The sequence below is a fragment of the Hippopotamus amphibius genome, chromosome 7 (genome assembly GCF_030028045.1).
Source record: "Hippopotamus amphibius kiboko isolate mHipAmp2 chromosome 7, mHipAmp2.hap2, whole genome shotgun sequence".
Lineage (NCBI taxonomy): Eukaryota > Metazoa > Chordata > Mammalia > Artiodactyla > Hippopotamidae > Hippopotamus > Hippopotamus amphibius.
This window is the reverse complement of record NC_080192.1, coordinates 110,620,796-110,761,980: the sequence shown is the minus strand read 5'-3', so window position 1 is coordinate 110,761,980 and position 141,185 is coordinate 110,620,796. Positions and strand designations below refer to the sequence as shown.

Genomic DNA, 141,185 nt, shown 5'->3' with positions numbered 1-141,185 from the left:
GCCTAAGCTAAAGCTCATATTATTCTACATTCATGGATTAAACTATTAAGTAATTTGATCTAGATGATTGTTTACAGTTTAATGCAAATGTCTTTAGTCTGCTCTGATTATTTACCCTAGGATTTTGTTTTCTTGCTACATTCACTAAAGAATTATAGTATGTAATTATTTCCTGTGTGATTGGGAGTGTTGGGGCCTCTTGCCAAATGCAGTCCTTTGATTTGTTTCCACAACATGGAGTTGTCCTTTAGGTGATGTGGTTGAGGTTCCCCAAACAGGATGTTAATTTTCCCACTCTTGGCTTTGGCCAAGAGTTTAATGATAAAATACATTACTTACAGAAGTTCTAATTGTGGTCTCTGGTGTCTCCTGTGTAGTTTTGCCAACAAATTCTTTGCCTGAGATATAGGATCTTTTAAATCAACTGCCATTCTCTCTCCAAGAGGCGAGGGGGAGAGAGTTCGTGACTATTGCATTGTGAAGGACCCACTCCACCCCCACCACCACCAACACTACCACCACCACCACCACCACCATTCTTTCCCTAGGCTCCTGATTCAGCATAAATTGAGTAACAAGGAAATGGAACATTCTTGCCTAGGCTTAGAGCAGTTAGCTCTTTTGAATGAGAAAAATGTGTGTTTATAAATGTATGGCTACTGGAAATTTGGGCTGTTTCAGGACCAGATTAGCTGCTCCCCAAGCCCTCTCCCACAGGCTGTGGCCTAACCTCTTAGAGTTTGCCCTGCCCCCAGAGCCCTGGTGCTCCTTCTCCTAAGTTTCTTCTTCTACCCAGGAAGCCTTCTCTGACTTCAAGGCTTGACTAGGTATCTTGCCTCAGTGTTTCACTACAACCTGCATTTTCCCCATCGTAATATTGGCATCGCTCCTTTTCCTGTCTTTCCATGGGCTTCACCCCCGCCACCAACTAAATCATAAGATCTTGAGATCCAGGGACCATGTGTTTTCTGTTCAACAAGACTCTTAGATAAATTCACCAAGACCAAAATAGGGTTGCTTATTCCCCAGTACCTAGTCCAGCATAGGAATTCAGTGGTGATGAATGAATGAATGAACCAAGCAAACTTCAGACCTACCTAGGGCAGGAACATCAGAGTTAGAGGCAGTGCCCTTTCCCAGCCCCAGGGGCAGGGAAGTTCCAGAGATAGCCTGCAAGGAGAGCCCCTGGGTGGTACCCCAGCAGTGTGCAGCACCTCCTCTTACTTCCCATCCTCACCCTTCCTCTCCCAACAACCAGTCTGACTGGCTGGAGAGCCTTCATGTACCACAGAGGGAGCTTTCATCCTTCACCCATCCCTAGAAAAGATCTCTTTATTATTCAGCATTGTGTCTAAAAGTCATTCAGCTCTGGATGCAAACACTGCAGAAAACATGTAGAGCCTTAGAAAAACTGCACCGCTGCTAGGGGTCTTATTTTAATTATCCTGTAAAAGTCCACTTTCTGCTCAGTGTCTGATTTCATTTGGAGCTGGTTTCCTCTCTTACAGGTCCTGGACCCATGAAATCGGTATTACTTTGTATATTTGGCGGAATAGTATCAGCTGATTCCTTTCCCTGTGTTCCCTCCTTCTTTCTTCCCCTCACTCAAGCAGCTAGCCTAGTTTATGCTTCTTACCCAGAGGAGGGATGTGATATCTAGAAGCAGAGAAATGAGTATCTTCCTGGTTTTTGGTTTCAAAAGCTGACCTTAGGAGAAAGAAGAAGAAAACTTATACAAAATATTTGGAGGAAAAGATAATAAGAGTAGAAAAGAGCTCCTTATTCCTGGAGGAATGAATTCATGGGAAAACACCAAGGGCAGCGACATTGCTAGGTCCTCATAGCATGTTTGTATGAGGCCTGGGCATACAGAAGATGTATTCCTTACATCCTCAGTAGAGCCCAGGAAGGTTGCAAGACCTCAGAGAGGAAGTGGGTGCATGGTGGGGCCCTGCTGAAGGGGCTTTAAGCAGGCTTGCAGAATCTTCCATGCCCCAGTGAGATATGAAGTATGTCTCCTTGTGCCCAGGACAATGCCAGAGAAATGGAGGGTGTTCTGAACCTGAAGGTGTCATGCAACTAGGGTAAAGGATGTCTCAATAAATACCAGTGTATTTGGTAGAATGACGTTGAGGACCAGATTCCTCACTCCCTCTACTCCCCCTCCCCCACTGCATACCTTTGCAACTCATAAACCCCTGCCTCCCAGGAACTAGACACAGTCCAGGGGAAAGGGGAGGTTGAAATTTACAAATTCCCTGAGATTAAGTTACTGACAATGCAAAGAAATGGAAGACTGAAATAAAAATTACATTATATTTCTTATACAAATTTGTGGATTAAGACGTATATCCACTGCTCATATCATATATTTAGAGATGACATTTCCCACAGAGGAGCAGTGCTCAGCTAGCAACTAAAATGTCTTCTTAACAGGTTTTAAGGTTCTAGAAATCAAGTGGTGAGTGTACTGTCCAACATGCCATGAAAATAGAGCCAATAACAGGGGGAAATGTTCTTTCCTAATTCCTTTTGACTAAGTAATCAAGTCAAATCATCTGACAAGTGTGAAGACTGCATTTCAACATTGAGGAAAATGTTTTTGCTTAAACTCAAGCATGATATTAACTCCACTTTTCATATCAGCTGATTAAGAAAATATATAACAAAAGGCTGAGATATATTTGGTAACATTGTAAGATAATTCCTTTTATTCATCATAAAAACATTTATGCATATTTGAGAAGTAATCCATATGGACAAGCACATTTTTCATTCAGTCCACAGACAAAACATGCACGTGGGTTTGCAGATCCCATGAGGTAATTCCACCACTCCCGAGGTCTGAGGTCCACAAGTTGGCACCTGCTGGGCCAATAAATTTGAAATCAGTCTTATTTGGAAAATCCAATATGTATGATGACAATGTCTTGCAGAAATACCTCTTTTAGTATTACAGTCTGTGGACTCTGGCAGAAATAATAGTTTGTTGCAAAACAGATCACTCTTTTTTTGTTTGCTAAGTCTTCATACCAGCTGAATCACAGCTTGCTTGTCACTTCTCGTAACACCTTGCAACATCGCAAAATATTTGCTAGAGTTTGTGAAGGGCGGCTACAAAATTAGTAAACTGAAAGGAAGCCTGCCTTCACTCCCACCCCTGTCAGCACCTTCTGTTCTAGCAGACCGAAAGGCAGCTTGAGAACTCTGATTGCTTCTCCAGATAAGGACAACTCTTGGCGCTGTTGCCTGGGGCAAGAATGGAAGCAAAGGAAGCATTAGGGATGTTTTGCAGGTGCCAGTACATAATACTGTCACCTCACAGAATGAAATTTATAAATGACTCCATGAAGGTGAATTGCTATGGTAACCAGCCTTTTCAACTTTTGTATCTGCAAGTGAAAATAATATGGTCCGTTTCTATTTGGGAGTATATAATCTGGGTTTAATGAATAACTATCATGCTCTAACTCCTAGTTAACTAGACTCATATAATGCTAAGCCAGAAAGGGAACTGATACTCAGAGAAGTGACACTACACAGCTAACATGTCTCAGACCTGAGCCCACGTTTTCTCACTCAGTTTTCTAGTGTTCTTTTCCTGTTACAATGCTGCCTTTCTGAATGGACTCACCCAACTTCCATGAGTGTATAAGAGAAATGGGACCACAATTAGACATAGGGCTACCATCACTTCTTCCTGGGATGTCAAATCAAGTATTAGTAATATGCTGGTGTCTAAGTATATAACTTTCTCCAGAGTTATCACAGATTCCATATTCCAACAATTTTTATTTAGCCAGCTGATACTAAAAGTAGAGTTAATATCATGCTTGAATTTAAGCAAAAACATTTTGTTCAGTGTTGAAATGTAGTCTTTACATGTCAGATCATTTGACTTGATTATTGGATCCAAGAATTTAGACAACTTACCATTAGGAGAGAACCTTTCCCCTAGTTATTGACTCTACTTTCATGGCATATGTTGGACCATCACTGGTACTAGGGGAAGACATAGCTGTGTGGGGAGGTAGAGAGTGACCCGAGGAGACTTGATCCATAGGTTAGCAAAGAATTAGAATGTACCAAAATTATATTGAACAGGTATAGTAAGATAAATTTCTTTTTAGTGATTTAGAAAACATCCTTTAGGAATTTTCAAGGCCCAGTTTCTTGAACAACTTCCGTTGCATAAATACATGCAAAGGTGCTTTGGATAAGAGCTTTCCTTCCAGTTAATGAATCACCAGGCCACAGAAGATTTGGGTATTAGGAACCTTCATAGGTTCTTGTAGAGAGAAATGGCAGAAGTTTGGAGTACTTCTTTTAAAAGCAAATCAAAATCCAAAGTTACACTAAACAGTGAAATTAAGGAGTGTTTTATTTAGAGTTATTTCATTTTAAAGGGACATGTGAACACAAATACTTAGTTCCCCAAAGTCTTTAATCATCTGGAGATCTTGTTAAAATGCAGATTCTGGTTCAGGAGGACTGAGATGAGACCCACGGTTCTGCACTTCTAACAAGCTCTTGGTGGTATCAAAGCAACTGGTCCTTGGTTTACACCTTTAGAAGAAACGGACAAGTTTACTTACTGCCCGTCTCTTTAAATGCGTTTTCTGCGGAGGTTAACCCTGACTTTCAGATCAATGACCTCCCCCATCATAGGAATCTTTCGAGCCTCTGAATTCCTAGTGCTCTTATTGTATATATCATCCATGAGGCACTTAGGTACTGTAGTGTATTATGTCTTGTATATGCATGTCTTGTATCCCCTGCTAGATTATAAACCTATCTGTGTTTGCTCAGCCCTGCGTGTGAAACACAGATGCTGAGTGAAGAACTACTGATGACTGACTTGTACGTTGAAGATCATTCCCTCCTTCCTCAGAATGCTACACCTTAGCTCATCAATGAGCTCAAGACTTAAATCAGACGTCTGGTCTAAGAGACACTGAATCTATTCTGCCTCTTGTTTCCCCTCTCTGTAAGTTGGTTTTTTAGAAACCAGTGCCTGTGTGGAGAGTTCTGATCGGGTATGTGAGAAAACAACAAGAAGCTGTGAAGGAAAAAAAGGTCCAGGTAGGAGTGGGGGGACTGTCACAGCAGGAAGCATGTCCATTGGTCACATTAGACCCCTAAAGTAAAAGCACTGGAAAGGACACAAGCTTGGAGGCTGACAATCCTGGGTTCAGAGCCTCATTATGTTACCTGCAAGTTGGATGGTTTTTATGCGGGTTATTAGCTCCATCTAGTGGCTTACTGCTGCCTACGCTTCCTCACAAAACTCTCCCTCGGTGCCTTTGATGGTCATTTGATTCATTCATTCATTTCATTCAGAAGCATTTATTGAATGCTTACTGTATGCCGAGCACTGACTGTCTGCTGAATATACCACAGTGGACAAGATGGACACGGTCCCTGCCTTAAGGGAGTTTGTGGTCAGGTGGGAAAGACAGAAATTGCATAATTTGTCAAGTAAATTTTTGTTTTTGTTTTTTATTTTTATTATTTTTAATTGAAGTATAGTTGGTATAAAATATTGTATGTTACAAGTGTACCCTATAGTGATTCATAATTTTTTAAGGTTATACTCCATTTATAGTTATTATAAAATATTGGCTATATTCCCCATGTTGTGTAATATATCCTTGTAGCTTATTTTATACATGACAGTTTATAGCTCTTAATCCCCTCCCGCCGTTCCTCTCCCTACTGGTAACCACTAGTTTGTTCTTTATATCTGTCAGCCTGCTTCTTTTTTGTTACATTCACTAGTTTGTTGTATTTTTAAGATTTCAAGTAAATTTTGAATTCAAATTGTGAAAAGCAGTATGAAGAATATAGGATCCTGTGAGTTTATAGTAAGGCTTCCCTAGGGAAGTGACACTGAAGGTAAGAAGAGAAGAAGTTGGCCAACAAACAACATGAGGCATGTATCAGACACCCAGCAGCATCCCTCTGGAGACCTCAACTCCCACTTAGGTTCAGCATCCTGCCAGTCCATTGGGAGCTCCAGCCTTGAGCTATGGCCTCTTTCATCAGTCATTTAGCACCCATCAACCCACCCTATACAAATCACTTTACATATATCATCACTGATCTACTCATATTATCCTGTTACAGACAATATTCAGAGAGATTAAGTCACTTACACAAAGATATAAACTGACACATCAGAGACAGGATTCACACCCTGATCTTTCTGCCTCCAAAGTCCATGTTCTTTCTTCTACTCATGCCAAGCCCAGATCTCTTTATTCTGCTCTTGCCTTCCACTAAAAGGAAATCATTAGGAGAATTGTTTAGAAAGAATGAAAACGTGAAGGGAAAGCAAAATAATAACTTGGTGGGTCATGTGTGAAGGACATCTTACTGAGGGACCTGAATCACCCTTTGTCCCACCTTTTCTGCCTTGGTCTATGACCAGGCCCTGCATTGGACCCCAGGTTTCCATAACTGCCCCAGCCTAACTTTCATGGGTATAACTTTCGTGGCCTAACTTTCAGACCCTCCCAGTCTGGCCCATTTCTAGAGTGACCAATCAACATGGTTTGCCAAGAAATGTCCCAGTTTTAAAGCTGAAAGTCCTGTGTTGTAGGAAACCTCTTAGTCTTGGGCAAACCAGAATGGTTGGTCACCCTACACACCACACAAGCCTGCAGCCATTTTCTGACCCATTGAAGTTTTGCTCTTGGTTTTAAATCACAAGAGCATGAGGAACATTATTGGGGAGACTTTCTTTCCTGATGGAAATCTCTCCGGTTTATTTTTCTGAAACACACTGGTGGACCATAACTAGCCAAGACAGCAGAGTAGCGCCTGGCCCAGAAGACTACATGAACTGTCACCATGGAATTCTCAGGAAGAGAAATTCATATGTCACCCTGTACTGATCACTTCTATAGCTCAGTTTGCCCATCTTGTAAAGTGGAAATCAAAAACCCTGCCGAAAATTTCAGAAGAAACAGAACAGGCCACGATCCACAAGGAAATGGATAGTGGTTAGGAATGTGGGCTCTGGAATCAAACCACCTGGGTTACATCCAGTTCTGCCATTTAGATGTTCCTGTGTTATTTCAAGAACACGTACAGGCCAGGCACTGTTCCAAACGCCTTACACATATCAGTTCCCTTAATTCTCATAGCAATCTTATCAGGTGGGTACTGTTATTCATCCCATTTTACAGATGAGACTGAGGTGAGGTAACTTGCTGGTTTGTTGACATCTCTGTTCCCCTAGTTCCCCCAGAAAAGTGGGGATAATAAATTCTGATACCTACTTCGTTGGGTTGTTATGCAGATTAGATGAGATAATGTATGCAAAGCACTTAGCAAAGGGTCTAGAACATAGTAGGCTCTCCATACTTAAACACAAAGTATGTACTACTTAATTGGAGTGACAAAATACATGTTATATGCTATCATTAACAAAATTATAACTGGCAGTTTAAGAAAACGGCTAAATGAGTAAAGTAGTAAAAGTCTGGGGTGAGGCAGGATACATACCCTGAGCTTAGGAAAAGGAGGGCAGACCTAAAGATCTTATTTGCATGAGAGACAATTCTCCCATTTCTTTGAGGAGAAATGGCAAAGAGGACTTTCAGGATTGGCAATTGGTCCCAAAGCTCTAGGCTTTACTTTCCTGAAAGAGGGACAATAAACAAGTCCTCAGTTCTGGGAAGAAGTTCTTGAAAGCCCCAGATAGGAAATCTGAGGTACCTGAGGAAGTCCACCCCTGGGCCTGGGCTGGGCTGGCCAGGGAGGCCTGCACATGCAGCCTTTTCTGGGCTTTGGCTGTGGAAAGCCTGGGCAGGGGCAGTTCTCCAGCCCATGTACCAGATTTCTATCATGACCTGCTTGAAGTGTGAAGGCACTTGCCGTCTTGGCATTATATCCCTGGCTTCATCCATTTAGACTCTCATCTTTGGCTCACAGAACTCAGCCCTCTCCTCTTCACCTGTTCTATTTTTGATTTGCTCCCGTGATTCCAGGGAAGACACATGCCCACCTGCCCCAAGCAGGAGAACTTGAAGGCAGTGGGGATTTGGCAGGGATGGGTGACATGAAAGGAATACCTCTGCTAAGAGACGTGGCAACGTTACTCACAAGTAGCTCTAGACTCCTGGCAGAGTCTTAGGAACTTGCCCAAGTTCTTCATCAGAGGGGGCATTAAACTTCATTTCGAAAACCTAGTAAGAGCTGTAATTAGCAGCATGGAGAGAACAAGAATCCTCCTCTCGGTTGAGTGACCAGAGCAGTAGGCATTGAATGGACATTGCTTGTCTAGTCAAGCCACAGTCTGTTTCTTCTTCTCCCACTTCTTAAAAAGTGGCTGGAGGGCTTCCTAGGTGGTACAGTAGTTAAGAATCCACCTGCCAATGCAGGGGACATGGGTTTGATCCCTGCTCCAGGAAGATCCCACATGCCGCAGAGCAACTAAGCCCGTGCAGCACAACTATTGAGCCCATGTGCCACAACTACTGAAGCCCATGAGCCTAGAGCCTGTGTTCTGCAATGAGAGAAGCCACAGCAATGAGGAGCCCATGCACCACAACGAAGAGTAGCCCCCGCTCACCGCAACCAAAGAAAGCCTGTGAGCCCGTGTGCAGCAACAAAGACCAAACACAGCCAATAAAATAAATTAATTACTTAATTAGAAAAAGGCAATGTGCAACTAAATTAATAAATCATCTATTATAAAAATTGATACAAAAAAAATTTTTTTAAAGTGGCTGGAGCTGTGTACTCAGGCTCAGGGGATTCTTCCTGGCTGCACTGCTTTGTCTCCAAATGGATTCTCCATCTCTCCTGAGCCCTTTTGGATAATGACTAGATTGGACAGGACCAGGTTTGCAATTTCCATTTCTCCCCTGGATGTTGCCCTCTTCAAATCATTGGCATCCAGAATTGGCAGATTCCACTTCTCCCCCTTGTGTGGATGCTACACCCTGCCCAGAGCCAGTGCCTTGTCTATGTGGAGGATTCGGATAATTGCTGCTGGAACCTTGGTGCCTGGTATTTCAACCTTGGTTTCTGAGGTATTGGATTGTGGATGGGAAGTTGCAGAGTGGAGCCACCACATGGCAGAGTGGGGCACAACAATGAGGAGATTCCCCCACAATGATTTTTGTGGGAGGAAAGGAGCACCTGGGAACCCAGTTGGTCAAAGGCAATTGAATTGTCTCCTACAAATTGATGTTGCCTGGGGAGACACAGTTGAAGTCATCATGTGCCTCTAGGGTTCCTCTAGGAAAGCTTCTAAGAAGAGACTGGAATTGAGCTTCAGTTGGGCTTGAAGGGTGGTCCATCAACACTGTGCATTCAGATCTTCATTTCAGCTCCAAGTGTTGCAGGAAAATGGGGCACGAGAGGATGGTCATGTCCCAGGTCTCAGGTGAGTCCCTGGGATGGGCTGCCAAGTGAGGATCCTTGGCTTTGAACAGGAAAGAATTCAAGAGCAAGCCATAGTAAAGTGAAAACAGATTTATTTAGGGTCTACTCCATAGACAGAGTGTGGACTGTCTCAGAAGGCAAGAGGTAGCCCCAGGGCATGAGGTCATCTGGGAAAGTGAGAAAGGCCCTAAGATGTGGGGGTGGTTAGTTTTTATGAGGCAGGTAATTTCATAGGCTAACAAATGGGAGGAATATTCTATTTGGAGTAGGGGGTGGGGATTCCAGGAAGTGGGGCACCACGCACTTTTTGGCCTTTTATGGTTGGCCTTGGAACTGTCATGGCATCTGTGGGTGTGTCATTAACATATGCTAATACATTACAGTGAACATATAATGGAAGTTGAATCTTCTGCTATCTTGGATCTGATCGGTCCTAACCAGTTTTTGTCATATCCTCTCAGATTTGAGGTGAGCCTGTCTATGAAATAAGGTGCGGACTTATTTTATTTTTGTTTATTGTGATTTTAAAGGGCAAGGAGGAGAAAATGGAGACTGAGGAAAGGAATGGGGAACTACCATTTATTGAGTCTTTCGAGCACTTGAGATAGATGCCTCACCCACGTTAACTTATTCTTCCTCACACTGATCTTGGGAAGTGTTACCTATTTCATTTTACAGAGGAGGAAACAGAGGGTACTTTGTAGCACAAAGTACCACAGCTAGTAAACAGAGAAGCCAGTTCCTAATTTGCTCTTTAGTGTAAAAATTAATGAAAAAATTCTGAATAATTCAGTCCTTTTAAAAAAAAAAAAGGACTTCATGAAGCATGCCTTCCCATGAGCTGTGTGATCTGGGACAAGTCAGTGAACCTCTCTGGGCTATAGTTTGAATATCTATAAAATCAGGAGGCAATTCTGGAGTGTTGTCCAATCTAAGATCTTTTGACCCAGTCTTTAATTACCCTTGTTCTCAAAGAAGGACATCCTCTTGACCAGTCCAAATCTTTCAAGAACCTAAATCGTACTAATAGGAAATAAATGATTAGTAGTCATGCAGTACTCATCAGCTGTACATCAGGAATTCACATCCTTTTTGGCTGGACAGCACTTGTACAGCTGTGCTGTAACTCACCTAAATCAGGACCTATGAATAGGCAAGAGGATGAAAAAACATAGTGCTGAAGGGTTTCTATGTCACCTGGGTTTCTACCTCATTGCTCCCCCACAGCCACTGCAGCCAGGATTTGCATGGCCTCCCCTGCACCCTGGGAGAGCACTGCCCAGGTATGAGAAACAGCATAATACTTATGAGAAACAATAAAATCTACAGCAGCACATGCACCTTGAATTTCTCAGAGCTGTGAACTGCAGTGGCACTGCCTGACTCTGTGCAATTTGTACTCACCAGGCCTCGGTGGGGGAGGGATCACACATACACACACGCATGGACACACACCTACACATATGTATTTACATGCATGTATGCAGACCAACTGTTTCCTTGGGGTTTGCTAAGCCTCTTACATGAAGCATTAACAGCCCTAGGAAACTGTACTTATGAACTCTAATTCCACTGGAGCTTGCCAGCATTCCAGGGCCAAGTCAAGGCTTTTAAATAGCTGTGGACTAGATTCTGACCTCAGAGTACAGACTGGACAAAAAAGGGCCTAAAGATGCCAGGGAAGCCAAAGCCTACCTTTCTGATCATCCATGTCCCTCTCTTCTCTCCAGCCTCCCAAACCCACCCCTCAATACCTACACTGAAAAAGCATTAAATCACAGAGTGAGCAATCAGGTATAAGAGAGACAGATGCCAGTTGAAGCTTTGTGTGTGAGTGTGCCCAGTGCTTGATCCAGGGATGACCACCAGAGGCAGTGTTATAATTTAAGTCCAGTTGTCTTTGGCACCCGCCTGCATCTTGCAGCTTAGCCTCTTTGTTCCCATCCCAGCCCTCATCAGGCATCCATCCAAGCTGCTCTGTGCAGTTCAACTAAATTTATAGGACACTCCTCTGCTCGGCACTGTGCTGAGGAATACAAAGTCATTCTGGTATTAGGTCTGTTGCAAGCTCTGTGACCCTGGGCTTCTCAAGTGACTGTGCTCTTGCTCCACCTTAAAGAACCTGGCATGATGCAAGAAAGATGACGAGAAACTCGTGCTCAAAGGAAAAGCCTAGGCTTCTCATCAAAAGACTGGCAAATAAACCCCTATCTGTATGTTTTAAGTTGAAATAAGATGCTTAAGGCTTGTGTGTTTCATTGTCTTATCTGCCCTAACCAATGTTTTCAAGTAACTGATCAACAATAGTCCCAACTGCATTTGATGAGAGCGTCTGCAATAATACTTTAATTCCTTTTTTTATTAATGTCTACAATTTGTAAGGGACTATGGGGGCACTGTGCTGGAGCCAAAAGGAGGAGGTACTGGAGGGGTGGGGTGGGGGGTGGGGTTGTGCCAGGCTGATTGACAGGAGAAAGGATCAGGCTGGGGAAGGACACAGGTCTGGATGCAAGGCCAAAGTTGGGGGTCAGGGAGGAGATGGAGTTGGCCAAGCACAGGAACTTGTAAGAGAGTAAACAGTTGGGCATGGAATTGGATGGGTAGAATAGGGAAGAGGAAAAAAAATTATTATGTACCAATTAGTTTATCACATGATTTTACATACTATATATCATTTCATTTAATCCTAACATCCCTGGAAATAGGTGGGGCTGAGGTTGGTGGTTCCTCAGCCTTTACCAGGGTTCATCAAGGAAACTAACTTATTTGCTTAATCTCAAACAGCTAACTAGTGATAAAACCTAGATTCTAATCCTCCATTTCTGTCACCAGGTCCAAAGGTTATTTCTTTTCATTTTACCTCACCTACCAAGTAACTACCATGTTAACTTTCTAAAAATATTATATGAAATGGATTATGTACAAATGAATATAAATAATATACAAGTACTGTTTAAGAAAATTAAATACTTATGAACCCACCCCTCAACTTAGGTAATAAAATATTAGCAATATTATTGAAGTCCCATATGCCCCTCTGTTCCCAGCCCCAGAGGTAACCACAATCCTGAAACATGTGCCAGTGATACCTTTGTACCTTATGATTTTACCACATGTAGTTACTGTGTCATTGCCATTTACCCCTCTAGATCTATTCTCCAATCTTCTCCAACCTTCCCTGTGCCCCCGAGGCTGCCCTGTATGGACTATACCAGGAGGCTCCCTTGATCTCTGGCTTCCTGATGGGTTTGGCTAAAGTGAAGTGCTGATAGGAGAACAGAGGATGAGGAGAATGAGGTTGAGGTGTTAGCTTCCTGCCCCTCCCTGCTGGGTCACCCACCATAAGTCAGTTGCATTCCTCTACCGAAGGTAGGCAGCCCTCCATACAGCTATTCCCTCCCTGCCCTGCCCTGGCTCCTTCAGGCCTAGGGATGGTGAAGCTTCCTGACTATTTTGCTGGCCCCAGGGCACTTCACCCTTCTTTGTGGTTACCCAAACCTAGGGTTTCTCAATCCACTTTTTTTTTTAATTTTCACCCCCCGCCCCACCCCGCAACCATCAAGTAACCTTTTCAGATTTTTTTTCCTAATCTTCTTCCCCATCATGAAATTTTAATACCACAGATATACTATGTATCTGTTTATGTAATATGCATATCTCTGCTTTATACATGAAAAGAATAATACTCTTTTGTCCTCAAGAATCAATTTTTGCCCTCTTAGGGATAATATCAGCCTCATTGAGAATACATACCCTAATTCAACTCACATTTTTTATAAAGAGTCCCTTTAATAAGCTTCCTCAGCCTTTCAGCTTGTGTGTGCCATCTCTTTCTTGCCAAAGCACTGACTAGTACATACCTGTGTCCCTGAACAATATATTTTTAGTTTTTCTGAGTTTTGATCTTTACATAAACGAAGCAACACAGTGTATTTTTCTCGGTCTTGCTTTTCTCACTCAATAGAGTTTGTGAGATTTGTCCATATTGAGGTGTGTAGCCATTGTTCATGTTCGCAGCTGTATAGTATTGCACTGAATGGATCACATCGAAATTTACATGTTCATTTAGTGTTAATGGATATTTGGGTTGGTTATTCTGAACATGTGCACGAAACATTCTTGGTCATGTCTCTGGGGTTAGATATGGATACAGATATCTGTGAATGTTGATATAGATACAGGTATAGGCATAGATATAAATGCAGATATCTAGGGTACGTATTCCTGGATATAGAATTGCTGGGTGGTAGGGTATGCCTATCTTGACCCTTAGCAGGAGATACCAAATTACTTTCCTGTACCTGTTCTGGCGTTCACTCACATGAATAAGGAGTTTCAGTTGCTCCACATTCTTTCCAGCATTTGCTTTTGTTAGACTATAAAATTTTTGCTCATCTGGTGGGTATGAAATGGGTATCTCACTGTAACATCAGTTCACTTGTTCATTAGCCTTTTGTGTTTCCTTTTCCGTGAATGCCTGTTTATGATTTTGTCCATTTTTCTATTGGGGTGTTTCTCTTTCTTCTTGATTCATTGGTGTCCCTTATACATCCTGGACACTAATTCTTTACCAGTTATATATGTTGTAACTGTCTCCCCAGACTGTGGCTTGTCTTTTCGTTCTCTTTAAGGTGAATTCTGATGAATAGGAGTTTAAAATTGTAATGTAGAAAAGTGCATCATTTTCTTAATGGTTTATGCCTTTTGTGACTTATTTGAGATATTCTTTCCTATCTTGAGTTCCTAAAATTATTCTGTAGTTTTTGAAAGATTTTTTTAAATTATGCCTTTTATATTTAACTTTTTATTCTATCAGAAATTCATTTTTGTACATAGTGGGGATCCAGTTTCTTTTTTTCCTAATGCTAATGGAAACTAATTTTCCAGTCTCACTTATTGAATAGACCCTCATTTCACTTGCTTATCTTTAGTGCCTTCTCAGTCATATATTTACACATGTATGGGTCTGTTTCTGGAGTCTTTCTTCTATTCCATTAGTCTATTAATATATCCCTGTGCCAATAACACAGTTCTAATTTCTATAAGCTTAATAATAAGTCTTGATATCTGGTAGAGTAAATCTCTTTTCTGTTTTAGAAGTGTCTTATCTATTCTTTGCTCTTGGCTCCTTCCTGTAAAATTTTTAAATGGTTTGTCAGGTTCCTGAAAGGACTTGTCATGGGTAAAAGCAGAAATAGGGAGGAGCATCTACATGCAGAGCAAGGAGGACCACTTGGGGCAGAGTAGGTGATGAAAGGCGGTGCCAGAGCATATTTGAAATCCAGAAGCCAAGGCTCCTGGGAGCCAGAACAACACAACCCAGTATGAGGAAGCTCAGCCAGTGTCAAACAGTGGTATGAGGCTGCTCTGCCTATTTTTATTAACCCAGTGGCCCAGGAACATCATAAAGGTACTAAATCTCTATCATAAAGGTACTAAACCTCCACCTTTGGGGACGTTTATTAAACAACTGGAATTATTTATTCTGAAAAAACAGTAACTAGGAATGACTTAAGTGTTGAATACTGTTCTAGGCTAAAGAGATAAGTGAAAATGGGAAAAACGGCCAGAGTTGGGAATTCAGACTCAAAGGGCTCAATCAATATCATGAGGAGACAAACCTAGCTGAACTCATAGCACCAGCCTGTTTTCTTCCAAAAATAATGTAGATGGTTCTGATGCAAATCCGCCTCCATTTACTGGTATTTTTGTTCATTCATTCGTTTGTTTGTTTTTTAGACAACACTGAACATTTACTATCGGCCTGCCTCTCTTCCAGGCACTTACCATGCGGTAATTTATTTAAATCCCGCCTACCCCAACCCAAATCAACTCAAGAGTATGTACCCAACTGATGGTTTTTCTGTTGGTGTGTTCCCGGGAGGAATAGATCACTGAGGGAAGCTGAAGAATTCTGTGTGTAGACCTTCCACAACCACTCCTCAAACCAGGCTTTTAAACATTTCCTAGTGGGTCTTGTTTATTTGACCTAAATGGGAAAATGTAAAGCCAGGTGTCAAGCTATGCAGTTTAAAAACAAAAAGAAACAGGATCATGGTGACAACATTTTCTCTGTGGAAGCAGGCAGAAGGAAGGGGATGAGCAGGAAGGGGGGTATTCTAGAACAGACTGCCTGGAGCAGCCATTATACACTCCACAGAGGCTGTGTGAACAAGACTTGGCCCTCTGCTCCAGGCCAGGAAGTCCACGGTATCGTATGCCAAGTATTGGCATCAAGGGTCTTCCAACAAAAAGGCAGCGCCTCAAATCCTTTGTGGAGCAAGACAAGTTATAAATAGATCTATAAATTTTTTTTAACTAGAAGGCAACAGGCTTAGCACAGCTATTCTTCCCCGCTGGTTCTCCTCCCTGCGCTGCTTTGCCTATTAAATCCCTGCTACCAGGCAGATCCACCTGCCTCTTAGCCAATCCGCTGCAGCAGCCTTAGGAAAGCTAGGCTGGAAACTGGCTTCTATTATGACTCCCAGGTTGTGACCTTGCTTGTGGAAAAGAGTAAATCTTCCTATCTTATCTCTGGCTAATTGGGCAGGAGGTAGAGGAGATAAGAATTTATGGTACAATTTGCCACCTGCTGACTAGAACACTAATGTATCCATTTCAGGGGCAGACTCTGATTTTAGTGACAGGCTGAGGAGAAAAAGGATGTTTCTGGAACATGTAGTGAAGACCTGCTCACAGAGCTTTCAACTACAAGATCTGAAGACTGGTGTTTTACTGGCCAAGTTATATGTGGCTTGTGTTGTATGTGTGTGTGTGTGTGTGTGTGTGTGTGTGTGTGTGTGTGTGTCAGAGAGACAGAGAGAGAGAGAGAAACAGAGAGAGAAACAGACAGACAGAGAGATTTATTTCATCTCTCCTAACAGATCCAAAGGCATTTGAGCATGCAGGGACTGAGAAATTATTTAGCCCAGGGCGTCTCAAACTTTGTTGTACATCAGAATCACCTGGAGGCTTGTGAAAGCACAGATTGCTAGGTCCCACTCCCCAGTGTTTCTGACTCAATAGTTCTGGGTGGGGCCTGAGAATTTGTATTTCTCATAAGCTACCCGGTGACACTGATGCTGCCAATCTGAGGACCACACTTTGAAAATCACTGATGTAGCCCAACGTCCAGATCAGAGATAAGGAACTCAAAACCCAACAATTAATAAAAGTAGGTGTTTAAGGGCCCACAACTGATTATTAGCCAAAGCTGGACTAGTACAGAGACTCCCGACTCCTAATCTGGTGCTTTCCGCACTGCTTTAGGCTGGTGCATGGTCAGACTGCCAGGGAGGTGTCATTCTAACAATAAACATGTTATCCTTTATGGCTGAAGATTACCAGTCTCCACGTTGTTTCATCTTCTGCTGCCCTCCCCAGTCCAACGTCACTGGCCCTGCTGGCTCAGTACATAAATAGCCCACCCCAGCCCACTCGATCCACCATCCAGTGGGACTGAGAATCAGGTCCTGTTCGCACAGCCTGGTGCGTACTCCTAAAGGCTGGTGCCTACTCACTCCCCTCATAGCCTCATGGGTAAATGAGCTAGAGATCTGAGGCCTCTGTGGTGACCACTGTCAATGCACATTGGCCCCTAGTTATAGCTTTTCCTACATCCTCCATGTTCACCAGAGCTTTAACCTTGGTGTCTGACATTTAAGTCCTTTACCCTGCTTAGCAACTAAGTCCCCTTCTGAGGCTGGAGCTCCACTCTGAATGACAATCCAGCATTGGGGGACTATGCTTCTGTTGGTCCCCTTCCTGGGCTGGAGTGTTGGCCTATTCCCAAAACTGGTGGCTGAGTCCTACAGCCCATGGCAAACCCTCTACATGGTGTTTGCCCACCCAGAGGTCTTCTGAGCACTAATTGTCTCTTGAATTCCTGGGGGCTGCGCTCTGCCTGCCACTTTGGAAATCCCAGGCTTGACCTGGTATAAGTCAACGCTGAGATTTTCATCAAGCCTTGGCATGCTTGTCAACCTATCACGGGCCAGCTTCTCCACTGAATCAATTCTCCAACCCCATCTCACCCTAGCCACATTCCTTGGTTTGCCCAGTGAGATCCAGCACAAAGATGTCATAAAGGGGGCAAGTGCTTCAGGTGGGTTTTCCCCAGCATGGGGAAGGGATACCCTGACCCATCCAGGATGGTACCTTAGTGGCCTGTTTTCATTTGGAAGTGATGCTCCAAAGGCATGGTCTGAAAGGAGACAAAGAGTTGGCTAAATTATTCTGCATGAGGAATTGGTAGATACTGGAGGTGAGAGAACACAAAAGAGAGGACCTTGGAGAAGGTTGGAGTAGTTGGAGTGACACAGCAGGATGCTGGAACTTAGAGGGAAAGGAGCCAATAAGAGATTCCGTATGTGGCATGACCATAGGACTTTTGCGGTTCAATTTTAATTTGTCTGCTATGGGACAACATGACCTCTTCCCTGCTACAAATCTGGATACACCTGTACAGCTTGTGTGGTGGAGACATGAGGAGTGAGAAAGGACAGTATAGAGAAACATGGTCTCCTCCACTCACCTCTGTTGAGGCTCACGTGTAGCTAGCAGCATTGGATCTGGATCCTAGGCTGAAATCTGCTAGTTCCAGGTGGTCAACACTAGAGGGGTGATCAGAAGCTAAAAGAGGGTCTGGGAAAAGCAGGGAGGAGTCCCTGACACAGAAACAACCACCAGGTAGACTTAGGCAGGGACATGAAACATAACCCCTGTTTGGCAAACATACCGGAGGCTTTGAAGGCCGCTCTTAGATGACTGTGCTGGGTTATTCTGGGATTCACTGTCATTACACTCGCACCATTGAGAGAGCTGGCCTGATATGAGACACTCAGAGTCTCTTAAATTTGTATCCTGTTAACTTGGAATCTGTGTTCCCAGGGTCAGGGGTTTGGATGAAATGATTTTTTTCTTGCCTGTGAAGAAAGAAATCAGAAGTAGAGACAAGATGGTAGGAAACATCTTTAGCCTTTGTAAATTTAGTAATTCTTGGTTTATCACCTTAGGGGAAAAATTGCAATAAATGTATTGATAGTTAATGGGGGTTTACAGTTTTAGGGAAATTTTTTTCTTTAAAAACCTTGATCCTCTTTTTACAATTTGATTTGAGGATAGTTCCAAACCTCTTCCTAGCCACTCCCTCCCCTGTAGAGTTTATTTCTTTGTTTCTCCCAAGCATACCTTGCATGGTGAGAAGATGCTGTGGAAAGCCAGGCTCCCATTTTAAAGTCTCCTCCAAGCATCCTGGAATGGGACAAATTTTCTTTCTCTCCTCCAACTAAGTGTCAGTCAACAGGGCTGGAGTAGATTGTCAGGATGTGGCAGTGGGAATGAAAAGGGAGGCGAGGAAAAAGTTCTTGCTGAAACCATTCCCTTCCCTTCATTTGTTCCTAGTCCAAGAGCTGCTGGAAAGTGTCTCTCAGAGCACACCTTGGTCCTTTTCCTGAGAAAGCCAAACTTGGAAGTGACTAGCAGGTCTAATTGTGCCTCTGTGGAATCTAAATTCTGGAACGAGACAAAGAGAGGTCTGGAGGCCTCTGACTGGAGAGCCTAATGGATTAAATCCAAGCCTCTAACAGTCCCAAAAATCTGTCAGGGTGCCTGGGCAGTGTGGAGCCGATCTGCACGATGCATTCCAGATGGTTTGCCTTCTTTCCTTGGGTTTGGGGCCAGTTGGAGCTCCCGGGCGGTCTCCCAAGGTAGACCCCCAGAGAGCACAAGGCAACTGTCCAGATGGGAGGGCCCAGGCTGAGGATCACTGTGGCAGGCTTGACATTAGAGGGAAGGGCCCCCTCCTTTGTGTTGAGCATCTGGATATCATTTTTCAGGCTATTAAAAACACTAACTCTACTCTGCTAAATGCAGCCAATTCATTTTTTTTTTTCAAAAAGCACTTGGGGGCCAAGCAGTTGCCCCAAAAGGGATCCAAATAATGTGGGGCCATATGATATGATGAAGCTCAGAGAAGGGGCTCCAAAACTCTCTACAGGCATCCCACCACCATCCCCACTCCAGCCTCCCAACTTCACCAGTACAATGGGCAATGACGCCACCAACTGCAAAGACTCAAGACAATGCCAGGGCTTTGCAGTATATTTTACTTTTTGTTTTTGTGGAAAATGTATGAGGCAGATGTAGAAGATTTTCTTCCACGTTGAAGGCTTTCCGATTAGGTTACTGAAAATAAGCAGGAGACAAATGGGGGGGGGGGCAGGGAGAGCACACAAGAGAACAGAGAAAAGGAGCAGTCTAGATGAACCACTGAAAATTCTTGGTGGACTCTAAGGTCTGTGAATCAGCTCTAGCCATGACTGAATTTTCTACTGAGGAAAGAGGCCTATTTGCAACCACGTGGTTGGCCAGCAACCTGAGGGCAGCCAGTTAACAGCAGCCGCCTCCCCAAGGGGCCTGGGGTGGACACAAGAGGTGAAGAGTGAGCTTCTACCCATGAGTGTCCCAGGCTGGTTGGAAGAGAAATGGTCCCTGCTCTGGGGAAATCCTGGCTAACAAGGCAGCAGTTCCCAGCGCTGGGGAGCTTCTGGCTTACTAGCAAAGGGTAATCACAGAGCAGTGTGCGATAAACAATTACAAGGGAAGGGAGTCCATAAATATTGAGGGGACACAGGGAAGAGGTGAACAGAACAGTTTGGGGTTATTTGGAAAGAGAAGAGTTGCTAACAAAAAAAAAACCCTTTCCAATCCAATAACCTTACACAGAGGAAGCATGTGAAGCCCAGGTAGAGATCCTGCCCAACCATCCCAATGTCTATTCTGTTGCTTTTGGAAATGTGCTTTAGTCAAATTTTGAACACATTTCCTGAGGGTAGGTATCAGAGAATTAAAATCTTACAATTAATTAAGAATAAATTAATTATTATTTATCATAATTATTAATTAATTAAGATTAAAATCCAATTAATCCCTGGAAGTCATCCTGCTCGAGGAGTGGAAATGTCTTCTATATGTATATCTCCCAACTCTACCTATGATGGCAAAAGCAGGTTTCCTAAAATTTTCAGCCTAGTCCATGTTGGGAGAAAGTGATGACATTCAGGACATAAATGTGTACTGTAAATATACCTAATTACACATGAACAAACCATGAATAATCAAATACACAAATCTGTATACTGCAAACTTGTGGGGCATACCCCTCTGCGATGTATCCACACACCCCTCATACTCACGCTTTGTCCTTAGGAATCAGTTAAGACTACTGTTATCCCCATTGGTTAGAGACCTCACTTGACCCTGGTCCTCCCAGATGCCTCGGCATGCAAATCTCCAGCCCTGAGGCTCAGACCCTCGCCTGTCTTGACAGGGCTTTTCTAGGCTGAAAACTCCCTGCTGTATGCCAAGGTGTTATTAATTAATGTTGATCTCGCTCATGGCAGCTCTGCTGTGAAACGCCAGTCCTGTTAATAGCTCACCATCAGGCTCTGTGCTTGTCTCCTTGGAGTCATATCTCAGGACTAACCTTTACCTTCTTTTATGATACCAGAACATTGACAGACTCTCAAATGCCATAAACAATAATTTTCTGAAACTCATCCACCTTGTAACTGAAATACATCATGAGCACCAGCCAATCCTGAAATAATATTGATGTGACAGGCATGCAAGGAAATGATAGGTATTTTCACTTCCAGATTTAAGTGGGAGTGTTTTGATATTGTTTCCCAGATCGGGAAACTTACATGGTGGAGAAACTCCCTGGACTGAGTCTTTCTTGCTCACTTGAATTTTAAGAGAAACTTTCTCAAGGGGTCCAGGCAAGTGTTGCTCTAATCCTTTACATGGAGTAACATTAGTTCTTGTGTTATTCATGCTTGATAACCAGCATTGTTCTTCTGCATGATGTTACTTACTTTCCCGCTATGGTTGGACCTCTGCCCTTGGGACTCCTGCTTCTCCACAATAGGTCGATGAGGGAGTCTGGGATTCTTCCAATCAGAGAAACCTGAGATTGGTCCTAAATCAAGTTGCCTAGAGAACAGAAGCAACAGGTGCAGGGCATTGCTACCCAGCCCCAATTCCATGGCGATCCCATCCTCATTTCTTTTCCTGGAGCTGCCACGAGCTCCACTTGAGCTAGAAGCTCTGGTGCTTGCTCAGGAAGGAGATGCCTGGGGAACTACTCTATGATGAAAACTGGAGTCCTTGAGGCTCTGCTCCATAGGGGTTTGGTCGATTTTCTAGGATAACTCATCCCACCAGAGGAAATGAGCTCATCTGGTCACTGACCTGACAGATGGCAATGATTTTGGTCAAGAGTGCCAAGGAAAACTCCCCAGAGTGCTGCTCTGCCTTGTGGCTTTGGTGGCAGTGCCACATGGATGGGTCTGTCTGCCTGGTAGCCTTCTCATACCCACAGAGTATAAACACCAAGAGCAGCCACGCTCCTTGGGATCTGCACAGGGGATGCCTCAGTGGGCATCTGGACTGATTTGAGTCAGTGGAGGAGAATCTGTCAAGCCAAATCTCATTTGGGAAATGTGGAGCTGTTTTTAGACTCTGACCTGGTAGGGTCCATCCTGGAACCATGAGCTGAGGAAAACTGGCTGAAAAGAACAAGACTCATTTAAGAAGCTGTGATGGAGGCACGCCCATCCTCTCCTGGTGGCTGGCTGCCAAAATAGATTGGCTCCAGGTAAGTCACTGGCAGAGAAAAGAATACTTCTTCCTGCTGTACATCAGCAACCTGTGCATGGATCACTAGCTGCTGGAGCAAGGGCATGGTGTGGAATTGGAAGGGCACCAGGAGGTTTTTGCAGTCTGTACTCCTGGGGCGCAGTGAATTCTTCCATCTGATCTCCTTGCTTCTCTCCAGGTACTGTGATGGGCCTTTCATTTGCTATTGAGCAGCTATTTCCATACCATCTCTGTCCATGCCTTCATTTAAGAGAATTTGTTGCATTCTTGGCTGACCCAGGTGGTCACAATCTGGGCTTTTTTTCCCCTGGTTTCTTCCACTTGTAACTGAGAATTGAGATTACCATGCATTGAGTACTCTAGGAAGAAGGTATGCATATTTGCTGTTACCAAGAGTATCTAAATTTACTTTAAGCCATGGCAATTCACGTTAGGGACAAAGGCACAGTAGTTTTCCTTTTTCAAGAGTTTTCCCTCTTATTGTTCATTTTGTCCTTGTAACTCTTAGGACCTTGTAGGGAGGAGTCACATTACCTCTGTTTGACAGCTGAGGACAATGCAGTTCCATAGTGACTTGTTTGAGGGAGTCCAGAGAACTGGTGACAAAACTGACGTCTGGTCTCCTGATTTCCATTCCGGGGTTCTTTTTACCAATCTTCCTTATTTCATTCATGTAGTGTAGCAACCGAAATGAAAAATTGCCTAATACATGCCATGGTAGAAACAGGTTTGTGGTCTTATCTCCCACAGCCCGCCCACAGAAACCATCTGTCCAGCCACACCAAAATAGAATCATGCTTTAGCCTCTGCACCTTTGCTCCTGCATGTCACTTGCTTGAACTGCCCTCCCCCAATTCTCTGCTTAATGAAACTTAACCATCCCTTAAGCCCAAGCTCAACTGCCCTCTCTTCTGTATTGCTCTCCTGATTATAGCAGCAAGAAGTAGTTTTTCTTGCTTGGTATGGAGTTAATAAAAAAGGGGCAACTTTGATGCCATCATATGCTGCCTTGCATAATAGCTTTTTGCAGGTGAATTTTAGCTCCCCAAATAAACTGTGAGTCCAAAGGAGACAGAAATTTGTTTCACACATCTTGTGTTCCCTAGAAAGTCTTGCATAAACTATAAGCTCAATATTTATTGAATGAGCAAATACAACAGGGAGGAGGTTAAGTGGCTCCTCTACAGTTTCACAACACTGAGACTTGAATTCAGAATTCCAAAAGCTGATCTCCATGTTCTTTCCACCAAGTCATGCTGAAAACAATGCAGTTTTCACTATGATTAGCCTCTTTGCAGATCAAAAATGGTTGAAAGTAGGCTACTTCATATGGCTCAATCTAATACAATGCATATTGAGTTATTCTGAAAGAATAGAATAGTTTAAATGATTGGGCTTGAAAAACTGAACTTCCTGGGCTGTTGGCTAGCATGAAATGAGCAGCCCTCTTCCAAGGATGCTGCTTCACTTCCTTTCATAAACTTGAATTGATTCTCACCATGAGTCAATGTGGGAATAAAGTATGGTGGTCATTAAGGTGCCTTCATGGGCCAAAGAGGAGAATGAGAGAGTGACCCAGTGTTACCTTTTGTTAATCATTCATGCACTATTTCCATCTGCATTGACTAAATAAGCATGCTCTGTCTGCCCACAGTGGACCCGTTAATGTAGATACAGGAATAACACAAAAATCCCTCATGGAATGCCACTCTAGTGACCATCTACGGCTACTGCAAATCATCTAAGTAAAAATCTTAAACTTAGTGGATATTTTTTCTCTTTTTGTTTTATCTGAAGAGTTAAGGGTAGAACTATAGGTATCATTCTGTAAATGAAATGTATACTCAGTTTGTATACTGAATCAATCTATATACTGAAACAGAATAAAATAGAGACAATTATGCTTACTCGGAACCACTCAGGAAGCTGCTTGGGGCAGGAGACTCCAAAGGGAATTACTCAAGTGACAGCAGAAGTTCACTCACCTGCTTTCAGAGAGGGGTGGGGTGTGGTCAACTGTAGAGCTCTTCCTCTGCTGAGCAGAGGGTACACGTTTGGGTCAGAACTAAATTGCTCAAGCCAATAGAGAACAGACAGATTCTATCCTCTTTCTCTTGTGGTTATCAGGTTGTCTTTAAATAAATATTAAGCACATATTTAAGACTATGTGTTTGAAGCAATACCAAATTGACCCATTAAGGCAGCTGTCTGTCTTGTTTTAGCTTTGTTTATTGGTGTCATTTTACTTATCAAAGGGAACGGACCTCTCCTTGAGCAGTCACAGAAACCACCGTGGAACTCAGGAATCTTCACCCAGGCTCGCATCCTAGGCATTAATGTCCCATTGCTAATAGCGTTTCATTCCACTTGTTTGTTTATTAATGACAATTATCTGCATTGCTCAAATGACTTCCTCGTCCAAATTAAATATTAGAATATTAGGTCAACAACATCAGTTTTGCGAAGGCCATACCTCTTTGAAGTACAAAAGAGAATCAACAAATCAAGCAAAGACCAACAGCCTACTTCCTACCAAGCACTGTGCTAGGCACTGGATGTCACGGTACGTTAGATCTAGTTTGGTTTATTCAGAAGACAACACTGGTAGACAAACCAAGGAATGTTTTTGTAGAAGAATAAAAATAGTCTTCAGTACATCATCTTTACAAAATTATAGACACACTCTAAGCAGTTCTTGCTTCCTTTAACAACTCATTATGAATTCTTTATCCATGCAGTTACCTACATTCCTATAGCATTCATTTTGTTCATGACTCTAGTGCTTCTTGGTATGATGAATTTATAACTCAACGACTAAAAGTAGAATTTCCTCTTACATGTTCTAAAATTACTCCTTTCGAAGTTCAAAGGCTCCTTCTCCCCTTCAGTTTTAGTGTTGGAAAATCTGGTGAATCATTCCTGATTACACAATGTATAAACTACATATGTTCATAAAATCTAATCATGTTCCTGTTCAGTCTTCTTTCCAAACTGCTATAGCCTATTCAGTAAGTCAACACTCCTCAAGTCATTTCTGAGACCTTTCTAGAACATTTCTAGATCTTCATGTTTGTATTGATGTGTATTGTTTTCAGGAGAGAAGTTAGTAAGTACTTGAGGTGTAGACTACCATGATTCTATATATATCCAGGATGTCTACGTAGTTCTTTAGTAATAAATAGGTCAGTACTACACACCACTGTTTGTCACTAATCCATGCCTCTTACCCAGATATTTTCTTGCTCTATAAACTTCCTTACTGCAAAACAAACAAATAAAACAGCTCTACTGCAGCAAACACCTGTCTAGAACATTCCTTCAAAACTCCTTGTCTACTGCTGCATTCTCTTCTCTGATTTTGGTTTTCTATGTACACTTAAGCACTCATCTATGTGCTCAAAATAAACAAACATGCAAAACCAAACCAAACCAACATATCCTTCCTTTTCTCCTGTAAAATACCAATCAACAAACCCTCTCCTTATTCCCTACACATCCCCATTTTTCTCTTTACCCTATTTCTACTCCCTCATTAAACTCCATTTTCTATTCTGGCCCATAGGGGTTCTTTGCCATCTTTCTTTTTTTCACAGAGTATATGTTGAAACCACAACAGAAAGAAAAGACTTCCCATTCTTCAGCTAATGTGTAGCCAGTGCAACAAGGAGAAAATAGGTCTCTTAGGCCAAATAAATTTTAGCAATTAACATTACCTTCTGTGCATTGTACGAAAAATACAGCTTTTGACATTTCATACTTCACAAATGTCAATTGTGAAACTTGCATTTAGGTAATAATTAACTACTTTAAAACTAGATTCCACAACATTGAGTATGATTTAGCATAGCGCCTTGTGTATAGGAAATGTACAGTAAATAATTGATGAGGCTTTACTCTAATAACTACATGAGAAATGCCTCACTATCCTGTAGGTTATACTTCTTAATGCAGATGTCAGCTGGCAGTTTAGTTAGCTCTGTGAATGTTTTTGATGGATGGATGGAAATCATGCGGTGGATTGATGAGGAATGGATGGAGTGTATGGGTTTTAAATTTTTAGGAGGTAATATTCCCTTTGGGACCTTCTAGATAGTTTGCGGATTGGTACTCTGTAGAATTAACACAAATATGACAGTAATATATATTTAAGTAAATTAATTAGTTCTAGAAAATGATGCTTTTTAATGTTTCATTGGTGTATCTTCAAGAAAGGCAGCATTGCATCCTTTCACTCAGGAAAAGCTTTCTTTTAAAAGAGCAGATTAAAATTGGAAAATTGCCCATGGTGTCTTTTTTTTATATATATGTTATTTATTTATTTATTGGCTGCTTTGGGTCTTCGTTGCTGCACATGGACTTTCTCCAGTTGCGGCAAGAGGGGGCTGCTCTTCATTGTGGTGCATGGGCTCCTCATTGTGGTGGTGTGCAGGCTTCAGTAGTTGCGGCACATGGACTCAATAGTTCTGGCTCACGGGCTTAGTTGCTCCACGGCATGTGGTATCTCCTTGGGGCAGGGATTGAACCCGTGTCCCCAGCATTGGCAGGCAGCTTCTTAAACACTGTGCCACCTAGGAAGTCCATTCAGGGTGTCTTTAATCTTCCATTGAACTATCCAGTCTAAGAACTTTTAGTCTAAGGAATCATCATTGCCCTCGAACCTTCCCAAAGAAAGTCTCTACTGAGTTTTCATCCTGAGTTTTCTAATGACAGGTTCAATGCCAGTAGAGCTGCATGGACATGTAAGTGGGATCTTCACCTTTACATACGCAGGCCACTGAGTAAATGGCATCATATTTCAGTATTAGAAGTGAACACAGAATTCATAGGGACAAATGTTGACCCAAGCGTAAGAAAGAAGATTGCCGAGTCTAATATTCTAAAATATATAATTAGTCAATGACTAGAACCCTTCCATACATCAGTCTGGAAAGATAGTCAAATACAGAATGTGTTCTTTTTCTTAGATATCTGCACTTATTGACTAGAAAATACTATGTCAATTGCTAATTTTAGAGGCCTTTGACTCAATTTTACAGTATAGACATAAACGAAATAAGAGGACAAAAAAGCAATTTGTTTGAGAACATAATGAAAGTCCCTGTCAGAAGCTGCATGTTGTTCAAATGTTCCTGTTGAAATGGAAGAATATAATAAAAATCACTGTCCTTCCCTGCTGGCTTAATTTTTGAAGAAAGCTGAAAAAACACAGACATATGACCTGTGGTTTGGGAGATGCCCAAATAAACTCCTCCAAGATATTTATATTCAAACTTGACCCCACGGAGATCTTCAGTTTCTGCTTCAGAGATGCTATGGCTTATGGAAGGATCCACATGCACCTTCCTCCTGATTGAGCCTCTGAAAGGCAATATGTTTCCCTGTTCTCCAACTGCCGTATTCATCTCAGAGCCGTCCATAAAGATTCTGTAAAGATTCTACAGAACTGAAGATCCCACCAGCTCTTATTTACAAAGCTCTTTGATACCTATTCACAGAGTTTTGGTTTAGAATGAAAATGCACAGGACGTACAGCCTCTTCCTAGAATATTCACTATTTTCCTTTTGCTATTTTAGAATAGGAATTCTATTACTTTAAAGTGAATGTCCACAGAAGGTACATTATCCTCCAAGTAATTTGGTCATATCTACCAAATTTTAAAGTGAGGAGGGAATTCTGGGGAGATGGAGGTAGTGGTAGCATAGCTTTGAATCTGCCCAGATCCCTTCCCCAAAACAAAGTAACTAGATAGCAAAACTCAAAACCCTTGAAAATATTTACAGTAAAGCTAGGTGACAAAGTAGCTCCAAGAACATCAAAATACCAATTTAAAAAAAAGGGGGATAGACAGAAGACCTGCATGTTAACAGCACCTATGCAGGAGGAAACAGAGAAATCCAAGAGAAACAGTGTATCCAGAAGATCTGGGGATGGGAAAGTTCAACAACAGCCAACAAGTATTCACTGGAAAGCATTGTGGGCTCATGTGACAATAACCCTGAGTTCTTCAACAGAGAAATTGCATGGAAAAGAAAAGTTTGGAAGGGAAAACTGCAAATTTAAAGAGATTTAAAAGATACATTAAAAGTTTTTTTGATGGACAAAACTAAACTATCATGATTATGGATGCCACTTGGGTGGTAAAACCACAAACACATAGAAGAAATTGATTTCTATAAAAATCAAAATACTGGTTATTTTCAGGGAGGGAGGCAGTTGTGATCACAGAGCACATGGAGGGCTTCTTTCATTGCTGACAAAGTTCTCTTTCTTGATCTGGGTAAAGGTTAAAGGAGTCTTGCCTTATAACAATCCACTAAGCTCTGCATTTACTTTGGTTTTCTGTATTTGTATTTAATTTTATAATAAAAAGAGTCTTTAAAATTTTTTAATGCACATATGCTTTGTCCTAGTAATTCCACTGCTAAGGATTTGTCAATAAGATAAACTCACCAAAGTATCAAAATAGGCATGCCCATTGCATCACTGTTTGAAATAGCCAAAAAGTTGGGGGAGGAGTGGAAATGAATGTCTATTAGGAGGGGACTCATTGAATAAATTATGATTCAGCCAGCATACAACAGAATACTATGCAATCAATAAAAATATTTTTGAGATGGGTTTGGTCTATATGGGTTCCTAGAAATATTGTTAAGTTTTTTAAAAAGCTAGGTGTACAACAATATTATTATGACTCCATATGTGTAAATGCACACAGAGACACACAATGCATTTGCATTTAAAATATTTGGAAGAATACCTAAGAAACAGTTAAACTCTTTACCTTTAAAGTCGAGGTGGGACTAGGGATGGAGTCAAAGGATGAGAATTCACTTGTCACTTTATATGCTTTTATACTTTTCCAAAGTATGTGTATATTTTACTTTTATAATTTTTAGAAAGCTGATGCCTTGATTGCAGTCTTGTGAGAGGCCCTGAGCAGGAGAAATCAGCTAAGCTGTACCTGGATTCCTGACACAAAGAAACTGTAAGATAATAAATATTGTTGTAAGCACTCAGTTTGGGGATGTTTGTTACACAGCAGCATAGAACTAATACAGTTGAGTAAATCCCATCCCTTTTGAAAGTAGACCACTTAAGACAAGACACTTGCTTTTGGGAAAATGTCTGGCACTTTGGGTGGATGTAGTAAAGTATAAAGTCATGACGGTTTGTTTTTTAGCAAATGCCTTCACCTATGCCACTTTGTTTTGTTTCAACTCTTCCACTGAGGTGACCTTATCTCTGAAGGCTTAGTTCAAAATGGGCTTTCTTTACAAATTCATTTTACTTTCTTTTCTGGCAATGTGTTTTTTCAATCTCATTTTATATTTGAAAATTTCAATTTGAAAGTGATTTAGTTAAGAATCATCCCAGACTCCAATTTATTACTCTATACACTTATTATTTTTGGTCCTTGACTGCTTTTCTCCATTGTCTGCATTCTTCTACCTTTCTTTAGAGCTATTCTTAATTCTTTCAGCTCTTGGATGGAGCATAAGAATCTACTTGAGTAAGACCTCATATTATTTCCACATTTCAACATTTTTTTCTTTTCTTTTGCTGGCTGGAACTACATTTTTTATATTATAGTCATTGCTCTGAAAGCTTGTGCATGTCTTCCTTTTATTTCTTATTTAATTAAGGAAGGAGTAAATTCTACTTTAAGAGATAGAACATATGACCACATTTAGTAGTTCTATTGGGAGAACAATATTTGCATTATTTTTTGCAGAACTGACAGAATATTTAGTTCTTTGAACAGCATAAGGAATCCAGATTTAGGAGGCCTGAAATTAGAGGGAAGCCTCCCCCCACCCCACCCCTCTTCTCAGAATGGAAAGTAAAATGATATACAAAAATCTTCGCTTTCCACTTTCCTTACCAAGTTCTGAGAAAGCCTATTTGGCATAAAATAGAAGGGAACCAAAGGTTATTTTGACTGAATCTAGGTTATAGGCTCTCTAAGTTACAAAAAATACTAATAACCAAACAAACAAAAAATACATCACTTTTTCCTTCCAAAACATTTACAGAGAGACGCAAGTTAGAAGAACACAGCAATATATATTTTCTACCATGAAAAACACATGTGAGGTCATGTCAAATGAGAGATCAAAACAGCTGGCAACCGACTCTGCAAGGTTTTTACTTGCACTAAGTATTTTACCACTTTCTAAGTGCAGCACAGACATGACAATAAACATATTCTTCACCAATCAAACCGCAGCGGCAACAACAACAAAGACAAATGCATAAAAGATTTGTTAAATTTTATTTTTGTTTGTTTGTTTTATTAGCACATGGCCCTAGAGAAGCTAACCAAAGACTCAGCCCTCAAGCTCTGTGGTGTTACTCTGAGTTGCTCCTCAGGACAGCACAGACATCAGACTGTACTGGGTACTTGAAGATGAAAGATACTTCTTTCCAACCTAGAAGAAAATATTCAGGGATTTGGGAAAGAGCATATGATATTTTGCAAGGTGCCACCAGTCTTTCTGAGGAAAATATCCCCAGTGAAAAAACATGGAGGCTGGAAAGGGCTGGTAAGGGAGAAGGATGACAAGGAGGGCTGGCAACAGTAAACCGTTGGTGAATCCAACCCAAGGGAGAGTACAGAGTGAGAACATAAATGAGTATTTCTCAAAAGTTTTTCTCACCAAATTCCTTTCATTTTAGAGTTGAGGGAAGGGAGACGTGGGCATAAAGACCAAAGGCATACAACTAGTTATGGACAGAGCTGGCTCTTTCTACTGTAACACAGTGCCTCTTCACTTGCCTAATCTACCTCTGTTCTATTCTAAATTGCCCTTGTTAATTGGCACAAAAGTCTCTGCACCCAGAGTTTTAGACATATTTGGAAACATTTTAAATGCGTTGATTCACTCAGGGGTGAATTATTTGTGACAGCAAGAACAACTCCACCTTGGGGCGTATCCAACAAGATGAGGGACTCAGGGATCCAATCATGTTGTGTTCCATTCTTCCAGGCTCTTGATATTTTCACAGAGGAGAAATCAGTTTCCTAAGAGTTCACAGGCCCCCAAAAGCCATCATAAGGGTGTCTGTGGAGAAAAGGAGGCAGAGTCCCATGGGTCCAGCTATTCTCCACAATCATCCTTAGGATGACCTTGGGGAACCTGATTCCTCTTTTAGCAATGATGTATGTGGATTGGGTGATTTGGGGGAGGTCGGTTAATGAGCTATATGTATGTAGTTAAGTCTTTGGTCCTACTTAGCATCAGAAGGCAAAACCGTGTGCCTCTCCCGCTGCCTCTGAGAGCCACTGCATCTAGGCAGGAAGGGGAAGAGAAAGTGATATGGCATCTAACTTTGAGAGTAATCATTACCGTATCAGTGTGCAAATGACATGTTCCAGTGGGCAGTGTAGGAGTGTGTAGGATCATTTGGCTATCTTGTGTATTATAGGCATGGTCTAACTCTTCCTCATCTTCTTTCTTCTAATAATGAATAGCAAGAGAACAGGATGTACTGTTGTGCTTTATAATTCAGGAAAACAATACAGGTATTGGCTAACATGGTTTGACATGATCAGTTCTTTTTTTTTTTTAAAGCCAGTCTGGCAGAAAAGCACTGAGCTATTGTGGGTGTTGCATTGGCTCTTCCAACACTTTTCTGTCCAGTCCATTAATCAGCAGCAGAATCACCAAGAGACCACATTACTGCGCTATAGCTCAAAGAGGTCTATGGCTGTGAGTGGGTTGACTGGGAAAAAAGTTATATCATTCCAATTCTGATTCATTAATACTGAAGTCCTTGCTAAATAATGATTACCAGTCCCTGTCTCCACAAGTCATTCATTGGTGAATAAGGACTAAGTTAAACAAACTTGGGCCTGTGAACACAGATTTTTCTGGTGGGGGTGGGGGTGGGGGTGGGGAAGGCAGAGGTGTAGAGATAGTGGGAAAGGGGAGAGAAAAACTAGATTCGACTGAATAAGCGAAGAATAAAACAACTGCACTCTGGGTTCTCGTGGTGCTTCGGGCACTTCCCTTCCTCCTGCTGTTGCCTTGACCCCATCTCTGTATTCACAATCTCTCTGCAGTCAGACTACCTCCAGATGGTACTATCATAGTCACTCCCTTCTATCACCCTTGACTCTTTCCTTACAGATGCCCATTACAGCCGGATGGAGTTATTGCCTAGTCAAATGGTTTAAACCTCCCCTCTCTGAAAGCTTTTCTACGCAAATTCTCCAACCCCCCCCCCCAATTCCTCCCAATTACTTCTTTCTAGCAAAGAACATTCCAAGTCATTCCCTTTGTCTCTTTCTCCCAGTTTGTCTTTTTTATTATTCCCATATCAAAGTATGCTCATGCGTGGAAAGATAACATTCTTTTACTTTGGTCAGATAACCTTTTCAAAAACGCTTAGCGTATTTCCACCAATCCTGAACACAGAGTAGGTGGGGTATCAGAGTTGCAAGAATATTTTGGTCGATATCAAATTTAAATATTGCTTTTCTGTTTGGGGTTCTTTGAGGCATATCCAAACAACTAATGGGGAAAATTTTTTTTCAGTTTTATGTAAGCTCTGGTTGCTTCAGTGTCAGCAATCTCAAGTGCTGCTTCTTGCCAGCTTTCCATTTGGTAGAAGGTGCTTCCTAAAGATGAACTTCTGTGAAGTCAGGACCAGCATAGACTGAGCCAAATCATGATTAAAATGCTTGCTGGCTGCTCCTTTTGCCAGTATAGTTCTGTGTTTCCACTTGTTGGAATCTATCTGCCTGTCAATGTTTGCAAACGCCAGTCCCTTTTTGATACAACAAACTCACAGTGTTCCTCTTCAAGAATGCCAGCATTCATATTTTTTAAGCCTGCAACTTTCAAGAAATGGAATCCGCTGAATTTCTCTTCATTTAAAAGTAGAAATAGTAATATTACATAGCTAGAAATTTCTGTAAAGTGGATTGGCAATAATGTTATTTATGCTTTCAAAAGTAGGGTTCTTCTAAATTTATGCCTGTGTATCAGTCACAAGCTAATACATTCTTTGACTTTAAACTACTTTCTTTCTTGTTCTAGAAATTCTGAATGATTGCTATGATGTAGACATTTACAGAAGTTTGACTTGAAACAAAACAAAAGTCAGGTAGATGTAAATTATAATTTATTACTGAGAGGAAAACACTCTTAGCTGCAACATCTCTAACTGGAAAGTTTTTGAATTTTCCAGATATGACAAATAAAGATTTATGAGGTGTGACTCCCAGACGAAAAAGCATTTGGGTGAAAACTTTTTTTTTTTGGTAGGCAAAATAGGAAAGCACAAGAGTAACTAGGATGAACTTCAGTGGAAATCATCTGTGAACTTAATTGAGCAAATGAAACGCATTAAACTCTGGGAAACTAAACATACATGTCTATTATTTAGTTGCTGGTATTGAGTCTTTCCATTTCCCTGCAGAGTTGTTTGTGGGATCTATTATTTTGAAAACATGCCATTTTAACTTGAGTCATCAATAACTTGATCCTAGTAATTTGGCAGAAAGGGCATTCGATTAGGAACCATATGGCCAGGGTTTCATTCTCACTCTGCTACTCACTGGGTCTGTGACTATGGTCATCTCTCGTCCATACTTGGGACCTCTGTCTTCTCACCTGTTCCACAAGAATAAGAAATACCTGATCTGGTTGCCTCTTAATGTTGTTGTGAGGATCAAATAAGGTCCTTGTTGTTAAATCTTTTTGAAACTAGAAAGTGCTACATAAATAAGGCCGTCTACTCATTATCACCTCAGAACTCCTCTCTGATTACATTGCCTCAAATGCATTATTTAGGAAAAGTACAAACTTGAATGCCATATGGAGTCCCTGTTGACACTGCAGATGTTGGTTAATTTTAGATTCTGAGAGAACAAAAGAACAGAAGCAGCACCAAGCAAATTAGCCTCTCTTTAGCTTTTTCTTCGAAATCTCCTATTATACAAATACCAAACTAAAAATGGCAGGCTAAATATTACAGAAAATTACATCATTTGAAGTATTGAAATTCTGTATATTCAAGCCTTTTTGCAGTTTATTTTTGCCGGAGTTTATCCCCTTCAAAGCACATCGCCAATGAATTTAATTCTATAAGATTAATTATGGTCATTTCTTCGAGGATCAAGTAAGAGAATTTTAATCTTAAACTTTAACCTGAAATAGCACAGAGCCAGGGCAAATGTAAAAGTCTCAGAAGAGTCACAAAAAGATACGCAATCCATTTTGGTGGTCATAGTCTCTCTTGAACTAATGGAAAACTGAACTAAGCTCAGCTAGCCTTGGGCTCTGATTCTGAAGATTCATATTTACAAGTGGGAATTTCCTTGTAGAACAGGTGTGAAAGACTTGCACATACTCATGACAACTACTTTTACAGCCTCATCCATTTGGGAAGACCTGTCCTGCTCATGTGTGCCATCTGTAAGACATCTCTTTGCATTTTGTCAAATCTCTCTGCTTACACATACACAAGCAAGAGATGTTTCTGTAAAATATATAGATGGCATCTGTCATTCTATCTCTTGTTTGTACACCACTCACTAACAAAAAATATCCTGGAACAATTCTGAAAGTGTCTTGAAATTATCCATATTACATATAAATAAAGGTCCAGTTGATATTCTGAACCTAGATTTTTACTTTTCATTTAGAGGATAATCATGTCCCCAGATTGTTCACTAAGTCTTAGTGCCTTAAGATATTGACAGACTATCACTTTAATTAGAAATAACTTGCAAACAGAGGCCATAAATGTTTCACCTATAAGGCACTTGCTCCTCTAAAAGAGGCAAAATTTTCAAAGTATGTTTCAACCCATCTTTTAGTCGTTTGGTGGATACTCTATGATATGATATTTCAAAGTATGCTCTCATGTGGATTAGAAATATTAAAAGCAAATCCAAAGAGTAGATTTTATGACAGCTTATTATGGATGCCATCTAGGCTGATTATTTTTGTATTAAGTATACTATTAATCACCTCCCTATCCTGCCCATATGCTACCTCTTTTAGCACAAAAGGCCCAATAAGACAGGTGCAACTTGATTCCACGTTACATAGTTCTCTCAAACTGGAACAAAATTTTAACTCCCCCAAATCCTTTCCCCCTGTGAAGGACTTTGGATTACTGCAGATGATTACAGGCCTAAAGCAGAAATGGATTCAAACAACTCTCATTCACTGTTGAAACTGAACTGGAACTGACCCCCAAAATAAATTGGCTTAATTCTCTGTAAGAGGAATATGAATCAGGTTGCCATCTGTTCCCTTCCTTCTTTAACTTCACCAGTGGGCTGGGTTTAAGCATAAAACTGGAGGAGTCTTTTGGGGAAGGGGAAGAGAACTCTGGTTTGGTGTTTAGATGGTTATACTGCAAGGGTAGAGTCACTCTAGATGTAAGAAGAAAGGAGTCTGGGAATTAGCTGGGGAAATCATGTAATTTGGCACACTGTGGGAACAGCATGAGTTTAATTTACCTAATTGTTTGAAGATGTGTCATCAACTAAAAATCCTTTGTGCGCCAGAGGTGAAAAACATAATCCAAAGTAGCTTAATCAAAAAGGTAAATTTACTGGCTCATGTAACTGAATAATTTCGAGTATCTGGTTCAGGTGAAGCTTGATCCAGGACTCAAACAGTATGACCTAGGACTTGGTTTCTCTCTCTCCATTTCTCAATTCAGCATCTTCAACACTGGCTCCGTTATTGGGCAAGCTCTTGCCTCATGTATACAATATGAATGCAAGCTGCTATTTACCTCTAGGTTCAAATACAGAGCCAACTTTTCTAGTAGATCTAGAATGGATCACTGCAACCAGGGGAATAGAATATATTAGATGACCTAGACCAAGGTCACATGTTTCACCCCTGAGGCATGGGGGTGGAGACATCACTATTCTCCCTAAGCCCTGAGAGTAGGGAGGACCAGAGGCCCCAGAACAAAATTAGAGTGTGGTCAACGGATGTTCTCTACAAATACTCAGGGACCAGATGCACAAATAATTTTATTGAGAATTATTCCTCACCTAAGAAGCAATTCTGGCTATCTCCTAAAGATAAAGTCCAAGTCTTACCAGCTGAAGAGAAAAAAGGGGAATGTATAATTGACATTTCCTAATGTTTGCATAGAAGAGTTAGTGCTTAATGAAAACTTTAAGGATAAATATTGCAAATAGAGAAACCAAAATATAGGAGAAGGAATTTAAAACATAATTATTTTAAGAACAAAAAAGAAGTGGATTCCATTAAAAAAAAAAAAAAAAGGCGGGGTTAACAGCCAAAAGAGAGACTGAAGTCTCCTCATGTGAGACATTTTAAAAACTGAAGATAGTTTCAGTTAAAGCTGGGACTAGATACTCTTCAGAGATATTGTACAGTTTTAGTTCTACAATTTGCAGATTTTGTGATTTCTGAGGAAGAAAGCTTTAGAGCTAAGGAAAGCTTTATAGATGGCTATTCACTGAAACTTGTCAACTTCATGGTTTATTTGTATTTTTATTTTTTTAAATAGATAAATTTTTTTATTTATTTATTGGCTGTGTTGTGTTATCATTGCTGTGTGCGGGCTTTCTCTTGTTGCAGCGAGCGGGGGCTACTCTTCATTGCTGTGCGCAAGCTTCTCATTGTGGCGACTTCTCTTATTGTGGAGCATGGGCTCTAGGCACACAGGCTTCAGTAGTGGTGGCACTTGGGCTCAGTAGTTGTGGCTCGTAGGCTCTAGAGTGCAGGCTAAGTAGTTGTGGCACACAGGCTTAGTTGCTCCACGGCATGTGGAATCCTCCCAGACCAGGGCTCGAACCCATGTCTCCTGCATTGGCAGGTGAATTCTTAACCACTGCACCACCAGGGAAGTCCCAACTTCATGGTTTATTTTTAAATACTTTTAAATACTTTCTTTCATGCTATAATTAAAACAAACAAACAAATAAACAAACCTCCCCACACATGAAATGGAACCAAAGAGTTCTATGTGGAAAGAAAATTTTATTTTCTAATAATGATAATAATATGGCTAGGCTAGCTTCTTAAGATGTATACATATATTAAATGGTAGCTTTCACTGCTATGTTACTTGTACATATTTCTATATCTGTATATGTTTCATGTAAATTAAGTGCCCCAGGATTCTTCCATCTGGTCTCGTGTATCTGGAATCTAATAAATAAGAAAAAGTATGGGGGCTGGCTAGTGTAAAGACAGGATACTTTACATGGCTCAGTTATAAAGCACACTTACCAAAGTCTACCCATTTCACCAAGTCCTTAAACCTATTTTCCAAAAAGCAACCATGGAAAAATGAAGAATTACAAAGAGAAATGTAAAGGGGTACTAATAAAAAATGGCTGAAGGATATTTGACCCTGGGTCTAGGGTAGCACTAGAGCTGTCTGGGGCAGTGTATACCTTACAAGTTGTCAACTCCAAACCCATTAATCCCATCCAAGACTTCATTCTAGAGATGCTTCTATATGTTAAATTAAGAAAACTCAAGTATTTTCTAGAGCTTGCAATTCATTAACTGGGGCATAATCAAGCTGAATTTTATTCTGCTTTTCTTCTTTTTAAAAACATTATGCCACTGGTTGCAGGAGAAGCAAATTAAATGTTTTAAAATTTTCCTTATTGGAAAAAAATACAAAGATATAATTTACAGACCAAAGAATGCAGAACTATTTTTAATGAAATGTGAGAGTTAATCCTTGGAAAGCTGAAGTTCTAAATTGGAAACCTAATCACACCACCTTAGACTATTCCTTTGGAAGATTTTATTAAAGTATTTGAGAGACTTCTGGTGATTTATCCTAAGGATATACCTAAAGACATATGTGTCAGGTTACTCATCACAGCATTGTTTGTAATAAATCGCAAAGACTGTAAACAGCCCAACTGTTCATCAATAGGGGAATGGTTAAATACATTGTAGTGTAATACTATGCATCTGTTTAAAAGAATGAGGACGCTCTCTCAGTACTGATATGAAAGATCTCCAAGAGACGTTGTTAGAGGGAAAAGCAAGATGCAGATCAGGAAATATAATATGCCACCTCTTGTGTAAAAATGGAGGAAGAGAAGAAAGAAGAGTTGCTTGTATTTGCATGAAGAAACACTGTAAGGTCACATGGGAAAACCAATATAAATAGTTCTCTCTACCTGTGAGGGTGGGTGGGCGTGTGGAACAGGGTGGAAGAAGCAGGGTGGGAGGGAGACTTTTCACCATATACCTTTTTATTCTGTTTTGATTTTTGAAACATGTGAATGTATCAGCTGGTCAATATTAAAAATTAAATAAATACCAGAAAGAAAAAAGCTTGAGAGAACTCATTCAGGAGTCATATGGTAATTCCATAAAAGTTACAGTTACAATTACAATAGAAAGAAAAAGAAATCTGAATTCATCCTTAACCAAAGACATACTGTTGGTCGGGTATGAGTAGGCAGATAGAGCAGAAGCTCAGACCATACTGACTCCCATTTCTGTTAGCTGAGCACCTTGCCTCTGTCCAGTATCTTTAACCTCCTGGCTCTTTTTCCATATCTTTCTTTCCTCTTCTCTTAAAACAAGGAAAATCCAAGATGCTGGAAGATGCTGCTGACAACTATGAAAAGTTATTCATAAAGAGTTAAATTAAAGCTTTATCTAGGGGACTTCCCTGGTGGCGCAGTGGTTAAGAATCCACCCGCCAATCCAGGGGACATGGGTTCGAGCCTTGGCCTGGGAATATCCCACGCCTCCGAGCAACTAAGCCCATGTGCCACAACTACTGAGCCTGTGGGCCTAGAGCCTGTGCTCTGCAACAAGAGAAGCCACCACTCCTCGCAACTAGAGAAAGCCCCCGCGCAGCAGCGAAGACACAACACAGCCAATAAACAAATTAAGTAATAAAAAAAAGCTTTATCTAGAATGTGGATTGCTGCACATATTCACAAAAGCCAAGAAAGTGCCTTAGTTATCTCCCCAAGAGAGTAGGCCACCTGGTTCACTTAGCTGGACTAGACTAGGGGCTCTTTCCTGACACTCTCTGTGTACTCTATGCAGAGCTCTGACATTGCACTTAAAACATCCCACAGAAATCATCGGGCTAGGAGGCAGTCCTCCCCACTAGACTAGGTTTCTTTGAGGGCAAGTACTGTGTCCTACTCAATGGGTTTTGTACTCTCAGAGCCTAGCACAGTGCCTCAGTAGGCACTGTGTCAACTCAGTAAACTCAACTTTTATCCACCTCACTGCTTAGCTCCTAACCCTAACAGCTGTCTTTAATGTCATTGCCTCACTCACTGTCACTAAATGCATCAGTTAGACCCGTCAATTCTATCTGCCAAACATACCCCCAAACCTACTACTCTTTACCATCTTCAGCGCCACTACCCTAATCCAGACCACCACCACCTCTAGTATGGACCAAAACCACTAGTCTTCCTTCCGATCCTCTCTTCCATCACCCCCAAAACTCATTCTCCATATGTAGTTAGGATGATGTTTTTAAAAACCAATCAAATCATATCATGCTCCTGCTTAAAATCCTTCAGTGGCTTCTATTACAATTAGAATACAGTTTAAACTCTTTACTCTGCCCTGCCAAGCCCTGTCTGCTTCTTTGACTTCACCTCCTACCACTGCCTCTCCCTTCCTCCACACCATATCGGCCGTCTTGCAGTTCCTCACATCCACTTTGCCTTCTCCTGTCTCAGGGCCTCTGTCTGTGCTCTTCCCTCTGCCTGGAAGGCATTCCTCCTTCTTTTTGCAGGATTGGCTCCTTCTCATTATTGATGCTCAAAGGCCACTTTCTCAGGGAGGCTTTTTCTGACCACTCCTGTTACATCAGCCCCGCCCTCAACATTGCTGTTTGCAGCACATTTAACTATATAGGTTAACATCTTTATTTGTTAGTTCGTGCTTACTGTCCCCACTCTAATGTAAGTTCTATGAAGGCTCTGTTCGCCTCTGGATGACCAGTGCCTAGAACACGGCTGGCATTTAATGGCTCTAAAAAAGTTTTTGTTGAATAAAAATAAAGGCATTTAAAATTAATCATGGATAGACTATATATTTCACTTCCTCAGAGACCTTTTGATGAAAATATTTAATTATAAAGGCAATAAACAATTATAAAAAGAAATCAGGATCTCATGATTGGCTTTTATATTGTACAAAGTAGGCTAAGAGAGTCAACGGAGAGACTATGATTCTACAAGAAATGGTAACTTATGACGTAAACCAATCTAGGCAACAGGCAGGTCCGAGCACTATGTTAGGTAGACGGGATCTAAAGGTAAGCAGATGCTGGTTTTACACTCAAGGAGCTCAAAATCTATCAGAAGATACAGATTTGTTATTATATCTCTAATATCTGTACAGTGCAAATCATGTTCACATTTATAATTATTTTATTTAATCACCAGAAGAGTCTTATGAAGGAGTTATTATTATAAGTGTTATCCCAATTTTATGGATAAAATAACTGAGGTTCAGAGAGGTTATGTGACGCCTCAGATGGTACAGCAAGTGGTGAATGAGATTTTTAAGTTAGACCCAGATCTTCTGACTCAGTTCTCCTGTTTCACCACTCTGTCTGTTCAGTGTGATAAATGTATGTGCAGCATGCTATGGGAGGTCAAGTGTACCAGACAGAAAGACTATTTTTATCTGGAGAGGTCTGAGAAGGCTTTACTGAGGAAAGTCATATAAATGGGGCTGTGAAAGTGGAGGAGTTTCCCTGCGGGGAAAGAGGCACATTTCAGACAGAGATCTGATAAAAAGCACAGAAAGATGAAAATGTATAGCATGCGTTATGTGGCAGGGAGCAGAGGAGTCCAGGAGGGGAGGTTGGGGCCATACTGTGAAAGATTTTCAGTGCCACTTTGTATGCAGTTGGGCGGCCTCTGAATGTAGAGGTTTCAAACAGTCAGATCTGGGTTTTCAAAAGAAAATTAGAGTGGCAGATTGGTGGATGAATTGGACCATGAAGAAACTAGTTGGGAGTTTTTCTGTGATCGTGCAAGTGAGATGTGTCTGAATGAGGATATTGGAAGTGGAAAGGACTGATCACAAAATCAGAATCACTTTCCTGGGAGGTTGAAGAGAGGGAAGAGTGAAGATTATTTTTTAAGTTTTCTAGCTTATCTGACTTGGTGGATGATGACTACGTCAGCCAAATTGAACAATACAGAAAAATGATTTGAGAAGGGAACTGGAAGTAGGAGATGGGGTTTTCTTATAGCTGAGATAAAGCACTTGCTTTATCTTTTAGTCCTGTTTGGTTTGAGGTACCTGTGTGTAATATCCAGGTAGATATGTCAAGTAGGTAGCTAAAACATGGGCCTAGAATTTGAAAGCGAGGTTGAAGCTGGAGATCTAGATTTTGGAGTAATCAAAATATAAGTTGTATTAAAATTCCAACTGCAAAAGGGGCACAAGGGAACTTTTTGGGGTGATGTAAATGTTCTATTTCATGATTATGATAGTGGTTACAAGGGTGTCCATGTCTCAAAACAGGTCAAACTGTACACTTTAAATGGGCTCATTTTATTGAATTTTAAGTTCCTTAAAGAAAAAAAACACTAAAAATAGAGGTGAACTGCCTTGTACAACAGTGCTAAATAGTTTTTTAAAAATTGTTAATCAATTGTTTTAGAAGAAAAAGGTGAATGAGAAATTGTTCTACACACATCAGTTAAAAACAACTGATAGGCAGCAGGGAAAGCTGCCATGGTTTCAGTTGTTCCAGAAGCCAGTGCCTGGTGTGCCAGTTTATGGGCCATTTGGGAGTCCTCCATTCAAAAACTTATTCCTTCCCCAAACCACCCTCCTACCTCCTCAGCCCACCCTTGTACCACCTGGGTTGACTTCCGCATTTGGAAGAGCTGAGATAATAAAGGTACTTGAAGAATATAATATGACTCATCACTGAACAAGAAATCTTTCCTTATTGATCGATTTTAGGCTTATGGCCAATTTGGCCTCCTTGTTTGGCATCCTTCCCTCAGGATCACTTCTGAATTGTCCTTTCAATGCTCAGCTTAAAATCTACTTTGTTCAAAAAACCATTTTTAATTTGATAGAAGGAGGTGGTGTGTGATACCTAAATTCATCTCCCAGTGTGGACACATCTACCATGAATATACAGTCACCAAATTTGTATGTTTATGTTAGAATCTCAGTTCTGTCACTAAGTCTTTGAGACCTTACAGAAAATCAGAATGATAAAACCCACCTTTCAGGGTGGTGTGAATCAAGTCAGTTAGCATATGTGAAAATGCCAAGTATGGCATTGAGTAGGCGCTCAATAAAAGGCAGATGCCTTGTCAAGACTGACTATACTTGCTGAATTATTTAGTCTGTATTATAAATTTCTTGAAAGTAAAAGCACTCTTTTCTGCACTCTATACTCCCACCCTAACTAATACATCCTTAGGAGACATTGGAGAGTGATGTTTAGAATGCTGACAGGTCAAGGAAGAAGTTGAAAAAGATTTACACAATATGTAGATGAGAAGAGAGCATTCTGGGGACATGGCAAAAAAGAACTCCATTTAGAGGTGGTGGCAAAGGTCTTTCTTTACATTTCCTCTTTTCATTCATTTAAAATTTTATCTTGCCAAAAAGAGGGGACAGAAGGTTTCATCTTGATGAGTGGAGCTGCAGGACTGTGTGCCAATACACCTGGTATTGATTCATGCCAGCTGGGAGAGGAGCTTGGCTTCTCTGTGTTTTACTACTGTGGTTTCCTGGGCTGGGCAGCTGGGTGCCTAATAATGATAAAAACCATAATAATACTTCATAATTACGCACCGCCCTTTGCCAGAACTTGGGTTTAATTACAATGACTATGACGGAACTGGCAACATCTCACTCCCTGTTGGGGTGCAATACCCAAGGGCCTGGAAATAGAGTCAAGTGGCAACTGCAACCCTTCTCCTGCAGAGCCTCTCCTGGCAATTCACCCAGAGTGCTCTGGGTTTGGAGCTCATCATCAGAAACAAAGAGTACTTTTAAATTGCCCACATGTACTTGGCACCGTCAAGTAAAGTAGCATTTATGATGCAACTCCTGCCCCACATGGGGCACAAATCATGGAATCCCAGGCCCGGAAGGGATCAACAAGAGGTAATCTCATTCATTATTACCCGGCCCCCTGCCATGAGGCATCACTGCCTCTACACTCTAACAGATGAGCTCACTGACCTTCCATTCTGATTGCGCTGGAGATGCTTTTGTAGTAGGGGTCAGGGGATTCACCAGTTCATTTCAACATGCATTTCGTGAGCACCTATTCTAAGCCAAGACACTGTGGACACACAAAGATATGTAAGGTGTGATCCATCCCTGCGCTCAAAGTAGCTTATCTCCTAGTTGGGGGGATTTATATTAAGGCAGATGAAACATAAAGACAGAGGTAAGCCCTGGCAGATGAAAGGAAATAAAATCACTCTGGATGAAAGGGTCAGGGCCATCTTTTCTTCCAGAATAAGAAGAAAGGATGAGAAGGTGTTAAATGGGGTGGGGAGGCCAAGGGGCAGGGGAGAGACTGGGGTGAAGAGCTTGGCAACGACTTTGGGAGGTTCTTGCAGGTTTCCCTGTTTTTCCAGGGGTGGGGGGAGGAGATCTTTATAGCACATATCACTTCCAAGTTATTTTTTTTTCTTAAGAAATATAGCTTATTTTATTTTTTAAAATTAATCAATGTTGTGTTAGTTTCCACTGTACAGCAAAATGAATCAGGTATACATATACACATATCCCCTCCCTTTTGGACTTCCTTCCCATTTAGGTCACCATAGTGCATTAAGTAGAGTTCCCTGTGCTATACAGTATGTTCTCATGAGTTTTTTATTTTATACACAGTATCAATAGTGTATATGTGTCAATCCCAATCTCCCAATTCCTCCCATCTGCCCCCTTTCCCCCTTGGTATCCATACATTTGTTCTCTATGTCTGTGTCTCTATTTCTGCTTTGCAAATAAGATCATCTACACCATTCTTCTAGATTCCACAAATATGTGTTAATATACGATATTTGTTCTCTTTTTGACTTCCTTCACGCTATATGACACTCTCTAGGTCCATCCACGTCTCTACAAATGACCCAATTTCATTCCTTTTTATGGCTGAATAATATTCCGTAGTATATACATACCACATCTTCTTCATTCCTGTGTTGGTGGACATTTAGGTTGCTTCCATATCCTGGCTATTGTAAATAGTGCTGCTATGAACACTGGGGTATCACCTCTGAATTATTTATTTGCTACTTTACTCATATATGCTTTGTCTCACCCTATTCAGGAACTTTGTCAGTTTTGTTCACCACTGTATCCTGAGCATCTCAAACAATGCCTGGTGCACTGTAAAATGCTTAGTAAATACTGGGCTAATGAATAAATGGCCCAGGTGATGCAGTGGCTGTAGAAATTGAGACAAAGGGCATTTAGTAATCAGCATGACAAAGTTCGAAGGGGTAGGGAAGTGTTGCATCAGTGAGGGAGTAGCCTGGAGGATTGCTCCCAAATTCCGGTTTGGTTAAGTTACTGAATGGTGATGTTATCAAAGAAGATAAAGAACAGATGGGAAGGAGCAGGTTCTGTGGACTTCCTAGGGTATCTGAATTTCCGATTTGAATGTGTCAAGATTAGATTCAAGCAGAGATAACAAAAGCACTTAGGTATGCAGATTGGGACCTCACTAAAGGTACACTCAGCCATCAAAACGGTTAGACCACCTAGTGTGTACCAGAATGACTAAGTACCTACTGAGGACTGAGGATCAGACTCTAGGACTCTCTTACAAAGCCAACACAGAACCGATTAATAACGGTTAACTGAAGACAAATACAATCTCAGGGTTTATGGTCTCAGGGAAACTGGGGTGAGGGGTGCATTGGGGAGGAGAAAAAGCTTCAAGAAGGATGTAGTCCACAGAATCTATTGCAAAAGAGATCATATAAGAACGAAAAAGTGACCCTTGAACTCAATCATGTGGATGCCACTGGTAGCCTTAAGAGGAGCACTTTCAGCGGGTTAGTAAGGAGTATAACTTAGCCGGCACTGGAAGCATGAATTGAAATAAGGATGAGAACCAGACAGGATCTCATAAGCAACTTTGTTTTGTTTGGAGGCGTTGTGATATGATCACGGGTATGTCTAACACAAGCGGCCGGTAAGTTTGTGAATGACGACAAAGCTTCTATAAGGCCAGATGGCCTGTCCTGGCGCCATCACAATGCCTCAACTACGCTTTTATCCTTGCAGCCATTTCTAGGGCGGGGGCCCTTCTATACAAAGCGCAAGCAAAAAGTGGGAGACATCCCTCCACCCGATCTTTGAGTCATGTTTGTGACAGCTGGGAGTGGGGCTGGGAATACTTGAATGAAACGAAGTGCCCAGGTTCCCGCGGATCTTGGAATTTAGTAACAGGGAGGCTCCTTGCTGGAGGGAGCTAGGGAGACTCATTCACATTTTCCGACCGGGCACTCACGCCCTCCATTCAACATTTTTCCTTCCCTTTTCCCTAACAGAATTGAAACCAGGGACGACAGGTTCCCGCTTCTCCCACCTCAAGGCTGACCTTCCACCCCCAAGCCCACCACTGGCCCTTCTCCGACCACGTGACCCTCCTCAGCCCCCGTGACTCGCCGCCGCCGACCCCTCCCCTCGGGCCGCAGGCCGCCTTGCCCCGCCCCTCAAACCCACGTGACCTCCTCTCTCCCACCTGACTGGCTCCTCCCTTTCCCCCGGGCCGGACCCGGCCGCCGTCGCAGCGGCCCGACTCCAAAATGGCAGCCGCGCACAGCGCACACCCGAGCGGCCGGACCTCCCTGACTCCCGGGCCGCCCCGTTCTCGCTCCCGGCCTCCCTCCTTCGGCCTTCACCTACACGCCTTCGGATTGGCCGCTAGGAATCCCGCCCCGCCAGAGCCCCGCCTGCTATTGGTCACGGTAGGCTGCCCTTCAGAGAGGCGTGCCCCCCCGCCCCCCGCCCCGGGAGGTATTTTCCATTCCGGTGGGGGTTGGGGGGAGGGGGGAGGGGAAAAGGGTGAAGAGGGGGAGGCGGCCGGGCAAAGGGGTGGGGGCTTGGCGGGGGCATCCGGCGGAGCAGGGGACCCCGGACTCTGTCCCGAGGAAGCGAGGCTGCGCTCGCTCGGGCAGTCGGAGGGCACGGGACGGGACCGGCGGGCCGGCTCGCCCTCTCGGTGACTGCGCCGTCCGGGCCAGTCCTGCTGCCGCAGGTGCCCCTGGATGAGGCCGCCCCGCGCGCCCCGGCCGGTGAGTATCCCCGCGGCCGGCTTGGCCCGTGAGCGCTCCCCGGCCCCCGCGCCGCCGTTAGCGGCTGCCTCTCCGGCCCTCGGTGCTCGCGCCCGGCGCAGTCCGCCTCCGGCCGGCGCCTCCACACCCCGGGCGGAGGCAGCTCCGGCCCTCTGGCCGGGAAGAGAACGACGGGCGGGGGACGGCGGACCCGGGCCGCGAGTCCCGTGCAGACCGTGCGGCGCGTAGTGGGAGCTTGCGCTCAGTAGGCTCTCGATGCATGTCGTTGAATTGTTTTTCTGGTTGGAGGAACGTGGGGCGCCTGAGGGCAAGGGGGTCGCTCCGCGCTAGCCGGAGGGCGTTCGTGATTTGGGTCGTGGTGAATCGTGGGGGAGGTCACCGGAGAGCGTGGGGCATTTGCGCGCGCTGCAGGGAAGGAGGCACCCGCGAAGTCACTTGGGGCTCTAAGGCTCCGATCCGAGGGTCCTCAAGGTCGACGATGAGAGAGGTCCATCGGGAAATGAGAGAGGGAACTTAGGGAGCTTGGATGGGGGAAGTGACTGGAGCACCTCCGGAGTTTAACCCCAGATGGAAAGGGATGCGCAGGCGGGCGCTGGAAGATCCTCTGCAACTACTTGGGGTCCTGAGAGTCTTTGGTGCTGGGATTTGGGGATTCAAGTAGCTGGAGCGAAGTGACTTTCTGGAGAGGGAGTTGCATTTAAAGGAAGGATGCTCAGAAACAGTTTAAGCACACATCTTGCTTGGTTCTGAACTTTGAGAGGCTGGGGGATTGGAGTCACTAGGTGATTTTTGACATTTTCTTTTGACATTCCAACCAAAAGGTGGACCTTGGCAGTTATCTTTTATTTTAAAATGTATGTATGCGTTCGATGGTGTTTTACTAGTTATTAGTTTTGCTGGAAATTCTCAAACTGCACCTTGAAATTCTTGTAGCAGCTTCTCCATCTGCTGAAGATCCTTTCTTCAGGTCTCTCCATCCATAGCGGTGGCTTACTTCTTTCCAATTTAACGTTTAGACTCAACTGTACTATTACAGTTTGCTACTGACTTTTATTCTACAAGATTAATAAGTAAGTCACATGCTTTCTTTCCTTTGCTTTTAATTGTTTCTTTACAAGGTCATGCAAAACTGCACCACAAATTTTACAGAAGTTTAAAATATTTTAAGTGTTGAACTGAGAAGATGTAGGTAAGCTAGCAGCTCTAGAAAGCAATATGAAAATCAGGTTGAGTTTTCTTACAGTTGGGAATCTTAATGTCAGATGCTTAGTTTAATTTTAATAATCTTGTATTTGCATACCACTCTTGAGAGTTAAGAACACAGAAAATGCATACCAAGGTTAGTCCACAGAATCCACCTCTGTGGGAGCTCACGGACGTTCTTCGTGTCACTGAGAAGAGGAAGCTAAGAATTGCACATCTAGCTTTTTAATCTTTTTAATATTTTCTTAATCGTATATATGTTATCTAATTCCTCACAATTTACAAAATAAAAGCTTTTTCTTTTTTAAAGGGAGTACTTAAACATATAGGAGAAAATTTTGTAGATCGTATTTTCCTTTTGATGTAAAATGTAATTCATCAGTCAGAGAAAACATTTCTGCAAAAAGGTGTTAATATTTTCAGTTGGCACCTTCCTAGTTGTTGAATAAATAATGGATAATTAAATTTTTTCTCCCTATTGCCCTTGAATTTTACTATTTGTCCTTAGGGAGAATGTACTGGCACGCAAAACAGTAGCCTAAAATATTGAAACCTAACACCTTTTAACATTATAATAGCTTCTGCATTGTTCACCTTCAGTCTCATCTATGGTAAACCAGTGGTCAGGAAGTCTTTCTCCTATCACCTTTGTTTAGAATGGGCTGTTTTTCTTCCATTGTAGAACTAAGGAAAAATAATGCTTAATGCCTGCGAAGTAGTGATAGTAACTAAACTGAATGAGAATGGGAAGCTTGGAAAAAAGATGTGTGTATATGAGTCACATTTCTTTTAGAGCTGCAAGAATAGACCTTGGATATGATTATTTTGCACATCAGGAGAACAAGACCCAGACCAGTGGAAGGGACTAAAATGCTAGCTAGTGAGGAGCCAGGATTGGTGGGCGGATCTCTGAACTCTGGTCCAGGGTTTTTCTACTTTATCATATTCACATTGTTTATTTCTAAAGCATTCTAGTGCCAACTATAAGTGGTTTTAGGATTATGGGTGATGTTGTTCCCTTCTAAGGATGGAGAGGTTTGGGTTGACTACTTTTATACATGAAATGACATAAAACAGGATGAGCTTTTATTGAAAAGTTTAAAACAGTATGCTGCATTGTTAAATGGAAGTGCTGATATTTCCCTCTTATTGGGAAGAGACAAACTGTCATCTAAATTGAAATATTAGATGAACTTCTTAGAGTAGGCTAGTGTTCTATAACTTTTGTGCTAAAAATTAATTGCTTAAAAATTCCTCAGAATTCAAAAGGCTCTAGTGTTTTAAAAATAAATTATGAAAATTATTATTTTAAGTAAGTGTGGGGGTTTTGTTATGTTAAAATGGATTTTAGCACCTTTAAAAAGAACAGTAGTAGAATTACATGATAATTATGAAAACGTGATTTTGATCATAGTTGTAGTAAAGACTGGATTTGTATAATAACATTATGATCCCTGGCAAGTTATTTAACCATTGTGTACCTAGGTTTCCACATATAAAGTGAAGTTAATGAAAGAACCCACCTCATAGGGTATTGGTGAGGAATTTTTTAAAATTAATTAAGTAATTTATTTATTTTTGGCTGCGTTGGGTCTTTGTTTTTGCATGCAGGCTTTCTCTAGTTGTGGCGAGCCATGGCTACTCTTTGTTGTGTGCACGGGCTTCTCAGTGCGGTGGCTTCTCTTGTTTCAGAGCTCGGGCTCTAGGCGAGTGGCTTTCAGTAGCTGCCGCATGTGGACTCAGTAGTGGTGTGCAGGCTCTATATTGCAGGCTCAGTAGTTGTGGCCCATGGGCTTAGTTGCTCCGTGGAATGTGGGATCTTCCCAGACCAGGGATCAAACCCCTGTCCCCTGCATTGGCAGGCAGATTCTTAACCACCCTGTCACCAAGGAAGTTCTGGTATTGGTGAGGATTAAAAGTACTTTCTTAGTACAGAGAAAGGGTCCAACCAATACTAGATATTGTTTGTAATGTTCATTAGGTGTACACAGGTACTTGTATTCTCATTTGATTCCTTGCTGTTAATGAAGTCACTTTGTGGCTACAAAAAATCCCTAGATAAATACATGATCAGTATTTATTATATTTATTTTATAAATAACAGTCTTCTTTAAGGAACACTTAGTGCAAATAATGCCCTCACTTATTATTTTTTTTTAGTCCTTACTCTGCTAACCCTGGACCTTGAATTAGGTGTTCCTACCAAGTTAGAGTGAATGTGGCTGTTTTTCTGAATGTCATTGGGAGATCCTCGTTGTAGTTTCATTATTCTAGAATTAAAATGTTAATGATTGATTTGCAGGTATTCTACAGAAAATGCATAAGTTCTAGAGTCCTACTGGTTAAACTTAGCTGAGGAAACCAGGGTTTTATAAGGTCCATTTTTATTTGCACCATGAGAAAATCATTGAACTTTGTTTTCTATTAAGCGAATATTTGATGACTTCGTTCATTAAATTGTTAGGTTTTAGTGGTAAAGTCTGTTTAGCTCCAGCTAAATGTTTGTAATGTTTCCTTCTTTTTGATTTGCTCTAGGCCAGGCCTAATTAGCCTCAAGAATATGTGGTTTAGCAAATGTGCTTTATGGTGACAGTGGTGGATTTCTTCTCCTGGATATTGTGAAGTTCTTCCTTATCAGGTTCTTCGGCTGATTTTATAGCAGCTGGTCTTCCATTTACAGTCCTCTTAACTTTTATTCTCCTGCATCTTTGTGGTCTTTCCTTCTCACAACATCTTTACCATCTGTACCTCCGTATAGCTTCTTACCAGCTGTCACACATGAGCTTACTTTTTTTATACCTCTTTTTTTTAACATTAATTTCAATTGTTTTTAAACTGTATATCACATAATATTTAAAGATTGCCCTTATTTTTAGTTCATTGAATTGAGCCCATTTTACAGCTTTGAGATTAAAATCAGAAACAAGTTATAGCTCAAAAGCATCTTTATTATGCCAGTAGCTGATTTTTCCTATTTTGTTTTAGATCTCAGGCAGGCATTCTGTTGGTGGTACTTCAGATGATAAATACATCCCTTTACTCTGAAGTATTGCTAACCAGCAGTGCTAAGAGTGTTACTTGGAGCCATCAAAAGTTTCCAGAGTCATTTTTTTTCTTTCATTGATACAGGATTTTAATGTCTGAGAGTGACCAACACCTAACCATCTTCTGATAAATTTTTATAATAAAGATTATGAAATTATTACAGTTTTGGCCATTTTTGGCCTCATGACATGCTTTTAGGAATTTTGTAGAACTTAGACATGAAGATCTTTTCTTCACATTTGTTACATAATTATGTGAATAAAATATTTAGTTAAAAATTGTTTCAAAAGATATCATAAATACCTGCTATAATTAAAAACAACCAAACGTTCAGTTTTTCATTAAGTTGATTTTCTTTATATATTTAAAATTATGGCATTATGAATTGCCTATTAGTCATATTGAAAATTCATGGCTTCATGAACTGAGTAGGTACAGACCATGAAGCTACTTTCTTAGCTTCAATGTAAATGTTAGAGAGTGAGAGGGAAAATATGAGTCATTTGCCTTTCCTAGCTTAATAAATTTTTCATCTCAGTTAGCCAACTATCCTACTTTTAAAGGGGGGAAAGGGCTTCTGAATCTGGTTAGAGCGGAAGTAATCTTGAAGGGTAATTGGCTGAGCTGGACTGTTGATTCATGTTAGTGTTGGGTAAACTTACATCTGAATAGTTTAACTGAAAGTTAGTTGCCTGCCTTTACTCTACATGCAGGTGATAAATTCTGAGGAATGACTTGAGGGAGACCATAATGACAGTATTGCTAAATACAATATAGTGAGAATATATGTCTGCAGGTCCTCTAATAGTGTATAAGCGTTTTACTTACATGCTGTTTAACACCAAAATTAATCTTCCCTTTAAAGAGATGTCACATAGTTGCTTTTATCAATGTTAATAAGAGGAAGCAGTGATGAAGATAATTTTGAAACAATTATTTTTGAAATGGACTCTGGGATTGTCTTCAAACTATAACTTCCTTATTTTATTTGAAGACTACTATACAGGAGTAATATCCAGTGTTTCTATTCTGAGCAAGATTCTTCAGTTAGAGGTGGTAATCAAGTATTCATGTGCTGTATTTCAAGCAACTGAAAAGGATAGAAGCCTATTTAAATTTTATATATATATACACACATGCTTAAAATGGAACATGAAAGATAGAATGATGGAATGAAAATGATTTGGGAAGTGAACTTCAAGCCTGCATATGTGGTTGGGTAGTCAAAGGAAGAGAGATAAGAATTGGAGGTTGGATAGTGAATGTTGAGGAAACCCAGGATTTGGTAGAATTTAGCCCTAGCATTGATCCTGGGTTCTACATATTAGGTGTGTCTTTGTATCAGGAAAATTGCTGAAGTATATTGTAAAGCCAAAGGATAAACTTAATAAATGTAAATATAATCTGTTGGAAGAAGTCCAAGTACTTTCTTAAGGGTTAAAATATGCATGTAGCCAAAGGTGAGCTGATTTATCTAATTATTTAGTCTTTGACCTTTGTTATTAACATGAGACAACAGTCCATCCTTATTACCCTTCAGGTGATCAGTGCTGGGACTAATTGTATTTAGCATTTTTATAAATGATTTAAAGACAGACTGGCATTGAAAGTTGCCAGATTTGCAGCTGACTCTGTGTGCTGTTCCAGGCAGTTAAAAGCCAAGCCAACAGGGAGAAGCTACCAGAACATCCTTTGATGAGTTTTCGTGTGGCAGAGAACAAGACCATGCATTTAGGAGGAGATAGTCCAAATTATACTTATAGGCTGAGCTGTGACCCAGGAAGGGGATCCAGAAGTCATGGAGATAACTTCCTTTAAGGCATTTATTGTAGTTACTGCTTGGCTTCAAAGTCCAAGGAAGAACATGTTAAGTGTTGTGGGAAATGGTTCTGAAAACAAGAATGGGGTTGTACATGAACATAATTATAAAAGGGCTTACCATTTTTTGGCTGTTATGTTCCATGCCAAGTGATTTGTGGTCATTCTTTGATTTAATTCTCCTGACAGTTCTGAAAGGTGGGTGGCATTATCCAGGTTTATCAAAGAGGAGATTTGATTCAGGGAAGTTGTGACTTTCCCAAGTTGGCCAATATGTGGTAGAATTGGGACTAAGGCCCTGGTCTTTTGATTGTTAACCCTAAACATTTCCCGGGATATTGGGAGGCAGCTCCTAAAACTTGTAATTGTTTAATTTAGGGTTTATGAAATGTTGTTTTACTCCTTTGCTGTGGCAGCTTTGGCTGTCATTACCAGAAGAGATAGTATCTGGATATTTTGAGAGGATTTAGAAACATTCCTTAAATTCTTGATTGTTAAGGAAATCTAGGCATGTTTTGGTGTACAGTCTTATCCTCAGTGCTGGCTGCTCATAAAATATTTCTTCTGTTGACTTTATAAAATGCTAGATCATTAATGGGTATTAATAAAGGTAACATTAACAAAGAAAATAGTTTTTTGTGGAAAAGACTCCAGAGTCGGAGTCCTAGGGGTCTGAAAGAGTGGTGTGAAAACATTAGGATAGCATTGAAGCAGGCATAACATTCTTGCTCTGGGAGTAGCAGAAAGCTTGAGCTGTGTCTTAAGAGATGAGCAAGTGAAGAGAGGCTATAGAGTTATAAACAGAGGAATAGATGAATTACTGAACTGTATATTTTGAACTGTAATTTCTTCAAATGTGAGTTACAATATAAGAAATATTTTATATTTCACTTATAAGAGTAACATGTATTGTGTATAAACTGTTACACGTATTTTATATTCATTGATTTTGGAATCCCCAAAAAATGAGGTTCTAAAAACCAAATGAGTAAGTAAATGTGAAAGTGCTTTGTAAATTTTTAAGTGTTCTTCCAATAAGAGTGGTAGAGGAATACTGATATTCTTGTGAAGGATGGACAAAGAGGCTGCTGTGAAAACTTAGGTAGCAGGAAGAGAAAAGTACGAGAGGAGAAACCAGAAGTGGAGAAGGGTTGTGTTCAAGATGAAAGGAAGTGAATACCTGTGAAGAAGATTGGGTTGTAGTTCTCGTTGTGCCTGTGGGTCAAAAGGAGGGTAGTAAGTCTGTAACTGAAGTCTTTTAACATTAATTTATGATAAGCTCAGCAGGTAGTTGAAACATTTTATTCACTTTTGCATTTAGTCTACACAGACCCTGTTAATAAGGCTATGAAAATAGGCTAATTGAGAGTTGGCTGTATTGTCTGATTGTTTCTTCACTTTTGTATACGTTTAGCTGATGGCTTTAAATTGTATAAGGGTGCTCATAAAAATAAAATAAGTTGGGCTGAGTTACTGTTTATTCTAAATTATTGAAAATAAAAGGGCATAATGTATTTAAGGAGAAGGGTGACATTTGGTATGTCAGAATGAATGCGAAAGAAAATTAGGAAGTCAGACTTAGAACCAAGGTAGAATGGGAACAAAATGCCATAGTGGGAGTGAGGATTTTTATTTTGTTTTATAGATGAGGAAGTCATACAAATAGTTTGGTCCTTTAAAAACTGATGATAGCTATAATAAAAAAGAGCCTGGAGGAACAGAGAATGGAGACATTTATTCACCAGGTAATACATACGGCAGGGTGAGTGAATGAGACATTTTCTCTGGCCTCTGGTAGGCAAATCACTGTCAAGCATGCCATTTAAGGTTCTGCCCTAGTTTAGAAATGAAATTATGGTGGTCAGAATTAAGAAATTTGTAGTATGGATGAAAACAAGAACACTAATTTCAGAGATACTTAGGAGTTTAAGTCCTCCAGACTTGGTTAGTGTTTGGAGGTGATGGAACTTGAAGATGAGTCTCAGGTTCCTGACTTGGCAGTAGAATAATATGCACAAGTTTGAGAGAAGGGGAATACTGAGTTTGCTTGCAGATAAGTAGTTATGCTTTTTAGATAAGTAATAACAAGGTATCAGTTGGAAATAATGGGTCTAGTTCAGGAACATGGCCAAATTTATAGATGTGATTTGGAAGGCATAAAGTTTATAGTTGAAAGTTTTGAAATTAGACAACTAATGACCATAATTCCTAAATAATAATACATGCAGAACAAAAAGTAATTGCCAGTGCTGGCACTGAGTTCAAGAGTGTAGACATTTTAAAATATTTATATAAAATTTTGCCCACCTCCAGTCAAACCCCCACCCTGTAGCCTTAGAAAGAATATATAGAAATATTTGCTGCCAGAAAGCCAGAAATGTTTTAGTGTCCTTGAAATAGTGTACCGCATCCTGTCTGGCCATCCAGCATAACAGGGAGTTTGTGGACAAATGTACTTCCTTATTCACTTTAGTCTCTTTTTGGAATCCTGTTTGCTTCCTTGAGCTGGTGAGGTAGTCTGAACAGAGACTGAAGCCTGAAGGCTTTTTTCACCTTCTTTAAAATCAAGTGTGGAGCAGCCCTGATCAACCATCTCTTTGCCTTTCTCTCCTGCTCCTCCAGCCCTATGGAGCTCAAGACTGGCAAATAGAATGGCACTCCAAGAAGGAAAAGTAAAAACAGCATGAGACAAAGAACCTTGAAGAGGACTGTAATCTTTTCATTTCTCCCCCAAAGGTTCTACTCTCTCTAAGCCAGGGGATGGAGTTGGTGAGTCATTAAGAAGTGATGTCCAAATTCAGTAAAATAAATACATCTATTGGGAGCAAGGTCTTCAAGTGCTGAGGGAATTTGGAAAGAATCTGAGGTGGTTTAGCACTTAGTGGAAAAGATGAGTTTTTGGTTCAGTTTTAAAGGAGGTAGAAAGACAAGGCTGTGCAGCAAAAAAGTAAGAATAACACTATTAAAGAGGTAGGGAAAACAGTATGTACCAAGGAAGCAGAACATTAAGAAAAAGCAAAGGAACTGGTGAACAGGATTCTTTATCCAAAATGCATAGTTTGGGATGGGGTTAATGAGAAATTAGGGTTGTTAAATGATTGAAGACTAAAATTTGGAGTTAGTACTCTTGAACGCATAGTAGAAAATTGAACATGAACAGAGGAGTATTGTAATGTGATTTAAATAGCAGTTAAGCAGTTATGGAAGATGACAACTGTTATTATAGGTTATGATGTATATATCACTGATTATATATTACCCAAATCCCTTATATTTTCTCTTTTTGTTTTCTTATTATGTACTTCTATACCAGTAGTTCTCAAACTTTTCTGGGCATAAAAATTATATGAAGTTCTTGTTTGAAATATAAGTTCATCCATGTTACATGTAATAGTGTTTAGTTCCTTTCAGTTGTTGACTAGTGTTTCATTGTATGGATATACTGTAGTTTGTTTATTATTATTGTGGAAAGCGTTGTTCCAGTTTTCAACTGTTATGAGGAAAGTTGCTATGAACATTGTTGTACCGGCTTTTTGTGACACATGTATTCTTTACTTGTGGGTGAATACCTAGAAGTGGAATTGCTGGGTGTATGGGATAGGTGTGTGTAACATGAGAAACTAACAGGACAATTTCCTAGGGGGGTTTACATTTTACACTCCTACCAGCAGCGTTCCCTCTTCCTTTCTTTTAGGAAATAGTTGGAGTACAATTGATTCTTCCTTAAATGTTTGATAGAGTTCACCAATGAAGCCCTCTGGACCTGGAGTTTTCTTCGTGGAAAGGTTCTTAATTAAGGATTCAGTTTTTAAAAGAATAGGTCTAAGACTGTTCAGATTTTCTATTTCTTTTTGTGTCTGTTTTGGATTTGTGTCTTTCAAGGAATTTGTTCATCTTTGTCAAATTTTTCAGCTTGAAAATAAATTATAAAATTATATATTTTATGAAACAATGTTTCCTTTTAATGTGAGTAGGATATGTACTGATGTTCGCTCTTTCATTCCTCGATATTGGATTCATTTTCTCCATTTCCCTCCTGATCAGTCTAGCTAGGGTTTATCAATTTTATCAGTTCTTTCATATAATCAACTTTTGGCTTTGTTGATTTTTCTCTGTGGTTTATCTGTTTTCTATTTCATGATTTGAGTTATCTTTTACTAATTCCTTACTTCCTCCATACTTGGGGTTTAATTTATTCTCCTTTTTCTCACTTTTAAGGTGAAAGCTTAGGTCATTGGTTTTTAATTTAAAAAAATTATCAACACTAAGCTATAAATTTTCATTATCATTACATCCAAAATAGTTCCTAATTTCTTTTATGATTTTTCTTTGACCCATGGATTGTTCCAAAGAGTTTTGCCAAATAATTTCCCAATATTTGGAATTTTCCGGATATTTTGTTACTGTGTTTTCATTTAATGCCATTGTGATTGGAGAACGACCTCTTAATAATTTCAATCCATTTAAGCTTTTTTATTGTTTTATGGCCCAACACATGGTATATCTTGCTGAATGTTCAATGTGTACTTACCAAGAATGTGTATCCTCCTATTGCTGGGTGGAATGCTCTCTGAATGTCAGTTAGGTTAGGTTGGTTTTTGTGTGTCTTCTTATATTTTTACTAATTTTCTGCCTTCTTGTTCTATCAGTTACTGTGAGAGCAGAGTTGAAGTTTTCACCTACAATTTTGGATTTCTCTGTTTCTCTTTTCAGTTCTATTAGATTTTGTTTCATGTTTCAAACACTGTTAGAGCACTGTTAGGTGCATGCATGTTTAGGATCGTTAAGTCTTGTTAATGAATTGGCCCGCATGTCATCATGACATGTCCCTTTTTATTACTAGTAATTTCCCTTGTTCTGAAGTCTCTTATGTCCTTCTGATTAATTTCTGCATGGTATATCTTCTTCTATCCTTTTACTTTTAACCTATTTGTATCATTATATTTAAAGTGGGTTTCTTGTAAACAGCGCGTGGTTGGGGTTTACTTTTTTATCCAGTCTGACAGTATCTCTTTTAATTTGGTGTGTTTAGATCAGGAATTGGCAAACTGTGGCTGGCAGATCAAACTCTACCATCTGTTTATGTAAATAAAATTTTATAGGGACATATGACATAGTCATGCTCATTCATTTACATATTGCTTGTGGTTGCTTTTGTGCTGTAGGTGGCCAGGTTACGTAGTTGGGACAGAAACCAAAGTGTAAAATATTTTCTGGTTCTTTATAGGAAAAGATTGCCAACCACTAGCTTAGACCATTAACAGTTAATGTAATAAAGGTTGGATTAAAATGTACTATCTTACTATTATTTGTTTACTATTTGTTCTTTTTCCTTAGTTTCCTTGTCTTCTTTTGGATGGGTTATTTTTTATGGTTCCATTTTATTTTTTCTATTGTTTATAACATGCTTGTCTTAAAATTTTTTTTAGTGGTACCCTTATAATTAGTTACTAACAGTCTGCCATCAAATAATATTATACCACTTCATGAATAATACAAGAATCAGAGATAATGTTACACTCTCAATTTCTCCTTCCCATCTTTTGTGCTTTTTTGTCCTACATTTTGATATGTGTGCTTTAACCCCATTGCTCAACATTTTGCTTTTGTCAGGCAGTTACCTTTTCAAACAATTAAAAATGAGAAAAATGTCTTTCATATTTGCCTCATGTTAATCATTTCTTTAGATCTTCATTTCTTTGTGTAGATTCAAGTTTGTGTCTAATATCATATTCCCTTGGCTTGAAAAACTTCCTTTTACATTTCTTTTAGTGCAGCATTCTCTCTTTCCCTCTCTCCTCTCTTTCTCTCTCTCTCTCTCTCTCTCTCTCATTTGGCCTTCAGTTTTGGAAGTTATTGTTAGTAGTTACAGAATTCTAGATTTTCAGGGTTTTTTTTCCCCCTTTCAACACCTTAAGGATGTTGTTACCCATCTTTTCATTTGCATAGTTTCTGACAAGAACTCTGTGGTGATTTTTATATTTGTTCCCCTATATGTAATATGTGTTTTCCCTTTGGCTGCTTTTATGACTTTTCTCTTTATCACTGGTTTTCAGCAACTTTATTATGATGCTCCTTGGTGTGGTTTTGTGTTTATCCTTGCAGTTTATTGAGCTTCTTAGATCTGTGGGTGTATTGCTTTCATCATATTTGTAAAATTTTTAGCCATCTAAATTCAAATTTTTAAATTCCCAAGTATTTTTCTCCTCAGACTCCAGTCCTGTATATGTTCATTCAGCCACTTAATATTAATTCATAGGTCACTGAAGCTCTTTCCATTTTTCTTCTGATCCATTTTTCTTTTCTTTCAATGTGAAAAGTTTATATTGCCCAGTCTTCAAGCACACTGATTTTAAAAAATTCTCTTTTGTCTAATATGCTGTTATACCTACCCAGTCAAGTTTTTTTTATCAGATATTCTTTTTTTTCAGTTCTAGAATTACCATTGATTTTTTAAAAATAACTTCCACTTCTCTGTGAAGATTTTTCTTTTTTTTTTCATTATGTCCATGTTTTCCTTTATACCTTTACACTCTTTTCTTACAGCTATTTTGAAGTCCTTGTATTAAAATTCTCTTTATCCTTGCCACTCCTGGATCCTGAATATAGGTTACCATTTCTTATTTTTTCATACATCTGATCATTTCTTATGGGGTTATGGTGTTGAATATTTGTCTTGGCTTGTTTTTTTCTTTCTTTCTTGAGTGTTAAGTTTTATTCTGGCAGACAGTTGCTTTGTGGATCAGATTGATCCTTTGAGTTTTGTTTTCAGGGTTTTTTGGGTTTTAGTTTTGGGCAGTTCTAGAATAACTTTTAGTTTAGGGGTTTGGGCCCATTACTGAGGCATGCCCCTTCTTGGGTCTCAGTTGATTGCCCCGTGTGTTCATCAAGGTTTATTCATCCCAGCTGGTGGAAACTGAATGCTCCTGACCCTGTGTAAACTCTGTAAGTTGTTAGGCTTAGAGCTCTCTGGTACTTGTTATTTTCTTAGACATTTTTCTTTGTTTAGCCTCACAGATTTGCATAATACATGTATGCAGATTGGTGTTTAGCCAGAAACTCAGGGAGACCTCTTCTGTAGATTGTTGAGCATTTCTGTTTAGTTTCTTCCTTTATGGTAATATGCCCTGCAAAATCTAGTTGTCTCAGACTCCACAAATTCTGAGCTCTGTCACCTCAACTCAGTGAGACTGTTGGCTCTATTTGGGTTCCCTCCTCCTTTTGTTGTAGTTCCAGACAGAAAGCTGGGGCAATCTTTGGGTTCACCTCATTTGTTTCCCTTCTTTCAGAAGTCATATTTCCATACTGCCTGTTACCTAGTGTCTGAAAATAATTGTTTTATGTTTTGTCTAGTTTTCCACTTGTTTATGTCAGGAGGACAATTCTGGACTTTGTTGGTCCCTTTAGCCTTCATTTTTTTTGTTTTTGATAAACTTATTTATTTATTGGCTCTGTTGGGTCTTCGTTGCTGCTTGCGGGCTTTCTCTAGTTGCTGCCAGCAGGGGCTGTTCTTCATTGCAGTGTGCGGGCTTCTAATTGTGGTGGCTTCTCTTGTTGTGGAGCACAGGCTCTAGGTGCACGGGCTTCAGTAGCCATGGCATGCGGGCTCAATAGTTGTGGCTCGCGAGCTCTAGAGCACAGGCTTAGTAGTTGTGGTGCACGGGGTTAGTTGCTCTGCAGCATGTGGGATCTTCCCAGACCAGGGCTGAAACCCATGTCCCCTGAGTTGGCAGGTGGATTCTTAACCACTGTGCCACCAGGGAAGTCCCTTGCCTTCATTTTTGAAGGATATTTATGCTGGATGTAGAATTTTAAGTTGGTAGTCCTCCCCTGTAGCACTTGAAAATCATCATTTCAACATCTTCTAGTTTAAGTTAGTGGTCATTCTTACCATTGTTCACTTGATGTAATACATCTTTTTCCCTTTCTGGCTACTTTAAAGATTTTCTATTTCTCTTTGGTTTTGAGCAATTTTATTTATTCTAGGGCTAGCGTAGCCCTAATACCCAAGGCATGGCCTTTCTGAGATCTCTGTCAAATGCATGTCATGTTCATTGAGGTCTCTCACTCTAGCTGCCAGGACTTTGAACATCTCCCAGGTAGTTGTTCAGCTTATGCACCATAGTTGTTCTTTCCCCAGATTTTGTTCTTTTTTTCTTTTTTCTTTTAGTTTTATTTTATTTTACTTTAATTTTTAAATTTTTTGGTTGTGTTGGGTCTTTGTTACTGCACACAGGCTTCCTCTAGTTGTGGCAAGTGGGGGCTACTCTTCATTGCAGTGCACGGGCTTCTCATTGTGATGGGTTCTCTTGTTGCGGAGCATGGGCTCTAGGCATTCTGACTTCAGTAGCTGCAGCATGTGGACTCAGTAGTTGTGGCACACAGGCTCAGTAGTTGTGGTGCATGGGCTAGTTGCTCTGTGGCGTGTGAGATCTTCCCAGATCAGGGATGGAATCCTTGTCCCCTGCATTGGCAGGCGAATTCTTAACCACTGCACCACCAGGGAACTCCCAGATTTTCTTTGACTGGCATCATGGAGTCTTGCCTTATGCAAATGCAGCTTAGTCCCTAGGCAAAGAATTAGGAGTTCTCTCTACAGATTTTTGGAACTTTTTCTCTCTACAGCTCCCTTCTTTCTTGTATTCTGCTCCTTAAATCCCAGTGACTTCAGTAGCCTCAGACTTGGAGCTCTGTTTCCTCAACTCAGTGAGATCTATATGTTCTTTGGGGATTTCCCTTTTGCTTGGCACAAGCAGAAAGCCAGGGTGTTCATGAGTCTTTTTTTCCCTTTTCTCAGGAATCACAGTCCTATGTTGCCCATTGTCCAACATCTGAAGATAATACTTAATATATATTGCTGAGTTGATGGGCAGAGTATTATTTTCAGATGTTGGACAACAGGCAACATAGGACTGCCTTTCACAGCAGGAGGTCATAGCTGGAAATGGAAGTGTAGAATTTCATTTTAATTTTTCTTCTTTTTAAAAACTTCTTTGCCTCAAGGCTTGTGGGATCTTAGTTCCCCGACCAGGATTTGAACCCCGACCCTTGCAGTGAAAGTTCAGAGTCCTAACCACTGGACCACAGGGCCACAGCTTCATTAAAAAAATAATGCCAGCTCATATTTTAATTTGCAAGCGATACAAAGAGCTACAAAGAAGAAAGTTCAAAAGAAGGAAAGAAAGCAAGCTCAGTATCCCCAAACCCAGAGTTTACCATGGTTACCTTTATCATTTCAGATCTCTTATTGCAAATATGCACATAGAAGAATATTTTTAAGTGGATTTATGCAATTCATACTACTTTTAATTAAAAGCACTTAAATTTAATTAATGAGGTAAATTTTTTCAACAGAAGCAACACTGGAAAATGGCTCAACCACAGATAAATATTTATTTACTATAAGAGATACTTCCTCAAAGATTTTTCTCTAAAGTTATGAAATAAGGTTATGGAAAAAGCCTGAGAGGTTGGAATCATTATGTCATAGCATGCTTCAATAGGTCTCTCATAAAACAGGATCACATGTTGGCAAATAACCTGCTGTTGTTAGGAGCAGAAATTTGTGCAAACTATTTTAGCTCAAGCTTCTATAACAAAATACCATAAATTTATGATATTATAAACAACAGGTGGCTTATGAACAACAGAATTTATTTCTTACAGTTATGGAGGCTTGAAGTTCAAGAATGGGGTGCCAGCATGGCTGGGTTTCTGGTGAATGCCCTCATCAGGGTTGCAGACTACAGACTTCTTGTGTCCTCAAATGACAGAAAGAGAGCCAGCCGGCTCTTTGACAGCTTCTTATAAGGGCACTAATCCCATTCATGAGGGCTCCATCCTTGTGATCTGATTACCTCCCAAAGGCCCCACTTCCAAATACATTGGGGGTTAGATTTAAATATATGAATTTTGGGGAGACACAAACATTCAGTCCATTAAAATGGCAATTTGGCAATATTCAGAATCCTTAAAAATGTTTACATCCTTTGCCCCAAATTCCATTTTTAGGAATTTATTATAAGCAGATAAGAAATATGTACATAAGCATTGAGTATGTGTTATTCATTTCAGTGCTATTTATAATGTTAAAAATTAGAAACCTCTTAAATGATTAAATTATGCTACAGCCATATAACCAAGTACCATAAAACCATTATAAATTACGTTTTTTTAATTTTTTGTTTAGTATACTACTAATAAAAATAATTGGCAGGTGTTAAAAATCATGAGCTTTAAGATGTTTAAGGGTATAAGGGATAAGAAAATATTCAAATACAGTAAATGAAAAAAGTAAGATGATACTTTTGAGTTTCTTAAAAAGGAAATATTTATTTAAAAGATAGGATATAAAATAAAATATGCTTTGATTAGTTAAATTCTGGGTTATTTTTCAATTATCTCATATACTATTTAATATTTTTCACATTTTCTACAATAAGCATATACTATGTTCATAATCATACAAGAAACTTAATGTTTAAAATTCTGATGAAATGAATGGGAGGATGAGGGAAGAAGGATTTAAATGATTGTAGTTTTTCTCATCTTAATCATGCCTCTTCTCCATTTTGCAGATACTTTAGCTTGAGCTTTATTAGTATATTTAGTGAAACAGGCATTCTTTTTTTTTTTCCCTTTTATTAAACATTGACTTGGTGCCCAATATGTGCCAGACACTGTTCTGGGCACCGGCGGTGCAGTGGTGAATTATAAAAGTCCCTCTCTCAGTGAGCTGTTCCTTGTATGGAAAGTCCTTAAGCAAATAAATAAACAAAATATAGAATATTACATCAGGTGTTGCTTAAAAAAGCAGGTAAGTAGATAAAATGAAAGAGGTTTTAAATTAGATAATTGGTAATGCATTTATTCTTACACTATATATGTAATATATATCCTAAATTTTTCCAATTTAAGGAATTAAAATTGTGGATTTCTGTCAAGCACTGCTTTGTACAGTTGAAGAGATTTAATATTGCTTCCTTTCCCTTTTCCTTTTTTTCCCCAGAGCTGTTTTTTTTTTTTTTAAGTTTTTGTCTTGCTTTCTCAGCCACTATTGCTGCCCACCTCTTTCTTTGCAGATGTGAATGCCCTTATGTTAAAGAAAGAAGTTGTAGTCTTTAGTTTTTTCAGTAAAATATTACATTTACTATCTCAATCCCTGACATCTTAAGCATATGGACCTGGTGCTCTTCAGGAACTCACTCTAGTGATTCAGCTTCACATTTTTTGCTATATATAGAACATGTTAGAAATCCAGTGGGGAAAGTTAATATTCTAAAGAAGAGACAAAGGAATGTTGTGGCTAAAGAATAAAGAAATAGGCGTGTCCTCCCAGAGGTGCCATTTATATCAGACCTCAGAGGATGATCTTAACTTGACTAGTCTGGGGTCTATTCCTCAGCTTGGTCAGGGGAACTGATTTTACGCTAAGCAAATTTACTGAAGACTCATATGGGAAACAAAGTTAATTTCTTAATTTACATTAAGTAATGATATCAAGCCATAATAGTTTGATAGCCTACATCTTCCTTGTAGGGCTACATCTACCAAAGAGATGTGAACAACTGGGGTCCAGTAATCAGACTGTGTTTTTGTGAAGGCTCGAGGCAGTACACTCTTCTGTGATTATTTTTAGGCTTTTTGAAGGGCTCTATAGCTGTGGGCAAATTTTTTAACCTCCCAAGCCTCAGCTGTCTCATCATTAAAATTGTGATAATAACTAGCTACTTCCTAGGCTTGTTGTGAGAACTAAGTAAGATGATCTATGTAAAGTGACTAACCCAGTGCCTACCAGAGTTGCCATTCAGTAATTGTTCAGATGATTTGTTGTCTTCTACTTCCAGATTTGAGATCTGGGGGTTAAGAAAGCACTCTTGTTCTTTTCTTGCTCCCTGCAGGCATTGCTGGGAACTCCCCTGGGCTAGGTGGTGTTGGGGTACTAACTCTACTTGATTTGCAAGAAAGCTGTTGTTCGGAGTGATAAAGTTTAACTCAATCTAGTGAAGAATTGTAATAAATCTTTGCCTAGGTTATGTTTCACTGTGAGATCTAGCGGTTCTAATATTTTGAGACTAAGATAAGAATCATTCTTTTAAGGAATTCAGTAGTGTTTGCTTTTCCAATTTGACATTTCTAAAACAGCTTGATATTTCTTGTAAAACAAACAAGTAAAGTCCAGGTAACAAATTTAATGCTATTTTTATTCGTTGCTGACAACTTAGTAAGGTTCATGCTCTATAATTAATATTTCTAATTTATTATATTCACAGATTGTAATGTTGTAAAGGACCTGATCCCATTCCCTTTCCTTCAGATGAGCTTACTGCCACCCAGAAAACCAGCCGGAACTCAGCCAGACAGCTGATGCATCATAGTGGGTCCCTGGGGCTGTGCAGTGCCAGTACAGCTGGGCCCAGGACAGTGAGGCCCTTGATATGAGTTTGTACTCTGGAGGAGGCAAGCAGAGTGGCCAGCTCCTTCTTCTGGGTGTCAGCATCCTTTCTTTCTTATGGTTGTGAGAAGGCGGTATTGAATTCAAGCAGCGAGCTCACCATAGTCCTGAGTGGCAGACATCCTAAGTGAGTCCCTTCTGGAAGGAGCCACTGCTTGCCCCTCCTTGCTTGCTTAGCCAAATCCAAATCAGAATGAATGAACAAATGTCCCTTTTGTGTCAGGTACCATGTCTGCTAGCTAGGCAATGTGGAGCAGTTGGGACTTACCTGGGAGTTCTTAATGGCAGAGTTGATGCCTCCTTAGGATGGTTTACAGAGTGGTGCAGTTATGACCAGTCTTAGTACATGGTCCCAGTCAGCAGTCTTCCCCCCCCCACCCCAGCTTTATTGAGGTATAATTGATAAGTAAAAATTGTATATATTTAAGGTATACAGCGTGATGATTTGATACACATATACATTGTGAAATGATTACTGCAGTCAAGCTAATTTACATATCCATTATCTCACATAGCTACCCTCTTGTGGGGGCAGGGTGAAAACATTCAAGATCAACCCTATTTGCAGACTTCAAGTGTACAATACAGTAACATTAATTATAGTCACCATGCCATACACTAGATCCCCAGAAATTATTCATCTTATAACTGAAAGTTTGTACCCTTTGACCAACATCTCCCTATTTCCCCCACCCCCAAGCACCTGGCAACCACCTTTCTACGCTCTGTTTTTATATATCTCACCTTTTCTTTATCCATCCTATCAGCATTCTTAAAAGTGTATGTTTTTTATATCAAGGAAAATCAGATGAGAAAAATCTGGATAACCATTGTAAATCTCTATTTGCTATTAGAAAAAACAAGGGACATACCATACTGATAATGGACAATGATGTCATTTTTATTTCAAGGACCAAATGAATATCTAGTATGAATGTGAACTCTTTCTTTTGACTTGATATATGCTCTACTTGTTTTGTCTCAAATTATCTTTATTTTACATGGTAATACTAAATAATTGTCTTTAATTGTTACTAGGTATTAACAGCCTTTATGGTTGGTTGAGGGATATAACTGTTTCTGAGTGGAGAATTTATACCTATGTCGTATCTTTGTATAATTTTTAAAAATTTAAGTCTCCTGTCAGCTATATCTACATGCTCCTCTTTCACTGATGTTCACATACTCAAAACATTTATTTTGAGCCTTAGTTTGTAAATAACTAAAAAGTTCTAAGATAATTTATACTCTGTATTTTTAAAATCTTTGATTAACATATAGTAAAATTGACTTTTTTTGATGGGGAGGGCATATGGTTATATAAATTTTAACTCTTATATAGAGCCATGTAACCACCGCCACAATCAGAATACAAAACAATTCCATCAGCCCCAGAACTCCCTCATGCTATCCCTTTGTATCACACCCCAAACCCTTGGCTATTCCCTCTTAACCTCTGACAATCACTGATGGTCATATAAATGGAATCATACAGTAGGTATACTTTTGAGGCTGGTTTCTTTCATTCACAATATTGCTTTTGAAATTCATCCAGATTATTGTATGTATCAAGAATTCATTCAGTCTTGTTGCTCAGTAATATTCCATTGATAAACTGTACTATAGTTTGATTATCTATTTTCCGATTGAAAAACATTTGGGTTATTTCCAGTTTGGGGCAATTATGAATAGAACTGTTATGAACATTTATGTACAGGTTTTTGTGTGAGTACAGATTTTCATTTCTCTAAGATAAATACCAAGGAGTGGGATTGCTGGATCATATGGTAAGTGTGTATTTAACTTTATAAGGAACTGCCAAACTTTTTCAGAATTGCCGTCCCATTTTGCCTTCCTACTTGCAATGTATGCAAGTTGTAGTTGCTCTGCATCTTCTCCAGCATTTGGTGTTACACTTTTTAAAAACAATTTTAACTGTTACAATATCATTATGCCTTTAATTTGGATTTCCCTAATGGATAAAAATATTGACCACCTTTTAATGTAGTCAGTTGCCTTCCATCTAGCTCTTTGGTGAACTTTTTGTTCAAGTCTTTTACCCAATTTTTTATTGGGGTCTATGTTTTCTTACTGTTGAGTTTTGAGAGTTCTTTACATATTCAGGATACAAATCCTCTGTCAGGTATGCCATTTGTAAATATTTTCTCCCAGTCTTGTAGCTTGCTTTTCATTTTCTTGACAGTGCCTTTCACAAAGCAAAAGTTTTTAATTTTGAAGTCCAGTTTATCTTTTATGGATCATGCTTTTGATGTCATGTGTGAAGATCCTTTGCCTAACCCCATGTCACAACAGTTTTATCCTGTAGATTCTAAAAGTTTTATAGCTTTGGGTTTTACATTAAGATCTGTTATCCATTTTTAGTTAATTTCTGTATAAGGTGTGAGGTTTAGGTTATATTTTTGCCTATGGATGTCCAGTTGTTACAACACTATTTTTGGAAAAGACTATCCCTTTTCCATTAAATTTCCTTTGCAAACATCTTTGTCCAAAATCAGTTGCCATATTTGTGTGGATCTGTTTCTCTCAGCTGTAGTCCATTGATTTATGTGTCAGTTCTTTCCAATACTGTATCCTCTTAATTACTGTAGTTTAGAGTTTTAACATCAATTAGTATGATTCTTTCATTTTTATTCTTTTTAAGAATTGTTTGGCCTTTTTGGTTCCTTTGCTATTGTTTTTAGGGTAAGTTTGTCTATATATACAAGAACTATTCTGGGGGGTGGTAGTTTGATCAGAATTGTGTTTAATCTACAGATCAAATGACGAGAATTGACACCTTTACTATGTTGAGCTTTCAATTCATGAATGTGATACAACTTTCTTTTTTTTTTTTTTTTTAAACTCTTTATTGGAATATATTTGCTTTACACTCTTGTACCCGTCTCTGAGGCACACCAAAGTGAATCAGCTGCATCTACACACATATCCCCATATCCCCTCCCTCCCGCAACTCCCTCCCACCCTCCCCATCCTGGCCCTCCAAGGCATCTCCTATGAAGTTGATCTCCTTTTGTTACACAGCACCTTCCCACTAGCTATCTATTTTACAGCTGGTAGTGTAAATATGTATATGCTACTCTCTCACCTCATCCCAACTTCCCCTTTGCCCCTCACCCCAGCCCCATGTCCTCAAGTCCATTCTCTGCTTCTGTATCTCCACTCTTGCCTGTCACTGGTTTCATCAGTACCATTTCTTCAGATTCCATATATATGTGTTAGCATACAGTATTTCTTTTTCTCTTTCTGGCTTACTTCACTCTGTATGACAGACTCTAGGTCTATCCACTTCATGACATATAGTTCAATTTCATTCCTTTTTATGGCTGAGTAATATTCCATTGTATATATGTGCCACATCTTCTTTATCCATTCATCTGTTGATGGGCATCTAGGTTGTTTCCATGTCCTGGCTATTGTAAATAGTGCTGCAATGAACATTATGCTACTTGTTTCTTTTTGGATCATGGTTTTCTCTGGGTATATGCCCAGTAGTGAGATTACTGGGTCATATGGTAGTTCTATTTTTAGTTTTTTAAGGAACCTCCAAACTGTTTTCCATAGTGGCTGTACCAGCTTACAATCCCACCAACAGTGCAGGAGAGTTCCCTTCTTTCCACACCCTCTCCAACATCATTGTCTCTAGATTTTTTGATGATAGCCATTCTGACCAGTGTGAGGTGATACTTCATTGTGGCTTTGACCTGCATTTCTCTAATAATTAGTGATGTTGAGCATCTTTTCTTGTGCTTGTTGGCCTTCTGTATGTCTTCTTTGGAGAAATGTCTATTTAGGTCTTCTGCCCATTTGTGGATTGGGTTATTTGCTTTTTTGGTATTAAGCTTCATGAGCTGCTTGTATATTTTGGAGATTAATCCTTTGTCTGTTGCTTCATTGGCAAGTATTTTCTCCCATTCTGAGGGTTGTCTTCTTGTCTTGTTTATGGATTCTTTCGCTGTGCAAAAAGCTTTTAAGTTTCATGAGGTCCCATTTGTTTATTCTTGATTTTATTTCCATGATTCTAGGAGGTGGGTCAAAAAGGATCTTGCTTTGATGGATGTCATAGAGTGTTCTGCCTGTGTTTTCCTTGAGGAGTTTTATAGTGTCTGGCCTTACATGTAGGTCTTTAATCCATTTTGAGTTTATTTTTGTGTATGATGTTAGGAAGTGTTCTAATTTCATTCTTTTACATGTTGCTGTCCAGTGTTCCCAGCACCACTTATTGAAGAGGCTGTCTTTTTTCCATTGTATATTCTTGCCTCCTTTGTCAAAGATAAGGTGCCCGTATGTGCTTGGGTTTACCTCTGAGTTCTCTATTCTGTTCCATTGATCTTCCTTTCTATTTTTGTGCCAGTACCATACTGTCTTGATCACTGTGGCCTTATAGTATAGTTTGAATTCAGGAAGCCTAATTCCACCAACTCCATCTTCCCTTCTCAAGATTGCTTTGGCTATTCGGGGTCTTTTGCACTTCCATACACATCGTAAGATTTCTTGTTCTAGTTCTGTGAAAAATGCCGTTGGTAATTTGATAGGGATTGCGTTGAATCTGTAAATTGCTTTGGGTAAGATAGTCATTTTCACAATATTGATTCTTCCAGTCCGGGAACATGGTATGTCCCTCCATCTGTTTGTATCATCTTTGATTTCTTTCATCAGTGTCTTAAAGTTTTCTGCATACAGGTCTTTTGCCTCCTTAGGCAGATTTATTCCTAGGTATCTTATTCTTTTTGTTGCAGTGGTAAATGGAAGAGTTTCCTTAATTTCTCTTTCTGTTCTTTCATTGTTAGTGTATAGGAATGCAAGAGATTTCTGTGCATTAATTTTGTATCCTGCTACTTTACTAAATTCATTGATTAGTGCTAGCAGTTTTCTGGTAGAGTCTTTAGGGTTTTCTATGTATAATATCATGTCATCTGCGAAGAGTGACAATTTTACTTCTTTTCTAGTCTGGATTCCTTTTATTTCATTTTCTTCCCTGATTGCTGTGGCTAACACTTCCAAAACTCTGTTGAATAATAATGGTGAGAGTGGACACCCCAGTCTCGTTCCTGAGCTTAGAGGGAATGCTTTCAATTTTTCACCATTTAGGATGATGTTGGCTCTTGGTTTGTCATATATGGCTTTTATTATGTTGAGGTAATTTCCTTCTATGCCCATTTTCTGGAGAGTTTTTATCATAAATGATGTTGAATTTTGTCACAAGCTTTTTCTGCATCTATTGAGATGATCATATGGTTTTTATCCTTCAATTTGTTGATGTGATGTATCACATTGATTTGTGTATATTGAAGAATCCTTGCATTCCAGGGATAAACCCCACTTGATCATGGTGTATGATCTTTTTAATGTGCTGTTGGATTCTGTTAGCTAGTATTTTGTTGAGGATTTTTGCATCTATATTCATCAGTGATATTGGGCTGTAATTTACTTTTTTTGTGACTTCTTTGCCTGGTTTTGGTATCAGGGTGATGGTGGCCTCGTAGAATGACTTTAGGAGTGTTCCTCCTTCTGCTATAATTTGGAAGAGTTTGAGAAGGATAGGTGTTAGCTTTTCTCTAAATGTTTGATAGAATTCGCCTGTGAATCCATCTAGCCCTGGGCTTTTGTTTGCTGGGAGATTTTTAATCACAGTTTCAATTTACATACTTGTGATTGGGCTGTTCATATGTTCTGTTTCTTCCTGGTTCAGTTTTGGAAGATTGTACTTTTCTAAGAATTTATCCATTTCTTCCAGGTTATCCAATTTATTGGCATACAGTTGCTTGTAGTAGTCTCTCATGATCTTTTGTATATCTGCAGTGTCCGTTGTTACTTCTCCTTTTTCATTTCTAATCCTGTTGATTTGCATCTTCTCCCCTTTTTTCCTGATAAGTTTGGCTAATAGTTTATCAATTTTATCTTCTCAAAGAACCAGCTTTTAGTTTTATTGATCTTTGCTATTGTTTCCTTCATTTCTTTTTCATTTATTTCTGATATGATCTTTATGATTTCTTTCCTTCTGCTCACTTTGGCTTTTTTTATTCTTTCACTAGTTGTTTTAGGTGTAAGTTTAGGTTGTTTATTTGATATTTTTCTTGTTTCTTGAGGTAGGACTGTATTGCTATAAACTTCCCTCTTAGGACTGCTTTTGCTGCATCCCAGAAGTTTTAGGTCGTTGTGTTTTCATTGTCATTTGTTTCTAGGTATTTTTTGATTTCCTCTTTGATTTCTTTAGTGATTTCTTTGTTGTTTAATAGCGTATTGTTTAGTCTCCATGTGGTTGTATTTTTTACTGATTTTTTTCCCTGTAATTGATATGTAGTCTCATGGCATTGTGGTCAGAGAAAATGCTTGATACAATTTCAATTTTTTCGAATTTACCCTGGCTTGATTTGTGACCCAAGATGTGATCTATCCTGGAGAATGTTCTGTGTGCACTTGAGAATAAAGTGTATTCTGTAGTTTTTGGATGGAATGTCCTATAAATATCAATTAAGTCAAGATGGTCTAATGTGTCATTTAAAGCTTGTGTGTCCTTATTTATTTTCTGTTTGGATGATCTGTCCATTGTTGTAAGTGGGGTGTTAAAGTCTCCTACTATTATTGTGTTACTGTCGATGTCTCCTTTTCAACTTTCCATTTATTTAGATCTTCTTTGATTTCTTTAATAGTGGTGTAGTGTTGGCATGCAGCTCTTATACCTGTTCTATTTGATTTACACCTCAGTATTAAAATTTTGGGGAGCTACTGTAATTTATTTTAAAATTTTGGTTTCCACTTGTTCATTGCTAGTATTATATATGTGATTGATTTTTGTGTGTTGACCTTGTATCTTATGACTTCATAATTTTAATTATTAGTTCTGGGAGATTTTGAGTAGATTTCTTTGAGATTTCTATGTAGACAATCATGTTGTCTGCAAATAAGACTTATTTTTTTCTTTGTAATCTGTATGCTTTTTTTTTCCCCCTTGCCTTCTCATACTTGTTAGGACTTTGAATACAGTGTTGAATAGATGTGGTGAGAGTAGATAACATTGACTTGTTCCCAATCATAAAGGGAATGTATTCAGTCTTTCACCATTAAGTATATATAATGTTAGCTGTAAGCATGTCCTTCCTTCTACTTGGGTTTATTTTGCTCTCTTTTTCTAATTTAAGATGGACACTTGAGATTATTGATTTGAGAATTTTCTTGTTTGATAATATAAGCATTTAATGCTATGAATTGTCCCCTGAGCATTGCTTAACTGCATTGTACAAATTCTGATGTGTTTTAATTTTCTTTCAATTAAAAATATTTTCTAATTTTCCTTGAGATTTCCTCTCTGACCTGTGGATTATTTGTAAGTGCATCATTTAATGTCCCAATTTTTAGACATTTTTTCTGTTAGCCTTCTGTTATTGATTTCTAGCTTAAGTTCATTACAGTCAGAAAACATATTTTGTGTTAAGTTCTTTTAAATTTGCTAAAGTTTGTTTTATGAGCTTATATAAGGTCATAAAGGTTTATAAGGTATATAAGGTCATAAAGGATAAGGTCTGCCTTGATGAACATGCTCTGTGTACTTGAAGAGAAGGTATACTCTGCTCTTGTTGGGTGGAGTGTTCAATAAATGTCATTTAGATCCAGTTGGTTGATGGTGTTGTTCGGTTCTCTATCCTTGTTGATTTTTTGTCTACTGATTAGATAGATTACTGAGATAAGAGTGTTGAAGTCTCCAACTATGGTTAGAGATTTCTGTATTTTTCCTTCCAGTTCTGTCAGATTTCACTTCATGTATTTTGAAGTTCTGTTAGATGCACACACATTTAGGATTATTATAACATTCGTGGTGAATTGACACTTTTATTATCATCTAATGTCCTTTTTTATGCCTGGTAATTTTCTTTGCTTTGAAGTTTAGTTTATTTGATATTAATATAGCCACTCCAGCTTTCTCTTGATTAGTATTTCTGTGATATATCTTTCCCCATTCTTTTACTTCTAACCTACTTATATTATCATATTTGAAGTAAATTTCTTGTTGGTGGCATGTAATTGGATCACATATTTTAATCCATTTTCATAATCTGTCTTTTAATTGGTATGTTTAGGTGCTTGACATTTAATATAATTACTTACATATTTGGATTTTTTTCCAGTTTATTGTTTGCTTTCTATTTGTTCTTTTTGGTTTTTGTTTCTCTTTTTCCCCTTTCTGTCTTGTCTTTTGGTTATTTGAACAGCTTTTAGTGTTCCATTTAAGTTTATCTATTTTTTTTTAATATATCTCATCCTGGTGTCAGTGTGGGTGTGTGTGGTTGCTCTAGAGATTGTGATATACATATCTAAATTCTTATAATCTACTTAGGATAAATATTTCCCACTAAAGTGCGATGTAGAAATGTTAATACTGTGTATTTCTTTACCCCCCCTTTTTTGTTGTATTGTCATATATATTATGTCTACATACATAGAAAACTCCATCAGACAATCTTACAGCTTTTACTTTTTTTTTTTTTTATTTATTTTTTTTTTTTTTAGCTTTTACTTTTAACCACCAAACATTTTAAAGAATTCAAGAAGAGAAGAATAGTTTATTGTATTTACCCATATGGTTATTAATTCTTCTTTTTCATTACCGTTGTTCCGTTTTTCCCTTGGCATCATATTCCTTCTGCCATTTAGTAATTCTTTTAGAGCTGATTTGCTCGTAGTGAATTTTTTTCAGTTTTACCTTCAGCTGAGAGTGTCTTTATTTTCATTGGATATAGAAATTCTGTGTTGACAGTTCTTTTCTTTCAGTCTTTTAAAAATATGCCATTTCCTTCTGAACTTAATGGTTCCTGGTGAGAAATTCACATCCATTCAAATTGCTCTTCCCCTATAAGCAATGAATCACTTTTTTTTTTTTTGGTCTACTTTCAGATTTTTTCTTTGTTTTTAGTTTTTATCAGTTTGACTATTATGTGTGTGGGCATGGATTTCTTAGGGGTTCATTCTGTTTGGGTTCTCTGAACTTCTTAAATCTATAATACATTGTGTCTTTTACCAAGTTTGGAAAGTTTTCAGCCATTATTTCCTCAAATACTTCTTTGCACTGTACTCCTTCACCCTCCTTTTAGGATGCCAGTGACACCAATGTTTGACCTTTTGGTATCCCAGAGGTCCTTGAGGCTCTGTTCATTTTTTTTCTCCTTGTTGTTCAGACTTGATAATTTCTGTCCATCTGTCTTCAAGTTCACTGACTTTCTTTTGTCATCTCCATTTTGCTTATTGAGCTCATCCAGTGAATTAGTTCAGTTGTATTTTTTAGACCTAAAATTTATATTTGGTTCTATTTCTTTGCTGAGACCTTTTTTTTTAGTCTTTCAAAGTATTAGTTTAATTATAAAAATTAGTACATGCTTGTTATAAAAGAAAGATATATGTAGAAGTATATGAACTTTTAAAATCTTATTGTGTGAATGTTAGTTTTAATGGCGATATAAATTGTTTTTACTTTTTTTCTATTGCAAACCAACATGCATGTTTATATGTGTACATTTGTGTGCACATACACTCAGTTCTATGTCTATAGAGTAAATTTTAGAAGTAGAATTCTGGGTAAGCATCATTTTTAATACCCACAAAATAGTCCACATGACCTTTCCCCATTGAGGTGTAGTGTGAAGTTTATTTCTTGTTTTGCACCAGTATAAATTTTTGGGGGAAAAAAATCTTTGATCAGAGAAGCCTTTCTTATGTTTTAGACTAATTCAATAAAATGGCTTCCCAGAGCTAGAATTAGTATATTAAGGGCTATGAACATGCTTAAAGTTTTTGGTGATTTGTAAATTGATGTTCCAAAGACTTGGTTGATTGACACTTGTAACTATGGAATTTAAGCTCAGTAATAAAGCCTTTGTGTTTCCACTACCAAAGAACAAGAGAGTATTGGAAATATGCAGAGACCTTCTGTTGGTTTCAAAAGTGTTTGCCCTTCTTGGAGCATTTTTATAATAGCTGCTTTGAAATCTGTCAGATACTTCCAACAACTATGTTGTCTCAATGTTGATGTCTCCTCATTATACCATGCAAGTTGAGATTTTCTTGGTTCTTCATATGCCAAGTAATTTTGGATTGCATTCTAAAGTATTATGAGACCCTAGATCTTGCTTAAATTCAGTGGAGAGTGTTCCATTTGTATTTTAGCAGGCAGTGGACCCTGTAGGTTTAGGCTGTAAGTTGTAGCTAGCTTTCTGTGGGTTGTGATTTCAATATCAGTTTGGTTTTCAAAGCCTGTAGTGCTTTGCTATTTGGATCTGTCCTGTGTGTACACTGCCCATTGGCCAGTTTGAGATAGATGACTGTCTATTTCTTTGTTCAATTCTCAAAAGTTTTTGGTTTGCTAGTTAGGATAAATTCGATGCTGTGTTCAGCTTTGGAGTGAGCCCAGGCGTTCACAGTCAACCTCACGGAGTCGCTTTTCTGAGTTCCTCCCTCTCAGCTATTTCCCCTATACTTTGTACTTCCCTGGGATCTACCCTTTTTAGTACTCCAGCCAGATAGCTGTCTACTGTGCTCACTTCCTGTGATTGTGCCCACATGCAGGGACCAGGGGTGGGAGCACAGAGAGGGGGAAGAAAGCTTAAGAGAGGGGTTTGCCCCACCCTCTTGAAACCACAGTTTCTGGGATTGGAGAGAAAGATTTCCCTCCCTCAGATTTTTAGGTACCTGTGGGTCCCCTGTTGTTACTGCCTCCCTTTTCCTGCCCAAGCCTGGACTAAAACACTTCACCTGAAACACAGTCTATATTGCTGCCCACTTCCAGGTTTCACCCAGTCTAGCTGGCAGGATACAAGAGGAAAGAAAGTAAACCCACCCCTGGTTCCATGGCACTGTGAATTCTGGTCTTCCCCAGTCTACCTGCTGCCAGTTACTTTTTAGAGGCTTTAAATAACTGCTCCATACATTTTGTTTAGATTTGATAGCTGTATTCAGTAGGAAGGACAGGGTGGAGTGTTTGTACTTTATCTTAGCGGGCACTAGAAGCCTGTATTGTGTAGTTTTAAGAAGGGCATTATTTATTCAACCAACATATGTCCTTATCATTTGAGTCCTTACCATGTGCTGGGCACTTTAAATATGTTATTTGTTTAATTCTCTGACAACTGTCCCCCTTTTAGACATGAGGAAATTGTAAACTCTTAAACAAAGTCCAGAGACACAGAGTAAGTGACAGGCCGAGATTTGAACACAGGACCCAAGGTGTGTTCCCAGGACCAGCATCATCAGACCCACGTGAGAACTTGCTAGAAATGCAAAATCTCTAGCCCCACCTCAGATCCTCTAAATCAGAATTCTGGGGATGGGCCCAGTATTTTGTTTTGATGAGCCTGTGTTCATCTGATGTATGCTAAATTTGAGTGCCACTTCTCTGTGCTGGAGGACTTCATTATACTAAGTATGTTTCAGTTTCTTAGCAGAATTTTAATATAAAAGAGAAGTAGCTTTTCACCATTGTCTGAGACATATGGTAGTATGCTGAGTGAGAACTAATTTTCTTACTGATGCCACTAATGTATAGCTTTAAAATAACACTTTTGTATACTATTCAAGCTTACAGTAGTTAAAATATAAATACTATGAATTTTAAAAATTTAAATGTGTGTGTATGCAAAGAAGTCAATTACGATGTGGATTTTGATCAATAAATCACTTAGCCTCTGGTAATTAGTATGTTATATAACGTATTTTAAATCTTATATTACTAATTTCCCTAGATTTCAGGGTAACTTTTGATACACGTTTATTAGATTAAGATTGGGTTGGATAAAATGGCCCATATTTGCAGGATAGGTCCTATTTTATGCAATTTTGTTTTTTTCACAAAAGATTAAATGTATCATAACTAAGTTTAATTTGCATATCCTTGTAAGACATTTTATTTTTTTTTTTATTGAAGTGTAGTTGATTTAAAATGTTGTGTTAGTTTCTGGCATACAGCAAAATGATTCATATATACATATATTCTTTTTCACATTCTTTCCTATTATGGTTTATCACAAGATATTGAGTATAGTTCCCTGTGCTATACAGTAGGACCTTGTTGTGTATCTATTTTATATATAGTAGTTTGTATCTGCTAATCTCAAGTTCCTGATTTATCCCTTCCCACCTCCTTTCCCCTTTGGTAACCCTAAGTTTGTTTTCTTTGTATGTAAGTCTGTTTCTGTTTTATAAATAAGTTCATTTGTATCATATTTTAGATTCCACATATAAGTGATATCATATGGTATTTGTCTTTCTCTGATTTCACTTAGTATAATAATCTCTAGGTCCATCCATGTTGCTGCAAATGGCATTATTTCATTCCTTTTTATGGCTGACTAGTATTCTGCTGTGTATATATACATGTACCACATCTTTATCCATTCATCTGTTGGTGAACATTTAGGTTGCTTCCATGTCTTGGCTATTGTGAATAGTGCTGCTGTGAACATAGGTGTATAGATTGGTTATGGAGCATTTTCCTTTGTGATAATCTCTGCTCTTACTAATAGAGTAGCTGGGGGTTGGGGCACAGCAGATATTAACTCTCTATTGTAGAAATAGAGTTGGTTTCATAGTTATTATTTACATTACATTTAAAGTCTGTTACCCTCTGGTATCTGCATTAGCAAGACACATAGTAATCACAGAGTATTCTTGAGGGAATGCCAGTATTAAGGTGAAAAGGGTCCTACCCTCAAGGCGCTTACTGCCTATTGAAATAAACAGAGAAACAGTTATTCAAAAAAATAATGACTACGACAGAGTTATGTACAGAGTACTGTGGGTATGGTGTGTTGGAGAAAGGCTGCACCCGTGAACCTAGCTGTTAGTATTTGAAATCCTCTGTGGTGGTATGTATACCACACAAATCAGCAAATGCTACGTACATACAGTCAGTTCCGCTGTAATGGGACAAACGCATTCCTAAAAATCACTAAGAGTAGAGAAAAATGGGATTGGGGCACAATACTCAAAAACTTCCTCAGCAACACATTAAAAAAAGAAAAAGGAGAAACTAAAATGGTATCAGTTTTGCATGTTAAAATGGAAGTGGTTAAGAAAAAAATAAATATTATAATAAATGTGGTGCTTTACCTTGAAAAAGACCCGAGGTTTCCTTGCAAAATGGGTGTGGGAGAGGTTGCCTCTTGTGAGTTATTGTGGAATGGTGGAGGGAAGGTGTCTGAAATCTGAGGAAAAGTTAACTCCCCACGTGGATGGGTGAAGCTCCCCACGGGAGTTGGGCTGAGGTAGCTGGGAGATGTTTGAGGTAGGTGTGTGTGCTGTGTATTCCTAGGCACAGGGCTCAGTGCAGCTGGTGCAGTTTTCTGCATTCATGTAGCATTTAATGGCATGTAAGCAAATAACATTTATTCAGTGCTCTTGTTGCTCCCTGCTGTAACAAGTGCATTGAAACAAATTTGAGTTTTCCAAACAAATGTTAGAGCAGAACTGACTGTAACAGGGCTTTTTTTCCGCTTCCGAGAACTGATTTCCCAGCACACCTCAGGAAGTGCAGCTCTTGGGTCAGCCTGGAGAAGTCTTGGAAGACTTGACAGAGAAGATGACAATTGAACTGAGACTTGGCAAATTAAGTTCAGTGTTTTGCCAGGTATGGCATAGGTAGAAGGAGGGCATTCCAGGCAGGGGCAACAGCAGCACCTGGAAAAGCATGCAGATGTAAGCCTGGTATGTTCAGGAAACTCTTCTGTAGTTCAGTGTTAAATAAGGTCAGAACTTGGAAGGGAGGAAGGAAGGAAGGAGAAGGAAAGGTTGTAAACAAAACATAGTAGTTAGGCAGGGGCCTGTGACCCTGTATGCCACCTGAAAGAATTTGCATTTTATCCCTCAGGGGCTAGAGAACACTGACAAGTTTTCAACAGCGAATTGTATTTTCTAACACTGATTAATATAGCACTCACTGTGACCGTAAGGAAGGTAGACTGAAGGAGACTCAACTGGAGTGTGGGGATATAGTGTGGTAAGGAGGAACTAGTGTGGACCTTTCATAGGCTTGACCCCTTTGAGAGTATTATAAAAGCTGTAGATGCTTACTAGCAACTGTGTCCTTTCTGTGTTCCTGGAAGCCTGTAACCCTGTTTCTTGGTTTTAAGGGCTAGGCCATGACAGTTAAGTCTTCTATATGGTGATGAGTCAGGTGAGTTTATAACCAACTTTCACAATAGCTAGTTTCACAGTTAGCTTTATTTATACAGTGTTTAAAAATGAAAGCAAATGTCCACCTACAAGAAGAAAAAAATGATGCAGTGAGTTATGATTGGAGAAGTTTTATCTTCGTAATGTATATTCATTGAGAAATAATTACATGGGCCAAAGGTCTCTTTGCCCATTGGATTCCTATTTTTGCCCAAATTATTTTATAATAGAGAATAACCATTGTAAGGGATAAGTAATCATCAGATGAAATGCAGGGGTTAAGAAAATGATATAACTAGAGTCTCTCAAGCAAAAGTTAAATACAGATGATTTTAATTACAAGTCTAAATTAAGAAAGCCATCTAGCCTACTCTTTAAAACATTAAATCTTTTCTCACAAGGTTCCTTAGCATATCTTGATGCCTGTTACCAGAGGAGGGTACTGATAAACCTCATAGTTTGGTTAAAGATACCAGAGATACTCTAAAACTAATTGAAAACAGGAATATCAGGATAAAACATAAAACACCATGTCCTACAGTTTTCTAGCCAGTAAATTCCAGTATTCCACACAGTACTTAGAGTCTGATCCGCATGTAATAAATATTTGTTACGAGGCTAAAATGCTGTACTTAAGTTTAGGGAGAGCTAGAGATGAAAATAATGGAAACATTGAGAGACTTTTTTAAAAGAATTTTCTGATCTTTGAAACTTTGGAGAATATAATTAATGGATTATGGGTTTACAGAAGCCATATACCCTCTCAGTAGTTTGTCTCTGATACTTTTATGAGGAAGTAGTTGTTTTTTATTTTTTTGATGGGGCATTGGTGATTGGTTTTCTTAATTATAAAACTAAAAATTTACAAAAATAATACAAGATTATTGCAGAAAAATATAACTTTCATGAATAAAAATTAAAACTCTTAATAAGCTTAAGGAGTGCTGTTTTGGGTTTCTTTGTTTGTTTTGCTCCCTCATTATTTTTATAACTTTTCTTTGATAGGGAAAGGTGTTTGATCATCAAATAAGTTCTTGCTGTAGGCTAGATGTTCAGTTGTTACTTAGTATGATGGCCACTTGTGAAAAGAAACCAAGGCTATAAGCATATAATAAAAATAAAATGTGTTGTAATCAGACGGTCATCGTTGTACTGTAATTCATGGACCTCAGTTCACCTTAAAAGGCAGATTCTAATCTTTCCCTAATCCAGACATGGCCAGATTATATGTATGCTTCCTCTTTTTTGTATTGTCCATATTCCTCTCCCATCTCTCTCAGGACTCCTAACCTTTTCTTTATGCTAGATGTTATTTCTTCTAGTCCTCAGCATTTACAGAAATAATAGTATGTCTTTCTCTAGTAGAAATAAGGCTTTCTTTTCTTTCTGACCCTTTCCTCACCATACCTTAATCTATATTGTTTTGTTTTCTGACTGAGCCGTTTGGCTTTTCTAGAATATGCAGAGAATCATCAGTGAAGTCAGTCATTTAATACAACCAAGTAGAGGAATAAAAGCACCCTTTTTAGGCATGGCATGTAAGACCCTTTAGAGTCTTTCTTCCCAGCTTTTTCTTTCACTTCACTTCACCTATCCTGTACTTCAGCCATCTGAACCACTCCTCACCTTTGGAAAGCCGGATCCTGTTGTCTCTCTGCCTGAAATGCCTTTCTCCACTCGGCAGGCAACTATTCATTATTTAAAACCTAGCTCAACACCACCTTCTCTGTAAAACCTTCCCAGACCCCCTGCATTAGTTAAGGTTAGGTACAGTGGCAAGTAACAGAACCTCCAAAATAATAATGGTCTTAAAAACGAGAGAATTTCTCTCCGGTAACAGTGGAATTTGCAGTGCAGGTCTGAAATGACAGCTCTGCTTCATGACATCATTAGGGAAATAATGTCCACCTCAGGCCTTCAGAATCTCTCAGATTTAACCTGTGTCCTCACCATCCAAAATGGAGGTATCTGTTTTACACACTATGATGTACAAAGGAACAAAAAATGGGACTAAAGGCATTTGTGAGCTAGCTGTTAAAATTTCCCTAAAGCTTGCAAATTACATATCTGCTTGCATCTCATTGGCTCCATGGAAGGCCTGGAAGTAGTCTTTATTTTTGGTGGCTCTGTTCCAGCTAATTGTGTTATTATGGAGGAAAGGGAGAACAGGTATGGAGTACAGCTAGTAGAGTGCCACACTTCCCCAGCTAGAGGTAGTTGCTTTGTGTTCTTGACAGCACTCTAATTAGCAGTTAGGTTGTATTATAATTCGTCTTCTCCACCAGATTGTGGACTTCTAAAGGCATTCAGGAAAATTATAGCAAATTTATCAGAGACAAAAGCAGGCAATGATATTTAAATAGCCATGTGAACAACGGAATTGCCCATATAGACACTGATTTTTTAGTCTTTTTCTTTTTTTCTATTTTCTCCATTTTGTAGAGGAAAGTGGACACTGCCAATGGTAGACGGCATGACTTCTTTTCAGTAATGCCTCAAAATTGATCATACAAGATAGAACACAAAGTTATTTAAAAGGTGATACATTCTGTGTATTATACTGTTTTTTTAAAATTATAGTCAAATATACATAAAAGTTACCATTTTAACCATTTTTAAGTGTACTGTTCTGTGGCATTAGGTACATTCACATGGTTGTGCAACATCACCACCATCCATCACCAGAACTTTTCTAGCTTCCCCAACTGAAATTCTGTACCCATTAAACACGAATTCCCTGTTATTCCCTCCCCCAAGCCCCTGGCAACAACCATTCTACTTTCTGTTTATGAGCTTGACAACTCTAGGAATTTTATATAAGAAGAATCAGTATTTGTCCTTTTGTGACTGGCTTATTTCGGTTAGCGTTAAGGTCTTCAAGGTTCATTGTGTCGTAGCATGTGTCAGAATTTCTTTCCTTTTTAAGGCTGAATATATCTGTTATATATATGTACCACATTTTATTTGTCCTTTCATCTATCAGTGGATGCTTGGGTTGCTATATTACACTGGTTTTTTTGGCAAGATTTTTGTATCCTACAGATATTCTCCACACAAATAATGTCTTATTATAATTTCACGACAACTTACCCCCAGACACAAACCACATAATTACATGTTTTTAAAAGGAAATTTAACAAAAATGCAAAGAAGATAAAAGCAATCACCTATATTGGAAACTTATTTTTCTACGGAGTAATCCCCCCTCCTGATCAGTTTCTGAAGTATAAACTAAAAACTAAAATTGTTATGAAAAACATTTTCTTGGTGTCAAATCCAGAAAATAGGTACAAGAGTGGAATTAGAAAGAAATATAGTAGCTTTTCACAAGAAAAGATTAAATTTTGTTATATTTAAATCTCTTGATTATATGATAAAGACACAGGAGGGTGCAACCTGTGAATCTCTATTCTACTGAAATATGGAAATTTTACCAGTAGGCAGTGAGAAAGAAATAGAGCTGTAGCCTGCTGGTTTTGCTTTTATGAAATTTCTCTAGCATTGAAGAGAAAAGGGTTATAAATGGGTAGGGTAAGGAAAAGTAGCTTCATTCCTCTTACCTGACCTCCTTTGTTATTAGATGGAAGTTAGTTTAGTGACAATAATTATTATCAGATGTTTGATTGCCAGTGATATGACTGATGCCTAGAAAATTGTGGGTTTTGGCCTCTATCCCACTGGATACATAGTCCAAATTATTGGTTAAATTCTTTTACTAAAATTCTGATTAAGCTTTCAAGTAGTTACTTAAATAAAATGCACATCCAGTGGTTTAAACAGAATCTCACAGATACTTTCCCATTGCAGCTGATTGGTCAGTTTGGCGGTGAGTCTTACTTCTCTGGCCAACTACACACCAGCTGTTGATTTACTCAGTTACTTGAGCCAAGGCCTAAGCACCAGAATAGAACAGAGTACCTTGGCTCTGATACTGTTTTATCTTTTCCCTAAAAGTCTGGATGTAGATTTCCATCCTTCCCATAGGTGTTTTGAGTTCCAAAAAGCAGTCTAAGACCTTGTCTTTTAAATCTTTTAGTACGGTTGTAGAGATAAAATTGACGTTCCTGAAAGAATCTTGAGAAGAAAAGAACATGTGGTGTTTGCTGTAAACACTTTTAGGGAAATTAAAACTTGATGTAGACATTAAAAATAGAATTGGATGGTGAAGGACAAAGTAGTGGAGGTGTTTTAGAAGTAAGAATTAAGTTTGGATAAAATGGGGCCTAATTATGGATGGCAGTGAGTGAAAGTCAGCCACAAGAAGCTGTGTGTGACTGTTGAATGCTCCTGAAAGGAAAGGTCTGGCGGTGTTAGGAGTTAGGGAGAGAGGAGAGACTAAGGTGTTGCAGAAATCTAGCAAAGTGGCAATAGAAATCTGGACAAGGTTACTGGCAGTGAGAGTGCAGAAAAAAGGTAAATTTGAGAGCCATTCTGGAAAAAGAAACTATTGAATTAGGTAACATTAAATATAATTGTGTCACGTGGAAGAAGAGTAAAATAAAAAATTTTATAAGAAATTCCATAGAAACGTGTACTGATATCCCACTTTGGGGAGAATTCTTGAATTAACTTTAGATATGGTGAATGTGAGGTGCAATGGGGAATAGCCAAAATGAGACAGATTTTTTAGGCTAGTACTGGACTGAAAAGTGGGTGGAATGTGTGGACTAGACTTCTGCTTCTAGAATTGGTTCTAGAAAATACCTCATTATAACAGTAAAGACAAGAACATAGGTTCTCATAGCTTCTACATACCTAAAAAACTCTTAAAAATCAAATGTTTTTTTCCCCCTCATTAGCTTCATTTCAACTGAAGGAATTAGGTTAGTTAAATAGATGTAGTTCATAAATTACGTCCACGACACTGAAGTTCTTCTCCCATACTATTAAGAAAGCAGAATCCAGATTGCCTTACATGGACAGATGCAGAACCGGGGCAAGGATTCAGATGCTTTCATAAGGAACAACATCTTAGAATAAATAGATATTGTGGCAGAATAATGTCATACCAAGGAGCATTATGTTCTTAAACATTGTAAGTTACTGAATTAACTATTTAACTTGTAGTTTAATTTATAATATTTGAAGTAGTCTACTAGTGTGTAATTAAATGTTTCATGTTTTTCTTAAGTGGAACATTTAGTTGGAGCTGCTGTGCCAAACGTTGATGGCTTTCTCTCTCGGAATGGCTCTTTGTGTATATAGCAAAACATTTATAACCATATGGAGTAAAGTAGAAAAAACCTTGGCAAAAGAGTATTTCTCTTATAATTAGAAATTGTCTTAAGATACAATATGTTACAGTAAAGATAAAGCTAATATAATTAGAGAAATAATAGCTTAGTATAGAGATGATTGGTGTTTCACTGAAGATACATGAGGTGGTAGCATTTTCCTAGTGCCCCAGTGCCTGCAACAAATACTGCTTTCTGCATTCTTCTCTTTTTTTTTTTTTTCTTTGGCCATGCAGTGCAGGATCAAACCTGTGCGCCCTGCAGTGGAAGCACGGAGTCTTAACCACTGGATCACCAGGGAAGTCCCTCTTTTCTCTCTTGTGTACACTTCTTTTTTGCTCTTTATTTCTTCTTTTTATGGTGAAATATAACACACACACACACACACACACACACATATATATAGCACAGAGAATAAAATGTAAAGGTACAGTTGAATGAGTAATTATAAAGCGTATTCACCATCCAGATTAAGAAAAAGAGCATTGCAAATATACCAGAAGCCTGCTATGTGCCCTGTGCCAGTCTAACCCCACTTGTATCGGCCCCATCCAATCCACCAGAAGTAACGATGTTCTTACTCTGGTGATAATCATTTCTTCCTTCTCTTTGAAGTTTATCACCTATGTGTGTGTCCCTGAAGGGTATAGTTTACTTTTGCCTCTTTTGTATACATATATACAGACATATGTATATATGTCAATATGTCTTTTGTATCTGACTTACTTTTGTGCATTGATCCATGTGGTGTATGTGTTTTTTTCATTTGTTTGATCCATCATATGCATACTGTTCCAGCATATGAATATGCCATAATGTCTATATTCTCTTCTGTTTCCTAATATTGAAAAACAGCCTCTGCCCATTCTTGTATATTTTTCTTGGGGCACATGAGCACCAGTATTTCAAGAGTTTCTACGTAAGAGTGGAATTGCTGGATCATAGGAAATGCACATCTTCCAATTCACTGAATAATACCAGAGTGTTTTCTAAAGTGATTATTTATACTCACCCCAGCAGGATATGATCATTCCTGTTGTTCTCCATTCTTGACATCACTTGGTATTGACACACTTAAGTGTTTTGGGCAGGAAAACCGTCTCTTATGATTTTATTAAGGAGTATGAGGCCCTTTTCCTATTTGTGAAGTGCCTGTTAAAAAGGTCTGTTACCCCCTTTTCTATTTGGTTATCGGTTTTTTTCCTACTGATTTTTAGAAGTTCTTTATATTTTCTGGGTATTAGTCTTCTAATCTCTTAACAGTTTTGTGTGTTGAGAATTATTTTTCCTTCCCTGTGTTTTGATGACTAGAAAAGCCTTTAATTTTAATGTAATATGATTTATCATTCTTTTCCCTTACAGATTATACTCTTTTTTCCTATAAAAATTTGCAGATCTTTTCTTAGATTTGTCCTAAGTACTTCATATCATTGATGCTATTGCAAATGATATGTAATTTTACATTTTGTTTTGTTTGTTGCTGACATGTAGGACCACAATAGATTTTTTATGTACTGATTTGTATCTACCAACCCTTCCAAATTCTTATTAATTCTAACAACTTTTGTGGATAATTTTGGATTTTTTTAAATACACAATTATTTCATCTGAGAATAATGATGACTTTCTTTCAAATATGTAGAGATAAATTTAAACTATGCCTTTTATTTCTTAACTTGCCTTATTCTGTTGATTAGGACCTCTATCACAATGTAGAATAGAAATGATGATGATAGGTATCCTTTTCTTCTTCCAATCTCAGTGTCTCTTCAATGATAAGGTTAGCTGTCGTTTTTCAGAAATGCTCTCTATTAAGTTAGGTAAGGTTACTTTTCAGTCTTAGTTTGCTAAAAAGTTTCATCATAAGTGGATGTTGAATTTTATGAAATTCTTTTTCTACATCTGAGATTATCATGTATTTTTTGTTTTGTAACTATCAGTGTGATCAGTTACATTAATTTTCTAATGTTAATTCAACCTTGCATTCCTAGGCTGTGTCTAACTTGATCATTTTTATATACTGTTGGATTCAGCTCACTAATATTTTGTTTTAAAAAACTTGAATTTATATTCATGACTGAGATTGGCCTGTATTCTTTCTTCTCATAGTGTCCTTGTTAGGCTTTGGTATCAGGTTATATTAGCCTAATAAAATAAGTTGGGGAATGTTTCCTTGTTCTGACCTCTGAAAGAGCTTATATAAGATTGGAATTTCCCCTTTAACTAAATAATGATAGAATTCACCAATGAAGTTATCTAGGCCTTAGGATTTTCTTTTTGGGAAGAGTTTGACTACAGATACTTTAATATTATTATATTTTATTTCCTGTGGACTCTTGTTCTCACTCATGATGTCTTCTGTGTACTTCTGTTTGACTGTGTCTAATACTCTTTGTTTTTAAAATTACTTGTGGGTATCCTTTGAGGCCTAGAATCAAGTTGTCTTCCTTCAGAGAGGGTTTATGTTTCCTTCTGCTAAGATGTGTGTGGGTCTCATTAGCCCAGGGATATTTTTAAAAATTTCACAGTTTGAAGTTCCCTGGACTAGGAGTCCATGCAGACAGACTGCACACCCTTGCCCAGGCTGGTCAAACTTCTTGGGGACCTATATCCTGGATGTTCTACCCACCAGTCTTTTTCTTGTGCTTCTCTCTGGGCTAAAACAGTCATCCCTGCAATCTCATGAGGGTGGGATTAGGGTTTAGATTTAATTATAGTTTACCTTTACCAGAGATTATAGCCTTTTAGGATCCCAGTTTTATGTGGGGAAGAGTTCCCTTGCACTCTATACCGTTTGAGGAATCTGTGTTTGAGGGATTTGTTGCCCTCATCCTAAGAGGCCAGTAAAACCAAAGACCTAATTTACTGAGCTCTATTTACAACTGTCCTCAGGGCCAGAGTATCTTCAGGGAGGTCCTGTTATCTCTCTAGGTTCTAGTTGTTCCTAGTTTGTCTGGCAGTTTCCCACCATCTTATCAGCTTTTTATTTTAAGGTGTTTTGGGTTTAAAAGTCCTTAGAGGATTTTTAATTGTTTTCAGAGGAGGGTTGATCTCAAAAATCCTGGTCTGTCATTACTAGAAATGGTAGTTCCTTTTGATTTTTTTTTCTCCCACTTAGTCTTCTGTTTCGTTTTTTGACTTCAGCCTCCATGTTAATGACCTAATTTCAAAAACATTCATATATTGAGCATCTAATATGTATCAAGCATGGCACAAAACAAAGTCCTTGCTTTCTTGAAGCTAACATTGTAGTGGATTCTGGATTGTGGGGAAAGTTGCAGCACTACTGGACAGCATTTTCCACGCTAATCCACAGAACATTGGTGACCTGTGAAATCCTAGTGATTTTGCCATTGTCGAGTAAATTTGAGAAATAATGTCCAGGAAGAAATCCTCTCTTAGAGAGCTAAGGCACTAACTTTTCTAAATTGAAACCTTTATTTGTAGAATACCTTTTAATATCTTATTTGCATACGAGAATTTCAGGGAACATGATTTATGAAATGTTGGAGTAGGCTTAATGTATTAAACATCTCTCTCTATATATTTTTTAATTAATTAATTTATTTATTTTATTGGCTGTGTTGGGTCTTTTTTTTGCTGTGTGCGGCCTTTCTTTTAGTTGTGGTGAGTAGGGGCTACTCCTCGTTGTGCACGGGCTCCTCATTGCCGTGGCCTCTCTCGTTGTGGATCGCGAGCTCTAGGCTCGTGGGCTTCAGCAGCTGCAGCACATGGGCTCAATAGTTGTGGCCCACGGGCTCCAAAGCGCAGGCTCAACCGCTGGGGCGCCTGGACTTAGTTGCTCCGCGGCATGTGGGATCTTCCTGGAGCAGGGATCGAACCCGTGTCCCCTGCATTGGCAGGCGGGCTCTCAACCACTGCGCCACCTAGGAAGCCCTAAACATCTCTATATTATTTACATGTTGCACAGAGTAATTTCAGCTTCTGCTTTCCTGCGGTCATGTCTAAGGGGAACTTTTGCTGGGGGAGTAAACCAACGCAGCTGTGCTCTGCATTGTGAATGACTTTCCTTACTTGGCCATGGGTAGTTGGACTGGCATGGATACCCAAATCCAAGATTCCAATCATAGGTCAGTCACTGGCCAACCAGAGAAAGTGTAGAAAGTTTTGTCAACAGGGAGTGTGAATTAATCAGGTTCTCACAGATCTGGGTTGGTTAAACAAATATAGCTCTTGCTTTCAGCTTTCTGTCTGGATGTACTCCTGATTGACAAGTAAGGGAGAGTGGTGGTTTCTGTAAGGATACATATGATGATGAGGATCACAAAACTCAGAAAAAGAAACGGATCTGGCAGTTAAGCAGTGGAAGAAGCCGAATTTGAAAAGGGGGACCTCTGATGGACCAAGAACTAGCCAAAGGTATGGCAGAGTGGCAACTGTGAGATAGAATCAGGCGGAGGAGCAGAGACCAGCTGGTGGCCAGAGGCAAATCAGATACCAAAAGCCTGGTACCCAGGGAGTTGCTGAGCCACAAGAATGGCAGGAGCACTAAAATACGGACCCACAAACTCCTGCTGCTTGGTCCTCTAGGGCAACGCTAGGACTGGACCAGGTTCTCAGGTCCAGGTATCCTTAGGGTCTAGGCCCACTATGTTACTGATTTTGTTCTTGGGTTTCTGTGAGAATTCTTACTTCCCTTATCATCAAAATCATACTTACAATCCGTACTCCTCCCCCACCACACACACCTACATCTGCCAACCTGAGTGTTGGTGCCCTGCCACCAGAAGAGACTGACACATAAGGAAAGAGTTGGATTCATAAGAGACTGATATATGAGTTGAATTCATATCGGTGCTACTTTTTTGATTAACATTTTTATAACAGTGGAATACCCACCATTCCTACCACTGCTTTTTATCTTCTTTTTATTGCATTTTGAAAACTCATTTTCTAAGCTCAGCTGTGCTAGAAGTGTTAATGTTGTATTGCATCACATAACCTATTTCTGTCGTTTATCCTGTAAATAGTATCTCCATGTACAAAAGAATGCACATTACTTACTATTGGTACTCTTTGGCAAAGGGTATTTCCTGCTTCCCAATCCGATGTTATTTAGTACTGATCCCCAATACTGTTTGAGAGCCTGGGTGGCTTTTTTTTTTTTTTTTTTTTTGGCACACAGGCTTAGTTGCTCCGTGGCATGGGGGATCTTCCTGGAGCAGGGATTGAACCTGTGTCCCCTGCATTGGCAGGCGGATTCTTAACCACTGCGCCACCTAGGAAGCCCTGGGTGGCTTTAATGAAGATCTCTGTGTTCATTATTCCTTTCTCCACTGATTGGTTCATCTGTCCATCTAACCACCATTTCTTCATATCTTTTTTTCCCTCCTCGCTCTCCCCTCCCACCTTTTCTTTAAATAGTTTTTTTTAATACCTCATTATTTATTTCTTCTGCATTTTACACATAATTTGGGGCTTATAATATGAAATTAGATTGGTCTTTTGCAAGATCTACTTTCTTTTTAAATAGTGTTTTTCCATCTAGGAAATTAATACATTTGAATGTAATGTCTTGGAAAATACAGAAAATGAAAAAAAATGAAATTACAATAATCAGAAACCACCCAGGATAACCACAGTGGTATTTCCTATCCATAATCTTTTTATTAAAATATGTTTGTATGTATATGTATTTGTTGAGGTCAATTTATATACTGTTTTATAACCATATTTGTCTTACATCATGAACATTTCCAGAACATTAAATGCTCTAGAAACATGGTTTTAATGTCTATTATTCCAGTAAATGAAAGCACTACAGTTTATTTAACCAGTCCTCTATTAACTGAACAATAGTTATTGCCAGTTTTTTGCTAATATTACTTATGCTATGATGACTATCTCTTGTATATAAACCCTTGTGTCTTTATCTGATTATTTTCTTGGACTGCATTTCTGATTGTGAAACCTTGAGTCAAAAGGTATACACATCTTTTTAAAGTTTTGAAACATAATACTATATGAAATTTCCTTCTTGAAATGCCATGTGAATTTATGTCCTCACATTAATATGTAAAAATACTAGCTTCACAATACCATGCTTAGATACTACCATTAAAATGTAAAAGAAATAAAACAGACTTTGCCAAGTTGATAAGTGATATGTCTTATATCACAATTTAATTTGGATGTCTGATCAGTTCTAAGAATGACCTTTTTCATATATTTATTGACCAAGTATATATCTGATTTTGTGATTTTTCTGGACATGTCCTTTGCTACTTTCTATTTGAGGTGTTTTATCTACTTCTTATAAATGTGATAACACTGTCATATTTTGAAAATTTTTATTCAGTTTATCATTTGTCCTTTAATTTTGTTTATGGCATTTTTTGACGTGTAAAAGTTTAAAGTGTCCAGTCATTAAGTATTTTGATAATTTCTTTTGGTTTCTTTCTTCAGTATTTTGTTTAAATAGGCTTTCCCATCTCTTTGAGAGGGTAAATGGTTTCTTACGTTTACTTCTTTTTATGTTGAGTCTGCTTTTACCATTTCATTGAAATGTTCACCCATTCTTCTTATATTAGAACATTTGATATTACAAAATTTTAGATTCAGAAGTATAGAGTTTTCTAGTTTTAGAAAATCTGTTAACTCTATTTTTACTTCCGTCTCCTTCCAAAAAGAAGGAAAAAAATGATTAACAGTAAACCTGCACTTGGACATTTAGTATGATGATAGTTGAGTTAGAGTTATGCAAGGGTGTGGGAGGGGGATCTCCGAGTCTGTCAGAAATTTGTCAACTAAGGCCTTCCATTTGGGTTTCCTGTTAGTAACAGCAGAAAAGAGGAGGAACAGCCAGTTACATGTTTCTCATTGTCTGCTTAAAGGAAACATCAGTTTTCTTGAGAGAGAAATCTTGGCAGTAAAGTCAAAGAGGAATTTTTCGTGTGGATCTTTATATGAGGAATGCTGTCTTGATACCATTTTTATAGAACATAGAATAATACAAGGCCATTTATTTTATAAACCCTTAATAAAAGTTAAGGGCATAATATTAAGTTGTAATTACGGTAAAGTACTATATCTGCAGGGAGTTAAAATAGTACAAACCACATATGTGTCTTTCTGGTGAAGTAATTTGATAAGAGGTAGAGCTTAGAAAATCTCTGGTTGGTTATGTATTTCATAAACTAGCTCTTTCAGCATAATAATTGAGATTTTTAAAAAGAAGATTTTGATTTATGTGTATTTATGATGTCTAGTTAGAAATAGCAATTGTGGAATGGCTCATACTTATTAGATCCAAGTGTTTAACTGGAGAGTTTGACATTTGATTGTGAGAATAGGCTGTTATTTGACAAGGTGGAGAATTATCTCATATAAGTGGGTTTCCAGAATTACTTGCAAGCAATAACAGACTATTTTTACTTGCTACACTTCAGTTATAATGTGAACAGCTTAAGTAAATAGTAAATCTTACTTCATTTCAAATCTGACAGAATGCCTAAGAATTTTTTGTTTTTCATGAGTTACTGCTTCCTTCATTATCAAAGAATATTGAGAATTAAGTGTACTTTAAACTGCTCAATTCATCTTTGAAGCTATTTAAACTTTCTTTATCTGTAAAATTACCCTTATTTTTAAGCCATGTGTAGGGAAAGTAAATATATCTTAAACTATGTAGGAAGGTTTTTTTTAAGGGAAGACAGGAAGGGGAAGGTTTGTGTTGACAGAACAGTATAGCTTTTATTAGGTATTTTTTTTGCAGCTGACACTAAACTTGTGTTTAAATTGAACATTAAATCAGCACCTGACTGAAACATGACTAGCTATAGAGTACAAGACTATTTAGATAATTCAGTATGTTAGATGTTAGGGATTGTACTTCAGTTGGACAGTAGTATGATGAGGAATCAGAGTTGTATCTGATGTGCTACTGCTAGACCGTAAATAACTTCAGTCTGTTTGTGGAATGCTGTGCTTATATTTTAAATTCCAATATTTAAAAAAAATCACAGATGGTTGAGGTACGTTAATTCAGTTGCTTGTAGAGGAAGGACCACCTGGGCTGGTTAGAGACAGAGGGTTGCTTATCCTCTTTAACATCTCCTGTGAAAGACTCCTCACAACTCTCTTTTGGTTGTTTATTTACATTTGTAACTATTTGAAATATTAATTTTTTTCTAAGAGTTTCTTTGTTTTTGTCTTCAGAGGGATTGAAGTGTGACTGCTCAGAATTCTCCTTTTTAGAGAAAGACTCTTTATATACATAAAAACAACCATTTGGTTACCTTATTGCTCCAGGTGAGATGATTTCAGCTGTATCTTTATATTCCTAAGTTAGAATACTGATAACTGTTGTTTTGTTGCTCTTTTTGTGCTGAGTTCTTAAAATGTAGAGGAAGTAGCCAGACATAGTGTCCCCTGAGTTTTCTTAGCTGCTTGAAATCCTGTAATCAATCTTATGGCAGATGTTCTAGAAGGGAGTGAGAATGGAGGGAGTGAGAATGGAGGAAGGTGCACTATTTTAAGCAGCTATTTCAAGTAATACATGCAAATGATGATGAAGACTGAACCTGGGAGAAGGGTAGTGGAGATGGAGAAGAGGGGTGGACCCGGTAAGGCGCTGGAGTGGACTGTAGACCACATTTTTCCAGTTCACCACTCCCTAGGGGAAGTAAAAGGCAGTGGTAATTCTAGGATATCTAGCATATTTCTCCCCCTGCAATTTGAATCTCATCCTTCTGGAGCATACGGAAGTTAGGACTTTGGCTAAAAGGCATTATTTTCAAGAAATGTCCTAACAGCCTGTTTCCTTGCCCTTTAAAGGCATATTCTTTGTTGCATCTCTTTTAATTTCTGTTTCCATTTCCACATTTGTTTTCAGCATATGGATCTTGTAACCGGTAACCCTGCTGGGTTTTTTGTTTTTTTTTTTTAATTTTTTTTTTAAGATTCCTTAGGGTTTTCTATGTGGACAATCATGTCATCTGAAAAATGGGTCGTTTTATGTCTTCCTTTCCAATCAGTTATGTATTTGTTTCTCTTTCTTGCCTTAGTGTGCTGGCTCTCGCTTCTATTTTGACCCTAACCTTTTGCTCTGGCCACCAGTTATTAGAAATCATAGGTGTTAGACTGACTTCTGTCTGGAACAGAAGTCAGGGTTGCCTGGGTTGGTGCTTTCCTTATGCAAAGATTTTTAATTACTGATTCAAAATCTTTTAGAGTTATGGGCTTTACTTTTTCATTTCTTTTTGAGTCAGTTTTGAAATTTTACATTTTTCTAAAAACCTAGCCGTCTCTTTAGAAAGCTTTTTAATTTATTGGCTTAAAGTTCTTCATGATTGTCTCTGTTAAATCTTTGTTTTATATCTCTGTTCCTTTTTTAATGTCTTACAGTGTATGTCAGTGTAGTTTGTGACCCCGGGGTATCATGCTTTCTAAGGTTTTCCGGTCTCCTGCTTTGGTCAGTGTACTTGGCTGGAAGCACTTCTCTTCTTTCTAAACCCTCCTGCCCCCACTGCCCTTTTCACATTTGCAGTTTCCAAACTGCTGTGCACTTCTGCATGTAGTATCAGTAAATGTTAAAATGAATATATATTTTTATCATCTTTTCAGATTACTTGTTTTTCAATTTTGATAGGTAAGATTTTATTTCAGTTCTGTTAACAAACTAAAGGTTTTTTGATTGTCCTATTTTTAAAAAATAAAATGCATAACATAAAACTGGGGTATATTACTTGGAATTTCTAGTCTATAATTTTGGTAAAATGCTTATCTTGAAATTAGTTTTCTTGAATGGTTAAAAGGTATACTATTTGTCTTTACTTCTCCCCTGTACTCCTCCCAAATATCTTTCTGAAGAACTGACTAATTTCAAGATGTTAATTTCTTTTTACTTAGGCCAGTTTGAGGATCTAGATAAAAAACAAAGGAAGTTATTATGATTATAGGGTTTTTTTTTTTCTCTCTCTTGGATTCATTACAATCTGTCAAATTATTTAAAGACCCTGGGTTTTCTTCAGGCTTATAATTTGGCATAGAAGAGAGTGGTATCCTTTAGTTTGTAAAAGAATGATAACTGTATTTGAAGTAGTTTTAGATAAACAATAGAAGGAAAGTATTATTTTAAAAAATCATTTTATTTTAGTCCTTAGAGTCTTTGTATTTCTTGTGATACTAAACTACTGGAGTTACAAGATGGTTATCCTTCCTAGAGAAGGAAATGGTCCGGATTACAGTTGCTCACTTACCATTGGTAACTGAATATTCTTTCTAAATTATTAGCAGCATCACAGTAAGCTCCTTGTTAAGCAGTCCCAAATCGGAGATGCTTTTCTGGGTTAAGGCTAACCAATGTGGTGGCTTCATCCACTAAGTTCCTCAACTGAGAGTTGTTTTGTTTTGTTGGTTTTCATTTGTTTCTAGTTTACCTTTTGGTGTTAAGGGAGATTAGTGTGTGGGGGGAGGGGTGGGGTGGGTTGGGGGCGGGGTTGATGCCCTGTGCTCTGGGAAACTTACAGGCATTAATTACCAAGACCGTAATCACATACCATTATGTTTAGTGGAAACAGTTTTGCTTTTTGCTGCCATCAACAACAGGTGCCTTTAGCTGCCCTGTGGATTGGTTGTATAACAGAAGCTACCATTTTTGAGCCCCGTTATATACTCAGCTGTACTTACCTTTATGTCATGTTATCCTCTTAAAAGCCCTTGTAAGAGAGGGGTAATTGTACCTATTTTTAGATGGAAAGGCTGAGACTTAGATTTCACAGAGCTAGTGAGTGCTTGAATTTACTTTTCGGACTCTCTAAAGCGAAAGCGTGTGTTCTTTGTGTTCCACCATAGTCTGCCAGTAATGCTGTCCAGATAAGAAACATTTCAGTGAATAGTATGTTAGTATATTACATAAGATACTTTCTCCATAGAAAATGAAGCATAACTTAGTAGCACTTTATGCCTCCCTAGCGTGCAGTATCTATATGGTAAAATTTAAATTGTGGCAGTGTTGTAGACTTAAAAGGAATTTTGAAGCAAAAAAATGAATAAGGACTATGTTCCTTGGGCCTTGCCAGTACTATACAGATTAGCTATGCTTAGTTTAAGTTGTAGATGAGCTATAGCTTTAACTGCTAAGGAACACTGAAATCCCTCTAATGTTTCCTAGGAAATGATATAGAAGTTTAAATGCTTAATAATAGAACTTGCAGTCTGACAGGTGTTGTACAGAGGAAAATACTGACATTTATGGTATGACCTAGAAGAACTAAAAAGGAGAATTATTTTTAAAAAGAAAGAAAAGCTAAAGCTTTATGCTAGATAGTACTGGTAACATTTTAAAAGCTACTGTGTTTTGAGTGTCTCCTATGAACCAAAGGCTTTATAGATATGGTTTCTAATCTTCACATCCAACCCACGAGGTAGGTATTACTACCTTCATTTTACCAAGAGGGACATTTAGGTTCAGAAATGTGAAGGACTGCGTCGAAGTTCACAGCATTCTTAAGTGGTAAAGTTGGAATTCAACCTCCTTCCCACCCCAGCCCCTCAATTGACTGTCTCATGCCTCTGCCCTTTTCATTTTGTTGCCGTAAGCAAAATTCAGGCAGAATCACTACAAGTGATCTAGGTTTAAGAACTTGGGATTTTGATGGTTTGGAGTACCCTCCTGTATGATATTGGAAATTAGAATTATGTGAGTAAAATTTAAGAAACAGAGATGCAAAATTTTAGATATTTTTTTTAATCAGAAAAAGAAATAGCTCTTAAATTGTCTTTTGGGGGGTATTAATGCAAAGTCTGTATAACACTGTGACTCTCAATTTGATTTTTGTCTTTTTTCTTTTTTCTTCTTTTTTAAGATGTACTACTGTATTTCCCTTAATATGCAGAAAGAAATACAGGAACTTCTTAAATGTCATACCTTGAAATGAGGCATGTGGTTCCAAATATATTCTTAATTGACTATATAGTTGAAAGTAGTATTCTAGAAAAGAAGCAAAATTTAGTCACATAGATTCATTAGTTATAATAATATAAGAACATTTCTGAGTGGTATACAAGCCTAACAGAAAGAGTTATGACTTTCATAGTAGATAGGCATAGAATATAGACACCAAAGCACTCACAGTAGGCCTGTGACTATACCTTTTGCTCTGGGTTCTTTTGGTCAAAGTATTGTTCCACACATTGCAATTAAAATGGAACAAGCCAGCAGTTTTCTTTTGAGTGTGCATATGCTAGCTTTGTCAAATTTTAATATCAGTTCCATCCTTTAATGGAATATTTGATAAACCACCAAATTGCCATACAGAAAAAAAATCCCCCAAATATTAATACACTATTTTCTAAACAGTCTGTAATTTTCAGTTTTGAATTCTTCTTTTACCTAAGAGTTATGAGAGCCTTTTATTTTCCTAGTGGCTTTTGTTTAATATTTGGTTATTAATTCCCATTGTGGTCAAAATGTGACTGTATAATTTTTTAAATTTTGTTATGCAGTGTATTGTGTACAGGAAAGAGTGTGTAAAATTGTAAGTGAAGTCTAAAAAATGTTTAATAAGTAAAACCCATGTAGCCATTACCCAGCCAAACAAATAGAAAATTAACAATGTTTTAGAAGCCACCTGAATGCCTCTCACTAATTCTGTATCCCTCCTCACAAAGGTAACTGTTTACCTTTTCTTTATATTCTTACTAGATATGTATGCATATCTCAACAACATATTTTGGACTTTGCCTGTTTAAAAGATAAATTGATTCATAATGTATATATCTTCATATGGTATCTTTCTCTAAGCATTATGTCTTTGAGAGTCATATGTATAGATGCAAGTAACTAGTTTATCATCCCTGCTGTATATGAATATACACTCATAGACTGATGAGGTTTCACTAGGATGTCTCAATGACAGTCTCAGCTGCAGTGTTTCCTAAATTGAATTTATCAACTGTCTTCAACCCCTCACTTGTCACAACTGCTCTATCTGTTGTGTTTTCTCTCTCTGAAATAGCATCTCTTTCTACCCATTTGCCCAAGCCAGAAACTCTTTTTTAACACCATCCTCTTCCTCATTCCCCGTTTCAAGGCCATCAATTAATCCTGTAGGTTTGACTTCTAAACATTTCAGATCTGTCTGTCTCCACTATCACCACCCTAGTCAAGTTCTTACCTGGACCTCTGTAATAGTCCTTGTACGGTATCAACATCCTTTCTTATTCTCTTACTGTGGATTACAGGCCTACCTCTTCCACTTCATCTTCGCACTCTTCCCTTCACTTGCTAGTCTGTGTTAACTTCAGCCATTGTTCATGCCATGCTCATTCCTGCTTCAGGACCTTTGCAAATGTTGCTTCTTCTGCCTATAGAATACTGTCCTAATTCACCCTTACTCATCCTTTAGGACAGAATTTTGAAATATCACCTCTCAGAGAGGTCTTCCTTGCTCACCATCCGTTAATCTAGATCATGACTCCCTGTTACCATTAGAACTTTGTACTACTCACACCTGGCACTACTATAAAATTAATTAAATAGTTATTAAGGAAGACCTCTCCTTTGATTCAATCCGTACCAGTAGTCTACAAAGTTTAATACAGCAAGAAATCATAAAAAGGGATGCATGCCTTAAATATTTTACTCTGAGAACGTGACTACATGTTCATTTGTGAGTCTTTTTATCAAGGGGCAAAGGCCTTTACTTTGGGAGTAGGTCTATTAGTTGATAGGTCCATATTGTTTATCTTTCAGAAACCATACCCATAATATATCATCTAAGATTTCCAGTTGGTGTTTTTTAAGTAGAACAAGAATTTAGACTCTTCTGATGCATTCTGAGTTTAGAATCCTTATAGATTTTTGCACTATTTTTTCCAATTTATAAAACTATTTTCTTGCCTGTACCTAATTCAGCAACATAAGCATCTCACTTTTATTGAGTATTTCAAAGTCATTCAACTCAGTCTTCCCCAGTTCCCCACATTCTATTAACAATTAAATCACCTAATTACAGTAAGTATAAATGGCATGAACAGGTCTGGAAGCGAACTCAGCTGACTGGAAGAAGTCTCTGAGTGTACTAGGTCGGTGGACTCCACAGTTTTTGAGTGCACATGTACATGGTCTATGGTATCAATGTATTATGTAGAGTGTGATACTGTAACTCTGCAGTTGAATTATATGGCCATCTAATTACCTACAGAACAGCAGTTTTCTATGGTTGAATATAATATTAAGTAGCAGTATAAAAGATAAACAGGCATCCAAATGAATAATATAGATCATGTCATAGTAAAGTATGTAAATAACAATTTAAAAATAATTTTCTAAAAAACCCAAGTGATTCTCAGATTCTTTTAAGGGACTGGAGCTAGGATAGCCATGCATCCTTGGATTTCTGGGTCAGTCTTTAATATTAAACACTGTATTATTTTTTCTAAACATTATTGAAAAATCACCAAAATATCAATCAAAAATGGAATCTCTTAAACTGCCTCCTTGTACCAGAATTTAGCACAGAACTACTTTTTATCAGTCCACGTGTCCCAATTTTTGTACTGTAACTGAAGAGCTTCCTATTGGAAAGGTATTAATTATCATGACTAAGTACTCTAGATAGACCAAGCAATAGAGGAGGGATTTTAGTTGGGTCACATTCTTCCTCTTCACCCACTATGGCATGCCATGTAGTCTTAAAACTTGCTGAATTTAATTTATTTCTAATGAAGTGTGGATTAAATCCCATTGAAATGAACTCCTGGGAACTATTTCAATTATTTTGTTTTGTGGAAATTTTGTAATAGGTACTACTTGGTATCAAGCGGGCCATTGACTATGGTCTTTACTTTTCTAATATATGTAAATTTTTGTAGTAATGGAATTTGACCTTTATTCATAATTCTGATTTATAATGTATCCTGTTAAGTATCATTTTTCAACAAAAGCTGTTTTACTTACTACAGTATTATAAAACCAGTTTTAAATTATGATTGTCCTTCAAGGAAGGAATGACTTTTTAGAAATTTGCTTTGGATAGGTTTAAGGATAATTCTGCATGTATACAAATGTGAAAGGCTGTAATGGATGATAAACTTTCAATCTAGAATCAATACATTTGAAATTTAACACTTTTTTTATAGCCCTATGTAACTTCATATAAAACCATTAAGTAATAGAGTTGTAATTTAGTTCTCAAAGGGTTTCAGCTAAACACATTTCCAAAAATTTAACAAGAAAACAAATAAAAGAACCTCAGAACTGACATTGTTAATATTGATAGTTTAAATGCCTTCCTGATTCTTACATGGACTCTTCTATGAATCATTATCAGTATTTTCTTCCCAGTAGTACAGCCGCCCACGTAACATTCCCCACGTCAAGAAAAATCTACTTTCTGTCCCCAAAGGGGTGTGGAAGCATAATAGTCTTTCTTTAAATTAGGGTATTTTGTCACGATGCAATCTAGCAGCAGTCTCCACACTAGGAATAGAGAAACCAGTAAATTTCATGCTCTGTCTATGAAACTGAACCAAAGGTTTAGTGTTAGAAACTGCCTACTGTCACCTGGCAAGTACAGATGTTTTCCGGATGTCCTACTTGTTATACAGCTTACAAAGAATTGTAAATGGAAATAAGCTGTTTTAACTTTGGTCGCTTTCTAAAATGGACGGTCATTTTTTTAGGTATAATTTGCTTGTCAAAGAAGTATCTTTAGATAGTTACAAAATTTATCTTATAAACATGGAGAAGAGAGATTTCTGTACTTTCTGAATATTGCTCTTTTAGTTTCTGCAATGGTGTGGTTTATAATCTTACATACACTAGACCAAGGTCAACAAACTTTTTCTGTGAAGAAGCAGATAGAAAATACTTTAGGCTTTGTAGGCTACATGTGGTCTCGAATATTCTTTGTGGGTTTTTTGTTTTTGTTTTTTTAATCCTTTTAAAAAAATGTAAAAACCATTCTTAGCTTGAGTCTATATAGAAATAGGCCACAGGCCAGATTTGCTTCTCAGGCTATAGCCTACTGACCCCTGCTCTAGATCAGCACTGTCAAATAGAAATATAATTTGAACCATATATGTAATTTAAATTTTTCTAGTGGCCACATTTAAAAAGCAAAAAGCAGATGAAATTAATTTTAATACTATATTTTACCAGTTATATCCAAACTATTGTTATTTGAACATGTGGCACTAGCCACATTTCAAGGACTCAGTAACCACATATATCAGACATTACAGCTCTAGACCAGAGCTGTTCAAAGTATGGGCCATGAACCGGTGCTAGTCTATAGTGTGTTACCAGTCTATTACAGGTTAAGTATAGAAATTAAAAGCAAGAATTTAAAAATATTTTATAGCAATTTAATAGTTACATTATATCTTTTCAGTCTGATAAACTAGGCACTTGTATTTCATATGTCTTTTTTTATATTTCATTTGTTTTAGCAATTTATTATTTTATCTTACAAAAGAATCAGTCTGTGAAGTTAAAAGAACTGGCTCTTCACTACAGATAATTTAAAAGGCACTGTTCTAGATAGTTCCTCCTAAGATTCTGCAGGCCTCTTGTATACATGACAAAAACAAAAAAAGAAACAGTGATGAGATTGTGGTAGGTAGTTGATTTACTACTGTTCACATGCCACCAACCACTGCAGAGCAATGTCCTTTTACTTGTCTCTTTCAGAGCTACCATTGGAGCCTCTGACCAGGGTGCCCTAGGCCAGTGGGTTTCTTACTCTACTCCAGAATCACTCAAGAGAGCTTATAAAAAGTAGCAGTGTCCAGGCCCAACTCCAGATGAATTAAATCAGAATCTCTTGGGAGGGAGCCTGTGTACAGTTTAAAAAGCTGTATATTTTACCAGTTATATCCAAGTGATTGTGTTTTACCCTTAGCACTATTATATAGGTTTCCTCATCCTAGAAAATTTTGCTCTTTCTCCATTTGGAAGAAATCATTAATCTGGGTGGGGGACTTTCTATGCGGGACCATTCACTCTCTTTAACAGTGAAAGGGGCACTTTCCCGTTAAATATGTCAGATTGAACATTGGCATTTTATCTTTACTCCCTCCTGGAACCCCACTGATGCTGATGCATCATCAGACACTTGTGAAAAGCCTCTGAAGTAAAGAACAGAGACCTAAAGATTTAAGGAGAAAAAGTAAAGTACTAAGAAGAAACAGGTAAAAATATTTAAAATATTAAAAGAAAACGTTTTAAAACTTTGTATCCTTAGAGAAATGAGATATTATATCCAAGAAGCTGAAATAGGATGCTATTAAAAAAGAACACTCAGAGAATAAGAAAATGGTCTTGGAAATTAGAACTGTGATAGGAAGAATTGTAACTGCAATAGAACTGTTGGAAAATGTTGCCAAAGAAATCTACCAGTAGAAAATGAAAAGAAATGCGGTTTTAAAGATATAGGATAATAAAAAGATAAATCCATTCCTTTTTGTTAGTGTCTAATGAAGAGAACTTTCAGGAGGGAGGGAGGGAAGGTGGGGGAGTAAAAAGACATTGAAAGGGCCTGGTGCGAGTGTAAAAAAGGCCCCACACTAAGGATAAAGAGAAGAAGCTGCAACTTTTCACAAAATAAGAACAGATCATATACAGAAGACTGGGAATTGGTGTGATATTAGACTTTTCATCAGCCACATTGAAGTCACTAGAACAGTGGAATAATGCCCTTAAAATTTCGAGGGTAAATTATTTCCATCCTAGCACATTATCAACCAATAGCAATATGAACATGTTATTTAGAAACGATGAGGAAAATAGCAGCAGCAACGGCTAACAGAAGTCAACGTAATTTTCCTTGATTCCCTGGGAGTGGGAATCAAGAATGGAGAGGGTGTAGCAGGGCAGTGCTCTTTTTTGTTATAAGCCTTGTAGTAGTATTTGACCTTTGAAGCTATAAATGTATGAATTAGGTAAAAATAAAAAGCAACTTAAAGAAATGAGAAGGAAGCCAGGCTAGAAGGGGCTAGGATATTGGAAGAGTATATCTACAAATTTTGGAGTCAAGAAGAACATAGCAGGAATTAGTCCTAAAAATAACAGAGCGATGAATGGAATCTTAATATAAAAAAGAATAAGTGATAACAAGACATGTTACGATCAAATGGTGTAAGCCTCAAAAAAGGCTTACAAAAAATTTTTTTTGCAAGGAGGAAGCAGAATGTTCTGACAGTTTAATAAGATTTAACAGTTCTAATAGATTTTATTAGAACATATACTACCTACCATGTAAAAACTCCTATGTACTTAACAGTATGCTTTTAATAAAGAGGAATTTGGGGCTTCCTAGGTGGCACAGTGGTTAAGAATCTGCCTGCCAATGCAGGGGACACGGGTTCGATCCCTGCTCCAGGAAGATCCCACGTGCAGCGGAGCAACTAAGCCCGTGTGCCACAACTATTGAGCCTGCACTTTAGAGCCCGTGAGCCACAACTGTTGAGCCCATGTGCTGCAACTACTGAAGTCCACGTGCCTAGAGCCCCGCAACAAGAGAAGCCATGTCAATGAGAAGCCCACGTACCACAATGAAGAGTAGCCCCCACTCACTGCAACTAAAGAAAGCCTGCGCACAGCAAAAAAAGACCCAACACGGCCAATAAAATAAATAAATAAGTAAATAAATAAATTTATTTTTTAAAAAAAGGAATCTGAAAGTACATTTTAGGATTTTGTAGACATAAATTCTCTGTGTTGGCATTGTCATTAGCCCAAGAGCCCTTTCTGTAAGAAACTAAAAGGAAGATACATAATTCATCTTAAGAAAGTTTATTCTTTATTTCTCTTGATCCTAGTCAGCTTCTTGAAAAATTCAAGTATTTCTGACGAGGATTAGTCAGTTACGGAAGGAGCAGCTCTAATGACTCTCACCACTGTAAGAAACAACAATTCAATTTTCTGATAATGATGCTAAACTGTGCAGTGTACTACATAATGAGATAGTAAACATGAACAAAAAATTCAGGGGAAAAAGTGCCATACTTATTAAATGGCAGAATAGAAAAAGAAATTTTTAAAAAGTTTCTGCTGTCATGTTGTGACAAAACGTTTAATTTTAAGTTTGGGCTTTTCTATTTCATCTAATGTTGACTTTTAGATTACTGAAGGAGGAGACAGTGTGCCTATAAATATCGTAGTCTTAAAATAATTTACTTGTGAAGTGCCATCAACTGCTTCAGGTTTTTTTTTTTAGGGAGCAAGAATAAAGATGTCAAATTGCATTTTTTTAAATTATTAAAATATCTTAACTTTTTTCTATTACTCTGTTATTTTCAAGCTCTTCCAGGGTTAAGAATTGGAAAGCTTAAAGACATCTTCCATTTAAACCTAAATATTATGTTCTCTTTCTTTTCTCCTATTTTCCTTTATACTCAAACTGCTTCCTCAAAATCATGGATAAAATTCGTTATGTCGTAGGGTGAGCGGGGCAGACATGCAATTTTTACAGGTGATTGACCTGTTAGGTTTAGATTGCCAGGTGAATAGAGTAGCAGTTAGTTGGTAAGTGAAATTGGTAAGATTGCTACTTCAAGGTTTTTAAACTAATTCTAACGTATTACACAAACATGGCCCTGATGATCGCTTTTGAGAAGTTGAATGCAGATATATTTCAACAATACAGAATATATTTTCCCCTTGTAATACTTGAGGTAGTACCTAAATTATTCAGAGGAGACAGAAACCAATGTCATGATGAAATTAGGTTGCTGCATGGGAAAAAGCAACAAGAGTTTTAAATTAAAAGGGTTTGTTTCCTTTCCCCTGAGTTCTGAGTATTCTATCTGAAAGAAATTGGGGAGTGAGGATTAGCTTGAATAATGGTGTCACAGAAGGGCCTGATGGCCTTACAGCTGCCAAACACTGTAAGAGCCTCATCACCTTATTAGCAGGGCAATGTAAGGTGAATTTCTGACCAGAACCAGTGAGAAGAAGATGGGTGGGTACTTACTGCCTTTTCTGTTTTCACACACTACTTTGATTAACTTTTCTCCTTTTCCTATTTTTGTCTTTAGGTCTTATAATCAATGGATAAAGTAGGGAAAATGTGGAATAACTTCAAATACAGGTGTCAGAGTCTCTTCAGTCATGAGGGAGGAAGCCGTAGTGAAAATGTGGATATGAACTCCAACAGGTGTTTGTCTGTCAAAGAGAAAAACATCAATATAGGAGACTCAGCTCCTCAGCAACAAAGCACTTCCTTAAGAGAAAATGTTGCCTTACAACTAGGGTTAAGCCCTTCAAAGAATTCTTCAAGGAGAAACCAAAACTGTGCCACTGAAATTCCTCAGATTGTTGAAATAAGCATTGAAAAGGATAATGACTCATGTGTCACCCCAGGAACGAGACTTGCAAGAAGAGATTCCTACTCTCGACATGCTCCTTGGGGTGGGAAGAAGAAACATTCCTGTTCCACAAAGACACAGAGTTCACTGGATACTGATAAAAAGTTTGGTAGAACTCGAAGTGGACTTCAAAGGAGAGAGAGGCGATACGGCGTAAGCTCCGTGCATGATATGGAAAGCGTTTCCAGCAGAACCGTAGGAAGTCGATCTCTGAGACAGAGGTTGCAGGATACTGTGGGCTTTTGTTTTCCCATGAGAACTTACAACAAGCAGTCAAAGCCCCTCTTTTCTAATAAAAGAAAAATACACCTTTCTGAATTAATGCTTGAGAAATGCCCTTTTCCTGCTGGTTCGGATTTGGCCCAAAAATGGCATTTGATTAAGCAGCATACAGCCCCTGTGAGCCCACATTCAACATTTTTTGATACATTTGATCCATCCTTGGTTTCTACAGAAGATGAAGAAGATAGGCTTCGAGAGAGAAGGCGGCTCAGTATTGAAGAAGGGGTTGACCCCCCTCCCAACGCACAAATACATACGTTCGAAGCCACTGCACAGGTTAACCCATTATATAAATTGGGACCAAAGTTAGCTCCTGGAATGACTGAAATAAATGGGGACAATTCTGCAATTCCACAAGCTAATTGTGACTCAGAAGAGGACACAACCACACTGTGTTTGCAGTCACGGAGGCAGAAGCAACGTCAGGTATCTGGAGACAGCCATGCCCATGTTAGCAGACAGGGAGCTTGGAAAGTCCATACACAAATTGATTACATACACTGCCTCGTGCCAGATTTGCTTCAGATCACAGGAAATCCCTGTTACTGGGGAGTGATGGACCGTTACGAAGCAGAAGCCCTTCTGGAAGGGAAACCTGAAGGTACATTTTTGCTCAGGGACTCTGCGCAGGAGGACTACCTCTTCTCAGTGAGCTTCCGTCGCTACAACAGATCCCTGCATGCCCGAATTGAACAGTGGAATCACAACTTTAGTTTCGATGCTCATGACCCGTGTGTGTTTCACTCCTCCACTGTAACAGGACTTTTGGAACATTACAAAGACCCCAGTTCTTGCATGTTTTTTGAACCATTGCTTACGATATCACTAAATAGGACTTTCCCTTTTAGCCTGCAGTACATCTGCCGTGCAGTCATCTGCAGATGCACTACGTATGATGGAATTGATGGGCTCCCTTTACCATCAATGTTACAGGATTTTTTAAAAGAGTATCATTATAAACAAAAAGTTAGAGTTCGCTGGCTAGAGCGAGAACCAGTCAAGGCAAAGTAACTCCTCCAGTCCGCAAAGGGCATTAACTAGATCAGTTTTTATGTGCATCGGGCAGTACACCTATAGCAAGCACACATATCAGTGTTAGGTTTTTTTAGTACAGTATGTAAGCTTCGTGTTAGTATCTGTCAGGTGCGATCTGCTGTTACTTACTCAGATAAACGTGGTGCCTATTGAGACAACAGAGGATAGAGCCACAGGTGTTCAGTAAGGCTGCAAAAACATTCTGCCGATTTAGCTGACAGTTTGGTTTTTAATGGCTATAGTAACTGAGTGAGGCAACTCTGGGGCATTTGCTATGAAGAATTCTATTTCTTACTGAAGAACAAATTATTAATATTGGATGAGTATTTCAACAGTGACTAATGTTTGAAATTATTATTTTTTCTAAGAATTTTTCTATAACCATCCAAAAGTAGTAATGTTTGTAGTTACTATAAATCAAGCTTTGGAAGTCCAAAAAATAAAGACTGCCTTCCTTTTAGAAAAAAAAAAAAAAGGCAATTTTCTGGCCACAAGGGCATAGTGCAGTTCACTGAAGTATTCCTATAGTTTATAGTCAGTCTCCTTTTCTCTTCTGCAAAAGGTACTGTTAAGTAAACCAGGTTTTCTAAGTAGTAGTTCTTAAGATTTCAGACTTATAAAAAGTTGGTAGTAGAATTTTATTTAAGGCCGTAGGTATTCATTTTTTAATGAGTGCTTTAACTTAAAACACATTGAGAATAGCTGCTGCAAAGTAGGCCTGTGTGTGATTTTTTAAGTTGACATGTGCAGTCGAATCGCTGATTCATTAAAGTTGGATCTTTTTCTATGCCCATGATGAGTTTGTGAACCATTAAGAACATGAGACTAGAGGATACCCAAACAAGTCAGATAATACTAACTACAGTGGTTGCTGATTGTTGAGATTATTGTTAAGCTGTAATTCATAATTTGGATGGCAGTATTTATCTCTTTGTTGTAAACTCTCAGCTGAATTGCTTAAGTACAAGTTATAGAATTTCAGTGCACTTAATTTTTAATGAAAAATCTTAAACCTGAATTGCTGACTTAAAAGGTACTGTACAACCATTGTATCTGTAAATAACTTTACTTAGCACCTTTTCGTCACTTAGAATAGTATGCAATACTACTTGAGTGAGCTATTTCGGAAGTAATACCAAGTTCTAGTGTTTGCTTCTTAGTATTGAACTGAATTTACAGTTCCGTCCTAGACATTTTGCACTAAAGTAGTCGAATCCATTCTTGTGTCTTTTTGTTAACGTGCTCTGTACCACTGGTGAGTGCTCCTTAGTTTCCTTACCTGCTGCTACAGAAAGTTGTTTTACATCCCAATGGCTGTCGCCAAGGCCACAAAAAAGAAAAGCTATATTTGTATGCAACACTAACCCTTTGACTGCTAATGTATGTTTCTGCTTGCTGTGCCTTGTTACGGCTGCTTTTTTGTGCTAATAAAGTATGTTTGGTGTTCTCCTTGTATATCTGCTGTTTTATACATTTGCAACAATTTCTCTTGTAAATGGAATGGTTTGGGGTTTTTAAATAAGCATTACCTGACAACCTACTATGGTTAATGCAGAATGAACAGTCTAATATTGACTTATTCTGAGTAAGCTAACTCTAAATTTAATTCTATACACCTTTCCAATCATAATCATATATACTGTGAAACAGTATCTATAGTAACTACAAGTTACTGTATAGTTTAGATTATAACAGAAAATGAACAGAGAAATACTGACTAAACCTATTGATTTCTCTGCTTATACGTGAAAGATTGAAACTATCAATGACGTGATAATACATGAATATCTATAGCCTCCCACTGCATCAGAAACAAGTTAAATGAAGTCTTGTAAACTAATAGTACATCAGCGCCATTTATTGGTTTGGGGACCATTTTAATTAATAATAAATGCCCAAAATGTAGAACTTTAACCAAAGACTTGGGATTGAAGGGACTTGTAATTCCTGTTGTTTCTAATAGAAGTCCCTGAAGAACATATACCAAAGTGTTTGAGAACTTTATCCAAACCTACTTTAAAGCATTATGTGCAATTAAGTTGTTATGACATAATTACATTGCATAACTGTTGGGTCCGTTTTCTTGAGCTTATAATGTACCTGGAAAATAAACCTCTTGGGAAAAAAAAAAGTTCATACTGATTATTGGAAAAAGACTATATATGCAAGCAAGATCTTATTTTAAAGAGGTAACTTGAAACTCCAAGAAAGCACTTGATGTTTTATATGCTTGTAGCAAATTGATGTTTTAACTGTAGTTTTATAGAAAGTATTAATGCTTTTATGTATTTCAGAAATTTCATATGTTAAATGGAAATTGTTTTAAATGTGTAAATATTTGAGTTTATGTAAGCATGTATACACTGTGCTAAAAGTCACTTATGTTTCATTTTGTGTGTAATATTAATATGCAACTTCTGGTTAAAATTTTTTCTTAAACAATTAGTGGCTTACATTTTAAAAAAGAAAAATCACCAGCATGAAATTGCACCTAAGTCTATATTCACTGTGTCTTTTTCTGAATCCCGTTGTAGCCTGTCAGCTAAATTTGTGTTTCCATGGTCTTTTTGAAATGCATTTTAATATGAACTAGGAAATTCTTTAGAAGTTTAGACACTTCATAGTGAAGTAATTATAGTGAAGTAATTATAATCAACCCAAGGAAAGATTGCTCTGATCCATATCCATTTCTCACTCTTACGTTCGTTTGTTCGTTCATTCATTCCACACTCTATATACACATGCACACATACATCCATATATACATTTATGATGTTAATATTACTTTCGACATTAATATTGCCATCTGATTCAAAATCATTTAAAGGCCTTATTCTGTATATATACTATCCTGTACCATTCAAATTTATCTGCACCTAAAGTTTAGTCTTAATACTATAATCTTGTGAAACGGTTACCTTACAAAAAGAAAACATTCATTAGTATTTTCTTTACTAGCTAAACACAGAAAAAAAATTTTTTTGAAGGAACAGCTTGGTTTAAATATAGTTAAGAGTCATAATTAAATTTATATTTCTTAGACAAAAATTGAGCCCAAATAATCATACTCCACAAACTGATCTGTGTTCTTATGGTCCATGAGAAGGTTTATATAAGATTTATAGTGGCTTGAATCATAAAAATTGATACATGAATTCTAAGCATCATTTTGACAAAATTCAAAGTTTATGAACATTTTCATTTGACATTTTGACCTGGTTGCTATTCATTTTCATCCTAAGCTTCCTTTGCTCCATGGCACTAAGTACTAGTTTGGTAAGTTTTATTGAGATTGATATTAGATCCCTTATTTTTGTAGCAAAGAAAGCTGTAAAGTTGCTTTTTGGTAGAGGCAGAGTATAGAGTGAGTCAGAACTCTCCTAGGAAAGATGCAGAGCCTGTATCTGTTTCTGGGAGTGTGTTCACACAGGGCAGATCACACCAGTTCCTTTACTTATTCTGTACCGCAACATACACGGTTTTACCTAGGTGACATTAACCACACACACAAAGGGCTGACTTAAAGGTGAGAAATGTTTCCAAAGGGGGCAATACTGCTTGGTATGTAAAAACTACATGTCCATGAGGCTCAGATTTTGTTTCATACTTTTGCGACAGCTGATACAGACCATAGACTTTTACAATGTGGTATATTTCTAAGGAGGTTTGGGGTGGAGTTTTTGTGGGAGGTGGTTGGTGGTGGCTTTGGGGGGTTGGGCCTTGCAAAGGGATCAGTTGGAACAACAGTTTCCATGCCCAGGAAGCTTGATTGAATAGTTAGACTCATTTCAGCCATTCATTCAACAAATACTCATTGAAGACCCATGTACCAGTGACCGTTTTAGGTGATGGGTATACATTGTGTTACAAGACAAAGTTATAGGGTCACTGGGGAACAGTGACCTTGAGTGATGAGAATAAAATCATCAAGATCAAAGAAGAGTATTTTGATGAAAGAAACAAAGCTAAAGGTCTCAAAGCAGGAATGAGCTTTTATACTGAAAAAGAGAATGCCAGTAAGACAAGTCCAGTGAGTGTGGTGGAGAATGGTGGGTGATGATAAGGTTGTAGAGATTGGCAAGGGCCTGACCACTTAGGGCTATGGGCCCAAAGTAAGTAATCTAAATTTTATTCTGAGTCTGATGGTAAGGGGGTAACATGGTCTGCTTTATATTCCTTTAATAGATGGAGAAAAAGCTATAGTGGAGCAAAACTAAGGCAACTGTTGCAGTCCATCTAGGTGCAAGATGGTGAGAACCTGGACTGGAATGGTAGTCATAGGGAGGAGATTTTTGGTAGAAAAAGCTGACAGGATTTGGTGATGGGTTAGATGTGAAGAAGAGAGAAGAAATCAAAGATGACTAATTTTGAGCAAAGGATGGTGATGCTGAGATTTCAAAACAACAGTGGAGGAGCAAATTGGAGGGTTTAAATCACATCTTGCCTTCGGTATGTTGAGATTTGAGATTCCTATTATCTCAATGGAGACTTTGGGTAGACGGATCGATGAATGTAGAGTTAAGGGGAAAAAGTAAAATATGAGGAATTGCTATATGGGTAATATTTAAAAGTATAGGACAGGATGGCAACAGCTAGGGATTTTACACGGGGTTAAGTATTTCTTTGGGGGAAGTAATTGTGGCAGCATTTATCTTAGTTTGTCAATTCAAGATTCTGTATCATTAGATTTTTTTTTAAATCCATCTACTTTCAATAGAGGACTTGCCGCTCAAAAAGTTTTTAAATACTGGAATCATAAGCCTTGCGCTCAATTTTAAAACTTTATCCATGTCAAATTGGTTGTCATGTTTTCCATGTCAAGTTGACTTATGTATCTTTTTTAGTACAGACTTTTATATGAGAAATGCAAGTATGTTATGGAATATTTAGCAAATACTGAAGGTTATAAAAAATCAGAACCCCAGGAAAGTCCATATTATCATTTTCTCTACCATCACAACCACAGCCCTGACCCTCCCAACTCCCATTTTATAATCCTCCAGAGATAACTGGTATTAGCATTTATTACATTCCCTTCCACTATTTTTAGTGCATTTCTAACAAAAGATGAAATTTTATGAAATACGGATACAGACAGATGATAACATACCAAGAGAGGAAGAGAGTTGTAGGCCTTGAATCACTTAGTATACTCAGATGTGCTCCAAATTTTACCTGATTCAGTGTGGACCTAGGTTTCTTGAGACAGGTCATTCAATGGTTACAGTAACTGGCACTGCTGAGGTCCAGTTGCTGATGGTTTCTTGAAATAAAATTTCAGTAGAAGATGAGAACCCTCAATCTCAAAGAACTTTTAACCTAATGGGGACAGAGGCAAATATATAAATGTGTAATGATGAGAATATATGAAAATAGACTAAGCAAAAAGTAACTGAGCAAAAACTGGTTGCATGCTTGATAAGGAAAAACAGAAAAGTGACCCACATGGAGGCAGGGTGATTTGGTGTCTTAGATTTGTTTCATCACAAGAATGTCTAAGAAATTAATTTAGCAGATGGTGGAGAAGTCAGATGTGGAAGTGTAGTGGTAAGTAGCAACTGATGAAGACAGGGTGAGGTAGAAAAATTTGTTGAGTGTAGCATTTGAGTATACTAGACCGAAGAGTCTGAATTTATTTAGGTTCATAAGCAAGGTAGAATTAGAAATTATGCCACCAGCTATGAAATGGATTATAACCAGGAGAGATTGGAGAAAGGATGCCCTGTGAAATTTGCCTGGGTCAGATTGATAGCACTGGAATTAAGCTGAGGAGCAGCTTGAAAGAAGCTGTAAAAGGGGGGAAGATAGCACCATTTGGGGTAAGGAAGACAAGCAGTTTGCTTGCCTAGAAGATTGTTAGTTAACTATGTCATAGTTTCTCCAAATTCAAGCAAATTATAAGAAAGCCAAGCTAGTATCTCCCATTTAATATGAATCTGTATCCTGTCTGTTTTTAAATAAAACTGAATACAGATAGTATGTTTTTGAAAGGCACATTTTTAATGCAAAAAAGTAATATTAAATAAGGAAAACCTCATCACTCTTAGCTATACTTACATAGAGAAAATAGGAAAGTTATGTGAAATCTAAACATCAAAAATGCTTTTCAACCTGACAAAAGTGCTGAGAACAGCTGGCAAAATAAGATTTAAGAGGAAGTTAGTGAATTTAATCCACCAAATGCTATTGTGATTGATGTAGTTTTTCTCATTCTTAATTTTAATAAGTGAAGACTGCATTGAATTTTTATTTGGTAGTCACTCTTCAGTTCAGAAATGTATATATTGCCTGATAGTTCTTTCTCTAAGTATTTACTAGGCATCCCTTTCTAACTGGAAACCCAAGATTTTAGGGTATTTTTTTAAACTTAATATAACTTTATCATTACACCAAATGGTTTAATATTTTCTCATCTGTCTTAAAATACATACAGCTGTGCACTTAATCCTACTCTTTATTTGCTTCTATTTTTAAGATGAATTAATTTAAATTTATAGCATTTTTTGTAAACACTTTAATATATGTTTTTAACTTGAGCTGGAATAATTTAAAGCTTTTGTCATCTAATTTTATAAATATTTTTAGGTGCCCTTGGATGTAAGAGGCAGTATTGAATTTTAATGGCATTATAGGAATAGAGAAAATGTTTGGTCTAGAGTAGTAGTTACAACACTGTGAATGATAAAACCTGTAAATTCTATATTTAAAATACTGTCTTTTAGCAATTTCTATCTGAATAATAATAGGATTAGAAAACTAATTTCTAAAATTTGGCTGTGCTAAATTTCTCATCTTTCAAATAGATGATCAGAGAGGCAGTATAGTTTATTGGTGACGTGAACAAAATAAACCTTAAGGGCCTACATTTGATCTATGAATTCTGCTGGAGGCTGGGTGATGTACCTAAAATAATCCTAGAGGGAAAGCTGCCAGAATAGCTTCCTAGCCCAGCAAACCGTATATAACCTGATGCAGCAGACAGATTATTATGTAATAACAAGATTTACCTGAGCTGCTGTGTCTAATCCTCTACTTGTCTTTGATATCAGACTTAGAGGGGTTAAGTACTTGTCCAAAGTCACAGAGAGAATTAATGTTGGAGCTAGGTTTCAAACATGGGTTGAGGCCAGAACCTAAGCTCTTATCAATGATACTTTCATTTTTGGATCCTAATTTTGTTAGCCAAGTTCATATCTCTTCCAATGCTTTGTCCCTTATTTTCATCTCAAGGGGACAATAGGTTTTCAACAACTGATAAAAATAGATTCTAAACCATTGATAAAAGTGTTGAAACAACAGGTCTCTAGAGTTTTCTTAATTCATATTCTCCAGTTCATTATCTAGAGAATCCGCCACCTATTTCTCCAACTTTTTCTAGCACTGCTCTTCCCCTTGCCCACTTCTCTGCTGTCATGCTGGCCTTCTTATGATGGCTCCAACACTCCAATACCGTTCCCACCTCAGGGCTTTTGTACCTGTTGCTCCCTCCTGAAATTCTCATCTTCCCTCTCTTCCACATAGGTTCTTTACATTCTTTATCTCTTAAGCTTATATGTCACTCCTCAGAGACCTGATTATGCCATTTAAAGATCTCCCCCATATTATTCTCTGTCTCTGCCCTGCTTTTGCTTTCTTCATAGACTTTATTACAAAAAACTTGCAAATATGTTATTCATTTGGGTTTGGGTTTTGACTTTAACCTCTTAAACTCAGAACAGAGACCATGTCTATCTTGTTTGCTATTTTATCCTCAGTTACTAGAAGAGTACTAACACAAAGTAGATAATATGTTAGATGGGTGAGGGAATTAATAATCCTCTTGTATATATTTATCCACTTTACTGACAAATATATCATGAACACCTTATTGCATGTCCTCCTAAAATCTAGATTTCTAAGAGGGAAGTTTATAATGATACAAAGCTTACCTCAAGAAATAAGAAAAATCTCAACCTAACCTTACACCTAAAGCAACCAGAGAAAGAAGGAAAAACAAAACCCAAAGTTAGTAGAAGGAAAGAAATCGTAAAGATCAGAGCAGAAATAAATGAAATGGGGGGGGGGGGGGAGGAGCCACAATGCAATAGAAAAGATGAATGAAACCAAAAGCTGGTTCTTTGAAAAGATAAAAAAACTGATAAGTCTTTAGCCAGACTCATCAAGAAAAAAAGGGAGAGGGCCCAAATAATAAAATTAGAAATGAAAGAGAAGTTATACACCACAGAAATACAAAGGATCGTAAGAGATGACTACAAGCTACTACACACCAATAAAATGAACAACCTAGAAGTCATGGACAAATTCTTAGAAAGGTACAGAAGGTACAAGACAGAAGCAGGGAGAAATAGAAAATATGCACAGACCAATTACCAGTACTGAAACTGAATCAGTAATTTTAAAATTTGCAACAAACAGAAGTCCAGGACCAGATGGCTTCACAGGTGAATTCTACCAAACATTTAGAAAAGAGTTAACACCTATCCTTTTGAAACTATTCCAAAAAAATTGCAGAGAAGGGAACACTTCCAAACTTATTCTGTGAGGCCAGCATCACCCTGATACCAAAACCAGATAAAGATATCACACAAAAAAGAAAATTACAGGCCATTATCACTGATGAACATAGATGCAAAAATCCGCAACAAAATACTAGCAAACTGAATCCAACAATACATTAAAAGGATCATATGCCATGATTAAGTGGGTTTATCCCAGGAATGCAAGGATTTTTCAATATCTGCAAATCAACCAATGTGATACACCACATTAACAAATTGAAGGAAAAAAACCATAAGATTGGATGTGTAGACAAGATGGTGGAGTAGAAGGACTTGAGCTCACCTCCTCTCATGAAAACACCAAAATCACAACTAACTGCTGAACAACCATTGACAAAAAATATTCAAAGCTACCAAAAAAAGATATTCTGCATCCAAAGACAAAGAAGCCACAACAAAATGGTAGGAGGGGTGCTTTCACAGTATAATCAAATCCCATACCACTGGATGTGTGACCCACAAACTGGAAAATAATTATACCGCAGAGCTTTTCCCACAGGAGTGAGAGTTCTGAGCTCCACATCAGGCTCCCCAGCCTGGGGGTCTGGCATTGGGAGGAGGAACCCCCAGAATTTGAAGGCCAGTGGGGCTTGAGTGCAGGAGCTCCACAGGACTGGGGGAAACAGAGACTCCACTCTTGGAGGGTGCACACAACGTTTCACATGCACTGGGACCCAGGGCAAAGCAAGTGACTCCATAGGAGCCTGGGCAAGACCAACCTGTGGATCTTGGAGGGTCTCCTGGGTAGGCAAGGGTTGGCTGTGGCTCACTGCAGGGGCAGGGACACTGGTGGCAGAGGCCCCTAGGGAATATTCCTCAGCATGAGCTCTCCCAGAGGTTGCCATTTTGAGGCTGAGACCTGGCCCCATCCAACAGCCTGAGGGCTCCAATGCTGGGACACCTCAGGCCAAACGACTAACAGAGTGGGAACACAACCCCACCCTTCAGCAGAGAGGCTGCCTAAAGTCATCCTGATGCCACATTCACCTCTAAACACACCCCTTGGCAGAGCCCTGCCCACCAGAGGGACAAGATCCAGCTCCACCCACCAGTGAGCGGACACCAGTCCCTCCCACCAGGAAGCCTGCACAAGACCCTGGACTAACCTCACCTACTGGGGGACAGACAGCAGAAGTGGAAGGAGCTATAATCCTACAGCCTGAGGAATGGAGGCCACAAACACAGAAAGACAGACACAATAAGATGGCAGAGAACTATGTTCCAGACGAAGGAACAAGATAAAACTCCAGAAGAACAACTAAGTGAAGTGGAGATAGGCAATCTTCCTGAAAAATAATTCAGAGTAATGATAGTAAAGATGATCCAAGATCTTGGAAAAAGAATGGAGGCACAGACTGAAAAGATACATGACATGTTTAACAAAGACAATATTTAAAGAACAGAGTTGAACAATACAATAACTGAAAGGAAAAATACACTAGAAGGAATCAATAGCAGAATAAATGGGGCATAAGAACAAATAAGTGAGCTGGAAGATAGACTGGTGAAAATAACTGCTGTGGAACAGAATAAAGAAAAAAAGAATGAAAAGAAATGAGGACAGTCTAAGAGACCTCTGGGACAACATTAAATGTACCAACATTTGCATTCTAGGGGTTGCAGGAGAAGACAGAGAGAAAGGGCCTGAGAAAATATTTGAAGAGATAATAGCTGAAAACTTCCCTAACATGAGAAAGGAAATACTCAAGTCCAAGAAGTGCAGAGATTCCCATACAGGATTTATCCAAGGAGGAACATGCTGAGATACATATTAATCAAACTGACAAAAATTAAAGACAAAGAATATTAAAGGCAACAAGAGAAAACCAACAGATAACATACAAGGGAATCCCCGTAAGGTTATCAGCTGATTTTTCAGCTCAAACTCTGCAGGCAAGAAGGGAGTTGCATGATATATTTAAAATGATGAGAGGGGAAAACCCACAATCAAGAATACTCTACCCAGCAAGGCTCTCATTCAGATTTGATCAAGAAATCAAAAGATTTACAGGCAAGCAAAAGCTAAGAGAATTCAGCACCACCAAACAGCTTTACAACAAATGCTAAAGGAACTTCTCTAGATGGAAAAGAATAGGCCACAACTAGAAACAAGAAAATTATGAATGGGAAAGCTCACTGGTAAATGCAAAGGTGACAAAAAGCCACAGGAGACAAAACACCTGTACTCTGAAAACTATAAGATGCTGATGAAGTAAATCGAGGATAACACAAACAGATGGAAAGACATACCATGTTTGGATTGGAATAGTCAATATTGTCAAAATGACCATACTGTCCCAGGCACTCTACAGATTCAACACAATTCCTATCAAATTAACAATGACATTTTTCACAGAACCAGAACAAAAAATTTCTGAATTTATATGGAAACACAGAAGACCTTGAATAGCCAAAGCAATGCTAAGAAAGAAAAACAGAGCTGGAGGAATCAGGTTCCCTGACTTCAGACTATACTACAAAGCTACAGTAATCAAAACAGTATGGTACTGGCACAAAAACAGAAATATGGATCAATGGAACAGAATGGAAAGCCCAGAAATAAATCCACGCACTTATGATCAATTAATCTAAGACAAAGGAAGCAAGAATACACAATGAAGAAAAGACAATCTCTTCTATAAGTTCTGCTGGGAAAACTGGAAAGCTACATGTAAAAGAATTAGAACATTCTCTAACACCATACACAAAAATAAACTCAAAATAGATTAAAGACCTAAATGTAAGACTGGATACTATAAAACTCTTAGAGGAAAAACACAGGCAGAACACTCTTTGACATAAATCACAGCAATATCTTTTTGGATCCACCTTCTAGAGTAATGAAAATAAAAACAAATAAACAAATGGGATCTAATTAAACTTAAAAGTTTTTGCACAGCAAAGGAAATTATAAATAAAGTGAAAAGACAACCCACAGAATGGGAGAAAATATTTGCAAATGATGAGACTGACAAGAGATTAATCTCCAAAATACACAAACAGCTCATGCTGCTCAATATCAAAAAAATAAACAATAAAATCAAAAAATGGAAAGAAGTAGGGCAGGGAGGGTGGGGGGGACTTGGTGGGGGGAGTCAAGGAAGGGAGGGAATATGGGGATATGTGTATAAAAACAGATGATTGAACTTGGTGTACCCCCAAAAAAATAATAAAAAAAAAAAGAAAAAAAAATGGGCAGAAGATCTAAATAGATATTTCTCCAAAGAAGGCATACAGATGGCCAAAAAGCACATGAAAAGATGTTCAACATCACTTATTATTGGAGAAATGCAAACCAAAACTACAATGAAGTATCACTTTACACCAGTCAGAATGGCAATCATCAAAAAGTTTATAAACAATAAATGCTGAACAGGGCATGGGGAAAAGGGAACCCTCTTGCATTGTTGGTGGGAATGTAAATTGTTACAACCACTATGGAGAACAGTTAAAAAACTAAAAATAGAATTACCATATGATCTAGCAATCCTACTCCTGGGCATTTATCAAGAGAAAACCATACTTCAAAAAGATACACGCACCCCAGTGTTCATTGCAGCACTACTTACAATAGCCAAGACATGGAAGCAACCTAAATGTCCATCAACAGAAGAATGGATAAATAAGATGTGGTACATATATACAATGAAATATTACTCAGCCATAAAAAAAGAATGAAATAATGCCATTTGCAGCAACATGGATGGACCTAGAAATTATCATACTAAGTGAAGTAAGTCAGAGAAAGACAAATATTATATGATATCACTTATATGTGGAATCTAAAAAGAAATGATACAAATGAACTTATTTATAAAACAGAAACAGAGTCACAGACTTAGAAAACAAATTTATGATTACCAAAGGGGTAAAGGTGGGAGGGAAGGGTAAATTAGGAGTTTGAGATTAACATATAAACAAAAACTATATATAAAATAGATAGTCAACAAGGACCTACTGTACAGCATAGGGAACTCTACTCAATATTCTGTAATAACCTATATAGGAAAAATCTGAAAAAGAATGGATATATGCATATGTATAACTGAATCACTTTGCTGTACACCTGAAACTGACACAACATTGTAAATCAACTATATCACAACATAAAATGAAAATTGAATTTAAAAAACAGCATGTAAAAAAACCCCATATGATTATCTCAATAGATGCAGGAAAAAAAGCTTTTGATAAAATTCAACATTCATTTATGATTAAAAAAAACTCTCTAGAAAGTGGGCATAAACAGAACATACCTCAACATAATAAAGGCCACAAACCCATAGCTAACACCATACTCAATCACGAACAACTGAAAGTATTCCCTCTAAGATCAGGAACAAGACAAGGAGGCCTACTCTCACCACTTTTATTCAACATAGTTTTGGAAGTCCTAGCCATGGCAATCAGAGAAGAAAAAGAAATAAAAGAAATCCAAACTGGAAAGGAAGAAGTAAAACTTTCACTGTTTGCAGATGACATTACACTATACACAGAAAATCCTAAAGATGCCACCAGGAAACTACTAGAGCTCATTAATGAATTTGGTAAAGTTGCAGGATACAAAATTAATATACAGAAATCTGTTGCATTTCTATACACTAACAACAAAAGTTCAGAAAGAGAAAGTAAGGAAATAATCCCATTTACTATCACATGAAAAAGAATAAAATACCTAGGAATAAACCTACTTAAGGAGGCAAAAGACCATACTCTGAAAATTATAAGGTGCTGATGAAAGAAACTGAAGACAACACAAACAGATGGGAAGATATGCCATGTTCTTGGATTGGAACAATCAATATTGTTAAAATGACCATACTGTCTGAGGCCATACTGTCTGAGGCCAATCTATAGATTCAAAACAATCCCTACCAAATTAACAATGGCATTTTTCACAGAACCAGAACAAAAAATTTCTAAATTTGTATGGAAACACAAAAGACCCTGCATTGCCAAAACAATCTTGAGAAAGAAAAACAGAGCTGGAGGAATCAGGTTCCCTGACTTCAGATTATGCTACAAAGCTACAGTAATCAAAATAGTATGGTACTGGCACAAAAACAGACACATAGATCAGTGGATCAGGATGGAAAGCCCAGATATAAACCCATGCACTTATAGTCAATTAATCTATGACAAAGGAGACAAGACTATACAATGGAGAAAAGACAGTCTCTTCTATAAGTGGTACTGGTAAAATGGAACAGCTACATGTAAAAGAATGAAATTAAAACATTGTCTAATACCATATACAAAAAATAAACTCAAAATGTATTAAAGACCTAAATGTAAGACCATATACTATAAAACTCCTAGAGGAAAACATAGGCAGAACACTCTTTGACATAAATTGCAGCAATTATTTTTTTGGATCCATCTCCTAGAGTAATGGAAACAGAAGCAAAAATAAACAAATGGGATCAAATTAAACTAATAGCTTTTGCACAGCAAAGGAAACCATAAACAAAATGAAAAGACAACCTATGGAATGGGAGAAAATATTTGCAAATGATGCAGCAAAGGGATTAATTTCCAAAATATGCAAACAGCTCATATAGTTCAATATCAAAAAAAAATAGGGACTTCCCTAGTGGCACAGTGGTTAAGAATCCACCTGCCAATGCAGGGGAAATGGGTTTGAGCCCTGATCAGGCAAGATCCCACATGCTGCAGAGCAACTGAGCCTCTGCACCACAACTACTGAGCCTGTGCTCTAGAGCCTGTGAGCCACAACTACTGAAGCCTGCACACCTAGAGCCCATGCTCTGCAACAAGAGAAGCCACTGCAATGAGAAGCCCACACACCACAATGAAGAGTAGCCCCCACTCTCTCTGCAACTAGAGGAGGCCTGCATGCAGCAATGAGGACCCAACACAGTCAATAAAAATAAATTAATTATTTTTAAAAAGCTATTATCAGGAGACATTAAAAAAAATACAACTCAATCAAAAAATGATAGAGGACGTGAATAGACATTTTTCCAAAGAAGATATACAGATGGACAACAGGCACATGAAGAGATGCTCATCATTGCTAATTATTAGAGAAATGCAAATCAAAACTACAATGAGGTATCACCTCATATCGTTCAGAATGGCTATCATGAAAAAGTCTACAAATAATAAATGCTGGAGAGGGTGTGAAGAAAAGGGAACCCTCTTGCACTGTTGGTGGGAATGTAAATTGGTGCAGCCTTTATGGAGAACAGTATGGAGGCTCCTTAAAAAACTAAAAATACAGTTACCTTATGATCCAGCCTGGGCGTATAGCTAGAAAAGAAGAAATATCTAACTCAAAAAGATGCATGCATCCCCCTGTTCATAGCAGCACTATTTATAATAGCCAAGACATGGAAGCAACCTAAATGTCCATCAACAGATGAATGGATAATGGATATATATATACCACATATGTATGTAATGGAATATTACTCAGCCTTTAAAAGAATGAAATAATGCCATTTGCAGCAACATGGATGGACCTAGAAATTACTAAGCAAAGTAAGACAGAGAAAGACAAATATTATATGATACCACTTATATGTGGAATCTAAAAAAATGATGCAAATGAACTTATTTACGAAACAAATAGACTCACAGGCATAGAATATGAACCCCAAAGAGGAAAGCAAGGGTAGGGATAAATTAGGAATTTGGGATTAGCAAATACACACTACTATGTATAAAATAGGTAAACAACAAAGACCTACTGTATAGCACAGGGAACTGTATTCAATGTTTTGTGATAACCTATAATGGAAAGGAATCTAAAAAAGAATAAATATAGATACAGATGTATAACTGAATCACTTTGCCGTACACCTGAAACATTGTAAATCAACTATACTTCAATTTCAAAATACCAAAAAAGAAAAGAGAGACAAGGAGGTAACTAATATGATGGCCCTCCTGTGGTGAATGGGGAAACCCATGGATAAGACACAGAATAAATGAATGCTGGAAACACTAAGGCAATAGTCCTATGTACTTGGAGGTAACTATATCTGTGAAACTTAGGCCCTAAGTCATATGTTACTGAAAGTCATTTTTTAAAAAATGGAAGACAATGCCCTTGAAGAAACATTGTATGAGATTTTAGGGAGTTGGGATATGATGGGGTTAGAAGACTTGGGTTCAGATTTGGAGGCCACCACTCATGTCACCTTGGTCAAATCAGAGTTTCTCTTGGTTTTTTTTTTTTTTTCTTCTCATTGTGAAGGAAATATCTGCCCATCTCACAGGATCACATTTTAGAAATTATCTCAGATAAGAAATGACAGAAAAAGCACCATTAATTTTCAGAATGCTGACCCTTGGGAAAATGGACATTTAATAATACGTGACTTAATGTAAGGCTGAGAAGATTTATCTAAAATAATTTTTTAACTAAGAAGGAAGTTCTTTATATAACATTTTTCTTCTGAAGAATTCAAGTTTATTTCATTGGTGTAGCTGTTGTTGGACTGCCCGGGTTGTGTTTCCACTCAGCCACCTATTAACTGGTAAGTTTCTTAACTCTTTTCAGGCTCAGTTTCTTCATCTCCAGCTTATCCACCTACCTCATTGTGGTATGGAAATATATTCAATAATCCTTGAGAAGTGCATAGCACAGTGCCTGGCACATAGTAAGTGCTCAGTAAATATTGTTATCGTTTTCTTATCCTTCCATCCATCATTGATTACATTAGCAGACACGCAGAACTGGAATCTAGAGCTACTTTCTTTCTGTTAAAGGCTTGACTTTAACAGAACTGATCTTTCTTCTTTTCTGTTAAAGCCTTGACTAAAATGTAAATTCAGCCAGTAGTTCTCTTATATACTGTTGGTTTAATATGGAGTTTTATTGAGGGACAAAAAATGTTGAAACATTATCTCTAAATCTCAGAAAATTACTGGGGAGCAGATAGGATAAAGCAAACCATAATTCTACTCAAATTTTTATTTTAATGCTCATAAGATGTTTTAGTTTTCCATAAAGCAAAAGAATGTATCTTTGGAATCGATAGAAATATAGTTATTATGAATTTGGTTCATGTTTTTACATCCCAGTAGAAATGTGGCAATACACATAGAAACATTTTGGGAATTATTTTTCTCCAAATGCACCATTTTATTTTATAACCTTGGCTGTGACTGTAGGGCCAGGACAGATGGACGGACACACACACACACACACACACACACACGCAAACACACACAGCATGGGCATGGCTGTAGCCATGAGATCTGTTGTAGCCATCTTGTACCACCAATACAGAGAATAGGTCCAGTCTCTTTGGGCAATTCTAGTACTTTCAGGTTAAAAACTTTGTATTATTTTATCCTATAATTATTTTATTCTGTTATTGAATGAAAGGATAATATTGAATGACCCAAAATATATTTAATTTGAAAGTTTTGGTTAAATATGTGTGTTTAAAAATAGTAACTATCTGGCTCTCCCAACCTCACATCTTGGAAAAAGAACATCTCCATGCCTACCAGGAGTCTCTGTAGCCAATAAATGACTCCTTCAAGAAATGATATGGTCCCTACCCTCACAATAACTCTGCTCTAGTCCCTACCAGACATTCAGGAGTGGCAGCTGCGTGGCCTTATTCTTGTGTCTATGTTCCTTTGTCTCTTTCTGGAATTAGAACCACTTCCTTCCTCTAACTGCTGCACACCTCATGTCACTTGAGCCCATTTCCCTGAAAATCCTAAGTTCCCATCAGTTTAGGGCAACAGTTCTCAAACTTTTTGGTCTTGAGACTCCATTACACTCTATAAAATTATTGATGACCCCCCAAAACTTTTATTTGTTGATTTATTTATCAATATTTACCATTTTAGAAATTAAAACAGAAATTAAAATATATGTTTATTTCTTTTAAAAAATCAATCATAGGGACTTCCTAGGTGGCACAGTGGTTAGGAATCTGCCTGCCAATGCAGGGGACAGGGGTTCTAGCCCTGGTCCAGGAAGATCCCACATGCCGTGGAGCAACTAAGCCCATGCACCACAACTATTGAGCCTGCGCTTTAGAGCCCATGAGCCACAACTACTGAAGCCCATGCGCCTAGAGCCTGTGCTCCGCAACAAGAGAGGCCACAGCAATGAAGAGCCCGCGCACCACAACAAAGAGTAGCCCCCGCTCACTGCAACTAGACAAAACCCATGTGCAGCAATGAAGATCCAACACAGCCAATAAATAAATAAATAAATTTTTTAAAAATCCATTGTACATTAACATAAATAACATTTTTTGAAAAATAACATATTTTGTAGAAATGTAGTAAGAAAAACAGCATTGTTTTAATTTTTGAAAGTCTCTTTAATATCTGGCTTAATAGAAGACAGCTCAATATTCTTAGCTGCCTCTGCATTCAATCTGTTGCAATATATTGCTTTGGTTAAAGAATATGAAGAAACTCTGGCCTCACACAGAAATGTAGTTGGAATAGGAAAGGTGTATTTTAATAGCCTTTTCAAGTAATTGTGGATGTTCTTCAATAATACTACAGTAAAACTCAGCAGATGAGAGTTTCTTAAAGGCTGGTTACAAAGCAGAGTCTGAAATTTTTGTGTCAATGAACTTTTTTTTTTTTTGGGTGGGGTACACCAAGTTCAATCATCTGTTTTTATACACATATCCCCGTATTCCCTCCCTTCCTTGACTTCCCCCCCTCAAGTCTCCCCCACCCTCCCCGCCCCAGTCCTCTAAGGCATCTTCCATCCTCGAGTTGGACTCCCTTTGTTATACAACAACTTCCCACTGAATATCTATTTTACAGTTGGTAGTATATATATGTCTGTGCTACTCTCTTGCTTCGTCTCAGTTTCCCCTTCACCCCCCGCCCCCTCCCATACCTCGAGTTCTCCAGTCCATTCTCTGTATCTGCGTCCTTGTTCTTGTCACTGAGTTCATCAGTACCATTTTTAGATTCCGTATATGTGAGTTAGCATACAATATTTGTCCTTCTCTTTCTGACTTACTTCACTCTGTATGACAGACTGTAGTTCTATCCACCTCATGACATAGAGCTCCATCTCATTCCTTTTTATACCTGAGTAATATTCCATTGTGTATATATGCCACATCTTCTTTATCCATTCATTTGTTGATGGGCATTTAGGTTGCTTCCATGTCCTGGCTATTGTAAATAGTGCTGCAATAAACATGATGGTACAAGTTTCTTTTGGGATTATGGTTTTCTTTGGGTATATGCCCAGGAGTGGGATTACTGGATCATATGGTAGTTCTATTTGTAGTTTTTGAAGGAACCTCCAAACTGTTTTCCATAGTGGCTGTACCAACTTACAGTCCCACCAACAGTGCAGGAGAGTCCCCTTTTCTCCACACCCTCTCCAACATTTGTGGTTTCCAGATTTTGTGATGATGGCCATTCTGATTGGTGTGAGGTGATACCTCATTGTGGCTTTGACTTGCATTTCTCTGATGATGAGTGATGTTGAGCATCTTTTCATGTGTTTGTTGGCCATCTGTATGTCTTCTTTGGAGAAATGTCTATTTAGGTCTTCCGCCCATTTGTGGATTGAGTTATTTGCTTTTTTGGTATTAAGCTGAATGAGCTGCTTGTATATTTTGGAGGTTAATCCTTTGTCCGTTGTTTCATAGGCAACTATTTTTTCCCATTCTGAGGATTACCTTCTAGTCTTGTTTATGGTTTCTTTCACTGTGCAAAAGCTTTTAAGTTTCATGAGGTCCCATTTGTTTATTCTTGATTTTATTTCCATGATTCTAGGAGGTGGGTCAAAAAGGATCTTGCTTTGATAGATGTCATAGAGTGTTCTGCCTATGTTTTCCTCTAGGAGTTTTATAGTGTCTGGCCTTACATGTAGGTCTTTAATCCATCTGGAGTTTATTTTTGTGTATGGTGTTAGGAAGTGTTCTAATTTCATTCTTTTACATGTTGCTGTCCAATTTTCCCAGCACCACTTATTGAAGAGGCTGTCTTTTTTCCATTGTATACTCGTGCCTCCTTTGTCAAAGATAAGGTACCCATATGTGTTTGGGCTTCCTTCTGAGTTCTCTATTCTATTCCATTGATCTTCCTTTCTATTTTTGTGCCAGTACCATACTGTCTTGATCACTATGGCCTTGTAGTATAGTTTGAAGTCAGGAAGCCTGATTCCACCAACTCCATCTTCCCTTCTCAAGATTGCTTTGGCTATTCGGCTAAACGTATTTGCGTTTCCATACAAATCGTAAGATTTCTTGCTCTAGTTCTGTGAAAAATGCCATTGGTAATTTGATGGGGATTGCATTGAATCTGTAAATTGCTTTGGGTAGTACAGTCATTTTCACGATGTTGATTCTTCCAATCCAGGAACATGGTATGTCCCTCCATCTGTTTGTGTCGTCTTTGATTTCTTTCATCAATGTCTTAAAGTTTTCTGCATACAGATCTTTTGCCTCCTTAGGCAGGTTTCTTCCTAGGTATTTTATTCTTTTGGTTGCAATGGTGAATGGGAGAGTTTCCTTAATTTCTCTTTCTGCTCTTCCGTTATTCGTGTATAGGAATGCAAGAGATTTCTGTGCATTAATTTTGTATCCTGCTACTTTACTAAACTCATCAATTAGTGCTAGCAGTTTTCTGGTAGAGTCTTTAGGGTTTTCTATGTATAATATCATGTCATCTGCAAAGAGTGACAATTTTACTTCTTCTTTTCCAATTTGTATTCCTTTTATTTCTTTTTCTTCTCTGATTGCTGTGGCTAAAACTTCCAAAACTATGTTGAATAATAATGGTGAGAGTGGACACCCTTGTCTTGTTCCTGTTCTTAGAGGGAATTCTTCCAGTTTTTCCCCATTGAGAACGATGTTGGTTTTTGGTTTTTCATATATGGCTTTTATTATGTTGAGGTAATTTCCTTCCATGCCCATTTTCTGGAGAGCTTTTATCATAAATGGATGCTGAACTTTGTCAAAAGCTTTTTCTGCATCTATTGAAATGATCATATGGTTTTTATCCTTCAAGTTGTTGATATGATGTATCACATTGATTGATTTGCATATATTGAAGAATCCTTGCATCTCAGGGATAAACCCCACTTGATCATGGTGTATGATTTTTTTAATGTGCTGTTGGAGTCTGTTAGCTAGTATTTTGTTGAGGATTTTTGCATCTATATTCATCAGTGATATTGGTCTGTAGTTTTCTTTTTTTGTGACATCTTTGCCTGGTTTTGGTATCAGGGTGATGGTAGCCTCGTAGAATGAGTTTGGGAGTGTTCCGCCTTCTGTAATATTTTGGAAGAGTTTGAGAAGGATAGGTGTTAGCTCTTCTTGAAATGTTTGATAGAATTCGCCCGTGAACCCATCTGGTCCTGGGCTTTTGTGTGTTGGGAGATTTTTAATCACTGCCTCAATTTCCGTACTTGTGATTGGTCTGTTCATATGTTCTATTTCTTCCTGGTTCAGTCTTGGAAGATTGTATTTTTCTAAGAATGTATCCATTTCTTCCAGGTTATCCAATTGATTGGCATATAGTTGCTTGTAGTAGTCTCTCATGATGTTTTGTATTTCTGAGGTGTCTGTTGTGACTTCTCCTTTTTCATTTCTAATTCTGTTGATTTGCATCTTCTCCCTTTTTTTCTTGATGAGTCTGGCTAATGGTTTATCAATTTTGTTAATCTTCTCAAAGAACCAGCTTTTAGTTTTATTTATTTTTGCTATGGTTTCCTTCCTTTCTTTTTCATTTATTTCTGCTCTGATCTTTATGATTTCTTTCCTTCTGCTCACTTTGGGGTTTCTTTGTTCTTCTTTCTCTAGTTGTTTTAGGTGTAAGGTTAGGTTGTTTATTCGATATTGTTCTTGTTTCTTAAGGTAGGACTGTATTGCTATAAACTTCCCTCTTAGAACTGCATCCCATAGGTTTTGGGTTGTTGTGTTTTCGTTGTCATTTGTTTCTAGATATTTTTTTATTTCCTCTATGATTTCTTTAGTGATTCCTTGGTTGTTTAAGAGTGAATTGTTTAGCCTCCATGTGTTTGTATTTTTTGCAGTTTTTTTCCTGTAATTGATATCTAGTCTCGTGGCGTTGTGGTCTGAGAAGATGCTTGCTATGATTTCAGTTTTCTTGAATTTGCTGAGGTTTGATTTGTGACCCAAGATGTGATCTATCCTGGAAAATGTTCTGTGTGCACTTGAGAAGAAAGTGTATTCTGTCGTTTTTGGATGGAATGTCCTATAAATATCAATTAAGTTGAGATGGTCTAATGTGTCATTTAAAGCTTGTGTGTCTTTATTTATTTTCTGTTTGGATGATCTGTCCATTGATGTAAGTGGGGTGTTCAAGTCTCCCACTATTATTGTGTTCCTGTCAATGTCCCCTTTTATAGCTGTTAGCATTTGCCTTATGTATTGAGGTGCTCCTATATTGGGGGCATAGATATTTACCATTGTGATATGTTCTTCTTGAATGGATCCCTTGATCATTATGTAGTGTCCTTCCCTGTCTCTTTTAATAGTCTTTACTTTCAAGTCTAATTTGTCTGATATGAGTATTGCTACTCCAGCTTTCTTTTGACTTCCATTTGCATGGAATATCTTTTTCCATCCCTTTACTTTCAGTCTATATGTATCCCTTGGTCTGAAGTGAGTTTCTTGTAGGCAGCATATAGAAGGGTCTTGTTTTTGTATCCATTCAGCCAGTCTGTGTCTTTTGGTTGGAGCATTTAATCCATTTATATTTAAAGTGATTATTGACATGTGTGTTCCAATTACCATTTTCTTAATTGTTTTGGGTTGTATTTGTAGGTGTTTTCCTTTTCTTGTGTTTCCTACTTAGAGAAGTTCCTTTAGCACTTGTTGTAAGGCTGGTTTGGTGGTGCTGAATTCTCTTAACTTTTGCTTGTCTGGAAAGCTTTTGATTTCTCCCTCAAATCTGAATGAGATTCTTGCTGGGTAGAGTATTCTTGGCTGTAGGTTTCTCTCTTTCAGGACTTTGAGTATATCCTGCCATTCCCTTCTGGCCTGCAGAGTTTCTGTAGAAAGGTCAGCTGTTATCCTGATGGGTTTTCCCTTATATGTTGTTTGTTGCTTTTCTCTTGCTGCTTTTAATATTTTTTCTTTGTGTTTAATTGTCGTTAGTTTGATTAATATGTGTCTTGGTGTATTTCTCCTTGGGTTTATTCTGTATGGGACTCTCTGTGCTTCTTGGACTGGGTGAATTATTTCCTTTCCCATGTTGGGGAAGTTTTCCACTATAACCTCTTCAAAGATTTTCTCAGACCCTTTCTTGTTTTCTTCTTCTTCTGGGAGGCCTATAATTCGAATGTTGGTATGCTTAATGTTATCACTGAGGTCTCTGAGACTGTCTTCTATTCTTTTTATTCTTTTTTCTTTTTCCTGCTCTGTGGCGTTTATTTCCCCCATTCTATCTTCCAACTCACTTATTCGTTCTTCTGCCTCAGTCATTCTGCTGGTTATAGCATCTAGAGTATTTTTAATTTCAGTTATTTTGTTATCCATTGCTGTTTGTTTTTCTGAGTTCTTATGAACTGTTTCTTGTACTTTCTCTATTTTGTTATTGAGATTTTGTATCATTTTTACTATCATTACTCTAAATTCTTTTTCAGGCATTTTTCCTATTTCCTCCTCATTTATTTGGTCTTGTGGGTTTTTTTTCCTGCTCCTTTGCCTGCATGGTGTTTCTTTGTTTCCTCATGGTTGTCCAAACTTTTGGGGTTGCTTGTCCTGGCGATAGAGGTGTTTATAGAAGACTGTCCAAGCCTCAGACTAATGTCCAAGTATTGGATTAAACGAATATTAAGTCTAGGAAACACATGCATGTATAAGACACACGATTACTGAATCCATTAAGACATAAGGCTCTAGAAAGACCTGACAGAACCCCAGTGTACTATCATATATTCAAAGAGAAACCCAACAGAAATTGACAACTGAAACAGAACAAATCAGAGACAAAAGCAAAAGCAAGCAAACAAACAAATAACACCTTGCACATACAAACATTAATCCAGGGAGATTTTGTAAGCTAGGATCAAATATAGAAAAGAGCCAGAGTACCACCAGAGAGAATGGAGATTCTCAGAATGTAATTAGACAACTGTACTAAGAACTAAGGTAAAGACAAAAGCCTAATATTAAATACCAAGGCAGTGCGTCATCTGGAGAATAGAGCAAGGAGTCTGAGCAGACTGATAGTGTTGCTTATAAGTATGTTAAGATAAAATAAACTTAAAAAGGCTGGAGGAAAGGGGAACAGAAGAGCGTAATGTGGTTGGAAATATGCAAATAAAAAGAAAGGAATAGAAATGTATAAAAGATAGAGATGAAAGGAAAGTATGAGAGATATATTGTCCATACTACCAAAAACTTAGCTAGATATAGAAGTATATAAAAAGGCAAAAAAAAAAAAAAAAAAGAATAAAAAATATCATTAAAAAATTATGTTATAAAACTTGTAGATCCCTTAGGGCTAAGATCGTATTGAATAAAGAAAAAAAAAAGAGAGAGTGAAAAAGAAAAAAAAAAAGAAAATCCGGAACTGATCCCAGAATGGACCAGTTCAATAAGAATTGATACTAATATTTCTGTTTCCTTAGCATCTCAGCTGTAAGTGTCCTTCTCCTTGCCTTGGGTTTTTTTGCATTATTCTGTGACCAGCAGAGGTTCCTTTATTGTTCATCTGTAAGCCTCGGTGTGTGGGGAGGGAGAGGGTACAATAGTGGCTCCTTCTCCTGGGAGTGAGTGAGCAGTGGCACACTGTTGTTTCAGTCGGGCTTGGAGGTGCCTGTTGCAGAGGGACGCCAGTGGCTCAGGCGTAAACAGAAAGTCTTAGAGTTGGGCCTCTCTCGGGTTTTTTTTTGTTGTTGTTGTTTTTCTCTCGGCAGCCTCCCTGCTGCTGGCGTTGCAAGGGGTTTTAATCTAGCCCCGCCCGAGTGCCTGAGGGTGCTTGTTATCCCTGAGCGCCTTAGGTGGCCCATGGGCATCTCTCCACTGCCTGTTGCAGAGGCACCGAAAGAGAGAGAGAGGCTACGCGCGAGGCCCCCCCCGCCGGTGAGCCTGCAGCCTCCAGCCGCCATCATGGCCGGGCAGCTCTCAGGGACGGGCACTCCTCTCCGCGGACCTCCTCCCTCCTGTCCTCTCGGTCTGGTCTGTCACCCTACCAGCAACAATGTTTCTCACCCTGAACCAGCTCTCCGGTTCCCACGCTCCCGCTCCCGGACCCTCTGTTCAGCCGCGGATCGATGTCTCGGTCCGGGAACGCTGAGCTGCGCTGCGGACCCTCCGTATGTTTCTCACTCCCTCCCGTCTGCCACAGCTCCGCCGCTTCACCCTCTTTGAGCCCTCGTAGATGCCTCCCTACCGGCTATGTCAGGCTCCCCGCGGTCCTTTCTGGTGTCCGAGGCCGTCTGCTGGTGTTCAGCTGGTTCTCTGTGGGAATTACTGCGTCCTTCCGTGCATTCCCAATGCATCTGTGGAGAGGGATGCACTCCATGTCCCTCTACTTCACCGCCATCTTTTCTCTATTCCTCAATGAACTTTTAAAATTTATTACCTTAAAATCCAATGGTCTATCTTGTACTCTGAGTTTTTTTTTTTAATTAATTATTTATTTATTTTTGTGTGCTTTGGGTCTTTGTTGCCGCGCATGGGCTTTCTCTAATTGCAGCAAGCAGGGGCTACTCTTTGTTGCGATGCACGGGCTTCTCATTGCGGTGGCTTCTCTTGTTGCAGAGCATGGGCTGTAGGCATGTGGGCTTCAATAGTTGTGGCATGTGGGCTCAGTAGTTGTGGCTCCTGGGCTCTAGAGCACAGGCTCGGTAGTTGTGGCTCAAGGGGTTTAGTTGCTCCACAGCATGTGGGATCCTGGACCAGGGCTTGAACCCATGTCCCCTCCATTGGCAGGTGGATTCTTAACCACTGCGCTAACAGGGAAGTCCTTGAATGAGTTTTGTAGCATCATGCATTGGTTATTTGGAAAATATTAGTTCATTGAGTTATGCAGTTCTTCCAAATATTTACTCCTTTTAATATACGATATCCAAAAAAATCACATTTGATAATAGCACACCTGATCTCATCTGTAAGTATTGCGCAACTCATAATATTTGATACAAGTTCTCAAAAATTCTAATTTTTGATTGAAAGCTCAAATTTTATCAGTAGAAACAAATACTTGTAGTTATTTACCTTGAAGTGACATTTTCAAGAAAATGTCTGCAAGATAAAGTCTGACTAACCACAGTTTGTCAGTCATTCTTTCAAATAAAAATGGTGTTCCATTAAAAAGTGGCTAGTTCAGCTTGAAATTCAGTCACACAAGTGCTTTTCATGGAAACAACCATTTACTTCAAGACACAGCAGAATGCTTTTGTGCACTTCCTATTTTGTCACATATAACATTAAAAAGATGTGTACTCAAGAGTTGAAACTCAATAAAACATCCTTTTTACTGCTTCATCAAGGACTTTCATAGGTGGATCTGGCTCTTTTTGTTTTGCCAGTGCACAGCAGTGAAAAATACAATAACTCCTAGCACAGTTTGATATCATCGCCTTGACTGATTCAAGGGCAGCATCTTTTTTGCCCACTATGGCTTTTGCACCATCGATGCAAATTTTGACACAGTTGTATAAACCATGAAATTTGAAAAAATTATTGAACACTTTGACCATTTCAGCACCAGCATTTGTATAATAAAAGAGCTTCAATGACTAATCATGGCTGATATGGACAAATATAAGCAAAACAGCAAATTCAGTCACATCTGCAGATCTGTCCATTTTTAAGGCACAGGTGCAATTCTGTAGATGACACATTAATCTTGTTGCAGTGAAATCTGTAATTTGGCAAGCTCTTGTGTCTTTGGGAAGTGGCACTGGTTTCTTTTACTGACTTTTCATCAAGCAGGCATTCAGCAATGTCAACTATGCAGGATTATTCTATCACCTATTGTGTGAACTTCTCTAGCTAATGCTAGATGTGTAACTCACCCTGTAAGATGAATTGGCATCTTTTCTGTGGCTAGTTTGAAAACCTGAAACAAACTATATTAGCTTTTAAAGAGCATATCATGTCTACATGTAAACTATTCCTTTTTCTTAAAACTCTGATCAGTCTCAAAATGACAATTTGAAGTTGTTTTGTTAAATAAGAATTATTAGCATCCATATAAAGGTGAGGGGAAGGTATCTTTCCTTGTATTTTCACTTCTTATTATGGTTTCATCCAGCTTCTTTGAAGTTGATTCTTCCATGTGTCAGAGAACTCTGATATTTCACTGTCATCTTCTTCAGCATCTTTGGACATAGATGCTACACGTGTGGATTGAGAAAGTGAGTCTTATCTCTCGTTTTTAAGTCGGATATCCATCCTTAAAGACATTAAAAATGTCCCATAGGTAATATTTCTATTGATTGATTGATTGATTGCTGTGCCTCATGGTTTGCGGGATCTTAGTTTCCCTACCAGGGATTGAACCCAGGCCACAGCAGTGAAAGCACCAAGTCCTAACCAACTGGACCACCAGGGAATTCCCTATTTCTTTTTATTTAGAATAAAATAATGAATTCTAAAGAAACCATTTGAAACTTAAATTTTTTACTTTGAAAAGTTTTTGAAAAAAATTTAAATACTATTGCAACAAACAACAACAAAATATACTTATTTTTTGTTGAGCTTCCAAGTGAATGCAAGGAAAACTTCGGGATTTCAAAACATTACATTGGACAATAAGTTATAGAAATTATAGCAGGTGTAAGGAAAGACAGTACAAATATTGTCCAAGTATTATGAACAAACCAAGTTAATTTCTAAAAATGCACAGTCATATGATAAACATAACACCTTAGAAAATTCTATTTCTAAATACACAAATACACTTTAGAAAATTCTATTTCTAAATACACAATTTCAAAACTACACAAAGCACACATTCCATTAGTTGCCAGAACAATGATGCCGTCATATACCATGTGGCCTTTGGAAAACTCCACTGTATACTTGTGAGAGAATGAAAGTGAAAAAAGCAAATAATGTCTTAGCATTATTATAAAATACTTTTGACCTCCTGGAAAGATCTCAGAGCCCCCAGAACCCTCCAGGCTACACTCCAGGGAGCCATCAGTTTTGAATGCATTTAAATTATCTTAAATATGCCAAGGGGGTGGGGTATGCTACCTTTTCTTTATTTGATGCACCTTAAAGAGCCTAAAATTAGATTTTAGGATTTACTGATGCCTCAAATGAGGTAATCAGTGGCTCGCAAGGTTGAAAGTCCAAGAGCCATGGATTCAAACTTAGATCCAGCAACTCCTTCCACCTTTGCAGTATGACTCTGGAAGCCTAGTCAGTTCTGGTAAAGAAGCTAGAAATAGCTATTTTGCTATTTGATAAGTTTATGAATTTAAATTCCCATATGCTAATCCTCCAGATCCCTTCATAATCAGTCATTTTCCTTCAAGTAGGAAACTGAAGCAGCTAGAAATGTTTGTATGTGGTTGGGACTTAATCACTTTACATTTCGAACATTCCTTCTGGAAGAAATTTCCTTCAGTTCAATACAAAGTACATGAACACCTACCATGCACCCAATATGAACGAGGCACTTTGGGGAATAAAATAGGTGCATGTTCCTCCTCCTCAATTTTTGCAAAGACTTACTGCATGAAACAAAGGATGTATAGTTAAATGTTGCCTGAGATGTAGATTATGAGCAATAAGAATAGAGATTTTGGGGTTTCACAGAGAAGGTGATGGATAGAGACAGGGTGGAAGCCTATCCAGGGGATTCATGTTTTTGACTAAGGCACTGAAGCTGGAAGCTGGAGCCAAGCCTGAGGGACTGGAGGTCATTGGGACTGTAAATATTTGCACACAGCCACATCCAGAGCTGGAGAGGTGAAGGGAAATGGCTGGAATAGTTCTTTCTTCTTTACCCTCCTACCCTCGAATTGCCTTTAGTTGAGCAAGGAGGATAGAAAGTAAACCAAGGGACATGGGGGAGGCAACTCCAGAGTGAATCATAGCCAAAAGAGGTTGTCAAAATAAAATGACTGAAAGTATCAAAGCACCATTGTCTGTGGTAGACCAGATGTACCACTTAGATCTCCATCCCAGAAAGGACCTGCTGCCCATCTATAGGAAGTGTTGGTGGTCAGCCTCCAACTGTCAACTCCTTCAGGGTTGGCCTCAGCTGCAAAAAGCCACTTCATTGCAAAAAGCTATGATGCTCAAGGTCATACCCTTTCTAGGGCAGTTTGCATCCATTAACAGAGAAGCAGGGATGTAAAGGCATAGCTGTTCTATCCAACTCTGCAGGATGGTATTCCCTCCAAAGCTCCCTGCTAGATTGGCCAAGGCCTTGATGCAATTCAGCTTCTCCTTCTGAGCCACGCTTCTTTCTCCTTCTTCTTCTCACAGGTGGGATCCCTAAGAATATCTTACACCCCAAATTCTGCCTCAGTATCCGATTCTGGAGAATCTAACCTATGATATACTCTCATCCAGAGCAGAATATGTATACATGTGTGTTTATGTATATGTGTACACGTTTATGTATATGTACATATGCCTATGTACACATATAATATTTATTCATTACTTTCTCCATTCAAAAGTACACTGTCCAAAAATTATCACCAAATTGTGTTTTCAACCTGTTGGCTTATTTATTCTAAATATAGCTATTATTTCCCTCTAATGAAAATTTTTGTTGCCAAAAAATTTTATAATGGCAAAATTATTTATTTTTCCATCTAATCCTTATGCAATTTTTGCCCATTTTGGAGATACTAAGATCCTAAATATGCATCATTTGTTCAGAACAGTAAGGCAAGATATAAACAGATACAATCAACTAGTTTACTGATAATTGTAGGCATTAGCTGCAACTTACATATGACACAGCTATGAACGTTGGTACCAGGCTCTCAAGACCTGACTGGGAGATGGGATAATGTTTATTTTTTATGTTTGGTTGTGCCTCACAGCTTGCAGGATCTTAGTTCCTGGACCAGGGATCAAACCTGCACCCTTGACAGTGAAAGCTTGGAGTCCTAACCACTTGACCACCAGAGAATTCCCAAGGGATAATGTTTATTTAGAACAGGACCTCCAGCAGTTATACTCAACTTCAGATCCCTGCACCCAGCATTGATGTTTTGGCCTCAGTAACATTAATCGTAAGTAAGAGTAGTTCTTGGTAAGAATGGAAAATATTCCAGTTGTAACTTCAAAAATATGATATCTGGAAGGTTGAAGGTCACTTTCTCAGCGGTCCCTCGTGTATAGGCTTAGTTTTGACACCTCTGTTTAGTAGCACACTCTATCCTTCAGCCTCATGCGCAGTGTAGAGGACCAGGGTCTGATTGCACTGGATCTGTTTTCAGGAAACTCGAGCAAGGTCAAACCTTTTCTGAAAGACCTACCATCAAAGAAGGAGTTAGACTAGAGGATCCCTAAGATTGTCCTTTCTCTAACATCCCAGGTCCCAAGTTCTGTGCTATGTTGCCACATAAGTTATTTTGAGTCCTGAGAAGTAGATTAAACTATGATTTTAAGTTTTTATTTTAGGCAAGCCTTTTTACATAAAACAACAACAAGCAAATGTGACACCCCTAAAATTCATTATGAGAACTGAGCGTTCCCTTCGTGAAGCCTAGGTGGGAGGGCAGCCCTGGGCTGAACTGGAAGCCCAGCAGAGGTATCTTTAGCGTTCTTCCCACGTCTCCTCTCTTTGCCCTACCTGGTGACTCAGGCCTGCCTTTCACCAGCCTGCCCCTCTCACCACAACTCCTGAATATCACTTCTACAATCACTGCTCCACTGACTCCCCAGGGCCACAAAGCACAATCCATATCCCATAGGCTGGCATACAGGACCTCTGTGGTCTGACCACTGACCACTTTTCTAAATGCCCTTGAGCCCCTCTCCCACCCAGGCAGTCTGTCCTAGCCACTCTGGAATCCTCACGGTCCACGGAAACACCACTCACTCTCTCAGCTCTGCCTCTGTGCCTACTTGCCCCTCTTTCTCCACAAACCACCCTTCCCTCTGTTCACCACCCCTCATCTCTGCCTGGCAAAGCTCTGCTTAACCCCTTGCCCCATTATCTCCCTCTGTTTTTGCCTCTGACTCCTCCCTCCTGCTTTGGATTTCCTTTCTACTCTGTTCATAGCTCCATTGTTTTTCACACCAGATGCCTCACTTGAAGGTGAATGCCTGGGGAGCAGGAGCCCGTCCACCTTTGCACCACAAGTGCTGTCACAGTGCCTGATGCACAGTGGGCCTCAGTCACTGTTGCCCATAGAAAGCTGAATTAATAGCTTCCTGCCACCGCACCCTCCACCCAACTCTGCTGAGAGAACTGTTTCTGTCTTGTTTTGTTTGCTTATTTTAATTCTTTCCTTCTGGCCAAAGCATCTCCAACAAATGGGAGAAATCTAGAGAGTGACTTTCAGACAAATCATATGCCAACCACGATGCCCAGCACCTAACAAGCACATACTAAAACTTCACTGAATTAATGACTAGAGCCCCCATCAATAGACAATGCTATGCCTTTCTTTTCTAGCCCATTGGTAACTCAGTTTCAGGCTAGTGGGAAGAGAGAGGGCAGAGGGAGAAGTAGGCCTCTCAAGTCATGGCATGTGGGGGTTACTGTGGTGTAAATGTTTGTGTCCCCCTCAAATCCCTATGTTGAGATCCAACCCGCAAGTTGATGGCCTTTAGGAGATGCTTAAGTGATGAGAGTGGAATCCTCATGAATGGGATTCATGCAGTTATAAAAGAGACTCCAGAGAGAGCCCTAGCACTTTCCACCAGGTGAGGAGACAATGATAAGTCTGCAACCTAGAAGAGGGCCCTTACCTGACTGTGCTGGCATCCTGATCTCAGACTTCCAGTGTCCAGAACAGTGAGCAATGCATTTCTGCTGTTTATAAGCTACCCTGACTCTGTCACCTCCTTAGAATGGCCTCAACTGACTAAGGCAGGGGGCCACCTGCTCATACAACTGGCTAAGTATGGCTCCCAGAGGCTAAAAAAGGGATTACTTTGACTCTTTTTCTGGGCTCTGAGGGTATTCATTTAGTAAACTAAAGTAAAAAGGTGTTAGTAAGCCCTGGGAAACTGGGGTTGAGTGCTAATGTGAAGCTGAAGTTGGTAGAGTCTCCCTCATCTATAGCTTTCATGGGTATGATTGATATTTGACTCTTGTCAAGTGGGGCTGCAGGGAGATTCCAAGGGGGGGAGGGGGGGTACTTTCACTAGGACTAGAAAACAGAGAAGGTGTGGGCAACTGTGTCTCAGAAGCTCATCCAGCACACACATATTTGCTGCCAAACTATGAAATTGTTAAATTCATACCACACAAGCCTGTTATTTAAAACATCATGATAAAATTGCCTGCTGAAGCAGAAAAGAGAGTTTTGTGTACCTCTTGAGGGAGTGTTATGCGCTCAGGTGTGAGTCCCTGCCTCCTCCTCTCCTCAGTACTTAGTATCTGTGTTTCCTAAGACCCTATGCTGCTCTCTGCCCCATGAATTTCAACTAGGATGTGAGCTCCTTGAGAACAAGGTCTTTACTATCATCTTCCTCTTTTACGTTGGGCACACAGTAGCTGCTCAATAGACAGGCATCTAATTAGACTGGAAGTTGGTAACATTGCCAAAGCTGAATTACCACTGTGTGACAGCATGAGGAGTCCAAAAATAGCTGTGTCTTATTGCTCTGCACTAGATATGCATGTTATCCCTTTTAATCCTCATAACAAACCTATATGGTAAATGAGCTTATTATCCCAGTTTACAGACATGTACACTGAGGTTTGGAGAAGTTAATCAGCTAGGCTGAGGTCACAAAGCTAGAGATTAGTGAGACTAAATTTTAATTCAAGAACTTTCACTTCTGGTATTGCCTGAGAAAGACCCTACCAGACCAGCCCTCCTGAAGATAATAACTATAAACTCTGGATAGAATGCAGATGATAAAGTACAACACAGCTATCTGAAGGCACTGGTGAGTGAACAAAAGCAAGCGGATTCTGGTGAGGAGTCCATGCTTGGAGTAGGGGAGTTGTATGGAATGGGTTCCCATTTCCACAGCTTTTAGTCTAGAGCCAGAGAGTCAGTGTGGCACATGTGACAGTCGGAGTGCTGATGGAACAACTGCTATCTTTCTGGGGAACCAGAAGGCTAAATATGGGGAAATCACAGCTGCTGGAAGGGACTCCCAGAAGAGAGAAAGCTGGAGAAGAGATCCCCAAATTCTGTCTGCCTGCATCTCTGTTGACCCCTGAATCACACTTATGCAGAACAAACTCAGAGTAGCTCTGTGGAGGACAAAAGATCTGAATTGAGATTGGAGGTAGTGGACAAAAAAAAGGATTTGTTGCAGTTTAAGTTCAACAAAATAATTGCCTGCTTTAAAAAGCAAAGAAGAAAAAGAAAGAAAACACTTTTTTTTTAAGAAAGGAAAAGAAAAGAAAGCGTATTTATCAGGGTAAAAAACACAATCCATAATCGAGAGTCTCCATAAATTAACGTTCATAATGCCTGGGATACAGTCCAAAATTACTCGATATAAAAAGATCCAAGAAAGTGGAACACATTCTCAAGAGAAAAAAATATCAACTGAGGAAAAAAACTGAGGTGAATGGGATATGGAATTAGCAGACAAATTTTAAAGTGGCTATTATAACTATCCTCAATGAAGTAAAAGAAAACATACTAAAAATGAAGGCAGAAAATTTCAGCAGAAAAATAGAAAAAAAAAGATATCCTTAAAAAATTTTATGTAAATATATAATGTATATATATAATACATAATGGCTGAAGTTTTAGAAAATCTACTGGATAAATTTAAAAGCAGATTGGAGATAACAGAGGAAAAAGTAAGTGAACTTGATGATAGAGCAACAGAAACTATCCAATATGAAGAACAGAGTTTTTTTTTTAAAGATTGGGGAAAAAAAAAGCCTCAGATATCGCTTAGATAATATCAGTTGAAAATATGTGTAACTGAAATTCTAGAGGGGGAAAAGAAAGAAAATAGGGTAGAAAAAAACATACTTGAAGAAATAATGACTGGAAATTTCCTCAATTTGTTGAAAACATAAATCTATAGATTCAAAGTATTCAAAGAATACAAAGCAGGCTGTGCCAAAGCATGTTATAGTCAAAATATTGAAAGCCAAATACAAAGGGCAAACGTGCTAGGTTAGCAAGGAAAGAATAGCATATTATTTTCAAGGAACAACAATTCAATAAATGGATGACTTCTTATCAGAAACTATGAAGGCCAGGAGAGAGTGGAACAATATTTCTGAAGTGCTGAAAGGAAATCTGTCAGCTCCAAATTCTATATCTAGCAAAAAATATGCTTCAAGAATGAAGGTAAAATAAGGACATTTTCAGATAAAAGAAAACGAAGAGAATTTGACACAAGCAGACCTGCACAAAGAAATGCTAATGGAAGTTTTTCAGACAGAAGGAAATGATATCAGAATGAAATTCAAATCACCAGAAAGAAATGAAGCAAAAGGAGTAACTAGGCAGCATAAGAACCTGCTTCCTCTCTTTTGGCCCAAACCCTTCCACTAGCCCAAGAACCAGAGACAAGAGTGCCAGGTTTACAAACAATTCATGTCATTCTGTTTAAAATATTGATAAGTAACATTTACAGTAGATTAAAAAAAAAAATCGAGTACCTAGGAATAAATCTAACAAAAAATGTTCAAGGAAAACTGAAAACTAAAAAACATTGCTCGGGGGAATAAAAGAGACTATGCTGGTAGAGCACATTTTGTCCACCCCCTCTGCAAGTTCTGCCTTGGTGGTCTAATGTCCCAATTTAGAATGGGGAGCAGGATGGAAAACATGGGCCTCTGGCTGCTCTACAGCTCTTGAGTTTGTTACACATCCAACCACCTAGAAACAGTCTGATTCTCTCTTGCTGAGTCCATATTCTAAATTTCTAGCCAATTGGCCCACCCTTGAAACAACCATAACCATGCATTGTTGCATAAGAGAGCTACCAGTACCAAATGAGTTTGTGGGAGGCAGTTTCTACAAAGTGAGCATGAAGGCAGCTCATTCAGTGTCTAGTACAGTAAGAGAAGAAAGAAGAAAACTTTTGATTTTCCAGCAGGTAAATGCTAGGGTGAAACTACATCTTAGGAAAGTCTCCTTATTGGGAGGGTACAGGATGTGCTGGTAGGAAAGGGGGAAAAGAGAAGGAACAGGAGGAGCTGGAGACCAGGAAAACGTTTGGAATCAGGCATGTAAGATGTTGGCGGGGATCTTCAGCAGGAATACACAGGTGTAGCCACACCAGATCTTGTTAATACTGAAACTTCCATAATGGTTGGTCAAGAGTGTAACAGTAACTGCAGCATGTGCTAAATGAATTGAATAATATATATTTGGCACGTGTCATTTATCTCAAAAACCACACAGCAATGCCATTTCAGAATATTTGTCAGGTTTGGGCAGTAGAGTTCAGAGCTGAGGGGAGGAGTACAGTTTGGAGGGTGGCAGACACCCTGCTGTTTACTTCAGGTGTTGGGGACTTGCTTATTCTCTATGATCATTTATGTTTCTAGAGCCCTCCCCAGTATTCCCACCCATTTCCTCCTTCGGGACTCCCAAAATTTTTGAGCAGGACTATGAGTATCTCCATTTCAACCAAAGAGGAGGGCAAGGCTTAGAGGTAGGGATAGCTGCTCAGGGTTGGCTCTGGGGGCAGGACCAGGT

The 141,185-nt window shown here is 38.5% G+C and overlaps 1 protein-coding gene across 4 annotated transcripts; it reads left to right on the top strand.

Moving 5' to 3' along the window:
* The first annotated feature begins 22,088 nt into the window (after positions 1-22,088).
* Positions 22,089-107,351, top strand: SOCS5 (suppressor of cytokine signaling 5). 4 transcript variants are annotated; one of them, XM_057741903.1, is made up of 4 exons: positions 22,089-22,234; positions 28,954-29,042; positions 45,570-45,989; positions 104,250-107,351. In XM_057741903.1, the coding sequence occupies exon 4, from the start codon at positions 104,262-104,264 to the stop codon at positions 105,870-105,872; it is 1,611 nt and encodes a 536-aa protein (XP_057597886.1). In that variant the 5' UTR covers positions 22,089-22,234; positions 28,954-29,042; positions 45,570-45,989; positions 104,250-104,261; the 3' UTR covers positions 105,873-107,351. The 4 variants fall into 4 exon arrangements, with proteins under 4 accessions (XP_057597886.1, XP_057597887.1, XP_057597885.1 ...); XM_057741904.1 differs by lacking the exon at positions 45,570-45,989; XM_057741902.1 differs by lacking the exons at positions 22,089-22,234; positions 28,954-29,042; positions 45,570-45,989 and adding an exon at positions 46,087-46,316.
* The last annotated feature ends 33,834 nt before the right edge of the window (positions 107,352-141,185 follow it).

Coding starts and splice junctions, on each gene's coding strand:
- SOCS5 (XM_057741904.1), top strand. CDS start 104,262: ATGGATAAAGTAGGGAAAATGTGGAATAACTTCAAATACAGGTGTCAG.